This window comes from Hippocampus zosterae, chromosome 20 (assembly GCF_025434085.1).
Source record: "Hippocampus zosterae strain Florida chromosome 20, ASM2543408v3, whole genome shotgun sequence".
Taxonomy (NCBI): domain Eukaryota; kingdom Metazoa; phylum Chordata; class Actinopteri; order Syngnathiformes; family Syngnathidae; genus Hippocampus; species Hippocampus zosterae.
The window spans coordinates 3,709,016-3,821,092 of NC_067470.1; the positions used below are offsets into that span (position 1 = coordinate 3,709,016).

Genomic DNA, 112,077 nt, shown 5'->3' on the forward strand with positions numbered 1-112,077 from the left:
TCCCAAATCATCTGCCCCATTTGAAATGAATGCAAATCCCATTAATCCATTCCAACTCCCCTCATCCCCAAAACAAACACGATTTCTGTTTGTGAGCCCAAATGGGATCCTAAAGTATGGTGGCCCAAAAGGCCCAAAAAAATATATAGTTCCACCGTTCTTCTTTTAAAAGGGAGAGAACAGCAAATCCAAAGTTATCCGGCAATATGAGGCTGTTGAGACACATTAATCAGGAGTTTCGGGATTCATAAAGAGAGGATCAACGAGGTTCAGAGAAAAGCCGGTGCGGATTTGATTTATATTTGTTTTCTTGACCATCGGAGTTTTAAGATGGATCCAAACACGGCAGCGTTTGGTGTGTTTTTAATCCTCACATCATTGGCTTTAACAAATTCTACTTACACAAATCATTGGAATGACCACCGTTGACGTCAAAAGCCGCAAGAAAACCCCCAAAACAATATGCAAGAACGCTTCAACAAAATATAACTTTATTGGTTTTACTTAGAAAATAAACTTTGAACGGTTTTATCGTGCAAGTATATAACCTGAATGTAATTCCCCAAAGTCCTTCAAACCAGCCAATTGTCGCCGGTCCTGCCATCATACTGGACTGTGCAGGAATCACTTGTTGCTAGGCTGAGCAGCAAAGTAGAGCGCGACGAGGCAGTAAAGCGCCCCTCCAATGGTCAGCCCCATGGTGGTTCTGTAGAGCAGCTTGTCAATCAGACCCCCCTTCAGATGGACTGGGACTCCGTCAGATGTCTGAAAATATCATCGAAGAAAGTGAGGGTCTCTCATACGTCTGGCAGAGGTCACAAGATCCACTGAGGGGTGTTGGAGGAGGAGGCAGTAAACTCCTGGTTAAGCCAGGGCATGATTATGAGTTCCCCCCCTTGACTGAAAAACGGGTGCGTAAAACAAAACGAATTACTTAAACGTATATTTCACATGAAAATGTTCAATCAAGCTGTATCGTTTTTGTCTCACCAAAGTCTGCTAGCTTTGCGATAACGCATAGTGCAAAATATATATGCCGGGTGAATGGAAAATAGCATGACTGTGATGGTACGGTGAATCTAAACTTTTCAGCAAGTGCGACTTCATTGCATAAAAACACAGCAATACATACAAATGGAGCATAAAACAATACTTACAGGGAAATTTTCACTTGCTCTTTGGGAAAACAACTCTTACTCGGGCTTGGTCGGGGACCTTCTCTGCCTATAAATGTGGTTAATTACGTTGCACCTCTTCTCGGAGAGCTCAGTGCTGACCAGCACAAAACTCAAAGTAAAACACATTTTGAGTACTCTGTATCGGCGAGTCCTCAAATGCAAGTACCGTAATTGTTCTCTGTCTGAAAAAAATGTTGTCTTTACTTCCCTCGATGAAACTATAGCAACATGCTCAATTCAGTCGCTCAAGGACAATGTTGAGAAACACATTGCAAGTGGCAGCACTTCATTTCACCCATTTCCAGGCAAGGAAATAACACCAGTTGACTTCCAAATTGTAGTTAAAAACAAAATTACCGCATCGGAAATAGTGTCAAGTGAATGTCAGAAAACCTTTGTTAGCCACGCAAACACATAAGCCACATTTTTAGTAATGTTTCAGCGTAAAAAAAAAAACAAAGTTGGCCACAGTATAAGGTCTGTAAAACTAGAGATGTTAAACCGAAGTAGGCCTGCAAAGAGCGGGACTACAGCTTACCTGGAAGAGTCTCTGCAAGTCGGGGACTTTGTTGACTCCCAAATATTGCACCTGGCTTCCTGCTTCAGTTGCCAACTTGGTAGGAGAAGCAAAGATGACAGGGGGACTGACTGGAGGGACAGCTGGACGGAGACCCTGAAAAAAACATTGTGGGTGGATACGTATTATTAGAATTGCAAGATACAGAGGTGACACAAACAGTCACACATACAGAAGTACATATTGATTCAACTCCCGTATTTAGTGTATGTGGGGGTGTCAAGGACACTTCTCTTTTTACAATTCTCCTTCCACCAACACGTGTACTCTTATTTACAGAGCGTGACTGGAGAGTGCTTTCGCCACCTCTGACAATTAGGTCCACCCTGCATAGCCCAACCCGGACATATTCTGTCCACCAGGCCGAAACAAACAAACAAAAAGACGCATTTTATACTTATTTTCGCATGAGTCTTACCTGCGGGGTGTATGCGTTGGCGGTTGCTCCAGTGAGCCGCTGTGTTATGCTATTAAACTTATAGTACATCGTTCACACTGGTCAGCTGAAACTCGCTTCCACCCGATGGCTACCGAAGGACACCAATGACCCGTAGCTAACTGCTAACCATAGACATCGAATTTTAAACAGATCCCGCTTTGTCGCAGATTCGTACGTAAACGCAATCGCCATATTGAATGCGTCAAAGTTGAATACTTTTTTGTTTACTCAGCTGTCTGCTGAATGTTTTTCGTGTGTGTGTGTGTGTTGTGTGTCCACGCGCATGAATACGAGAATAAACTACAATAATATGTGCGCTCTTTTTAAATGTATATGCTTGCGTTATTTTACCGGGCAGGATCAATACACGATAACTCGGTCGCGCTCAGGAGCAAAGCGGGACGGACGATGGACACGGATATATGAGTAGCGATTCGTCTCCTAGTCAGACCACGTCGATTCTTCAGACGATCTAGTATTGTAAACTTTGTATTTAACAAATGAGAAAGCCCCGCTATCGCAGGGCATCAAAAAAATGGATAGAACTCTTGTTGTTCCTCCCCACGGAAATCTTTAGTAAAAGGCGAAAGATTTATACGATCTGAAGAGAAACAAGAGTGTACTGAGTTGTCCGACTGAGGAACGACGAAGTCATTAGAAACGCTACTACTTACACTAACGGTGTTTCCACATCAAGTCTCAACTTTCATGAAAAATTCCACAGTCGAAAGAATAGTTTTTGTAAAAGATGACTATGCCGAGGGTATAGTAAAGCATTGCGAACAAACACATCTAAATCTTAATAAAAATATGCTTCTGGCGCAAAGCATGCTGGGTGTGTAGGGTATTTCCGGGTTGGGCGTGTCATGCTTGCTGTTAGCTCCTCCTCCATGCCCCTTCAAATCATTGAAAAATAGCAAATGCAAGTATAGAATACTTGAAGACCCGTGAACGCCCAAATTTACCAATTTGGAGACAAAAGCACTTCGTGCATGCCACACATTTCTACTATTTCATGTTATACGTTGGAACTTCAAAATAACATATCCTGTATATGTCATGATATACATTCAAACCCTGGGATCTGTGGGAAGAAACGCTGCTGACGTGAATGCAACAATTATGATTAATATTGATCAGCACCCTTCTGGTACATTTTACTGACGTGTTATACTGTACTGTATTTCTTCCTCATTTTCTTGTTTCAACACGTTGGCAATCTCCAGTTTAACAGATACAGGAGGAGGAGGGGAAGTGACATGATGAAGCTGTGAAGAATGTGAGTGGGTTTTCAAGGTCTTCCACATGCACAGATAAATGCAGAGAACCAAGGGGCAAATATAACTTTAAAAAAATTCAGGACGAACAAGCTTTCCCACTCCCTAGATAACTTGTACTCGTGTCTGTCAGAGATGACAAATCATTTGTGACTCAGAGGTGAAAAGAAACGTTGTCGATCTGATCCTTCGCACCTTTGCTGTCCTGGTCATGCCCAAAGAATGTTTTGTAACGTGTGACAGTGTTGTCATGATAACTTCACACCCTCTAATGATTTACGAATTTTATCATATTCTCTGCTGCTTTCATTCATCCTCTGTCAGACCATCTTTGTCAGAAAACCTTTATTAACTATAAGGGCAGTTAAAAGCAGTATTTCGGCTGGACACTTTTAATATTAAAATGGGGGAAAAAGCACATTACCACACAAAGGCAGATACTGCAACAACATATTTAGTTTTTAATTTCACACTGGGTGGGGCAGACCCATTTTTCTTCAAATAATTGACGTCTTTTGAAGAACCATCTACTCCAAAATGCTGATCAAATAGTCTAGATTTAGAATTTCTTCATAAGGATTTTTTAAAATCCTCCCAAGAGGACAATCTTCATTTACTGTACTTGCGGTTTTCATGAATAATATTTTACTGGTAAATACAAACAGTATAAAATCTTAGTGCTCTGCGGGTTTTGACACACTTACCTTCAGGCATCACAGTATTCACACCGTTCATTTTTCATGATTGTCAACATGGACCATGTACTACATAACCCCCCCGTCCCCCCAGCAATCTGCTCAGTTTTAATAGTCCTGCTATGAATGTGACAGACAGAATACTTTCTGTGATCACCATCCAAGTTTCATTTGAAATCACCCTTTCAAAAAACAGCCTCAATCAGATATTTCCCCAGATGGGCATCAGGGAAGCAGACCATCTGGCGAGCCGGATTATGATTTTTGCTCTTCACGGACAAAGCTCAGTTTCCAAAAAAGAGGCACTGCATGTGTTTTTGGACTTGAGTGATGACGTCATTCAATCTAAAAACCGTAATAACAATGTAGATAATTTGCTGAAGTTACACGAGACAGCAGGAAATGATTCCGGAGCCCCTGGGCAGATTACATCGACATGGCAACACATAAATCTGATTGGACAAAAAATAACAAACATACACACAACTGGAAGGTGGGCAGCCAAGAGAATCAATGAGTACAATTTCATTGAAGAGTGAGCTCAAGGTTAGGTTTAATGTTAAAAAAAAAACCTCAGCTGCGAAGCTAGAATTTGATTTAAGCCCAGCAGCACTTTATTTATTTTTTGACGAGCAGTATGAGTGAGATAATCGACATTCACACTCCAACAGCTCGAGGAGCCTGACATTTCCGCCACTTCATTTTCCCCTCTCCGAGTCTGCCGTCTCCATGGAAACTGTCGATACTGTCCAAACTGTCCAACATATTCAGTTGCAGACCGTCTGCTCCAGAGAGTTCCCGGTTGAATCACCGCAGACTCGGTGCAAACTACAGAGAAACAGCCTGAAGTGAAGTCTTTCCGATAAGAGTGCTTTATTCTGCCACCAAATATTGTAATAACACATATATTATATGTACGTATAAGACGCAGTGAGTGAAGATGTGGACTAGGTTGCTTTGTTGCGTTAGCCGCTCGTTAGCGAGCATCCAGCTGGCCGGCTTTGTCACTTGTGATTAAAAAAAAAAAATGAAGAGTGTTTGTGTGTTCTGTGCAACGTGACACATGATGGCGTTTTCTCCGTGTTGGCTTGAGAGTGTAAAAAAGTGCAAAGAGCAGACAGAAAATGTAGGACCAGGTGTAATAACTTATTTGGCACTCTCCTTAAAGGTTTATGGCACCGCAGATTTCACCGAGAGATGATGAAACGAGCGGCAATCGCATCCAGAGAGGAGCAGAGGGAGGTTCGCATCGTTTGGTACCTGAGAGAGCAGCAGCCTGATGTTCCTTCGCTCTGCTGTAGCCGAGTGCCAGTTTTTTTTTTCTTCTTTGAATTTGTGCAGAGTGAAGCGAGGCAGTTGAACGGCTGCACCATGGCAGATTTGCAATTTGTTATTCAACAGCGGTGTGCTGCAGTGTGAATGTGAATTGGGAAGGTGTTCCAACTTCTTTCATATCCTTGATACTGAATAAATGCCGAAGCTTCCCACAGAGCTCTTTGAGCAGTGATGTAAATCGCCTTCATATCCATCTGAAGGCGTTTGCACTAATACGCTCGCTGACCTCCCCAGTAGGTCAACTTCAGCAAACTAGCGGTACGGCTAAACGTTACTACTGAGGCAAAACGGTTTAGTAGTTAATTACTAGCCAACTATTAGTGACATGATAAATTTTGATTAACCCAATACTTCCGACTGGTGTGCAGAAATGCCACACGGGAGAAAAAAAAAATATCTGGTAAAATGCATTTGTTCTCCTAGCGCCTCACTAGGAAGTTGAATTTTTACTTTCAAAGTGACTCCAAATTCACTTGAAAAGCAAAACAAGAAAGAACTGCTTGCTCCTGCGATATCATACTTCCTGTTCATTGGCGTGCATAGCTTTACAATCTGATAGAAGATTCCGGAAAGGAGTCTCAACGAGGTGCAATACCCGTCGACGGCATCTACAATCAGCTGTTGCTCGCAGTCCTTTGGAGAGTGTTTCTTTCCCTGGGCGGCGTGTTGCTATGGAGTGTCTTTCAGTCAATGAAATCACTCGACGAGCTACGGATGCAGCGTGCCGAACGCACCTTCAGCTCGTGGTAGCACTGCACAAAACTGTGGTAGATGAAGGTGATGGGCAGCGCTAGGAGCACGATTCCACTCACCACGCAGATCCCGCCCAGTAGGCGACCCGCCACGGTCACCGGGTACATGTCACCGTAGCCCACCGTCGTCATGGAGATGATGACCCACCAGCTGGCAGCAGGGATGCTAGTATAGTCTTGGTTTCCTCCTTCTAAAAGCTGCGCCAGCGCGCTGAAGATGGCCATGGCGACAAAGATGAACACCAGCAGCATGACCATTTCGCGGTAACATCGTCTCAGCGTCAGGCCGAGGGTTTGCAGGCCCAAGAAGTGACGAGCCAGCTTGATCACCCAGAAGATTCTCATGATGCGCAGCACCCGCAGCGTCACGCCGGCGCGCTGAAGCTGAGAGTTCTCTCCCGTCAGCATGGTGGCCGTCACGGAGATGTAATACGGAGTGATGGCCAGCAGGTCGATGATGTTCAGAGGACGGCGCACAAACTCGCATTTGTCCCGAGACACGATGAAACGGACGATGCACTCGGCGGTGAACCAACCGATGCACACCGCCTCGATGATCCTGGAAAGAACCGGTTCGAGAGAAGAGTGAGAGAACAATTTCACAACATGAAGAACTCAGAGTAAGAGACTACCTGTGTTCATCCAGTGTCTCAGCATCCTTCCACTCTGGCAAGGTGCTGGCACACAGCATCACCATCGAAATGAGAACAAACAGCACAGACACAGAGGCCAAGATTTGCGCCGCCACCGAGGACGTGGGCTCCTCGAAGGTCCTCCTCATCCTCTCCAGCCAATGATCGGGCGCTTCCTCCGGCCCTTGCGGCTCCTCTTCAGGGAAAAAGTGGACAAAGCAGTCGGACAGACGCTCATCCAGGCGCCGCTGGCAGCACAGTTGCAGATCGGCGCTCTCGAGGCCCCAGTAGAGCATCTCGTTATAGAAGGAGAGTTCGCACATGTGGGGGACAAAGCGCAGCTTGCCGTGCTGCAAGTACAGCATGATGAAGCTGAAGGCCTCGGAGTGGCGGTCGAAAAAAAACTCGTTCCTGTCACGGTCGTAATCATCGCACAGCTCTAACAGCTCGCTCTCTGACACGCAGCGATACAGCCGGCTGAGTCTGCTCAGTGGGAGGTGCTTCATCAACTCCACCGAGAAGGGAAATCTGCGACCGCCAACGTTCAGGGTGCAGAAACTGCTTCCAAACTTCATCTTCTGTCAGAGGGTTGAGTCCCACGTTCTCCAAAGCTCTTATAAAACGAGTAAAACATCAACTGTCAGACCTTTGCTCATCTCAAACAGGAACGCTTCCGGTGCGAGTGTCGCGTTGGGACTGAGATCCATCATTGTTTGATCGGCATTCTTCTAATTTGCTGAAAATGAAGTGAAGAACAAACAAAGGAAGCGTCCGAGAAATTAAATTCATATTTAACTCATCATTGCATTCTGGGGGGGGGGGGTTACTTTCTGGGGTCAAATTAAGCGCAAGGATAAAAGATGCCGAGTCCTTTATATGGTAACAGGAGGGACAGAGGATTTTATAATGAGGTGTGAAAACTGTTTTCCAATTTTGTGTAAAGAAGAAGAAAAAAAAATCGCAATAGCAGATGTCCCAAAATACTGATTTCATGCAAAATTAGTTATGACCCAATCAACAGTGGTTACAGCCAAGTATTGCTCTCCTTTGTTCTAGGAAACGATCAACAATCACACACACAATTTGTTATTGTAAAGTGTCCTTTACCACCTCCAGCTGGTGTCTTGAAAAGCGCTTATAAATAAAATGTATTATTATTATTATTACAAACCGCTTGTTCGTCAATTATTACGCTCAGTCCATTCGGATCCCAATAATGTGGGACGTGCTAATAATACTGAACCAAATGACTATTTGGACTATTTGGAAAACTGGAAGAGGTGTCAAAGGTGGCTCCATTGAGATCTCAAGTTCTGTTCTAAACACGTACACCAAAAAAATAATAATACAGAGCAAATTTAATCTATTTGAAGGACACCCTTAATTAGAGCATATTGTAACTACAACAGTTTTTTTCACACTTACCTCAAAACATCTTCACAAAAGTGCACGGGGTATTTATTAATTTTTTTTGTGTGTGTCTAACTCCTCCAGCAGCCGGCCAGATGGACTTCTGTTGAAGCTAAAGGAATGAATCCCATCAAACTTCTCCAATCGCCTCCTCCCACTGGTCGTAAAAGTCGCCAATGATTTGAAAAAAATATATATATAGAAATTAATTAAAAATGTCGGTCTGAGCTCAGATGAATTGCTATAAATCCTTCCGAGTGACTGATGGTGAGTGAGACACTTGCCCTCCTCCACGTCCGTGTCCTTCTTCTGTTCATCTTGCCTGCTCAGTCCTCCCTCTCTTGATGCTCCCCACACACCCTTCGCCATCTCCTCTCTCAGACCCCACCATCCATTGAATTAATGATTGATTGAGTCTGTTTGATTATTTCATGCTATTACATCAATTCATGGCAAAGATGAATCATCGGCTTAATTCATTGATTAATAAGGAGGGGATTCTAGCGAAATAGCGCCCCTCTTTGGACATTTTTATAAGGCAGATGGAACTGCAAAGTGTTGAAAGTACTTCAAGTAAAAATAAAAAAAAGGCATGTACTTAAGCAAATAGGGAACCCTTTTTTATATATATAATATCTATTCTGTAACACAAGTAATTTGACAACATGGATCTTTGTGGAATGTGAGGTGAAGTGCCTCGAAAAAAAGCAGCACTAGGGTTGATCTGGAGGAGATTCTGCTGGCACCAGTCCACAAAAGTCCTTCGTCATTCCCCTGTACTCCCAATCGTCCCCCTCTGTAATGAGGCCAACAATCGCAGAGTCATCGGAGAACTTCTGAAGGTGGCAGTTTGGAGTGGCGTGTCTGAAGTCCGAGGTGTAGAGGATAAACAGGAATGGAGCCAGAACAGTCCCCTGCGGCGCACCAGTGCTGCAGAGAAGCCTGTCCGACTCACAGCTCTGCAACCTCACGTACTGCGGCCGATTTGTGAGGTAGTCTATGATCCATGCTGTGAGATGGTGGTCCAGTCCGGCGTTCTGCAGTTTGCCTCCCAGCAAGTTGGGCTGGATGGTGTTGAAGGCACTGGAGAAATCAAAGAACATGATTCTCACGGTGCTCCCTGCCTGAAAAAAGAAAATTCTTTCCTCCTGACCGCAAATTCAAAGCAGAGACCCATGAGATGCAAAATATACTAAAACCTCTGGAAGATGAGTTTGCAGGCTGAGCAGGAGGCAGAGACGAGCCCCGCCATTGAGGGGCCCCTTGAACAAGTGAAAACGCTGGAGGAATCATTTAAGATACTCTCAGTGCACGAAGAGGAGCTTGAGGTACGCCATTTCAGCTGACCAAGTTCTGATATTATGCACACGGCTGTGCGAAGGTCAACAAGCTGAGTCACAACTGTTTTGTGCTATGTCGAGTATGCAAATAAAAATGCAAACCAGCCACAATCCAGCGGATCGTGTGTTTATTCATTGACATCATGACTGATGTCAGGCTTTGGGAAACCTCTCACTGTCGGGAGGCTGATTAGTACCAAGGCTAACATTACCAGCAGAATTAAAATATTGGAGACATTGTTTCCCACAATAGAATAAAACTGCTTTTCATCAGGGCAAATGTTCAGCTCCTCTCTGTTACATGTTTAGGCATTGACAAATTACATATGCGGTATATTTAAAAAAACAAAACAATACTTCCGAAAAAAAACGGGCGGATTGGTTTGATTACAATTCAACTGGTAAGTTTAAGTTGCACGTTTATATCACCACTCCTATCAGTTTCAAAACAGTAACATCAATTTGCCCCAGAGCTATCATTTAGATTCCCATGTTACAGACACATTGATGTCAAATCAGTTAAAGGAAATGCCGTCACAACCAACGTGGCATTATTCTAAATGCATAGCTTTGCCAGAAGCTTTTGTGCTAGCAATGACCCAAGTTTTTGTTTGCCATGCAAGGAAAGTACAAGTTTGGAATTTGTTTGTCATGGTGCGATTCTTTGCTCTTTTTTTGTGCCTTCTGGGCATGTATGTTACAGAATTAGGGTCAAGTGAAAAACTAAAAAGTTGTGAGTAAATTCATGAAAAACAGAAATTCAAGAGCAGCCACCAAACACAACTCTAGTCAACTAAGATTTTGACATCAGTCACATTTTACAAGGTCATTTTATCTTCGACCAATCCGTTCCCCGTATTTTCATTTTTTTTTGTTTATTTTGTTTATATATACAGTATATATATATATTATTTAGTTTATTCTTGACGACCTGTCTCCGCCTCCTTCCTACGAATTGTTTCCGCTTCCGGGTTCTTCGTCTTCGCCACAGAGCTGTGGGAGGAAAGATGGCTGAGGCAGAGCCCGATAGGAGAGCCCTACTCTCCGATTTATGTTCGGAATTCTTGAATTTCTCCGCCAGAGACACCGCATCGGTAAGCGCTTCAATCAGCTGCCGGCCCCCGAGATGGCCACGTCTTCCGCCGCTCGGGGCCGTTTGATCGCATAATGTGCTGTTTGCAGGATTAATGTGCCGATCTCCAGGTTACCGAAAGCTAATGCTAACCTCTGGTAGTGATGTATACAACATCTGGATGTCAGCTGAAACCTGTCAGCAGCTGCACGTCAGCGTGTCAACCTTGAAGTTTCACGTGAACACAAACCGCCGATGCAGCGCTCACGTCGAAACCGTTTAAAACCGCTCAATCAAACGCAGGTCGACTACTTTAACCCTTTACCAGCACAATGACTTGTGTTTTTTAAAGCGTCTTTTGTTTCACACCGTTTACTCTTCATGTGGCTCTTGATCGTAACAGGTCTCATTTTAGCATTTCAGTCGTACTATCAAAGTGTCATAAATCATACGGAGACCGGTAACGTCATCGCCATAGCAAGTGTGTGCTGGGGCTTGTGACCAATGTACTGACCGTTAAAAAAAAAAGTTTTCAGGTATTTGACAGAGCATGTGTTTGACGAGTTGGTGTAACTTGAGTGCCTGCATGTCAACAATACCGTAGAAAGAAGTAGGGGTAGAATTCCGAGCACCTGCATTGCTGCTTTCCACATGTGATTTAAAAAAAATACTGGTTAGATAACAAGTTATAAACGGGTAAACGGTTTTTTTTGCAACACTTATCTTCTATGGTTCCATGAGCGCCAGTCTGTCAGGGTGTAGATGACCCATATTTTGGCGAAGGCGACTGCCTCCAAATTTACCATGCAGGAATGCTCACCCACAACCCCAATGAGGATAAGTCGAAAAGAAGACAGATGGAAGGATAATGAATCGTTTTGGAAAAACAGTGAAGCTAATTCTTTGAACCAGCCCAAGTCACAACAATAATGCTGAAGTGGAGAAAACATTTTTTTGATCTTCTGCCACCAAACATAGAATTTTGTTGGACTGATCGCCGTTTGTGGGCCATATTGTTTGGTACTGAGCTCGTCGGTATGTCTCGGAGCCTCAACGGGTGACGCAAACGAAGAGTGACAGAGCTGATTAATCTCTACTCTGTAGACTTAGTCTGCCTTTGGATCGGAAATACCGTACATGTACTAAAGCTGCAATATGGCACAGTATAGGGTCATTTATCCTCATGACTAAAAGATGGAGATGACTAACTGCTTGAAACACATGGTATCATTACATTTCAGATGATGAAGTATCACTGTACTTGAATTAGTATTTTTTTTCCTGCTGTGCGACCCTAAAAATGCCATTTTCATTTCCAGCGGTGGCTGGCAGAGGCAAATCTTCAGGTGGAAATCTATCGTCACTTGGCAGAAAACGTACCAAGGATCCTTTGCTTGGGGCCGAGCGGCTGCAGTAGTAAGGAGGAGCAGAGAGAAGAGCAGAGGGAAGAACTGGCATGTCAGCTGCTCCTCTTGGCTCCTTTGGAATGGCTGCTGCTGGGCGAGGATCCGGCCGCAGGCCTCCCTCAGCTACAGGAGAACAATCAGCCATCACCGCTGTGCGGACACGTGTTCAAGGTCGGAGAGCCCACCTATTCCTGCAGGTAATTCAATGTGTCTTTTTAGAAGTTCTTCTGTACCGAATCGAAATGATGATTTTCCGGTAACATTTGTTGCATGTGCGTGTTTACTTTTAGGGACTGTGCAGCTGACCCCACCTGCGTTCTGTGCATGCAGTGTTTCTTGGGCAGTGTTCATAAAGATCATCGATACAGAGTGAGTGCACAAGACTCGGGAAATGACAAGGGGAGAATAAGTACAGTGTGCAAATCGGTTTGAGCGTTTATTTGATATCCTCAACTCAAATAGCTTTCCATAAAGATGTCGTGTTCATTTTAAAACGTACCGACAGAAAGCTGCTTGAAGGCTTTTGGAAATTGGACAGGTGGGTCGGGCTCAGCAGCTGCTAGATGTGACACATGACGCCGAGCATCCCGCTTGACACTCTGTCACGCCTGCTGTTCATCTGTTGTGATGATGTCATAGGCTGTAGGTGCGACGGGTATTTGTTTCAGGAGGTGATATTGCAGTTTTCCATTTTCTCGGTCAACCATGCTGACTCTCTGAATCTCCCTCTCTGTCAAGCACCATCCCGATAATTAGGTTCTTGGTCAGGGCTCATCAGGTCCAAGTTAAGGAGTAAGTTTCAGGAAAATCGTCAAACTTGACTCGCAGAATATAATAAATATAAATCCGAAATGTTATTTTGCCACCATTGACCGTCAAATAAAATGCAGAAGATACCATTTATAGAATTCAAACACTGCAGTATATATGCTTTTACACCAAATTGGAATAACTACATTTCAGTACTACATATAGTTTGTTAACTCATTTTGTTATCTTAATTTACTACTACAATATCATGCGCTTCAAATGAGCAGCTTGTGAACAGAGTCACTGGCGAATGCGCCTGATTTAGTCTTTCATAACAGCTTTTGAGATGTCAAAATTCAACCCGTCACTTGCACAAAGCACAATCTCGCTCGTGTCAGCCGACCCTGGAGTCGACAGCTGCTTGTCTTCCGCAGGTGACGCACCTGACTGCATGTGTACGTGTGTTTGTGTGCAAATAGATGACCACGTCCGGTGGCGGGGGGTTCTGCGACTGCGGAGACGCTGAAGCTTGGAAGAAGGGCCCTTACTGCCAGAAACATACACCGACCACCAACAAAGACTCAGAGGAGGTCTGTAAGCTACTATCTTCTCCACTCGTCAATGCAGCATATTGTTTGAAGTGACATGAAACCAAGAAAAAAAAAAATTCTACCTTACGTCTCCTTGGGTTGTCTCTTCTATTGCAGCCGGGTGCTCTTCAATCAATGTTTACCTTTTAACCTTTATGAAATAAAAAAAATGAAACCTCAAATTGAATCGCATTCTAAAACATCTATACATGTATATGTGCTATCAAAAATTCTATTTAATATCATACTAGGTCCTTATGTGCTGTAGTTTTTTAATTTTTTTTATTTTTCATGAAGAGGTTGAAAGTGACACCGTTAGGGTTGTTAGACACAGCGGCATACTGTATCACCATAATACCGCTCAACCTTAGCTTTTCATGCCCCCCAGGACCCTGCAGCCCTGCTACCGGCTGACATGGTTGTCCGCAGTTACAACATTTTTTCCATCATCCTGAAGTATGCCGTGGACATGCTTACTTGGACACAGGAGGATCAGCTGCCCACAGGCCTTGAACCACCGTATGTATCTTGCATCGCGCTTTGCCTCAACCGGAATCGTAATTCATTTTGCTTATTTTTTTTTTACCCTCTACCCTTTTGTGCGTGCAGTGAAAAAGGAGACAACTACTACTGCATGCTATTCAATGACGAAGTCCACACCTATGAACAGGTGATCTACACCCTGCAGAAGGCTGTCAACTGCAGCCAGAAAGAAGCCGTCAGCTTCGCCACCACCGTGGACAGAGATGTCAGTATTGCATTCGTTTACCCGACAGCTTCTTGCTCGTTTGTAACGCGCCCTCACAACTGAAATCAGCCCAACTTGTAATGCCAGTGTAGCGTACCTTCAAATAACAAGAGCGTCACAACATAGCAATTGTGCAATAATGAGTCGATTGGGAGGGGAAAATAAAAATAAGTTGAGCATAGCGGTTGTTACTTATGTAATTAAAAAGGGCAGTGTCATTGTCGAAATGGCTAAGTGGTGAAATCACTGCTAAAATGTATTTTGCGTACGTTTACAGGGCAGGAAGTCTGTTCGATATGGAGACTTTCAGTTTTGTGAACAAGCCAAGACTGTTATAGTGGTGAGTTTCCAGATTTTTCATTTGGCTTCTTATTTCTCATTTTTTTTAACCCGACGATAGTTGCCGCCGATGCTTTGAATATTTGCCAACTTTGTCCACAGAGGAACACCAGCCGCCAGTCGAAGCCTCTCAGAGTTGAGGTGATGCACTCATCGGTTGTTGCGCATCAGTGTTTTGCTCTGAAAGCTCTGAGTTGGTTGGGACAAATCATTCAATACTCCGGTACCTCTTGATTCGAACGCATATCCCCAAGTGGTTACGCCAGGTGGAAGTCAGCAGTTTTGTGTGTGTGTCCTTGTTTCAGATGGCTTGAGGAGAATACTGTGTCAGGTGGGACTTGAGGAAGGCCCAGAAGGCGTAAACTCATCACTTGTTGACCGTTTAATGCTCAACGACTCAAAGATGTGGAAAGGTGTTATTTTATTTGATATTCCCCAGTAATATTCAACATTTTCTCACGGGTCATTTGGAAATGAATCGGCTGGGGGCCACCTACTGGTGTCCCAGCGACTCGCTCCAGTTTTTGATTCTCTCCCGTGTACGGTTTTGATAACGGTTGGTCTGCACCCCCCCCGTGAAGGAGCAAGGAACATCTACCACCAGCTGCTGATGAACAGTCTCCTCATGGATTTCAAGTACAAGAAGGTCTTTGCTATCCAGTTTGCCAAGGTAAATATTTATATCGTGTCTGAAATTTGCGTCGAATTGGACTTGACGGATTCGCGTCGAATTGGAAATACATGCTGTCTTGGTAGCTGTATTAAAAACAACAACACCACTGTGTCCTCATTTTAGAACTACAGACGTCTTCAGACAGATTTCATGGAAGATGACCATGAGAGGGTGGTGTCAGTGACCTCACTGTCAGTACAGCTGTTCACCGTGCCAACCATGGTGAGTTCTCTTTTGCGCCTCCGCACCCAAATGCTTCCTTCGACTTGCTGAATGCCGACATCTTTGTGTGAAGAAAAATGTGTGTGTCCCCTTTGGTTGTCTCCTAATCAAGACAAGACACGTTTCTAATGGTTTTAAATTATTTAATCGTTTAAACAAGTGCCTATATGCGGTGTATTTCAGGCCCGGATGCTGATGGTGAAAGAGAACCTGATGACTACCATCATCAGGACGTTTGTCGATCATCTCCGTCACCGAGATCTGCAGGGGCGCTTTCAGTTTGATCGCTACACCGCCCAGCAGGCCTTCAAATTTGGACGAGTCCAGAGCCTGATTGGCGACCTCAAGTAACCGCTATATAACATACAGTACATGCCATTTACTCTCTGTCCTAATAACGGATGGCTGGATTGATTCGCTCACTGCCCTTTGTACAGTAGCATACATCAATGTCCGCTCAGATAAAAAAAAAAAAAAAAAATCCAGTACACCAGACTAACACCAAGTGAAACCATTTTGCGTGTGTCCAGGTATGTCTTAATCAGCCGACCCTCCGAATGGAGTGTTGAGCTCAGAGAGAAGTTTCTAGAAGGACTGGATGCTTTCCTGGAGCTCCTTAAGTGCATGCAGGTAATAGACATACAACCATGCAGACGTATGAGCAGAATGCAGAAACGGAGAAATTGCGTCTGTCTTTCCAGGGCATGGACCCGGTGGTTCGGCAAGTGGGGCAACACATCGAGATGGAACCCGAGTGGGAGGCGGCGTTCACCCTCCAGATGAAATTAACGCATATCATATCCATGATCCAGGAGTGGTGTTCCACTGATGTGAGATACTCTATAAGGCACACCGCATTATGTATTGTCGCTGTTGGGTTGACTCTCAAACAATTGCACTCGGTTCAAATGTCTAAAAGTGAATTTTCCGGGTTGCTCGAATATGCATCTCGTCATTCCCACAATGATTTTCTGTTTTAAAAGCATCAATGTTTCTTCTTTTCTCGTCACGCGTCAGGAGCGTGTGCTGATCGAGGCCTACAGGAAGTGTTTGAGTGCAGTCAGTCAGTGTCACAGCGGCCTTCCGGATGGTGAACAGCCAATCAGCTTGAGTCTAGCCGGCCACTGCGTGGATACGTTTATGTACCAGGTCTCTCAGGACAAAGTGTCCATCCACCTGCCTGTCTGCAGACTACTTGCCGGTAAACGCTCATGTGACTTTCTAGATCCATCTCGCATAAATCCAGGATGCATTTTCCTATGTGGGGCACACGGTAGTACTACCTTGGTCCCTGAAACTTGCACCGAGTCATTGTGATGCGCCATCCTTCCCCAGGTCTCCATGTTCTCCTCAGCAGGACGGACGTCGCCGCTCGGCTCCCCGAACAACTCCCGTTGGTCGGTAGCCATTTTTGCATCTTACATTTTGATATGTGAACATTTTCTATTGAATTAGCGGCCCAAAAGTCCTTTTGTTCATTTGATCACTCGCCGCCTCAGCTCTAAATGTTTGTTTGTTTGTCTTTTTGCTCGCAGGGTGAGCTCAGCCCCCCGCTTTTGATTGAACTCCCCCTGCGATGCTTGGTGCTCTGTGCTCAAGTGCTGGCTGGGATGTGGAGAAGGAACGGCTTCTCCCTAATAAACCAGGTGAGCTGAGATTCTGTCCTCAGTACTGGTCCGACCGTCCGTGCTTGTGTGTGAGCCAGGTAGTGAGGTACCGCAAACATATAAATATAGAATATGTCACGTCTGTTGTTTTTCAATAATGTTAAGTCATATTTGTTTTCGCTTTCAGATTTATTATTACCACAATGTGAAATGCCGAGTGGAGATGTTCGACAAAGACGTAATTATGCTGCAGGTACAAAGTAATTCCCACTGATCAAAACGGAATGCCGTTTTATTTTGGCATTTCTTAGTTGCGGTCTCTTTTCGCAGGCCGGCGCCTCTATGATGGATCCAAACCACTTCCTGATGATCGTTCTGAATCGTTTTGAGCTTTTCCACATTTTTAGGTTCGCAGACTGCCGAAAGAGATACAGACCGACCAATAAGGTTAGTTTGGGGATTCAGACCTTGTGTTTTTGCTTGTTTTTGTCCGCTCACCGCCCCCCCCCCCACCTCTTCTGCAGGATTTGATACAGCAGAACAATACCTTGATTGAAGAGATGCTGCACTTAATCATCACTGTGATCGGTGTGTCACTTTCATTTTTGCACTTTTATTTTTATTTTTTTTAAATTCATGTTCGTAATTCGGTACAGTGATTGAGAATTTGTTCTCATGTGATTTGTATGTGTGTCGGTCAGGTGAACGTTACGTGGCAGGTGTTGGCCAGGTGGAGCCCTTCGACGAGGTCCGAAGGGAGATCATCCACCAGTTGTCAATCAGACCTATGGCTCATAGTGAGCTCGTGAAGGCTCTGCCAGAGAATGTACGTTTCAAACACACTGTACTGCATCTTCATGAAGGTTTGCAGATTGTTGAAACCTTTTTTTTCCTTTTCTTTAGGGAAACAAGGAGACTGGCTTAGAGCGCGTGATAGACAGTGTTGCTTCGTTCAAGTTAGTGTGTTGATTTTGATTTCATTTGGACGACACCCCGGCAGAGATGAAATTCGCGTCAGCTTTTTAAAACGGTCTCAATTTACAGGAAGCCAGGTGTGACAGGCCGTGGTCTTTACGAACTGCGTCCCGAATGGAGCAAGCACTTCAACCTTTACTTCTATCACTACAGCAGAGCCGACCAGTCGAAGGTTCACAAATACCGACCGCCGTCTTTTAAGTTATTGAGCGCGTACACGGCGTTGTTTTGACGACACCGTGGGATGTGTGCACAGGCAGAAGAGACTCAGAGGAAGCTGAGAAGACAAAGTGGAGAGGACCCAGGTGAAAACTAGCAAGCGATACACTTGCGTTGGTGTGTCACAGAGAATTCGCAACTAAATCTAGACCGTCAGTGAAATGAGCGGTCATATTATGAGGAAAATCGGAACACTTTGACGGTCAATGGAATCCAAGTAGATCGAAAGCTTTCCACTTTGTCCTCACATTTTGCATTGCCCTACATACGACTGGAAAGTATGAACACATCCGTTTGTGTGCCGCGCAGCCCTTGCCCCGCCAGTCCCCCCCTCCCTATGCCCCCTGTTTGCTAGCCTGGTGAACCTCCTGCAGTGCGACGTGCTGCTGGCTGTGGAGGGTGCTGTGCTGCAGTGGGCGATGGAGCCGCGGGGAGGAGGCTGGACCGAGTCCATGCTGCAGAGGGTGAGACCCGCCGAGTGTGGCAGAGGGATCGTCGGGGGGGGTTGCGCAATATGCATTGAACCAAGAAAACAGGACATTTGTGATGCAAACGGTTTTGCATCTTAATCATCAATCATCATCATGTTGAGAAATTTCAATCAACTCGTGATGTCTCTCGTGTGGCCGTCGTCTAGGTGCTCCATTTGGTGGGCATGGCTCTGCTGGAGGAGCAGCAACAGCTGGAAAACGGCAATGGCGAGGATGACATCACCTTCCTCTATACCGCCAAAATCACACGTCAGTGCGGAGTCGCATACACACGCGGAACATCTTGACCAGTTGTTTGCGTGCCATACAACCGGTGTGTTTATTTGTAGGTCCGGGCGATGCTCCGAGTACTTCAGGAAGTGTACTTGCTTTGCTAGAGAGTCTCCAGAATGCTCCTCACCTTGAGATCCACAAAGACATGATCACCTGGATCCTAAAGGTACAAATTTTTTTGGCCCACACCTTCCCTGTAATGCAAATCCCATCTATTTGGTCTACAGATGGTGGCAAACATCAAAACCATTCGAGAACGTTCCTCCTCTGCCTCCGCTGTTACCATCAGCCCAGGACATGGACCCGAAGAGGTCAGGCTCAAGCCGCTTTCGCCGTTCAAACACCCTTGATATTTATTTGATGGGTGTGATTGTTGCCTTTCCGCAGACGATACGGGACAAAGACAAGGCAGAGAGGAAGAGGAAGGCTGAGATGGCTCGGCTACGGAGGGAGAAGATCATGGCCCAGATGTCCGAGATGCAGAAACATTTCATCAATGAGAACAAAGAACTTTTCCAGCAAAGTCTAGAAGAGCTCGAAGCGTCTACGTCTGCTGACGCAGAGCATAGGTGCGCAACGATAGCCCGGACATCACCGCAACTCACGTTGCGCACGAGCTAACAATCATGGATTGCGGCGTTGACGAAATGCGTCCCGTGACATTCTCTCGGACCTTTTGCAGTCCCTCCAGTTCGGAGCCATCCTCTGTCTCTTGGGTCTGCGTTGGCCCCACAAGGGTCGCGAGAGGAGCCGAGCGGCGTCAGCTTGTCACTTGCATCCTGTGTCAGGAGGAGCAGGAGGTCAAATGTCACGGCAGCGCAATGGTATTGGCCGCTTTTGTCCAGAGATCAACCGTTTTGTCCAAAAAACGCTGCCGTGCTTTGCCCAATGCAGGTGCGCTTGACTGCCACTTCTTGATCGAGACGGAAGCATATTCGGTCACTGTTCATGATTGATTGATTTTAAAACAATTTTTTTTTTTTTTAGAACGACATGACCCTTTGTTCATTCATCCTGACCTTTCAATGGGCATTCACACAACAAGCTGTGGACACATCATGCACGCCACCTGCTGGCAGAGGTGGGAGCCTGCAGGAGTGAGACTGAATTCAAGTTTAATTTAGGTTCAGGGATTTGTGGGGAAAACACTTCTAATATCTGTTACTGGTTAAGAAAAGTTAGAATTCTGGTACAGGATTTGTCCCTGGATGAAAAGAAGACGCATATCGCAAGGAACGTGAAGTAGTCTCCCACATAACGTGATGCAGAGAGGCGGATCTGACCCCCCCCGGCGATTTTGATACCTGTACCACCACTGCAGTGTTCATTACTAATAATTATTTCTGTTTCTTTTATTGAAATTTTGTGACCCCCCGCACCCCGCCTCCTGTCTTTTGCACACGGCGCTATAGGCTCCTTCACCCTCAGTCGTCTTTGCGTTCAGGTACTTTGAGGCGGTGCAGTTGAAGGAGCAGAGGCGGCAGCAGCGCTTGCGAGGCCACACCAGCTACGACGTGGAGAACGGAGAGTTTCTTTGTCCTCTGTGCGAGTGTCTCAGCAACACTGTCATCCCTCTGCTGCCGCATGCACTCGCGCCTGATCGAAGGTACGCCCACGCATGTTACGCGCTGGCTTTGCCTAGTCTGCTTAATGGCGGGGAAGAGAATTTGTGAGGTCGGGCGCAATTGTTTGACTCTTTTGAAAATTGAGGTTTTGCGGAGTTGTGGATCACACATAGCAATATGAATCATATTTTTCCATTTGTCTTTCAGTGTTGATCACCCCAGTCTGGCCGTTTGGCTGAAGACAACCAATGAGGAGATTGCAGCGCTGCACTATGCGAACAGAAAGTCATCAAGCGGTCAGTCCTGTCATGTCAAGTGTCGTCCATCTTAGGTTGCGTTGCGGCGGCCATCGCCGGGATGCCAGTTGCCGTGTGCAATCGCAGTGATGTCCGCGTGCATTTCCTTCCCAGATGCAACAGAAGAAGTGGAACCTCCAATTCCCGAAGGATTCCGACTCGATTTCACTCCGCTGTGAGCGTAGCATATATTTTGTCTGTCGGACCGATCGATAGTCTTATCAGCTCACCGTGAACAATCCGCTCGCATTATGAGATCAGCGGCCGTTGGTGTGATTCCTCGTTGCGCTCTCTCCGTTAGGAACCCCTTTTCGAACAGCATCAATGAGATGATAACCACGTTCAGTATGTCAACCTACAAGGTGGGACTCAAAGCCAATCCGAATGAGCAGGACCACAGAGTCCCTGTGCTGAGTTGGTCCACTTGCGCCTACACAATCCAAGCAATAGGTACACACACACACACACACACACACACACATGCGCGCACACACTCAATAAATCAGATGCAATGCACACATTCCCATTCCGCATTCCAACCATGCATCTGTTTACAGAGCGGCTTCTGATGGATGAGGAGAAGCCTTTATTTGGAAGTTTACCCTGCAGACAGGTAATAGTACCTCTTAAAATACCTTTTTTTTTTTTTTTTAGCCATATGTTTAATACTGAACACGACTGAGGTGTCCTGACATGAATTATCATCAGGGTGGCAAGAGTGTGAACCAATTTATTGTCAGTCTGTCTTGGCCTAGTTGACCACATGCATACATTCAGCCAAGCGCAGGTAAAATTCAGCAATATTTAGACAGAGCACTATAATCCAGAACTCCAAATTCATTCATGAAGTCGAACAAAACTAACAGCAACCACCTGAATAAATACTGATTCAAAATATTTTCTCTTTTGGTGACTACAAAGTATAGAATTCAGGACTTTTTTCTGTCATCAGGTTCTCCAATTGCCAAAGTTGTGTGTAATAATGGAATATTCTTTTCAGTTCAGAACAAGTACTTGGTCTCGATACTCCTCCATCTGTTGTCGGTATTCTTCGAATTGCTGTCGTTTTTATCCGATCAATGAGAGTCAATTGTAACAATTGTTTCAGGACGACTGTTTGAGCTCCATCGCCAGGTTCAGTTCGGCTTGCTGGACATCGGCTTCGTTGCATGCGGTGCACGCGCACTTCATCAGATTGTTTGCAGGTACGCGCACATTTATCGGAGTGCATACGTTGCAAACAGAAAACGACAACAACGAACGACGGGTCATCTTTTTGGATGTGTGCGTTGGTCTCTTTTGCAGTTCTGGTTGCAGACCCTCAGGTCGACAACACTCCAAGCATCCTGGATATTGACATGTTCCACCTTTTGGTGAGTTATTTCCACTAGACGGGTCTACTTGAAGTCCACTTATTATCCCAGAGCTTCACACTTGAAATTGTTTTTAGACTATAAGTCACTCGATATTTCACTCGATAGGAAGGCCCAAGTGATTGTCGGCTTCCAATCGGCATTGGTGCTCAAACTCGAACCGATATCCGTTGCAGGTTTACAGCGTATTGGCCTACACGTCCGTTCACAGTCTGGACCAGTCAGGACGGCATGCGGTCGACTCGGCTCACGTTCACCTCCTTCACCTCATCACTGTGGCTCATCTGGTTCAGGTCCTGCTTACGTCAAACATGGGTACGGCGCACCGCCGCAAAACGAAAATCCACATTTTGTTTCTGCGTAGCCTTATTTGCCCGCGGCTCTCTTTTGTAGAGGAGTTGTGTATGGAGCAGGACAGCAAGGGGTCACAGGAGGAGGAGCTCACGTGTCAGCTGTATAACACGCTGAGGAAACACCTGGGCAGGTGAGGTCAAATGCGAGTATCCGTGTATGCTAAAAACAAAATCACAAAGTATCTCACGTGTTTCTCGCTCTATTACCGTGTATGTGGGTTTAGCGTTTTACCTGAAGTGGCACCCTGGCAGCTGTGGCGTTGCGTGAAAGCTGGCGTCTCGCCGTTCCTGCGATGTGCCGCTCTCTTCTTTCACTACCTAAACTCGACAGCGCCACCAACCGACCTGCTGGGTAATTGCACAATCACGTCTCCTAACTTGTGTATGAAAGCAGGTTGCTGGTCGTGTGCGGTCTTGTCTCCAACCAATCGCAGGGCACTTATCAGTACCAGCCAATTCTGGACCAAGTCTGAAAAGACGTTTAAAAACGTCTTTGGGAGTGAATGAGTTAAACTCACATTTAAGACTAAGTGCATACATGTGCTCATAAGCGCCATGATTAGGTTGTGTGTGTGTGTGTGTGTGTGTTGTGTAGGTACAGGACCTGGGCAATGGGAGGCGCTGTGTAGCTACCTCAGCCTGCCCTCGAACCCGCTGCTACTCTACCAGAACCAACAAACACTGCTCGAGCCACTCATACACAGGTAGTCTTTAATATCTATTGTCAGATAAAAAAAAAAAAATACTGATATTATACATCAAAATATAAAGCTAAATCTAAATCTAAATCATCCAGCTAAACCGAAAGTGTGAGACAACCAAAGTGACTTTCTTTCTCGGAGGGCGGCTGCAATTTTGTTACAGATAAAACATTTGTAGTTGGATTGTTCCAAGTCACACGATACATTATTGGTTTTCAATTTTTTGAAAGAATGAATATGGCGAATAAAAAGGTGCGAGGGGTTAACCGGTGTGTTTGGGTGTGCGCGCTCGCGCGCTTGCCTGCAGTTGGTGTTGTCACTCATCCGTCAGACCGACATTGCAAAAAGGCGGAGTCAACAGGTTCCCGCGAGAGTCAAACCGTCTGATCGACCTGCCTGAAGATTACAGCGTCCTTATTAACCAGGCATCCAGCTTCACGTCAGTACACAGAACGTGTATATTCATAGGTGCCAACGGCGACGTGTGAGTAACGTCTTCTTTTACTTGTACAGGTGCCCTCGGTCAGGAGGAGACAAGTCGCGCGCGCCCACTCTGTGTCTGGTGTGCGGCGCCATGCTGTGCTCGCAGAGTTACTGCTGTCAAACCGAAGTGGACGGCGAGGATGTCGGCGCCTGCACCGCCCACACCTTCACCTGTGGCGCAGGTCTCGGCCTCTTCCTCAGGTAACACGCGTCTCCTCACCGCCGACATTTTGGCCCGCCTTTTGCAAATGTCTGCTGTGTTTCTTTGTCAGGGTTCGGGAGAGTCAGGTGTTGTTCGTGGCGGGTAAAACAAAGGGCTGCTTCTATCCTCCCCCGTACCTGGATGACTACGGCGAGACAGATCAGGGCCTCAAGTAAGCATTCACAGAGCACGTTTATTTGACATTCTTGAGATCCGGTTTAAGGTCCGGATGAGAGGACCCTCTTCGTGCTCACCAGTTAGAATGACAAGGGCATACGCGTAGGATGACTTTATTACGAGTAAAGGTTTTTCCACGATTAGCGCCACTAAGACGCAATTAAACTTTATTCTAAAACTACTCTGCTGGACTCATACGATTGCCGCGTGCTGAGGGGAAGATTCATTAAGTCGGTCGAATTTCTTTTTTTAAAATGTTGCGAATCCGTCTGTTGCAGGCGTGGGAACCCGCTCCATCTCTGCCTGGAGCGTTACAGGAAGATCCAACGTCTGTGGCGTCAACATGGTATCGCCGAGGTCATAGGTCACGCTCAAGAGGCCAATCAGACACTGGTGGCTATCGATTGGCAACACCTGTGATGTCGAGTCGAGGCCGCGTGATTGGAAAGCAGAACTGGCTGCTTCACTTTTTTTTTTGGATCCTCCTGCTTCAGGTCCCTTCAGCTTGCTGCCAATCAGTGATCATCTCAGATCAGCTTTCAGGGATTTGTTTTTGTCTGCAGCAAAAAAAAAAAAAAGCATTTTCAAATACATCGGCCTATGATGGTTATTGGTCTGCATCTGTTTTGATCCGAAATTGATCAATAGGGGATAACGTCTGCATTTTGAAAGCATTCAACTCTCAAACTGAGAATGTGAACAAACAAGTAGCAGAACATTTTTTGCTTTTATCAGACTGGGGCTTTGTATCACTTTTGCATCATATCAAGTGACATATCAGGGCTTTTTTTCTCATCAGCTGATACATTTTTTATGATCTGACTTTTTGTTTTGTTTTTTGCATCTGGCGTTTGCTTTCTGAGAGAACCGTATGGCGTGAATGCTTCCTTTTCCTTGGGACTTTTGAGATTTTTTTTTTAAAGTGAAAAACAGTGTTTGATTTATTATATTCTGTCATTTATCTTCTCAAAATGCAGATTTTCTGATGGATTTTCTTTTGCTAGTTTCCTCGCATCTGGACAGCATGTTGCCAAGTCGCTGTGGCTTCATTGATCAAATCTGAATTGTGAATATGTCAATTCTTGTATAAATTAGTATATTATGTACAAAATTGTATAAGAATAGCAATTAAAAAAAAAAGAACATGACAGCAGCCATGTTGTGTGGGTTTTGTATCATCAAGCCAATTTTAGTATAACACAAAGAAACCGCAAGTGTTTAAAACAAAAGCCATGTCTAAATTGAATTACAGGGTAAGTGAAATGTTATGACAGCTGAATTTTACCCATGAAATGCAAAAACCAATACATGTGTTCCAAGAGTTTAATTTGAGACAACAGTGGCAAACACCGCCTTCACGTCATCCAACATAGTCAATGTCAGCAAATGAACATAGATTCCTAGACAGTGGAATAGTGGTGCTGTATTGGAGGGATCTGCCTGAGCATTTATTTCAATAAATAATAAAACACATTTTCAACATTTTATACATATGTGAATTAGCAACACAAAAAAAAATAACAAATAAATTACACTCAAAATGCATGCACTCAAAAATGACCAGATGCCACCATTTGTAACTTGGACAGATCTGATCCTTTCCTGGAAGGTTCTTTTAATAAATATTCCTGCAACAGCTGATATTGACACAAATGACATAACCATGGTCATTACTGGGGGATTATGTACCCCCGCCCCACCCGTTGAATAATATTCAAGTGTGTGGAAAAATAACACGCTTGTTAAAAGCACAGGAAACTTGCTTGTTACATGCTGCACGGTAATAAATGACACAGTCTCACACATTTGTGACATAAAAAAAATGACAGTTTAGCCCCCCTCCCCCAAAAAAATCAACATGACTGAACAAAAACATAAGTGAGCTACATTATTAATAAAAAAGGCCATAAATATCAAAATGCAAAGGCTTCAAAATGAAGGCAGGCTCTCGTGGCCAATGAACAAACTCAACATTCAGGGGGGGGGGGGGGCTTCAAGCGAACCCCTTGAATTAGAATCCAATAGCATAGAAATAACGGTACAAAAACATTGGTAGCAAGAAAAAGTGGTACAGTAATTGCAACGTAATTGTCTTTGCCCTCTTGGGTGTGTCGAGTTTTGTTATTTTGGCCTCCGGGTTAATCATCTAACCACGATAATCATTTGATTGAAATGAAATTGGACATCTACCAGGCTTTTGTTGAACACGACATGGAGCTACCCTAACTTTGATCGGACTCGGAATTGGTATACACGTTTTTCTGCTCTAAAATTCACAAAAATGGCCACTGGAAAAAAACTACAATATGTTCCTCTTGCACATAAACGTTGAGATCAAAAAGCCCGCATCACTCCCAAGGACGCGACCTCCTGAATGTCTTGAGCACCAGCCCACTCAATCGCAATCAAGATGTCTGCCGAAGATTTTTCAAGATGCTCAACGCGTCAAGATAAGAACTCTGCGTCACAGTCAACTTGAGCCGGCGGGAATTTGTAAAACGTCAATGCTAAAACGCTTTCCAGGTATCTCGGCGGCAGTCTTGGTGTTCGTGGGCCGTTGTTGTCGTCATTGAAAGAATGACAAAGTAGAAGATAGGAGAAACTTTTGTTGTTTTTGTAATCTAAATGATTACTGGACTCACCAAAGCCATCGGAATCCTTTTTGGAATTTTAAATTTATTGACATTGCATAAAAAAGGGGGGCGGGGAATGGCTTTCTTAAATGCTTTGTATATATTTGTGGCTTATCTTTCCATTGATTCAGACCCACTGCGATTGACTTTTTAAAAAAAAAAACATACATGACCTTGTTCTTGGTCAATTAAAGCGCTCTCCTCTAACTGTAATGCTAAATTATTTGAATATATCATCTTTCCTGCTTATTTTACTGTTACATGAATATATTCCTATTTGATTGTGAACTTGCAATGGTCACTCTAAGTCTTGGCTTTCAAATAATTCCAGCAGGCAATCTTTCCCTTCACTAAATACCAGATGCGATCGTTTCTTTGGCGTCCATGATATCGATCGCGATCCACGCTCTTCATTAGTGCATAACCACCGCCGCCGTTCTGTGCAAGTATGGTTGGGAGTTACGTCCAGTCAACTACCTGAGCATGTAAACCATGCGCTTGTTACGCTGAAGTCAGGAATTCAATTACCGGCGTTTAAGTATGATTGTTGCGTCTTCAAAACAGCATTGAAAAGATCACTTGGAGGAACAGAAGGAAGGAAGGAAAACAACAGAAACTGTGTCATTTTAAATGAGATGTTAACTGTTAAGTTGGCGTTGACATTTTTTTTTATATATAAGCTATATTTGTTGCTATTAGCATCTGGCTACGTGCATGTTGGCTGCGTGTTTATGATTAAGACCATTGTACATCCCCCCCCCTAACACTAACATAGCTCTGCCGTGACGCCCCCGAACGGCCGCTTCCCGTCACAAAGATTCTCAAATGTGCAACGAATACACAGTACCATAACATTCATTTGAAATACGTACATCCACATCACCGACAGCTTTGCTCATCTCTGCACAATCACAGAATCCAGGATGCGTCCGCCCGTCACGTTGACGCCTTTGGGGTCAATGTTCCATAAAGACGTTTTGCCCTCGTCGGTGGACTCGCGCGTCTCACTCCAGACCAAACGTGCTGGTTTCCTCCACGGCCGTCAGCAGTTTCTCGTACAACATTGTGTACGAAGGATATGGAGGCAGGTCTAGACGGTTAAAACACGTATGGGCCCTGACAATGGGAAAATATGGTCATTGATGGATGGTATGGTCGGAAATTACAATGTTTCCACTTGGTGACGTGATGAAAAGCATGTGTATATTTTCACATAAATTCCACACCCTCCTAATAACTGCAAGGACCAATAATCCTTGACTCTATGGGTGTCATGTTTTTATATAGGTTACATTTGGTTTTTTTCCCTCGTGCCTTTTATTGTCTCCACCTGTTCTCGTCATGCGGGTCCCTTGCGTTAACCAATCAGCTCCCTCACGCCTTTGTGTCTCGTCCAGGTGTTTCTCGTTGTCTCGTCACTTTGCTTGTATTTAGTTCCCTGGGTTCTGTCGGTCGTCGACGTCACATCTTTGTGCTCCTGTCACATGTGTGCTCCTGTCATTGTTTTGTTTTCTGTCATCGTCTTTTTTTTTTTTTTTGCAATGTTGGTTTCTTGTGATTTTTCAGGACTTTGTGATTTTGATTTGTTTTTCTAGTGCAAGTGTTTTTTGTTAATACACTTTGTTAAAGTACTTCAGTTTTTTTTTCCCAGTGTACTCCTGTTTGTATTTTTTGTGAAATAAATTTTGTTCAGCCCACCCTGCTTCTCCCCGACTCCCTGCTTTTTAGGGTCCTCCGACTACCATCGCAAAACAAAACCTGACAACAGTATGCAATACGGCCAGCAACGGAGACTTTCATTCATTCATCTTCCTAACCGCTTGATCCTCACTAGGGTCGCGGGGGGTGCTGGAGCCTATCCCAGCTGTCTCCGGGCAGTAGGCGGGGGACACCCTGAATCGGTTGCCAGCCAATCGCAGGGCACACAGAGACGAACAACCATTCACACTCACACTCACACCTAGGGACAATTTAGAGTGTTTAATCAGCCTGCCATGCACATTTTTGGAATGTGGGAGGAAACCGGAGCACCCGGAGAAAACCCACGCAGGCCTGGGGAGAACATGCAAACTCCACACAGGGAGGCCGGAGCTGGAATCGAACCCGGTACCTCTGCACTGTGAAGCCGACGTGCTAACCACTGGACTACCGGGCAGCGGAGACTTCTGTGCTCATAATAAGTGCCGCGAACAGCTTGTGGCCAATGGTAATGTGGGGAAACTCATACATGACTATATGAACTAACCCCCCGCCCACACCTCCCCAAAAAAAATATACATGTTATTCTTCATTACCGTGGTAGAGAGGTAACTTTGCCCCACTTCTCAATGCAGAAGCGTCGCAGGCCATTAGATCCGCGCAAGGAAGCGAAGCCTTCGTATGGCACACTGGACGTCCCCGTGACAAACTGGAGTAGGCGGAGGCGCTGCTCGTTGTTAAAACGCTCCACAGCGGCCCAGAACCAGCGCATCACTATGTGGCCATCATGGTAACCTAGTGAGCGGCACCATGAAGGGAGCGTTTTATGGAAAAATAACATTAAAAAAATAGAAATAGTTGGGTTAAGACTAAATTATCCGGGAAAAAAACGCACACATACCCCCTCTATACTCTGTATTGCTCCTCCAATCGCCCAGGTCAATCTCCACAGTACCGGCGATAACCAGCTCCAGCTCTCGAGCATCAAACACTGACACCAGCCTGGAGTCGACCACCTATGATCGAAACCCGCCCCCCACCCCAAAAAAAAAAAATCAATTCTTTTGATGGTGTCGTTTATTACACAGTCAAAAAGCTGAACCAGTGTTTACCTCATAGAAGCCTCTGACCAATGCCTCTGTCTGTTGCACCACTCCTCTTTCCACCCGCCATTTCGTCATTCGCTCGATGTAATCCTTTTTGTTCTTCTCAGTCACTTGCAGGTTGGAGCCTCCGGACTTCAACTCTCGTTCCGTTACCTAGCAACAGCATTGGAAGTAACAAAAAAAAAACCCCACAATGAACATCAACGGATTTTTGCCGTACTGCAGTGCAGGCAGGCATTATTACTAATAATTTATAGTTTGGTGACGTAATGGTGTTTTAGAAAAGTGCTAGTGCATGTAATTGTTTGCCCGTGCGTGATGTTAAGTTTGCTATCGAGTTACTTAGACAAGTATGATAACTTACTATTGGTGAGCCCCATACGAAGGTAGTTTGTTTGTATTGATTTATTGAACTCCTGAATACAGCCACCTATGTAACATGGGTTTATGATTGTGTACATGCTAGAATTGCAGGATGTTGATGTTGTGTCTGCGACGCTTTGCCACAAATTTTGCGATTTGATTATATTCATAATAATAAACAATTACTTAAAACCTTTTTGTGTGTACACTCACCTGGCCAAAGACCTCCTCATTCACAGTGAATGTGAGGTCTAGGATGTCCGTGATGTCATTGTCTTTCATCCACTGCAGAGACTGGTGGAACTCCTCATCCAGATATTCCAAATCAGAAAGGTCTGTTGGGCTGTAAGATCCAAAGTTCACCGGCATTATCCACAATAACTTCCACTGCAAAAGTACTTATGATTAAATATACTCACAGCCTGAGGAGGGCCTTGTAGAAAGGTCTGGTGAAGAAAGCATCAAGGAGGTACTGATGAATCAGAGCCAGACCCAGTATGCGACCGCTGAAACGGAACCTGGGCAGTGGACAGAAACCTTTACAAGTGCAAAATGAAATGTGTGTTGAGTCGATCTTGCCTACATGAACCAACTTACCATTCCAGGTGGTTCTCAACAAATGCCGACATGGGGCTGATTTGAACAGTGTAAGTGTCATTGGCCGAGTATTCAAAAAGGCCATAGTATGGATTAAACAACTCCTGAGACAAAAGGAAGAAAAACTCTCTGGAGGGTCCACTGTAATCTAACCTGAAAAGACGAGAATGCAGGGAGGAAACCTATTAGTGCTCCAATTTGTCCGTTTATACTGTAAGAAATGTCTTGCATTTCCTACTATGACAGCCATTTCGTTACTTTTCAATGAAATAATAATAATAAATTCTTGCTCTACAAAGTTAAACACAACGGAACTGAACTAAAGCTGTCATTCCTTCCCGTACCACTCGAGGGAGCTGCTGCACGACTTGCGGCAAATCAACTGAGGTTTGAGAATGACCACCTAAAGAGTATGTGCGTCTGTGTGTCGATGCGTGTCTCACCCCTCCTCCCCAAGGAAGGTGACGTAGAGTTTGTTTCTCTGTAGCTCTTTGCGGGAATACGTCATCACCTGGTTGAAGGTCCCCTCTAGCAAGTGTTCTCGTCTTATCAGTAGTCTGCAATCATGAGAGGGTCATGACATTCACCACACTGAGGAACAGAAGCGACCGTAGAGCGTAAATGTGTGTTTGCAGGTCTCATAAGAGTCTTACTTAATCTTGCCCGGTCCCTGGCCGTAGCCCTTGGCTTCCAACTTTCTGTAGAAATTTCTGAGCTTAGCCTCAAAGTCTCTCCGGTAAGGAGCCGGAGCCCTGGCTCTCTGCAAACCTGCACAGAGACAGGAAAACACAGCAAAAGATGACATCATCAACTGGAGTACCGTAATTTTCAGATGACCTTTCAAAACCCTTTCATTAGCCTCGAACAGTGGCACATATTCAGTGTCACTATTCGATATTATTATGAACAAAGACATCCCTGCGTTGACCTACTTTCCTTTTATAGAACCTCGCGTTACTAACAGACTAGACCCCCAGCACAGAAGCAATCACAGCAGCCCCCACCCGAGGTCTACTCGAGCTCATTTTAGATCACATTCGTGCTCCCTAACATTGCGCAGCGAATTCTATCAAATAGTAATGATCACCACTCTGGGCTCTGTGTATGCGTGTGTCACAATATCCCCCGAGTACTCAAGTATGTGTACATTTCACTTGTAGGTGATTGCATGTGCCTGACGCAGCCAGATAAGTCCCAATAGAATTTCGGAATAATTCAAACCATCGTGCTTACGATTGCTGCGACAGTTGTCGCTAGAGCTTGGATACACGTCCATCTGTTCATATGTTTCAGTTCTTTTTCCTTCACTTGCTGTTCTCTAACAAGAAGCCAAACTCACAACAGGCGTTTGATCCATGAATCGACCTACCGGGAGAGTTTTGCGGCGAGTTGCCGGGGGAACAGCGTGGCGAGAAGCTAAAGCCAGGATGGATCGGGTGAGGCGGAATATACGACATAATCTCCTCTTCAAACAAACTGAGAGGAAAAAAATGAAAAGATACAAAATGCATGGAATACCTTTCATTCTGTTTTCACGCTATCGCGGTACAAATAACCACATGTGGAGGTGTATACCTTAACAGGATGACCAGATCTGCATCACACGAAAGCTTCTCGACACCCTGAGTACCTTCAGACCGCAGGTAATGGATCTTTTCCCTGCAATGTAAATCAAGACAATAGCCGCCATTTGAAAATGCACAACCTAACATTTGGGACACACAAAAATGGTGACGGACAAATACTGAAAATCTGCAATTCGATGATGCCCCCTAAAAGGGTTGATGGTTGCCACAAGATGGCTGAAAAGCAGCGTTTTGTTCTAAAAGAAACTCCTCACCTCCTTTCAACATAGTTACTTGGCACCAATATGCCACAATATGGTTGCAAAGCAATACTTAAAAAAACAAATAAATCAGAAAGTATGTGGATTTGCAAATATATGGCAGGTGAGTGGACTACATAAACCTACCTGAGTGCATAGTTTCTGTTCAGGTTGGGTTGCCGCTCCTGCAACATGTCAAATATGTTTGGTTGTCGAAGGAAAGCCACAATCTTGTCATTATACGCTAGAAAGAACGGGAGAACAGAAAATACGGTGAACGGCTTTCCATATACACTCTCTTAGCTCCAAAAATAGAGAACGTTAGGGCGGTGCTTACATGCAGCGTTGGACTGATGTGGGTCAGCATGATGCTGGCTTCGTATGGCAGCAACCAGGCTGTTCGCAGGCCTGGCCATCAGAGAAGCGCCGCGGCTCCTTGACACGTCGGAAGCCTACAAAAATATAAGCGGAAAAATAAAATGCTTCATCATGAGATCAAACACGAGCATTTTTTTGCTGGAATCCCACAGGGTGTTGTTTTGGTGCTCTTTTTATTGTGTCTGTGACCTCCACAATTCAGATTTTTTTGTTATTATTTATAGTCGTGGCGGTCGGTGATCGACTGAGTGCTAAAACTGTCCTGTTCATACACGAGTGTATAATAATTATTTGATAGTGTACCTCTCCTGCACTGTAGCTACGTAGCCTCTGCAAATGCTGCCTGTGGGCAAGGTGACCTGGTAGCCGGCCATTCTGAAGAGGGATTCGAGGGTCGATAAAGGTTGTGGCTCGACTGTTGTGATCTACAAAGAAAGACTGGAAGACAGACGGGAATAAGCTTTCGGACAGTGTCGTCATCATAAATGTTTTCTACTACATAGTCGTTTCAAGCCAAGTCGCCGAGATTAAAGCATCCTACCTTGCCTTGCGGGTCCGTCTTGATCTCCCAACCCCTTGGCAACTCCAGCTGAGTGTCGGCAAATTTGTTGAGGAAGACCACGAGGTCCCGGTTATGTTGGTAGCGCTCAAAGTTTTTGGCATCACGGCGCACCTTCAGGATCATGTGTTTCACGCAGCTGCTGCCGGTGAACATCCGATATGCTGACTGGGAAGGAGGGAAGAAAAGGATTGGGGGTAAAAATGGTAGAATACATTTCCTTTAGGTCTTTCGACTTGAGGAATCATGACAAATACCAAGTTTTGGAAGTCTCAGACACTCACATAGTTACTATGCAACATAGTGAAAAATTCCGGATGCGTAATGAACTTGACAGCCGGAGACTGGAGTAACTGGCTGATCTTCTGGTGACTGACGGGCGATGCTGGCCCTTGTGGACAAAAAGAACAATCATTTTCAAATGAATGCAACATTGTAGACTTGTCCCAGAAGTGACCAGAGACGTCAACAATACAGGAATTAAAAACGGAATGTTCAAATGTGAGTGAGGACGAGGAGCTGACCCGTCGCAGTTGGAGGAGCATCCGAGTCTGTCTCGGTACTGGGAGTTCGCTCTAAGCGCTGACTGCCTCCTTCCTCGTCAGTGGCCATGGTTCTCTGGATGCTCTGGTACCTGCCAAAACCAGTTTCCGTCATTTTGGGGCATGCCCCTATTAGCTTAGAGGACACATAGTTGGCTTTCAACACCAACATGCGGGATGGAGCTTTCTTATGCTAGCCTATGCGCATGCAGTGGTAAAGCCTGCGCGGACGAGGGGCGAAACGTCTTCTGAGAAAACCAGAACAGTCCAGTTGCGACTGATTCAAGACCCCGAGAGCCAAACGTCCTGGATGAATGGTCATGGTCACATGCCCGTTCTCAATCACAGTGAAGCTATTATGACCCTCGTCGTCTGACCTCCTGTTGAGCTGCTCCATCTGTTGACTGGATCCTGATCGGGGAATCCCATGGCTACACTTGCCACCGTGACTCGGTCGCTGCCAGGTCGTGGTGCGGTTGACATGGTCGACGTAGAACACTCTGCCATGGCTGTCTATACGAGCTTCCCAGTCTGAGCCACGGGAGACAAAATCATGAGCTTGAGACAACATTGGCGACAAATTCTCTGCTTGCTCCGTTTGTATATGTTGCTGCTCTGCCAGTGTATTATAGAAGCTCCACGAAAATTACAATCTATGGTTTGGTTGAACATTTTGAAATTTGGCAGGAGGGGATAAGGGTCGAGCCCCATCAATGGACGGGGAGGAGGGAGTCATGGCGGCAAACACAAAAGGAATGACATGGTTGAGCACAAAAGGACACACATGCACACATACACGGGTGCAAACCAAGCTGCCGGCATATGACTCCAGAGTAAGTAGTGTCGGGGCTTACTTGGAGGTAAGGCTTGGTCAGTGGCAACAGGAAAATGGTTTAAATCAAGGCTGGGAAGAAGGACTGGAGGATGGCCAACGGGAGGTGAGAAGCCTGAGCCTACAGGAGACAGTTGGGAACATGTTACACCATGAGGGCATTGAGGAATGGAGAGGGGGGGGCACAAGCTACATTCGTTTGAGTCCAATCGAGTCAAGAGTGTCTGAAATAAAATGCCCCGTTCCATTGTAACATGGAAATTACTTTCCAGCACTTTGCCAATCAACAAATGGTCTGTCAAGCATTTGTTGATTTGTTGTCAAGCACAAATGAAGTGAAATGGGCCACTTAGACCGGTTCCGTCCACCTTCCGACCAGAGGCTGCGGAAATGTGTGTTGGATCATTTGGGGGAAATTCTGTTGACCCAGTTCTATTCTTTTTTTCATCAGATGCTAATTCATGCTCATTTAGAATGAACTATGCTAATTCAGTTGAACCACCACTGACGCTCCAGATTCGTCAAATTGGAGTTAAATCATAATAAATACGAAGTGGTTCAGTCGTTCTTATAATTGAGTTTAAATATTTCAATAACATTGATGATGATCGGTTCGTTTTTCATCTCTTACCAGTGCTGTTGGTATCCAGCGACTCAGCCCCCCCGGCTGATTCTCCACATTCCTCACCCCTGGCCTCCTTCAATCTTCCACTCCTCTCCCCGACAGCCCCACCCACTTCCTGGCCCTCGGGACAGTTGTTTGCATCTGGTCCCGACTCAAAAGTGCTCTCATCCTCCTCTTCGTCCTGCGAGGAGAACACTGTGCTGCCGGAGAGTCGGTTGCTCTCCACAGAGGATAGTCGGGTATGGCTGCAGAAGCGGCCCCTGCCCTCATGGCCCGAATTGCTGTAGCATGATGTGCTGTAACAGGAAGTGCTGTAGCAAGACGTGCTGTAGCAGGAAGTGTCACAAAATTCGCACTCATTTTCACCGCGGGCCCGATGGCTGCTCCCTGTATTTCTTTTCCCAACTCCGCTACTGGAATCCCCCTCGTCGCTTTCCAGGTAAGAGAGGGAGATCCGTCTGACTGCTGCGTGCACTCCACCTCCTCCGTCACCTTCCAGGAGCTGGTTTAGTTCAGACAGACGTTCAATGGAGAGGCTGCGCGGGAGCGAGCGACAGCAGCATGGACCCGGACACTCTGGGACCTGAAAGGACATTTCTGTTCTGTATTACCCCACAAAAATAAAACAATTGCAAATGCATTTCAAGGGTCATGAGATTTTCACTAACGGCAGGCCGGTCCAGACCCTATGCCCCATGAATAGTGTGTTTTTGTGTAATATCACCATTCACCACTAGATGGCAGACATGCTCTGGATGTATGTGCACCGGGTTTTATACTGCCCTGTACTAAAATGTTAGTCGGCCTTATGCTTTTTTAAATCCTTCAAATCCATTGTTTTTGAAAGGCTGTGCCTTTTTTTGCATCCATTCAGAAAGGTATTATGAAAAATGAAGTATATTAAGACCACTTTAAGATTAAGATTAAGATATCCTTTATTTGGATATATGCATGTATTTTGTCCATATTTAAAATGACCTTTGGTTCGGAAATGCGTTGTCCTATGTGACCCCCCCCCCCCAATATTGCACTGATAAACTGCCTTAGAATCCTTCTTTGGACTAGAACAAGTCCTACCTGAGAGGGTGACTGCGTTATCGGATCCTCATCTTCCGGGCCCTCCTCCTCTTTGTCTTTGGAGTTTTTCAGCGTTGGTGATGTGGAGGTGTTGTCCTGAGTTGTGCTTGTGTTCTCTCCCTCTTCCATATCTTCCTCCTCCTGGCTCAGCGCTCGATGCTGTGCCGAGGGAAGGCTGTGGAGGAGATGGTGAATGCGGATGTAGTGCGATCGGGGCGTCTCCGGCTCGCCGCAGGCTGAGGCGATCACGTTCTCCAGCTCCGACACCGGCAGGGAACAAGGTCGAGTTTTACGCCGGAGGGGACCTTGAGAATCGTAGTTTGCAAAGACGCAGGCGCAGGGACCGTTGCTGCTTCCTCCTCCCGGTGATGCTTCAGTTGTTTCTGTGACTAAATCCTGGGATGTGTCGTTGGCCTCTGCGGTCACCGCATCGTTTGGACTTACTACAGTCGTTTCAGTTTGTGCATCTGATTCGTCTTTCTTGTCATTTCCTTCTCTTGTTATACCCTCCTCCGCTTGTAGTGTATTCTCTTCCGTCTGTGCTTCGTCTTGCTCCCGCTGCCCCTCTTCCGATTCTCCCCCAACTAGCGTACTTACAGTCTTGTCAGCCGATTGGCCGTCTTGGCACGCTACCTGAGGCTCAGTCGCAGCTGGTTCTTCCCTCCCTGCGCTGTCGTCCTCCATAGTGCCTTCTTCTACGTCTGGAGATGCCTGCAGCTCCGCAGTCTCACTGGGTTGGGTCACCTCAGCTGTGGAGGCCGGGCGAATCGGGGTTTCGGGGTCAGGCGGGCCATCCAAAGGGAGGTCGGGCATATCGTGTCCTACACTTAATGTATCATCATCGGGTGCATGAGCGGCGTTGTTGGCGTCTACGTTGACGTCTCCTTCGGGGCAGGCTGTTTCAATGACCAACGAAACTTCCTCATCATCTGGCAAGAGAGCAGCGGTACTGTAAATTTACGACCGTGTCAAAATATCTCAACAAAGAAGCGTTTATGGCTCCAAAAGTGAGTGCACCCCGAGGTGAAACTGGCCATTCCTATTCATTTATTTTGGATCAATCATCCTTCCATTTTTTGAACCATTTATCCACACTGGGGAATTTTCTGCTCATTTTCTGGTGTTGTTTGACTAGAAATATTTGTTTTCAGCTACAAAAAAAAACGCTTTCAGAATAATGCATTTCATTTGATGTTTCTGTCCGTTTACTCACGCAGAAAATGTCTCTGCGTTGCCCCGAAACGAGCAAACAAAGGACAACAGATAGACGCTGGCAACGACGACAGATGAGAAAACACTTGATAAGTGTTGTTGTTGTTGTTGTTACACTCTTGAAGTTTCATGCTGTGGTCTTGCGTACTATCAGTCCACTCCACGGTACGCATTTTCTCATCTCTCAAGAGCCCAAACGGTCCAAAACAAACTCGTAGACCACAGGGGACTGACCCCATGCAGGGTGAGCCATAATGCTGTGATATTTGAACCAAAAGCCGTCCGCTCGGTGCTGAAAAGATGCAACTCTAATTGTGCAAGAAAATACCAGGTCGAGCTCACGTGACGGATTCTATTGCCTTTCATCGGGTTTGCTGCCAACGATGCAATACAAAATAAATAAAACATAGGTCTGAAATCCTAGGAATAGATCTGACAACAGAACATTTGGCTGGTATAAGCGTCTGGCAGTGATGAGTAAGCTGTTTGCCGTAAAGGGGCTGAGCAGAAATGCAAACATGTATTTAGCACACCGACTGGTTGTTTGCATTTCATTCAGATCCCTGCGTCGACAAACCACAATTTGACGAAGAACACGCTTTGTTTTTTTTTTTGCATTCTCATTTGGCACGGATTGACTGTTAAAGTTAGCCCGACGGCCAGCAGTCCGATTTTTGACAGCAAGGCACCATCTGTAATACTATTATTGGATAGGCGCTATGCTCACGCCGTAAATGCAGACCACATTCTTGTCAAGGGGGATGGCGGAAGGGTGTGGGGGGGCTAATAGAACAACACAGAGTGACATAAAGTACCTGGATGAATCGAGGAGGAGAGCTCAAAGCGGAATTGTAAGTGTCCACACACATGATCTGTTGGCAGCCTGCGACCCAGAGAGTAACTAACAACTCGGTCCCTGTTGATGACAAAAACCAAAGTCACAGTTTCGTACTTTCAAATCATTCGCCAGTATCGTGGTAGGGATTGTCCTAAACGTTGAAAATTCTGACATTTCCATTAACTCATTCACTCCCAAAGACGTTTTTAAACGTCTTTTCAGACTTAGTCTAGAATTGGATTTTTACCCAATGGCATGTTTCTCCAGCAGCCTCTGGACAGGGACGGACAGCTTCCCGAGGAAGCGCTTGATGATGGGCCGACTTTTGGCAAACTTGTCTTTCACCTCGATCTCCAGAACATCGGTGGGTAACGACAGAAAGTTAAATCTCTGAAGCAACGGGAAAAACAAAGAAAAGTGCCTGGTCACCATGAGATCATTCGGCGTCGTTGGATTTTGAGGGCCACTTGAGAATACAATACAATATACAATATACAATACTTGACAATAAAAGTGAATTGAGTGCGGGGCCACAAAAGGGGGAACTTGATGACAGAAGACAAGAGACTGAAGTTAAAATATGCGTTTTAAAAGACATTGGCGGAAAAAAATGAAGCCATCCTGCATAGACGGGTTGCGTTGGGAGAACAAACCGGGGTGATATAGGAGGAAGATGAAAACAAGTGAATAATTTAAAAGTATGAACCGGCGAGGGAGCAGACGGCTGCTTGTGTGTTTGTGTGAGATGGGTGAGGGACGAACTCGATAAACGAGGACGGGGAGAGGCTTGAAGGAAGAGGGTGCGCGCTGAAAGTGCTCATCTGTGTGGAGGAAGAGTGGTTCTCATCGACATGGACATTTTTTTTTTCTTCTTTCGCTCATTTACACAACCAGAGCACCCGTATCTCACCGAGCGGCGAATGCTTGCAAAAATAGCCGATTTTGGGTTTCGTCAGCGTTGATCAAAGGTTGCAAAGGTGTTCACAGTTTTAACTTGCTGCCAACATTTTTTCTTGTCGGGAGGACATGTTGAAAATGGCCAGACGGGTACAATTCAGCGGCATTGTGTCAATGTGCTGCCTCCAAGAGTGAAAATAGACAAAAAAAACGAGAGAGAAATGAAATGAGTCAAAGAACATATCTTTTCCCTGAAAACGCTTTGGGCACGAATGCCACTTTGCGAATCTGCGAAACACAGCCTGAATGCTTCCTCGAGCAGCACTCAGCATGTTCTCCACTTACTCCGCGCACACAGCACTTTCACTTCTGGCATCTGCGCGTACCTCTAAATTCCATTGAGGGTTGACCGTGTTGCAGACAACGGCGGAGCGTTTCTCCTGACCGTGGTGTGGCAAGGACGGGAAGATGCTGTGCTTCCCGGGCTGAATGGACAGCTTGAGGTACGGGTCCGGATTAAAGAACATTCCCTTCTTCAAACCAACTGCTTGGAGGTCTGCGGCGGGTTTGGGAGGAAGAATACAAAAGGAGATTATGATTCATCCAAAGCAACTTGAAACCAAAAGCGTTTTCGCTCCCACTCCATGTTGAGACACGGCAAGGGCCGAATCACATCAACTGGAACCGATGCGCCGGAGTGACGAGAACAAGTGCATTGACGCGACAAATGGGCGATGTCGATATAAGGGCAGGGGGGGGGGTTGCTTGGAGAAAGAAAACGTCCGTGAGTCACACTGATTCGAGGGCACTGAAGGTGAGTGTGAAGAGGCGCAGGTTTGATTTCCTACCTGACAGTGAAAAGTTAATGAGTCTCCTGTTGCCTCGCCCTTGGTTGACCTCGGGACTAACCACTGGCTTTAACACCTGCAGAAGCAGCAAAACACACACACACACAGATACACACTCGTAAAAATCAGTTTGAATTTTAACGACACCTCCAGAAACAATTTTATCGTAATGAAGCTCCTCAACTCACTTCAAGATGCCACAAAAAGGAGCCGAAAAAGCTTAAAAAAATACAACATCAGGATGAGTCCCCCCCAGACAATTGTAAACAGGGGAGTCTGTGAATGCCAAATCTGGAATATGTACTGTATGTATGTATTTGTGTTTCTAATCATGTAATAACCAAGGGTGCTTGTCGAAAAAAAAAAATAATCCATAGAATCTTAAAAGCATTTTTTTTCCTGGGAGAAGCTGATCAACAGAAGCCAATGAGCAACTTGTGCAAGTACTGTGTAAGATACTGCAATTGATTCGGTTTTATTTGATGGAGTTTCTCTTCTTGTAACAAATTTGAAATTATCGAGAAGCGGAGCAAGCCTCGTTCCCAGCCTGGCTGACGGAGTTCCGTGATCAATACACTGCCTTTATTATTCTGACACAGTGCAGTGAGGAGGAAAAGAAACAGGGGAGCAGGAGGGGTGGGGGGCGGGAGCTTCTGTGTAATCGATGGAGAGAGCAGGAGGCGGAGACTTTCAAACATAGACTTTCAAAGTACGGAGTGAATTTCAGGAATTTACCGGAATCCGATGTGACAGAATGAGTCAGACTTCTGAAAAGTTTAATTCCCAAAGTCCAAATGCTTCATGTGTTTTGAAGGCTTATGCAAGTGCCCGGAAGCAAAAGAAAAAAACCAAAACAAAACAAGACAGCAGTGTAAACAAACGGATTAGTCGAAGACAGATGTTTGCAGCAATTTCCTCTAATGAGATGCTAATCTGAATTGGCTACTACAGACCGAAAGAAAAGCGCCAGCTCATACGTCCCTTATTCTGATTTTTATCGGACAAATAGATGATGTTCATTCTATCCGCACCACTTGGTATCCGTAGACGATCAACTGTCGGGTGGGAGTTGAATAAATATAAAGGGGGTGGGGGGCAGAATGTCGTCAATGATGACTACAGACAAACATGATGAGTCTGAAGGGGGCGGGGCCTGTTTAAAAACGCGGCGGCTCAGACGTCAATGTCCCGGTTTTGTTATTGTTCCATTTCTTGAATGCATCGTGATGCTTTCAAGGACAGCAAGGTTGCGGATGAAGTAAGACAAAGAAGGGCAGGGGAGGTGATGATGGCTGACTGGCTGTGATTTCATGTGAGGCTCTCTCTGCAAGCCATGTCATGTCTCATGGTGTTTCTAATATGGTGCCGGGCGAAGAATCGCGATGTTCATCTGACATTCATGAGCAAAAGCCATTAGGAGAAAATCAATCAAGCAGAAAAGTAATCAAAATCATAAGACTGGACATGATTGCAAAAGTGTTACATCGTGGATCAGTGTGGTCTCAAAATGATTTCGGGAAGCTCTTATTTTCATTCATTCATTCATCTTCCTAACCGCTTGATCCTCACTAGGGTCGCGGGGGGTGCTGGAGCCTATCCCAGCTGTCTTCGGGCAGTAGGCGGGGGACACCCTGAATCGGCTGCCAGCCAATCGCAGGGCACACAGAAACGAACAACCATTCGCACTCACACTCACACCGTGGGACAATTTAGAGTGTTCAATCAGCCTGCCACGCATGTTTTTGGAATGTGGGAGGAAACCGGAGCACCCGGAGAAAACCCACGCAGGCCCGGGGAGAACATGCAAACTCCACACAGGGAGGCCGGAGCTGGAATCGAACCCGGTACCTCTGCACTGTGAAGCCGACGTGCTAACCACTGGACTACCGGGCCGCCAGCTCTTATTTTGTTTCACGGAAATGGTTTAAAATGACTTTGGTTTTATTGCAACCGCTCTTTTAACAAATACATTGATTTATTTTTTTGACGCTTTTTCTTCGCCTGAAAATAGCAGCTCTGAAAACGTTTTTATTTTTTTCCTTGCTCCAAGGCTCCCCACAAAGTTAAGAAACGTCATTTAACTTGGAAGCCTTTCAGCTTATTACAAATCGACAAGGGCAAGGACCGATTTCCAAGCTTGCAAACACGCGATGCACGCATGAACACTAACAAACGCGTCGAAAACGAATCCGCTCCTTTCATCATCCAGAAACCATCGAGTACATACTGTATACAATTCCGACTCATGACTTTACGAGGCGGTTCCGGTCCATAGAAAAACCTGAGCTTTACCCAAGCTATCCAGCAGAGCCTCATCCGCTTTCTGCTGCTCCTTCCATGACGACTGGGAGGTAGCAGTCCCATTTGAAGACACATACAGTCCATCACTGGCATAGATCTCGATGCGCGTCTCTTCCTGCAGCACTTTGACCAGTTGGGAGTAAAGCAGCCCTACACACTCTACAGCCTACCTAGACCGGATTGTCCTCCGTTATCTTGACTCCACCCTGCCGTGCTCCTATCGGTGGTTATTTTTATTCCTTTGTGCTGAAGAAGTGAGTAAAGATCAAGTTCTCATGCCATCAGCATTTGCAAAGTGCCCGCAGCAGCGGATTGAGAAGGCACATGCGGAAATCTAATCCCTTCTCGCACCCCCGGGCCCTCACTCAGAAACATTTTGGCCTTTGTTATATCGGTGCAACATATTAAAATGTTGATACTATTCCCATTTTTTGGTCCAGCTTGTAACAACTCCAAGATAATGTCAGAAGCGGCGTTTGCATCTCAGGCCATCACGATACACTTTGTCATGGAGATATGTTGCACATACAGCAAGTTGGACTTGACTTGACTTGATTTGATCCCAACATGAGATTTGCACTGACGGCAAGACCTCAAAATTGAAGTGAGTAGGTCTGATCGTCGCCAGCTAAGAAACGGGAGTCTGCCTGATGCGGGCGGATGGACTGAGGCTCCAAGTAAGATTCGACCCGAGGATAAAAAAGGGATCTGAAGTCAGTGTCTAAAATCGATGCCACGTTTGGAGATGAACTTTGTCGATCACGGCAGAGGCGAGCAAAAAAAAAAAAAAAAAAAAGAGATAGCGTCCTCTCATATAATTTCTCAAGTCTAACTCTGAAGAAGATAAAATGTTGCAGTGAGGAAAAAAAAATGTCTGTATTAACACAATATCACCACAATTTAAAAATAAATAAATAGAAGGTGGATTTTGGCATTCTCAATGGATGCACCATTGCTGTCAGCCTTGGGGGGGAAAAAATTGCTCCGAAGCTCACAAAGGTTAAACACACTCCCTCGGGCCTCTGCCGCACACACAGAGCAACCGATATGATTAGCGGTCGAAGCGACAAGGACGTGATCTTTCACCGGCAAATACTCGCAGCCGTGCCGCATAGAAGGTACCGCGGCAAAAGCTGGCAGGGCAACTTAAGCACGGCAGTGGTGGATGAGTGATTCTTCCGCCTGCTTCTCTCATTATCAATGTGTGCAGTATGTAAGCACCGATGATAAACAAGGTAACAGCAGCATAAATCTGGAAACGTACTGCAGCAACTCTGAAGAGAGCAGCGTAATAATCAAGCTATGACTTCAAAGTCAAACTCACAGTCACTGGTCCCTTTTTGATGGTTACACTGGGTGTGGTTGCCCTCAGCGCTCCAGTGACGCCATGATAGTACTTGAAGCAGACCAGAGTCTCAGCTGTGGGCAGAACATGGCAAAGTTTAATTCAATGAAACAGAACCAAAACAAAAATACCAAAAAAAAAAAACAAAACAAAAAAAAACGAGAAACAATCTTTTCTTTAGTTTCTGTTTTAAGAAGTTGATGGGAACTTACAGTCGCTGAAGTGAGAGCTGCAGTCAATTTTCCAAACGATTTGTCCTTTGTGAGATCCATTGACGCCTCGGTTCTTATAATCCAGAAAGTTCTCCGATAGAGGCTCATCTGGAAAAACAGAAAGCCGCCCCCCCCCCTAAGATTTGAATCGGAATTTGATTTGAGCTGTCGAGACATTCACAGCAATGCTGCACTTTTTTTTCCCACATTGTATCAAGACTATTGTCGTGACTGAAATCGAAAATACAATTTTGTGAATGAAATGAAATATAAACAAAAATGTGTGAAAAATATTTTTTGAGATGACTTTACTTTATGACACAATCTCAGACAATTTTATCTTGCACGCTACAAACACTGAAAAAAAAACAAACCTAACACTAAAACTAATAAAAGTCAACCTAAAACAAAGCTTTTTTGAAAAAGAAAAACTAAAAACAAGCTCTAAAACCTACGGAATATAATTTAAAAAAAAACATTTTCACCTGGGGGTGTACTCGCTTTTGTTGCCTGCAGTATAGACCTGTACGCTCAGCTATTTTAACTCATTCACTCCCAAAGACGTTTTTAAACGTCTTTTCAGACTTGGTCTAGAATTGGCTGGTACTGAATGAGTTAAGGGGGCACCGCATTTACTTTATTGTACAAGCTGTTACACTGACTGCTTTACATGTTACTAAAGGCCATTTCTTCAGTGTTGTCCCATGATAAAATAAAATAAAAAAAAAAACTGTAAGGGGCATACATTGTATAATGAGCACTCTTGACATTGTTTTTCTCGTGACGCCTTTAGCTGTTCTTACATAACTTGTTATGAAACATGTCTTAGTACCTTCAAGGCGATATACTTGGGGTGGTGGTGGTGGTGGTGGTGGGTGGGGAGGGGGGAATGACCACCAACAACCAATCACACACACTCACCGACGAGATACATTCCAATCCAGTCCCCAGCGTCCACTTCCTCCTTGATGTCCCACGCGATCACGAGGTCTTCGGACTGGCCTATCGTGTAGTGAGAAGAGCTTGCGGCGAGGGTGGAGCGAGTGTCCGGGGAGACCAGATCAGTGTCACTGGTGGATCGTGACAACCCTAACATGAAGGCTTCTTGGTTCAGACCGCCGACAGCGTAGGTGTCCGGCCCATAGCTGTGACGATCTTTACAGCGCTGGCGGCTCTGGTTGCTGCGGGTCGGTGAGGCCATAGCCGCCAGGCCCAAAAGGCGATTCTGGTACAAGTTCTGGAATGCGACGCAGAGTTACACAGAGAAAAAAATGTTCAATCCATTGAAAAGCATGCGAGGAGCTGCTGTATATTTTCCCCTCTCAAAAGCGAATACAGTTGGTAATGTCATTGGCAGTAACATTTTGTATTTTTTTTTGTCTCACCAACCAGTTAATTACACAAAGGGATAGCAAATTAACAATATTTTTGAGGCGCCGTTACTCTCTGTACGCGTACTCGAATCGTAACTAAAGTTAATTTAAAGACATCCAATCTATCAATCCATTTGGTGGGACGAGTCATGTAAGAGTTCAACGCGGACGCCGCGACCGCATTTATAGTTGGAATGAAGGATGACAAAATTTCCATCCTCGGATCTCGGGATCATGGAATGCTCCAGTTAGAAAGGACCTTCAGGGCATGGCTGAGCCAGTCAGTCCAAATGCTGAAGTACTTTCGGCGTGCAAGTGGGTGAGGGATGGGGAGGATACCGGCACGCAACGCGAAACTCGTGCTTTTGATTTTGTCACAATGCAACGGAGATTTAAAAAAAAAAAAAAAAGGCGGCATGAATTGCTTTTGCAAAAGTACTGCATTGAATACTGGCTAGATGGTGGTAAGGCGGTAAATGAAAAAAGAAGTGGATGGTGATGTGTGATAGGTGGTGGTGGTGGTGGTGGGAAGGGGGTCAAGGGGGCACACTGACCTTGATACTACAGAGCTGCATCAGCATAATGACCAGTCAACCCAAAGCAGACCAAAACCTGAGGGAAGTGTGAGGAGGAGACGGGTGCTCGGTTACAAACCACAGGACGCAAAAGCAGAGGTAGCGAATGAAGCAGGTCAAACTTTTTTTTTTTTTGGAGCCGTGATGAGAGAGGGGAGACCATGGCACGGGGGTCGGGGGGAGGGGGGGGGGTGAGTCATCCTTTCCAGATAAAAATACAAATGTTGAACAACAAAAGTGAAATGCAGCAGAACAGAAATAAAGAAAACAATCCCACTCGCACCCTTCCAAAAGTAAACAGCGAGGGTGGTTTCTTTATTTTTTATTTTTGCTATACATTTGAACACATTTGGGCTTGATACCAAAATATGAAGATGGCTGACATTTTGAACCGAAAAACATAATTTGAAGGGGTGTCATCCATCATCAATTATCTAGTTTTTGATGACAGATTAATAAGTGTATGCGAACCATTCAAGTAAGCCAGAAGGGGGGTGGGGGGGGGATACACGGGTAGCCAATATGAAAAATAATACAGCACGCCGATAATATTTGACGTGTCTGTCACTGAGTGATTAAAAGCAAGCATCTCAACTTTTTGAGGACTCGACGAAACGCCGCTTCACACCGTTTGGCATTTATCTTTCTCTCAAGTCACGAGTGTCCATCAAAGCAAAGCCGCAGACGCCGCCGCCCACTTTGTTTGGAAGACGATGGACTTTAACGTCGAGAGGCACTTGCCCTTACTCTGATTTATGACGCCAGCTGCCTCCGGCGTTTGCTACTGACTGTAATGTTGTGAGCCGAAGATAACGGCGCGGGTCTAATCTCGTCGACTGTACCACGTCGGGCTGATCGCACGAGTCAAAATTCGGTGGCCGCGTAAGCCGATTAATGACACCGATTTCACGAACGTGCGATACTTTGTTTACATTGTGGCAGTTGAGTAACTTTGTACAAGCAGCAATGATGGAAAGTCTCCCTTGTGTGATATTGCTGAATTTGAATATGCTTGAGAGACTGCTTCACGGTGAGATTTTTTCTGCAGGCTGTATGTACTTTGTATTTATGTCATACAAGTGAACTTCAACGAGATCTTCCATGATACATTCCATATTTATCTGCCCGAACTATTCTGCAATCAATTAGCAATTTGCAGCGCTGTATGCAAATGACGGCACGTAGGCGTCAGGACAAATAAGGGACTTCCTGATCTAATCGGGTTCAAATCCCCCCCAGTCCTCATTAGTCTTTTAGTGTCTCATCACGAGGGTGACACAGCTAGTTAGAGGAACACACGCGTAGCCCATCTCCAAGGAATTTTCACATGTCCTTTCTTGTTTGAGAAATTCCCAAGATAAACTGGGATGATTGCCTTCAAGATGACATCATTATTCATTGAGCACACAAGCGGGGGGCGGGCAGTATGGAAGACAGGAAAGCGTGCAGGAAATGAAATTACCGCCTACTGTCGCTCAATAATTATTTCCAAATCTAGCCTCTCTTCGACTCGGCGTTCACAATATGGGTGAGTGATTGAGGTTGTCAGCCAAACGCTGCCATCCAAATGGACTGTGGAGACTGTGGATGCTCCATTTCATGTGAACCAATATCGACTCGAGGCCCATTTTGAGAACGGAAGCACGTAAACTGGGTATTTGATTTCTAAACAACTCATGCCACTTTGGCATCCCAGTTTTGCCAACGACACGTCTAGTGGATATTTCGGCGCTACTTGTAAGGTCTGGTCAATTTGAATTGTCTCACAAATGAGGAGAAAGAGCATCAATGGTATGTTTTTGTTTGGATTACATTTGGTTTTGTTCCCTTGTGCCTTTTTTTTGGTGTCTCCGCCTGTTCTCGTCATGCGGGTCCCTTGCGTTAACCAATCCGCTCCCTCAAGCCTTTGTGTCTCATCCAGGTGTTTATCGTTGTCTCGTCACTTTGCTTGTATTTAGTTCACTGGGTTCTGTCAGTCGACGACGTCAGATCATTGTGCTCCTGTCACGTGTGTGCTCCTGTCATAGTTTTGTTTGTTTGTTTGTTACTTTGGTTTCTTGTGGTTTTGATTTAGAATCAAATCAAATATGAAAGATTGGGGGAGGTTAGCCATCCTTCAGTGGTACTGTGTCCCCCATTTGTGGTGCTTCTTGACGCACAGCGGGAAAAACGTCTCTTTCTTGGTTGGAAGTTGCCTTTTGTCACAAAATAAAAGCTCTTGCCTGCAGCCGGAAATAAAACCTCGAGACACGACTGGTTGTAGTCTTCGAGTGCTCTTTCTTTTCACTTTTTCCAAGAAGGCCGGGAGGAGAAGCGCAATACAACAAGCAGATTCAACATATTAAAGTTTGACGATCCGGAATTAACGTAGTTGATGTCAACAATGCCAAAGTTTAAGTAGAAGCGGTTTGCTTCTCTTTTATCTCATGTTACAGTCAACTTGAACTGGCGAGAGACAAAAATGTTGATACAAAAAGGAGGCGCAACGATTAATTGATAAATCGGATTTGTCAATGATTAGTTTTGATCACCGATTAATTGTTTAAATGGAACAATCATGATTTTGGGTAGCAGTCAATATGGCGGAGAGGTGAAAGTGTTATTTCAGTGAGATAAACATTGTAATTTTTCAGACAACAGAATAATGATTGTTTCGAGGTCATGTGTTGCTCCACTATTTAAGAGGATTTTGGAGACGGGGAATCGCCCAACAAAGGAGCAGGAAATCCTGATGTTATGATCAAACATTACAGTCTCTATTTAGTCATTTACAACAATGTTTATTTTTGTGCATTGCCCCGCCCCCTTTCAATAAACCAACAAAACCTTCATGTGATAAAAGTAAAAATAGGACAGAGTCAAGCTATCCTGCAACCATCGTTCAATGTATTAATTTTTAAATGATGAATTGTTGTCTGCCTATCCATCCATCCATCCATCCATCCATCCATCCATCCATTTATCCCTATTTAAGCCATGATGAAGTGTGTCACCAGTGCAGCACTGTGACTCATATGACCATGAAAGGACAAATAATAGGAATGTTTTCTTTTGTTATTAAACAGCTCAATTTGTTCCTGACCACTTAGTATAGCATCTAACACAGTTAGTGTATCCTCATGAGCAAAAACTTGAATGTTAGCATTGATTTCGAACCTTGTTACTGAAAGAAGAATCAAATAAATTAATTTATCGCCACCTTCTTAACATAATGTCCTCATTCTTTTATTCATATTTATTTCTGAAAACATGACGCATTGAATCAAATACACATTACATTATGATATATATTTATTTTCGAATGATCTGTTTAAGACAAAAAAAATCATGAGCCATTATTTTAACAAGGTGACATTATTCCAATAAAATTCTACTTTCTTTACTAATTTGTAACAAGGAGTTATTCAATATTTTTGTGTTGCTCTACATGCGCGTGTGCGCGCGCGCACGCGTGTGTGTGCGTGTATGGCTGCTGGGGAAGTGTGATGAAGCACAACCGTAATTGACCCTCAAAATAACAAGCATTCATGAAATTCGTCTTGTAATCGATACATGACAGTTTTTGGAATGTTATTAGGCACGTCGTTGCTTTTTATTTTATTTTTATACGAATAAGAGAAGATGTGAGATGCAAGCTAACAGGCGCTGTTGTGGGCCGCTGCTGCTCCAGGCTGCACCGTCAAAGCGTTACAACCGCAGCAATGGTGACGATCAACCTACCTGGGATAAAATAACCTGAGAGTGGATCATTCTCCAGATGTGAAAATCGGAACTGGTGCACGTCGACTACTTTCCATCAAGGTCCATGTCGGACGAGGAGAACAAGGGGGAAACAGTGAAACGGCTGAAAGATGAAGGGCTGATGACAAACACGAGAGATCGGAGTCACATCCTTTCCTCTTTCGCTGGACCAAAGTGAAGCTTGGCTAAACAAGGAATCCATTTCCGGTAATAGCAATACTCCTTCACGGCACATTTAGGGAAATCCATTCATTTATTTATAATTTTTTTGGTTAGGAAATAAAAGTTAGGAGACTCTACCTTGTGTATTCAAATATCATCCAAAATTATTCGACAAAGTGAATAAAATACTCGCCAGGGACTGGATCTGCGGTCACAAATGTCGCTATTATTTTGAAAGTTCCCTTTTTGGCAAGACTGTAGGTAAATATGCGACACTTGATACATTTGGGGAAAAGTGCCTCTCAGCCAATCAGAAAACGCGTCCCTCCTCCCATCTTGGCACTCTCTCAGCAGCATCCCCCAAGATATACAAAGGAAACGGGTAAACTACAACTGCTACTACCAAGTATAATAATAACATTGATAAAAACGAGGATTGTATTCCCCCGAAATGTATTTATTGTACTTACAAATGCGCACTTCAAGAATATGTTTTAAAGCTCATTCGATCGACATTACTGCACGCTTTATAAGACGAGTATACTTTGTACATTTGTGTACGGTACAGTACGTCCTAAATCAACCTAAAACCAAGCTTGATACTCAATTGACGTGTACATCAAATACATTCTCGCTATTGAAATGCAGTGAAACGCAACGAGTCCATCCCAACCCACCCCAGAAACTCACCACCATTTTTGTGGTATGTTTTTAATAAATCAAGTTGTATTGATATAATTCAGTAAATTACAGTCGGGAGATGAGGTGAAAATGACATTTATTGCAGCACACTAGTCAACATATTTCCAAATGACCCTTTACTGTATATTAGCTGGCATATTATCTGATTGATAATATGCCAGCATTTTGACTTGTTTTTCTTTTCACAACCCTCTCAACGTTGACACGTTTCATTGATGCAAAGGATGTGTGTACCACCTCTCTGATCCTCAGATTAGACACAGCAGGGAGACTGTGGCAGTAAACTGAGTTACAGCTGCTGGAGACCGTATTTCCTTTCGTATAAAAGGGAGGAAGGAATAAAGATCCGACACTACTTGATCAGCATATTCTTTTCAGGCTGCGCACTTCATTTGTTCCTGTGTGGGTCTTTTGAGAGTCTCCTTTTCCGAGTAGGACAAAAGCAGCTCAAGCCTAGTTGTGTGTGTGTGTATAATATACTGTATATATAGTTTTCATTAATCCTCCTCCGCCTCAATAACATTTTCAACCCCTCCATCTTAATGGGTTGCTGTAATTAATTTCTTTTCTTTCTTTTTTTTTGGTCTGAGGATGTTATCCACAGTTCTCAATTACAGCATAGAACTGAGAGAGTCTCTGGTGGCACCTTTTGGACAGATGTTTGCTGGTGCCGCTTTTGTTCCGCCATTAATTTCATTATCAGCAGACAAGCAAACTACTGTACATTGTTTTCAGCCTGACAGTTGAGCATTATCTCATTTCAGTCACGGTTTTGCACTGTCAAGGGAATTACAGTGCAATAACTTTGTAGCGGTTTGCACTTTTTGTGTGGGTGGGACTTTGATTGAAGGGGAAAAGAGAAAATGCCTCAGTGAATGTAAATGAGTAGCTGACATTTACATCTTCTAAGGTTTGCCGCACTTATGTTCCCCTGAAACCCACCTATCTCGATGTCATTCCACCCCCTCAATTGATCTCCCATTCCGTTTCATTTCTCTCATTTCCGCTCACTCCCTCTTGCCGAACATCATCTCCTCGTTTTTTATACTTCTTGGACTAATTTACGCTGGCTCTCTTAAACTATAATCACTGAGGCACAAGAAGCAACAGGTTACTTTTCATCTACTGACTTGGCCTTTGAAAGAAAGAAGGAAGGAAGGAAGGAAGGAAGGAAGCCCTGGTTGGTGCAGAAATGATGCACTGATGATTTACACCTAGATCTCGAGATTCTCAACCAAAGTAATGTACAAAAAGTTTCCTTTCAAATCCTGATACCAGTGTGTCTGCTGAGTTTGTGAACTCCAGTAGACTGCTTTCCCAAAGCAGCAACCTCGTTCAAGACTCACATGCATTTTGAATTTGCAGACCCACTTAAGGGAGTCTCACTGTATTCAACTAAGCATTCGGTGTTTTTTCCAGCCACGTGTTTTCTCAGAATCATCTGAATATTTTAAAGTCATGAATTGTAGATGGCTAAATCCCTTGAGATTCTTGCAACTGTGCAAAAAAAAAAAAAGTCTGACTGATTCTAGTTCTTGGCATATACATTTTTAAAAAAATAGCATCTGTTGAAATACGATCAAAATACATTCCATGTACAGGATTGTACAATCGGAAACTCTAATATACAATATATTGTATATATAAGTATATATATACTTTCCTCCATTCTATGCGAAGCGCCTAAACGAAGCTCTTTTATAGTCTCCAACAAAAGTATGTCTGTAGAACTCAGACCTCCACCATTATACAGTATATGCCCTGCAGATGGCAGCAAGGTCCAGCATATTCATCCGACCACGTTCTAAAAAGATAGTTTTATAAATTATGATCTATCTGTGATCAATAACAATTGTTTGGAATCCCTGCTCAGGTCCTTCTTGTGTGGAGTTTGAATGTTCTCACTGTGCTTGCATGCGCTTTGTCCATCCCCATTCAAATTAGTTTATTTGAAGACTCAAAACATAGATGTGAATGTGACTGTGGAGGTGTTGATTGTCTATATGTGACCTACACATTGCGAGCGACCAGTGCAGGGTGCAACCGACCTCTTGCCCAAAGTTATCTGGCTCCAGCTCACTCTTGACCCTAAAAAGTTTAAGCCTTATACAAAATGGATGGATTTACGAAGTCACTGCATGTTAGGTCTGAATGAATCTTCTCAATACTCTGTAAAGTATGACTCAGGTATAGCATCCTTAAAACAGGACAATGTCTCGACTGTATGTCACATGTCGAGCTGGTAAAAGTATCACACTTGATACTTATTTTTATAGCACAATGAATAGTTGTGGTCGGATACATTATTATTACCTGGCTGAGGGGAAACATTGAACAAAAGGGGTCCCGGAATGGACCCCTGAGAGACCCCACAAGCCCCTGCAGTCTCACAAACCACTATCTGTCCTCAAGATAGGACTTGAACTATTTTAAGGCAGGACACGAGTTAACGACCCAGTCCCCGAACCTCTGTAAACGTGATCAAATGATCGACCGTGTCAAATACAGCACTCAGATCCAGTGAGTCGATTTTCTCACTGCTCCGTTGAGTCAGATCCAACTTCTTTGAACGCCTGCCATGCGTGTACTGTATTACATACTGTATATGGCAAAATGGAGTTATCTTTTGAATGACACAGTGTGCACTTTTTAATGTTGCAGTGGGAAGGACAAGCTGGGCTTCTGTAGTCTCAGTGTTATAACCCATACCGCCTGTAGGTGGCAGTGTGGCCATTCTGTCCTTTCTCCTGCCTAAGTGATGAAGCATTGAGAAGCATTGCTGTGTGCTCTCTGTAGCATCATGTAGTTCTATCTTTCTGCCTCTGTCATACCAGTGCGGGATTCTATATTTACATAAGCGGGATGTTTGCGCGTGCTTTAGCTTTGACTTGTCTTTGCCGGCCAACAGCAGCAGGGCACATAATCTGCTGCATCGTACAACGCATATTGTAACTCTAGCCCCGCTTGCTCTCCGCATCCATCTCCTGCTCATTCCTCCATATTCATCTTGGACTTTTTATATTTTAGGCGATATGATCAAACGAGGCTTTCCACATCTTAAATGTTTTGGTGTTATGTGTTTTTGCCGCGCGGGCTCTTTGCTGGCCATTTATTCCACTTTGGATTCTTGTCTTTGAAGACTAAAACTTCCCAAAGATATCTTTGTTGTTGTTGTTGTTGTTTGTTCTATTGTGTAATTCGCAACTTCAGCTCATTAAAACACATCAATGATATATTCTTTATACCAATTCCTGGCCACCTTTTTTTGTTTGAGAGCCAAAAAAGATTATTTCTAATTGCTCGTTATGTGCTGGGTTGACTCACACAATTCCGGCAAAATGCGTTCCGCTCTGGACTCAACACTTGAATATTTTTGTTTTGTTTGATGAGTTTTCTCCCAGATTACATCATTTATCAATATTAGGACAAGGGAGCAATTTCATGTAATATTCATGGATCCAGAAAGAGGCGCTAAATGGCCTACTGCTCTCCAAAGGAGAAAATGGATGATGCAATTTTGATTTTCAGAAGTGAAGCTACCATCTGTTGACCAAGGAGAAGAGTTACATTTTAATTTAAGATGTGCAAGCTCCCTCTGGTGGTTTCAGAAAGACTGTAATCTACCGTACGAAAGAAAAAAGGGTCTGGAAAAATTTCCACAAGTGTGATTTGTTGTTTTGCAACCTGTACATTCTGCAAGCAAACTGGATTTTGTTGTGGCCACCGACAAGCTAACCGTTGCGGCAATAACTGTTGATCCAATCCCCCGTCCCTGACAGCCCCTGCCAGATAATACGAGAACAAATGAAGCCAAGTAAAAGTTGAGTCAGGAAGGCCATCTCCTTGTGAATGCCCTCTAAGTCAAAGCACACTTTTCTCACTTTGTCTGCTACGGTCCATTAGTTTAGTCACATGTATTCCAATCACACCCCTAACACGTTGCCCTTTCAAGTCAATTACTTTCACGCTGCCACATTTATGTGTTATCTCTCACTTTGCTTGCTGTTAAACCATCACGACAGCGTTATGAAAACAGTGACCCTCCTCTGCCCACGTGCCGCCTCACAAGACCTACGGCTTGCATGTGCCCTCATGTAAACAACGACGCACTAATTTACAGTGAATGTAGTACCGTTTCATCCATTTTAATTCCACTTCGTTCCCTTGCTGCGGTCAACGTTGCTTCAGATGTAAGCAGTCGTCGAAACCTGGATGAGAACGAAATCGGAGACTCGAGTTATCGGTGAGATTGTTGAGAGTTCTCTTGATTAACTGGATGGTGTAATCGTGTCTCCCGGCAATTGAGGCGCTACTTTGGGGTTAGCTACGGAGTGGTTGTAATATATGCGTCTGCGTGTATTGTTATATGATTTACTGTTTATTACCATAACATTTATGCCAATTTCTTTGAGCCCATCTGTGACGTTTCACTTTATGGGTTTTGAATGATGCTCGCAGACTTTGGTTAGGTGATAGGATATGATTTGGTTGGACGTTAGGGTGTTATACTATGCTTGATTCGAAGCTCACGTGTCAGTTTTACAGTAAACTTGAAGAGCTACTTTTCCTTTTCTTGATGGAAAGGAGAAAATATTTCAGTTGGACAAAAAAAGTCATTTTTTTTTTATATGGTCTCTTCGCAATGTGGATTTTTACCTGCGGGTAAGTCTGGAATGCATCCCCTGTGATAAACCGGGTTCACTGTACATATATCAGCTATGGGAAGTTGAGCTCCATCCACAATATGGCATAATGGAATTACTCTGCTCAGTACAACTCTGGCAGCTGTGGAGAACACATCCCTTTGGGAAAAAACATTTTTTTTGGGCCTAGAGCAAGCAGGCTAATCTTTATTTGTCCCTTTGCCAAGCAAGGAAATTTGGTCAAATTTCCATTGCTACTTCATACTGCTTATCCACCCCTTCATCCATCTCTCCATCCATCCATGTCATATTTAAGGGAAATCAACGTACTCCAATTGATGGATTATGTTTGGCACCAAACATTTTAAACCGCTAAATTTACCTGACAGCATTTTCCAATGATGAAACGGTTCTTTATCTTTGTTTTCGTATCCATCAGCCACGTCACACCATTTTCCACTCAAAAGATTCTCAGCTCAGTTTATCAAAGCAGACAACACAGGTAAATACAGCCACGATGTTTCGGAGATCACATCTTAAATCAAAAGTGAGCACTCTTGTAGGGAATCAAGGCACTACTACACATTTTCGGATGCAACTACACACCGACAACAACACATGAAATGGGAAAATAAGATAGTTGCCCTTTCCATGCTCGGGCTAGAAGATCTCAAGAAAGGTGGAAAGGATGTTGAAAATGACATGACGCTTGGGGCCATGAAACTGGCAGGTCAATGAGTTATTCTAGACAGGTGAGAATTTTTCCAAGGTACGGTAGAATACCTCGAAAAATAAGCCTTCTGAAAGTGAGGAGCTGGAAAACAATATGACACTCAAATGCATCGGCCAGACGGCTACTCATATACTGGATGACAATGGTTCTCATCAAAGTCTCCATGGAGGATAATAGATCATTCATTGCTGTTCTTTTTATTGATTATAATTAGTCTATACAGTCAAGAAAGATAGATTACAAGACGGGTTCAGGGCACGGACAGACTGATGTGAGTTATTTGGCGTGTTCATTAAAATGGCTTATGATGCCATGACTTCCTTTTGTGAAAATCATTTTCACCACACAAAATCAAGTTACCAATTTATCATTTTCAGTTTCTCCAGTTTGAAAGTATATTTTGACAAGAGGACCGTAGCAGGACAGAGGATAACATCAGTATTCGGGTAGACGCCGGTACCAAAAAAAAAAAAAAAGTGATTTTAAAAGTTTGAATGTAGCTTTGGATGAGTTTTGCAAATAAAATTTATTCTTCAAAAAAAAATTGACATTTCAAATTGATCTCCAATGTAAAAGTGCATTTTTGGTGACGACTATCCAAGGATATCGGGCGATTTGGCATTGATTTTAATTGCCCTCCTTCACAGCAGACTCTCGCCATGATTCCAATGCAAAATACTTCTTCTGAAGTACATGTTACATGAGACACTTGTATTAAGACGTGCTTGAACACAATTCTGAGCAGATCCTCGAGCACTGCTGCCGTTGTATTTTAACAAGCCCGCACACTGGTAAGAGGACATAATCCTCTTTGAGGAGGGCACGGAGCTCTCCTTCTTGGCCATCTCTTCCGCTACTTTTGATCTCCAGGAAGTGAATTTTATTTATTTTTAAAGCTCATATAGTGTTGCACATCTCCTTTTTCATTCTACATCGCGATTACTCAACGAAATATTCTGATGACTTCACTGAGATCATATTTCAGTGCGCCACACACTCGGCTTTTTGACAACGAGATTAAAAAAAAAATGGCGACGTGATGTCTTTCAACGGGACGACCCGGTTCGGACTGTCTGTTGCGGCGCAGTTACATCATTGTACCGATGAAAACCGACGCTTAAAGCCCGAGTGGCCGACCGTGGGCCCGGGATGGACAGAGGAGTTGAATTGAGTTCAATTCCTTTTCTAAAGAGCAGCGAGAAACTTGCCAAAGCCAGCTCTTATTTTTGCTCTGCACAGCCAGATTCGCGAAATGCGCATTTCAGATTCTCCTTCATCCGCACATCAAATGAGCTTTCGGAAAGCCAGCCGCTCATACTCGCTGGATCTCGACGTGATGTATAATTGAATAGTGGAAAGGTATGAGGGCTTGAGAACATCGATTATTTCACCGGTGACATGGTCCATAAATAAAAACAGATGAGGTGTGTTTTCAAATATGTGCACTTCTCTTCATACAGAATGTCTGACGAACTCTCGGCGAATGTGAAATCTGATTAGGATTTCTTTTGAATTGAAAACAAAGCCAGTGTAGCAGCCGGAATATAAAACACTTGAAGGCCAAGTCGGTCGAGGTTATGTCTGCTAGCAACCCTTATGCTGCATTTTACAGCAGGCAAGCATGGATGTGCTTCTCTCCAACAGTTTCCATAGACACAATTTTCTCATTAAATGGATTCTATACCGAAAATAAAAACCAAACCAAAGCAAAACAATACTCTCCTTCAGAATGGACGTGTAGCCAAAGCAGTCCAGACATGTCAACTACACATCTGCTACATGGAGTATTCTCAAAATTTTGAGTATTCTTTTTGTTTTCCCCCTTAAATGATATCCGCAAGTTTCCGAAAAAATAATAATGCATCCCAGGATATTCTATTTTGACTGCCACCGCAAAATAGGAGAAATTTATCGGTGTACCCCATATTGTGGCCAGACAATGTCAATTCCTATTGCTAAGGTAATTTGGGTGTGCCTTGTGATTAACGTTAGTTCAATCTTCTGCATGCTCATTGCGAGTGTTTTCATTTTGTACTTGTTGTAAGTCCACTTTGTTATCCAGAGAAAGATAGCCCCCCCCCCCCAACGAAAAAACTCCCATTTTTAATCTGGTTTACAAACATGGTCAATCTGGAGTGACCATATGAAAGATAGGCATGCTAATTCTGTGTGGTGAACCCAATGTTGCACCAGTCTAAATTCGTTAGGTTGCTTGAGGCTAATATCACATATGAATACTAATTCCAGACACTCATCCGGTACCCTTGACATTATCCCCACAAGACTGCTCGCAGAGATAATAGGGGCCGCGCACTCCGACGGACTCCTTATTATTAATAGTGCTCATTTCTGGATGTCCACCAGACCATTAGTACATGTTGTGTTCAACTGCTGCTGGAGCAACCTCGCCAAAAAAATTCACCGACGCAAATGAAGAACGATTTCCGGAAGGCGCTCTCGCACGGCGTCTGCTAAATTCCGAGCACAGTGGGGATTTTTGAGTGAGCTACTTTTTGCAAATGATGTGAATATATGAGCTTCAAAAACCATTGAAAGGGGTTGAATGCGCACTTTTTTGAAAAAAAAAAATCCAAAAAGTATTCATTTGATAAAACCACTCGACAACACAGGAGTCAGACACTTAGCGGACTTGTTATCGAGCGTTACGCGTGTTATCACACAACTTGGGAGCGCTTCTTCATTCACCGCGCACTCAACCCCTTGCAGTGTAGTTGCACTCATTGGAAATTAATTTGCCTCGGCTTTGTTCATCATAAACCGTCAACGCCACAATTACAGGGCTTCCGACGACAATTTATAGCACTTGCAAAGGACACGCCAGATTCACTCTCACGGCCTGTCAGAATTATACCGACGGGTCAACCGCTATCATGTCACGACAAATGGCGAGGAACTTATTTAGCTCATGTTGAACACGCAGAATATATTCATCTGCAACAATCACCAGGGCGTACATGATAATGACCACAAATAAACACACACACACACACTAAAGTGTTTTTATTGTGCCTCTTGTATTGTGCAAGAAGGAAAGAATACAATTTTATCTGGATTTTCGCTAATCACCGTTGGGTCTCAAATGTTTCCCCCTGTTTATTATTAACGGGACTTCGATGAGATGAAAGTGTACCAAGCCAAAAGAAAATTGAAAAAAAACCCCCCTAAACATTCCGTTAATATTTTCAGGTCAATTGAGGTGCTTTAAAAAAATAATATATTGAAGACATAGAAAGGCAGAACAGACGGTGTTTTTAATGCAGGAAGGGGGTTGAGTCGCTAACAAGTTGCGAAAACGCAACAATTCCCCGAGTTCGCTTAAATGAACACAACTTTACAAAAAGTTTGGCGTCTGGAGTTCAAATTCCGAGCGAACCCAATATAGCGCCGCGTTTGAATTCCCCCACTCGGCTTCACATCATTGTCGTCCATCACAATGATTTGTCATCATCAGCTGATGCAAACAGATTTGGTGATGAATGGCCTCGGATGGGAGCAGCGAGCGGACATGCTTCGTTAAAAAGAAAGCGCCAGCAAACGAGATGGAAACGACACCGGCGGCCCCAACAACGATCGCTCATTTAATCAGCAAAGCAGAACGAAAGCTTCGGAGGGCGAGCGGTTGATTGCGTTTCCAGTTGAACTTCATCAAAGAGAATGCATTTTAAACGATACTGTACACCGTAACAAGTTAGATCAACCCCCTGATTTTTAAGTTCATCGTCGTATTAGAATAACGGCTACACATTTTTTTTTTTCCAAAAATGGATTCATTCAAAGAAACAAATTTTAGCATTCACCGCCCGTCACAATACGGTTACATAAGCCACACTTATGTAACGGAGAGCACTTAATACAGTTAGCGCTAATTAGCACTTACGAATCATAGTCGGCTCCCAGCTCCTAACAGCGAGAAAGCGCGGTGCTATGGGATACTTCGGAAATTGTGTTTTTAATTTGTTTTAATGGGTTGTGATCATTTGAAATAATATGGGTGCGAGGGGGGGGGGCGAACCAGAAGAAATATTCCACCGCAGCTCGCGGCGTGGCGTGCCAATCTGGCTTGTGAAAGAGCGATATCAATAAATATGTATTTTATTGTTCAGCAAAACATTTCTTCTCATAAAAAAAAAAAATACACTTTTGTGATTCCAATACGACGAAGAAGACTGGAAAAGCGGCTGTGCAGCTGCGGGATGATCCTGAAGGAGGTCAGCCAGCCGCTCACTTCTTTTTCTTAATTGTGCTTCGGTACTTCATGTACAGTCGCAGCCAATGCGACTCATGCGATCATTGAGAAAAAAAAAAAAAGAAATAAAAATATGCCAGTCACCGGTTGTTCTTATTCCAAGTCAGCTCAAATATCAAATTATTGATTCTAATTCTGAAACTTTGACTCAGTGTTGACATCTATTGACCGGAGCAGATCCATTTGACAAAACAAAAAATGATGCCCTCGTTTCTTTTGCCCTTGAAGACTTCTCGCTCATGAAAATTCACTTGAGTTTTTAGAGAAATGGAAGGGCACTTAAGATGGTGGTGGGGATCCCCCAAGGAGGAAGGCCCCGGGCAAGGGATGGAGGGCATGTTAAACCACAATCAGTCAAGAGTTCCATTTGTAGTTTTATTTTTTAAATTTTCTTGGTAACTGCTTTTTTTAGTCTCTCCCTTGTGCCCGACGAAGTAACTTGAATCAGCAGGGGGAAGAGTGGGAGGAGGAGGCAAACGTATTTTGCCGTGTCAAAATATTAAATGCTTTAAAAAAATAAATAAAGTCAACTAGTACGAAGAAATACAGACCTAATCCACTAGCATGTATTGCCTGTATGGAAATTGCTGTGCTTATCTTTTGTCTTCCTTGGTTTTTTGGTTATGCTTACAATTGTGTCTCTAAAAGGTGCCCTTCCATCATCATCAATAATTATTATAATTTTTTTTAAAATTTATAACCTGTCAAAAATGATTCTGCAACCCGTTGTCAGTATGACACTGCCACAGCGCTGAACGTTCTTTGGGGAGAGTCTGTTTTTGGATAGCTCCGTGAACATTAAGAATTTTAGAGATACATTTGTTCGAAGCTCGCCAATTGGTGGCATTCTGAGCGCCTGTTCAAGTCATAGCACTGAATACAGTGCCAACGCACACACACACGCGCAAATCCATCTCCATGACTACAACTGCTGGTAAAGAGCACAAAAGCTTCTCTTCAATACAAATACGACATTTCAGTGTTTGCTTTCATTTATTGAGCAACTATCATTTGGGCTCTCTCTAGAAAATGTCTTGCGAAAATTCTGGTTAGGTGATAGGAGGAGGGTGTGCTGAGAGGTACGTTTAAAAAAAAAGTACAGAGAGGGAGTTTAAGTGAGGAAACTTGCCAAGTGTAGTTTATTGGCAAAAGAATGGAGAAGGCCAAATATGAAATATAGTCATTGCCTTGCGCATAGAGATGGAGACACAGAGGCTCCAACACCTCATCTTATACCCCCGAGCAGTGCAACTTAAAGTGCGGCCCAAAACGCGTTTTTACTCCGCAGCAACATACAGCAAGCATCATTCTTCTTGATGCTTATGTGATGTCAAAACCCTCAAAATGCTGTTCAAACATGCGGGGCTTAGCACTTTGCTCCCCATAAGGCTGTCACAAAGCTGTGGGATGTCTTTTCCCTCTCATCATTCCTTCAGTAGATTTCTCTGCACTCCTTTTCCCTGGGTGTAAATCTTTTATATTGAGTCGGCTCACTAAGTTTTGGCCCTCTCTGACGCGTTAAAGAGGCTGAGGTCTGTCTATAGTTGTTGATGGCGCTTATCTCCAAAAAGCTATCGTTCTACTTTGCGCCTCAAGAAAGAGCATCTCTGATGTTTGGCTATGTGTTCTTAGGTGTTAAAAAAAATAAATAAATTAGGCTGGGATTTGTGAGAGGCGAGCAAAACCAGTTCAATGCTACGTCACAGCCTCAGGCTTTGTCTATGGTACTATTAGGAAGAGTGTGCTTTGTTAACCTGCCCAATCTCGATAACATCCTCGCTATATAACATCCCATTTTTTTAATTAATTAAAAAAAATCGTAATGCCTCGGTTATTATCCATCAGACTATTCTGTGTATTTCTTATGCTCACTAGTGCCGTGGGTGTGCTGGAGCCAATAATGACGTCTGATTGAGTCTAGCTAACACATGTATTGTATTGTATTGTATTGTATTGTATAACCAAGGTCATGACAACTAAAAAAAAAAAAAAACACGACAGGATGCAGCCTAGTTTTGCTGATGTTGGTGATTCAGCCGCCCATTAAATTCTATTTTTGCAAAGGTTGTTGTTGAAATGGCAGCGACGTCCGTTAGCCGCTACGCTACCTGGTTCTCTCCCCCACATCTGCTTGGAAAACAACACAGGCAACGGTGGACCTATTCAATGTTTAGGGTCACAAACTTTGTCCTGTATGCTCCACACTTGTCGAGCGTGTGTACCGACGATAAACCAACATTTGACTTTCATTTGCTACGCTCCGGCTTCGTTCGCATTGCTCAGTCACACATGCGCCGCAGTCATGATCCACGAATGTAAAAAAAAAATACAATTAAAAAAAATGCACTATAGTATAAGTGGTAGACCGTCATGATGCAAAAAAAATTAAATAAAAATCATCAAATGTGCACCACCAAAATGTGACCTTGGAACGTTGGCAGCTTCATTGTCCTGTTTAACTGCTGAACCCCCTTCTCAATTTCACTTGCGACCAGACGAGGTTGTGCTGCTCTCATTTAAAATGTTGAATCCAATCTTGTGTTGTCCCTTTTTTCCCCCCTTTAATTTATAATGCATCCTCTTCTGTGCTTGTGTGTGTGTGTGTGTGCAAGTAGAGTTTATTTGGCCACCTTGAAGATACCACTCAATAAAATTACAATGATTTAGGAGTTTTGTCGAGTAATTTGTCCTTTGCCAGTTTGGTTTAATTGCGAAGCAGGATCAAAGAAACTTGGAAGAACTTCGTTTGCTTCTTCTGCCCTCCTTTTCTCCCAAAATCGATATGCTCCCCCCTCTGGAAGTGATTATAACCCGACATGCATGCAAAATGCGACTCGCCGTAACATCCGCAACATACTCAAACACATGCTAATGAAATCATGTTGGGAGTTGATGCACAGCAAAAATAAAATAAACACATAAAATCATCTCACATATGGCATTTCGCATCTGAAGTGTACTCAGTCAGTAGGTGGCGCTAGGCGGTTGTGGGAGAATATTAAAGACGATTTTCATAGAGTGCGCAGTGGCCGATTTGAACCTTTCACGTATACCAACGATATTGGGACAAGCGCCCCCTTTTGCATCTGAAACTTTTACTCTTCACCTGTCAAGTGTTTGTGTACAGGCCTGTGGCAGAGTCGAGTGGCGTTAACAATCAATCGGCTTTTCAAGCATGTACAACCTTAGGACTTGGAACACTGAGCCTTAACAGACTCGGTTTTGTGTTCACCGTCCGGACGTGGAGAGCCAGGAAGGGACGTTGGAAGAGTCACTCCAACGTTTGATTGCCGTTGCCACCCGAGCGAGCTTTATCTGAGAGCATCAATTGCGTTCTATACGACTAAAATGATTGGGTATGGACCAGAAAAAGAAGGAAAAAAAAGACTCTTCCTGTCAAATGTGTTTTTTATGCCCCATTCAGTTTCTCTTTGAACAACCGATGCATTACAGACCACCGCCGTGCTTAAAACCAGACGGCCAATATCCATTTAAATCTTGTTAATGGTCTATTTTGAAATCGCATCGACTTTTGTACCATTAAATTAACTCTAGAAAGATAATGCAGGCACAAGCGTACAAAAGGAAGAGTCATTTCATATTCTCATATTTTCATCCTCATGCCTGGAATAATATAGCACCAGGTGGGGTAATTGTGATGTGATTACTCAAAAACATTCCGGTTACACAGTCGATTCATTTGGCTGTCCGCAGTTTGTTTAGTACAGTACTGCCGATATTGCGAGAAAGAAATCCTTGATGATTTGCGGTTGTCCTGTATTGTGCATGTGTTCAAGTGCCGCCTTGACATCACCTTGTTGCGTAACTCGTCACCGGTTGTTTTTTATTATTACTTCTGGGCACATCTGGCGTCACTCTCACAAACAAAGCAATGTTGTCGCACCGATGGGTCTGACAGTCAGTGCAAGTGTGCGCCATGACCCCCACACGGAATAACAATCGAGCTTTATGTTATCGGGCCTTGAGAAATGTGCTTGAAATGATGCTCGCTGGATGTGATCATCACGATAATTCATCCAAAGTTGATTGAGGTCGTTGGTTGCGCGACACCAGTGAAAATATCATCCGGCTTTTCGGTGCTCTTCCACGGTGCCCGCTGGGAGCAATTCCCCCCCCCGGCTGATTGGAGCTTGTGCCGCAAAAACCAGTCAAATTGCTCATTGAGTCAACGGTAATTCCCATTTGAAATGAAGCACCTGGCTCGGAGTGACTTCATTCATTCCTACGCCCAACTTTCGGCTGGCGGCTTATCGTCGATAGCTGCACGAGTCAGAACTTGAGGGAGGGGAAATTATCATTCAAGTTGACATTCTGAGAAAAAAAATAAAATAAGAATGTTTTTCGTTTCGTGGGTAATGCCAATATGGATATGCACACACAAATATTGCATTGGGGGCGTTTATGGAAGGCTAGAATTGTAATTCGGATGATTTGGACAATCACCGGGCAAGTCGGGTGGGAAGGGGGGGCTATTCCGTTCCGTGCATTTTTTTTTTTAGAAAAACGGTTACTCTCGTGACATGACAGCTCATCCATCAATGTTGGCGGTGAGGTTTTTATGGCTCAGGCGGGATAATGGGGGTTAAATGGTCTCGGGTGGCTGGTGATGGATGGACTTTGATAATCTAATAAGAAATCTTGACAGGCGTCAATTAAATTGGCAATGCACCTTGAGGCAGCCCATTGGAAAATGTGATGATTTCATTTTTTTATGCATATTAAGGGGAGTGTTAAAATCGCACTGGCTAAATGGGCGGAGTTCTTCGTCGAACTTTATTGATGGAGCACTTTTCATAAACCGACTGCCCTTGACGTGGATTCGAGTTAACCCCGCCCTCCAGTTGCAGAAACACGCCCACTGCGTGACAGGTCAAACGCGCCACATTATTTGCTTTCAGCAGCGATTGTTTGCCTGTTTGCTTGGTTGCTAGGTTTCGCGAGCTTTTGTACGAATGGATTTTAAAAAGGCGGATTACAGCGCAGCCAATATTCCGTTTTGGACGATTCGAACGGGATTGTTTTGCTGCCAACAATGTTGGCTGTGAAATATTCACAGAGCTCGAATTAGGATCGAGCAGCGACGGGTGCTTAATGAATTGAGTTAAAGCGAGATTGTTGGGCCATGGCGGAGGTACTCAAAGTGTTGTTGAATATTTGCTCCCTTGGAAATTCGGAAGGGAGGGGCACGAGAGAAGAGAGTTAGAAGGGCTGAGAATTGGGGAACGGAGCTTTCTTCGGGTTATATTTGAGGTCTCGGTGACAGCTGGATTCCCTTTGCTCACGATTCTTTCACGCCTTATGGCTAAGAAAGTGTAAGAGGAGAAAGTGGAACCCACGAAGCGAATAACCTCAGATAGCCTCTGTTTAGTCTTTCGGGCACACCAAATTTTGTTTTACACGCCAACTTTCCGTCGCGCTGCGAAAGACAAACTTCAAAGAAGCTAATGCCGGCCAGTTTCAACGAAGAGGGAGTGATATCGATTTTTTTTTTTAGATGGAATCACTTCTTTGCACAGATTTCCAGCGCTGTATAAACAGTGTGATTCCAGGGGTCCTCGTGACATTTTCATTTTCGGTTCAATAGACGGAATCCAATGAGGTTGATGTCAGCCAAGTTCAGTTCAACATCATCAACGGAGACATGGATGTCCATTCTCCTATTTGGAAGTGGGGACTTGGATAATATTTGTTCAAGCACAGATATCAATTTCAATTATTATTATTTTTTTTTTTCCAGGACGTGCGGGAGAAGACAGCGTCCACTCTTTTGGATGTCAACTTGAAGGAATCAATGTTGAGGAAACAACATTTCTGGCCCCCCCCCAAAAAAAAAAATATATATATATATATATATATATATATATATGCGGCCCGGTAGTCCAGTGGTTAGCACGTCGGCTTCACAGTGCAGAGGTACCAGGTTCGATTCCAGCTCCGGCCTCCCTGTGTGGAGTTTGCATGTTCTCCCCGGGCCTGCGTGGGTTTTCTCCGGGTGCTCCGGTTTCCTCCCACATTCCAAAAACATGCATGGCAGGCTGATTGAACACTCTAAATTGTCCCTAGGTGTGAGTGTGAGTGCGAATGGTTGTTCGTTTCTGTGTGCCCTGCGATTGGCTGGCAACCGATTCAGGGTGTCCCCCGCCTACTGCCCGGAGACAGCTGGGATAGGCTCCAGCACCCCCCGCGACCCTAGTGAGGATCAAGCGGCTCGGAAGATGAATGAATGAATATATATATATTGCTCAAAATTGGTGTCGGTGGATGTAGCACACAAACCGTGACGACGAAACAACATTGTGCTTGGTGAATAAAATATCAACCCTACTTGCATTTTACAAGATCAGTGTACCATCTCCAAAGAGATAATAAGCATGTGCGGAAAGGCTCCCAAAGAGCTCATTTTGGGGCCACGTTTTAAATGACATTGTCACAGAATACAAGCCAGGGCAGAGCACTTTAAACACACATACAGACTGAGCGCATTAAAAGCAGCCACCAATTGCCCCCCCCCCCCCCCCCCCCCCAACTCGATGAGATGACAGACGTCAGAGATTTGGCCGATATGCTCGGTTATGTTCAACATAAAAACTGGAAAACGCTCTAATCTGCCAACTACTTCAGACTAGAACTCGAGCTGTTTACATTGCCGCCTCTTGGAGGCCTTTGGCAAACAGAATCTAACATTCATAGATCGCTTCTTTCAACCCGGCAGAGGGTTGGGGGGGGGGGGGGGGAGGTGGGTGGATGACAAAGAACTAAGTCAAGTGTACAAGCTTCGCAGTTGCTTCATTAATTTGTTGGGTGAAATTAAAAGATCCAATCAAGTGTAGAAAAATCCAAAGACTAGTCACTTGGAAGGACGGCAAGACACCATGTGACGATCGATCATTATTCGTGACAGGGGAGGGGGGGTACCTATTGTGAGATAAAGTTATTTTGTGTGTTTGGCAGGTGATGCATCAGGGTGGGTAAGCAACGCTGCGAGGCACATATAAATCAATGATAATGGTTTGGGCTGCCATCGTGGCCTTTTCAGATATTCGACGCCGCTCGACAAGAGTGGCGTGGAGCAAAGAGAGCAGACTTATTTCTATGTATGCGCATCCAGCCCCCCCCCGTTCATCCCTTCCGCTGTCTGCCACATATACAGCACTGGGATTTAGCCTCGTTTCACCGAGTTGATTCACTCACTTCGACGCCAGCAGAACTTGTTGAATTATGGAAATGAAAAAAAATAAATAAATAAAAGGCCGCGACTAACGGCTCTGTGAATTTCAAGTTGTTTGCAGAGAAATGATCGTATTTATGTCCGTGGGTTGTTTGCCGGCATTGTTGCTGCAACAACCCCGAAAAATAAAGAAATAAGACAAACAGAGGACAGAGCACACTGATGCGTTTTTCTGTGGTGACAAAATCCACATTGTCGAGTGTTTTTCACTTTACGACCGCGTATGGCGAGAACAAACATTTCCACTTTTCTTGGAAAATCGGGTCCTCAAACTTGGCCTCGATCCTCCTCGATTTCATTCAATATTTTATGCTTCCTGGAAGCTCCGACGACAAAGAAGCCATTGTACCAGGATGAACATAACTGAACCATGTCGACCTTCCACCCGCACAGAAATGCCCCACGTGGTCCAAATCCGATCGGTTCACCTGCCCCGCTTGTCTCTCGAAGGACACGATGGGCCGTTAAAATATCGCTCAGACAGCTGACAGCGCACAGCCCTCTTAAATCTGTCACTCGGATGGATGCGATCAAACCCAGACAGGAGACTTTCTGTCGAGCGACTCGCTATCGCATCACTGTGATTTAAAAATCAATGGATGCTCATCACACAGCAATCCGGATTAACCCGGATACGGAATCCTAATGAGTCATCGCACGTGTATCACGATGCAACAAATGTGTTGTCCTTACTACGCGAAACTTGTTACTTTCATTCCTGATCATTTTTGACCTGAAACTCGCAATGCCACGAGCATCGGGGGTGGGATGGAGGGGTTGGGGCGGGGGGCATCACGACGGAGCTGCGGGGGATCCTGGAAGAATCCTTGTGCCTGCCAGGCAAGGCTAGGAAAGTGTGTTTGACTCCAGGGGGGGCGGGGGTCACATTTGTTGTCCGTATGGATTTGAAATATATCTTTTAACCCCCCCCCCCCCCCACCCCCATCCCCCAAGTCCAGTAACTTTTCTGAAACACCCGGTATAAATAAATAGGCTGGATCTTTAGGAACCCTCTATTGACTTTTGGGTCAATCCTCCTTGAAATTGTTATCTGGTTCTCTCCAGGAAATCAGCAAAGGCTGTCTTTTTACATTTCTTTCGCAGGCGTCAAGTGTGAGTTAAAGTTGACATTTTCAGACGCAGCAAGATGATTTCAGGAGTTGCTATGAATTTAAAGCGTCTCTTTGGAATGGAGACTTGCATGACCTCCGGGCTCCCATCGATCATGAAATGATTCTCATGGTGTACGGGATTAAAGGTTGTGATATGGTTTGGCAGAATATTTACTCTTATTTGGAGGGAGAAACACGGGAAGGCCTGAAGTGTAGACTGCAACGACAAAGCGCTTAAAAGCCTTTTATTTTTATTTTTTTTCGTGAGACGCAGACTTTTATGTAGGGATTTGTGTTTCCAATTTGTATCAATGCACCAATGAAACGTTACCTTGTCTGGGTGAAATAAATCAATTTGCGTTTCATGGGGTCCTCTTTAAATAAATGAGCGCTAATAGGATAACGCATGACTCTCAACACTTTTAACATCTGCCACCGTGCCGACAGGAGCGGTCTGCTGAAGTGAAATGATGAATCTACTGTCAGCCGAAGCAGATAGCGTGGCTTTTAGTATTCCGCCGGGTTTATTTCGGATGATAAATCAACTTAAACTTTTAAATGAGCGATATTATGCATCGTATTTCATTCCGTGCATTTGAATATTTGCATCCCTCTAAGTGTTGTGTGAGCTTAAATTGGACCCAAATTTTAAATTGGGTTTAATTTGACCCCGGTATGGACATCCACCAAATTCTATCTCCTTCGGTTTTGTCTCCACTGTGATCCTGATTGACAGCCATTTTGTATTTGTATGCTTTTCATCTGTATGCATACGACACATTTACATTTATAGTGTAGAACGCCTGTGGAGTACAAGCCACAATAGATCATTGAAATCAGCTTTACATGTACATAACAAGTCGCGGCCAAGCTCTTTGTGACGGAGCGGGGGTTGGGGGGGGGGGGGGAATCAAGCAGACTCACCTGCACCTCACAGCCATACAAATAATGTGAGACCTTCTTAAACAAAGAGTTGCTTTGCGTTATATGTGTGTTTGTGTGTGTGTGTACAGTATTCCCATCACACATAAGATAGGAAGGCAAATTGTATGAGCTCAAATGCTAAACAGTCTAAAATAATCCGAAATAGCGTCTGTGCAGCAGTTGGCGCCGTTTTCTTCCTGTTGGCACGCTATATCCCGATCTGGTTTGTTTCATCGTGGATGTCTGGCTGATACATATCAGCATTGCATTTTCTATCTTGAATTTAGTCAGGTGTCAGTTGAAATGTTATATGTTATTCTCTTTTCCTTTGGCCATTGTGGTGATACTTGGAGAGACATATATATTTTTTTTTGGGAGGTCCTCGGGATAAAAACAAAGTTCCAAATTGTAGCGGTGCCTCGACAGACAAGTTTAAATTCAGTCTGTTTTTATATGGCATCAGAGGAAAATTACAATCGGAGTTGGAATCTCGAAATCCTCGCTTCAAGGCCTTCACATAAAAAAAGAAACACATGAATGGAGAGCAGGAGGACGTTGACAAGGGAAGGGAGAGGTTTGGTGGTGATAAAGAAAGGCCGGGATTACTCCCCTTCGTGGTGGCCTTTTGCTTGTTTGCCAAACCTCTGGCTGAGCAAAAAAAAAAAAAAAAAGAAAAAGCGTCTCAAGCTTTGTAAATTGTCTGAATTAAATACGGTGTTAAATACTGACGCATTACACTACCGCTGTTCCCCAGATTAAAAAAGAAAAGTGCTTGGCTGATGCTTACGAATAAAGAACTTTTTTCCCAGAGCTTTCATTGAAGTAGAATATTTATTTCTATATTAGTTTTGGAAAATTTTCCACCCTCCCCCTTGTTCCAGCAAACCGTTGTTACTCAGCCAAGTATCTCTGTAAAGTAGATGACGTCGGATTTTGATATTGACAGAGTCTTTGACAAATTATAATGGCCGTGTCCCAACGCAAGCTGCATGTAGGTCACTCGCCTCTGGGAACAGATTTGGCAGCACGTGTGAACATACGTGTGCAGCCCAGATGGAATAAAAAAAAATATAAAAAAGCCACTCCATGAGCAATATCCTTGCAATTCACACGCATTAAATATCATCTAGATCTGTGTCATGTGTGAGGGGACTGTGAGCTGGGGATACGGTCGTCCGCTGAGAGAATGTCGCTTCAACTCACAGCTACGTCTCAGGCGGGGGAAGGGGGAAGGCAAACGTATTTTATGTCGTCAGTCAGATTTAAAAATAATGAAGGTGATGAACGAGACAGTTATGATGGCATTAAATAAATACAGGAGGATGTAAAGCCATTTTTTTTACTGGTAGAAAATAGGTTGAACGCTTCTTTTTTTTTTTTTTTTTTTTGCACGTATGCATCCATATTCCCATACATATGCTAATTGCAACACTAATGAGGAGGTGGAGAAAGATGGAGAATTTCTGGTGCCGCCGGCGCTCTGAAATCACTCCGACAGCGCCTCTGACATCACCGCAAAGCAGCTCCGGAACAGAATATTTTTCAATAATAATAATAATAATAATACATTTTATTTATAATTGTAAATAAATTATTGCGCATTCCGTCCACTTTTTGGATCATACTGTAACATCTGAGCAGGACGTTACGTTCGCAGAGTCGCCATGAAGCCGATTTGTGGCCATGGATGTAAACCACCGATGACAATTGTATATTTCATTGTTTTATGTCAATGTTATAGTAGCTGCTTATGCACCTATTTATTTTTATTTTGTTTTATGGCACAATGACCAAATCAAAATATGAAAACAGGTGGTTCATTTTCATTCGTTTTATTGAAATTATTATTATTATTTTTTTTTCTGGGGGACTTGCAACCCTTGGATACAATTTCCCACTGGAATGTTTTTGAAACAAGCATTACTTGCTCTTTTTTTTTTTTTTTTTGATCGCAATATGTGACAACTTTCAATGAAATATGGACGAAGGTGTAAGATTGACTCGGTGGGGGTTAGTCACGGGTTGTATAATTAATTCGCTTCCACTGTCCTTGTGTTTTACTCTCCCAGAGCCGTGCTCTGATCATTAAGGATTTGTGACACCCTTATCTTGTGTTTCTTCCACTCTCGTCATCATCGCTTTTGCTGGAGCAATGAGATGATGATTTTATCCGGAGATACGACAAAGATGTTAGAAGAAAGTCACGGGCTTAAAGCCAGCTGGCTCTCTTGTAGCACTGTGGCACGATCCCGCCGATATGAAAATCTCCGTGCGGCTTTGAGTCGGTCATTGATTGAAGCCGCGCCAAGGATGCTTCTAATTTCCAACAAGACACTCGTCGTCAGTGATAGCGACTTCAAATGACATCCGAAATCATGTCATCCTTTTTATTCGTTTGGAATCCAAACTTTGCCGGACTCCTATTCCTAATTTGTCATTTTTGAAAATACGTTTTGAACTTTACAGGGAATTCAGAGATATGTTTGGAAATATATGTCAGTCAAGGATGGATTTTTTTTTTTTTTTTTGCAGCCCCAGCTGCAGTGAAGGGTGTTGCCTTCCAGCAGGCGCACCTGCTCCGCGTTTCCCGATCAAGTCCGCCATCTATTTAAGGGCTGCCAAACCGCATCGTCACTCTCAAGCTATTGTCATGTCTGTGTTGTCTTCGCGACATCTTCTTCATTGTCATTTTGCTCATTTAGTTCCTTGTTTTGGAAGCATTGGTGTTATTTAAGGCTTTTTGATTTTTGTTCTTGGTTTTTTTTTTGTGTGTAAATTCAACTCTTGTCATTTCGTTAGTAGTCTCTGTGTTACTTTATCTTGCCTTTTGGAAGCAATTTTTGTTCATGCCTTGTTTTTTTTCCCCCCCGTTACGTGTGACCACCGATTGCTGTTTAGACTTTGTTGGTTTTGCATTTTTGTCGTTGGCTTTTTGTCTGTGTCTGCGTTTTGAGGATCCAAAAACATTATTTGGTTCGTTATGGGACCTTTTGGGGGGATGGGGGCGGGGACTTTGCCTCAAGTAAGCTGAAAATTCCAAAGACAAAATATGTCACGAGGTTAGAGAATAACAAATTCAATTTTCAGAAAAATACCCTCCAGCAACATCCCTCAGTTTGTTGGAGTCACGTGTTGCTCCCTGTAAGAAGGCTTCAATATTTATGTTAGCCCGTCAACATCTTTTTTTCTGGAAATAAAGTAGCTGTCATATCACCGCCGAGCGGATTATCGACTTGGCATTTGTAACTTAATTATTTGAACCTGCCTTATCTCCTCCATACCCCCCCCCCCCCCCCCCTTCCTCGCTGCATTGCCCACTTGGGTCTTTCACCTCCTCCATAGATCAACCTTGTCAAACCCCCCTGGCCTCTTACACATATCACTTTTGACTGCCGAATCAATAAGCGAATTACTTTTATGAAAGCGCGCAAGAAATGATGAGGGGCTCCACGGCTGCCTCAAGCCCAACCACTTAACATTTTAATCTCCAAGGAGTCTGCTATGGATCAGCAAGTTGCGTAGAAGTCGAAGAAAATCAGACACCCTCATGTTTTTTTTTTTTAATTAGAGGCCATGTTAGTTTTCGTATTTCATATTTTACAGTTTGGATCATTGTCATATTCAGCAAAGCCCTCGCTGACCCCTTAGTCAGTTTTCTGAAAATGCTTCCGAAAAGCCGTTCAGTCGTCGGTGGCTTTTCCCACCAAGCGTTTTCTTGTCACGTTCACGTTCCGAAGGTCTCGACATCAGCACGCTGATTTTCATTTTACGAGTCTGAATCGTAGCCCCAAATGATGAATGAGAATGCGGCGCAGTCCATTTGGCGAACGCGCAGAAGTCATTTGAACGCAGTTGATTAGAAAATTACAAAAGCGTAACTAGTAACAAACCATTCTGACAGCTTTTTTTTTCTTCTTTTTTTAATATGGCCAAACTGGAATGAGCACAAATAATGACGAATCATTTTCATTTTTCCATCAGGACTTCTTTCAACAATTAGCGCTCGTGCATTGGATTTGAGTGTGTCCATTTTAAGAGCTTATTCATTCATTTGGAATCACGGTAATTGCTCTGCCTCTCTTGATCACAAGCCGAACGTGTAATATTAAAGAGCACTCCAATGACTTGGAAGCTGCCAGGAAACCATTTGACTCTGAGAAAAGAGAGGCATCACACTCATAACCGGGCGAGGGCAAAAGGATTTGTTCGGATTTATTGCCATGAGAGCACATCCGTGCTGCGATTGCCCGCGTTGCTTCCAAGACTTTGGCTGATGAACGACACCATCTCCTCCCGAGAGTGCCGAGGCCTACCGCAATCATGGCATGGTCTTGGACAAAACACCTGTACATTTTTATGGCCGGGTCCCACATAGGATCGCCGGGTATCGTAAAATGAAGCCATTAAATACACATGAGAGAAAAGAAATGTTGTAAATTGGGGTTGGGAGGGAGAGGACGGGAAGAGAAATCAAATAAGCAGCAGATTGTTGATTATGAATGTCTTGTAATGGGCGGTACTTTGTTTTGGGAATGGCTCCTAAAAGAAGATGGAGAGGAGCCGCCGCCGTGAAAAAAGTGAACACTTTAAATTGGAAAAATTACAATTTAAAATAGCTCATGTTTTTTTTGGGGGGCGGGGGTGGGTCTTAAATAAAAGCACAAGTGATTTCATCAGAACATTGTGACCAAATGCAATGCCAACTGTGCTCAGGAACAGCGCTTCTCATCTGCCGTCACCCTGGCAACAACATTTTCATTGTAGCGTCGTCGCCACCTCGTTTTACAGAAACAAAACAAATTAGCCATATTTTTCAACGTAAACGGTTCTCTCGCAGAGCAGCCGTATTGAGAAACTCGGGAGGAATGAGAACTTCATGTACAAAACAGAGCACAGCTGTGCACCTTTTCCCTCTGACGTGAATCGTTGCCCAGCTGCACCATTGTGGCCTTTTTTTTTTTTTATTGTATGTTGCCGTTAAGACATTTGACCATCCACAAACTCCGAACACAAAACGAATGTCAAACAAGTCGCGTGCTGAGACACCAATTTAAGAAGGCGAAATGGTGATCATTGAAGGTGGTGAAGTTGAGGAAGGACCTATGAAGAACGACATTGTCTCCACTTCCAAATATCCGTTTTTAAATGGCAACGGAAGATGCAACCACCCCCACTTTTCTCTTTCATTATCGACCAGGTAACGTTTTCTAAGGGACACATGACAATAAATTGAAATAATTGTCGACAATCTTCTGGATTCATAGTTGTCCCTCATTCATCCCGACATAGTTCGTTCTATGTTGATCGGGAAATGAAGGCGTGAAACACCAAAATGCCCAATACCAAGGTGAGATTAATGAACAATTATAAAAGTTGCATGTTCTCCCCGGGCCTGCGTGGGTTTTCTCCGGGTGCTCCGGTTTCCTCCCACATTCCAAAAACATGCATGGCAGGCTGATTGAACACTCTAAATTGTCCCTAGGTGTGAGTGTGAGTGCGAATGGTTGTTCGTTTCTGTGTGCCCTGTGATTGGCTGGCAACCAATTCAGGGTGTCCCCCGCCTGCTGCCCGAAGACAACTGGGATAGGCTCCAGCACCCCCCGCGACCCTAGTGAGGATCAAGCGGCTCGGAAGATGAATTAATGGATGAATGAATATAAAAGTTGCAAGATCTGATCATGTCACATATCGTTGGTGCATCATATCCCCCAACTCTTTCGTTCTCCATTCAATCCATAGCGCTCATCTCGCTAAAACGTCATTCACCTTCACTTGGAGCGATTTAAGTGTTCTCTTAAAACACGGCAGCTTTCAAACATTTATCTTTCCGTTTCCGGATATGCTTGCCATGCTCGCTTTTGCATCTGCCTTATTGAGTGTGCATTGACATATTTTATCTGACTGCAAGGGAGCATTCCTCTTGTCTATATACCAGTCCATAGCCTATATTTGATTGTGCCATAAAATGCTCCAATGCTCTGGGGGAGGTGGGGGGGGGGGGGGGGGGGGCGTATAAAACGCCTTAATAAAAGGTACTTATGGCCGACCGGTATGGTCGCAATCTTTGACTCGCTGTGTGTGATGGTGGCATTACAGTCGATGCATTTCTATAGCTCTTCCTCAGCAGCTATATGTATGAAAGGCCACAGTTCAATGTGAACGTAAAAAGACACATCCATTCATACACACATGCATATTGCCGTCATCCTATCCTTGAGGCCAAATCCTGTAGATGAAAGTCTTGAACCAACCCCCCCCCCCAAAAAAAAAACAACAACAACAAGATCTTTCATTTGCAGGTGGAGCTGAGTGTGCATGGTTGTTTATTTGTCCCCTGTGATTGACAGGTGACCATTTCAGGTCTTCAGGGGGAAAAAAAATAGGGAGGGGGGGTTCGTGATTGAATGAAGGAATTCACACATCTCTCAGTTTGAGGATCGTAGGCAAGTTGTGGAGTCAATCTGGATGTAAATGACCAAAAATAAAAACTGAAATGTGGATCCTTTGTCTTATGTTCATCTTTTGCAGCAAACCCAAAATGTTTACGGCAAAATAGTGTCATTAGGAGGTACACACCGCGATTCTTAAACGTGATTACTATTTCATTTGACGATCTGATCACGCAGAACCAAAACTGACGCGGCAAACCGAAGCTATCAGCTTCGCAGCACCTCTTTCTTCAGTTTCCGACCCCTTTGAAAGGATTTTGGTGTTTTTTGAAAATGCTTGGCAACACTTGTCCAACCCGATTTAAATGGTGTGCGGAGAGGAGCAATGGGAGGGTGGGGAGGGGGGTACATCTAAATGTAGCGCGGATGACAACATGTGTGCCCCCGCATGGATCGACAATGTGACTTCTCTCACTTGCTTTCACACCGCGGACCCTCTCCTCTCTTCACGCTCGCTCTTGTCTCTTCTTTGCATTCACATTTTTCCTTCGTTTTCATCCCCCTCAGCCTCTCTCTCTCATGCTCCCTCGACTGCCCTTTTTTTTTTCCTCTGGTTGTTAAATTAGCATAATGCAGCCTTTGCCTGCCAGTGTAAGGGAGCGTATCCAGCCCACACTACCCTCACCGAACCAGCCGCAACGCTTGCAAACTGTCAAGGCGCCACAGTGACAGCGGCAACCTTCCTCACACACATAAGGGAAAGATGTTGACAGGATTATAATTAATGGATTCCGGAACCCACACTGAACTCACAACAAGTTAACTTCTGTTAGAGCCTGCATCCGTAGACAAATCCCACACAGACCAGTAATGTCGGCGTCAAGACCCAGTATGGCGAAGCCGATTGTTATTTTTTTTTTTTGCATCTGCTCTCGTCTTAGCTCATGTCATGAATGCAAGGCAAAGAAGACACAATGAACCTGTCAACTTGGAATGTTTATCCGCGGGTATGAAGCGCAGAGGAGCAACACACCTGAACACAACAACCCGTGTATCATAAAAGTACTGTCCAGTAGGCCCATAGCGTGTACACGTGAACGAAATAATAGAAGCGTTTCTCGGAGTCAATGATGCGGAATTCACATATTGAGCCGTATATAACCACATTTCCACGGTATGTCATTTCGATCACGGTGTTTATCTCCGACTGTTTGTCCGCGGCTTCCAAAACTTAGGGTTGGCTTTGTATTGACTCGTTGATTGTCAGAGTGAAAATGCCGAAGGCTATTTTATTGATCATGGCGCACTCGCGTCAGAGACACGAGCTGGGTTCTTTTAATTTTTTTTTTAGCTTGAGGATTTCACTGTGGAACGGATCATAGTGTTAGAACAATTGATTCTGCAAAAATGTGCACAAACTACGGGTACATTCAAGTGAATGGGAGCGAGCTGGGCCTCTCAATTCTATCTCCTCTATTCTCGCCCACATCCTCGCTCGGTGACAAGCCAATTCTTCCTTGAGTGCGAAACATATATATTTTTTCCCGTATAATAAAAGTGATACAGTGCAGTGTACTGTCCGTGCAGCCTCAAAAGGTTATCCAGGCTCGCTGTTGTCAATGTGCACTTGTGAGTTGTCCGAGATCTGAGCTATTAAATAGTTCTGTGGGATTTTTAGTAAATCAGACTCTATATAAAAAATTACTAATTAAAGGGGAACATCATTTATTTTTTGGTCCTTTCCCCTCAGCATATGCTGTGAAAATGTCGCTAATTAAAAAAAAGTTGGGCTTTGATCCTCTTCAACCGAAAAGTGACTCTCAGTTGAAAAACAGTTGCTGAAGTCGAGTGGGCGCTGCGAGCAGCCGTGGACGTTGAACAGTGCGGTTAGCGGTGCCTTGAAAGGATTTGGAAGCGGTGGCGACCGCTGGGCAGTTCTCCGGGGGACTTGGTTTAGACTTGAACTCGAAAAGACAGTGTGTTGCCGCAGTCAAATGAACAGCAAACGAGTCAAAAATGTATTTATTTGTTCATATATAATATACTGTGTGTATATATATACGCTCATATGAACGTCATACCCCTTTGCCTTTTTTGATGTTACCTTGGACTTCTTCAGAGAAGGTCATCAGAATGAGTCATTGCACTCCGTTGCACTATTCCGTACTATACTCTTGAAAAGGATGACAAATAAAGTGTACCCAGCTTACCTTGACAATAAATAACTCAAGCAACACATGGAAGTTTGGCAAGAACCGAGTTGTTTTGCGGAGAGAATTTTATTTGTAGATTTATAAAAAGGCACTCAACATAATTGAAGGCAATGAAATGTCATATTTATCCATCGGTGGAGGTAAAAGAGGAACTGGAATGAAGGGCGACAAGGGTATTCCAAAGAAGCATGCGCGATAAGCAAAAAGAAGAAAACGGCACAAATAAAACAATAATGCTAGGGCTCAAAGTAGCAAAGAAACACGTTTTTTTTTTTTTTGCATCTTAATTCAAGTCAAATTTAAGTCGTAAATGTTCCATCTGAAAGTTATTGAGCCCAAGTAGCCTGTCTATTGAAAATGCAACGCTTGTCACAACATTGGCCGATGTTGCTAATCTCATCTTGCATGACGGCGGCGTTCGATTTCAATCATGACAGAAGTACCGAAGTGCGACTTCGGTGCGCATCTGCCCGCGAGTCACCAGCTGTGGCACGATTGCAGAGAAGGTGAGATGAGTTGAGAGAAGCCGGCAGGCTCGGATTACCAAAACGATTGGCTTTTCTCAGTTCCTCCCATACTGCAGCCCTCACGATGATTCTGCTACATTGGTCTTCATCTTTTGGTGAAGGTCTGTGTCAACTATTAACCGAGCCTGTCTCCACTGAGGACCTGTTACCATCTTAATGAAGAGAATTTGGCCCGCAGCAGAATCCAATTGTGCCTGCTGCACGAAAGCATGCAAATAAACAAATGCCAAATGAATGGAACACATCCTTATTGAGCAAAGCGAAGCGATTCCTGATGCCCAGCGGCCATGACTTGTTCTCTTTTCATGGAGAAGTCTCTGACCCACCGAGACAATTGAACCTTTACGGTCTTTTCTCTCAGGTCTTACTTTGGTGCAGAGGTGACAAGTCCAACTTCATGAGCATTTAAATCCCCCTTAAACTCATTACGAAAAGAGTCGAGGGAGTCCAAATGATTTGACAGGAGCGAAATGAGATACGACTGAGACGAGCAGTGGAGTTTGACCCCTTTTGACTCCATTACAAAAACAAAAGACTATCTTACTTAATCTGAATCGATTTACTTTAAACGTGTATTTTTGTTATTAAAGTTCAATCCAGCCGACCACTCTTAAGACACACCAATACTGTTTAAACAGTGTGAGGACGTGTGTGTGTGTGTGTGTGTGTGTGTGTGTGTGTGTGTGTGTGTGTATATATATATATATATATATATATATATATATATATATATATTCATTATTTCATATTTACATGAAGCTGAAAAGCGAAGCGTGGAGAGTCTGTCGCTTCAAAGCGTTTGTGTGCTCATGGGTGCAGATTGCTATTGGACAAAAGAAGAAGGCAAACATCCTCGCAGCGTTAATAATTTCACCGTCAAAATGATGGATGGATAACAATGGTGTCAATAAAAAATCTTAGTAAAGGCACTTTTTGGCTGACAACTGGTGCGGTTGCCCAAAGACAGCCGGGAGCGGGGGGAGGGGGGATTTGCTCCAGCTCATGCGTGACCCTGAACATGATAACTCACCAACTGTAACTTCAAATTTGAGCCGGAGACAATAAATGTTGTGCTATCACTTGCTATTTTCAACACAACAGTTCACGCTAATTTTGCATCTGTAAGAGTAATGTCGTTGATGCTATTTGTCACAGCATTTGCAATGTCTGGTATCATCCTCCCCAATCCGTTTCGGCTCACTAGCAAAATGATTCACTCATTTTTGGTTATTGAAGGTTTCTAAAACATTAGGCAGCTGATCAGCCCTCTTTTTGAATGGCGCCTCCTGAGAATATAAAGGAAAAATTTTAGCCTGTTGCTATGACGATTCAATTTCTTATATTTGGACCATGTAGTTTTTTTTAAATCTGGTTTTCTCCTGAAAGAACAGCTAATCCGTAAAATATGATTTGAGAATTCCTAGGATGTCACTGATTCTGCATTTGGTTTATTTGACGGATGCTGTGGCTCGTGTATCTCGGATTGTCACATGATCATGGCAATCGCGATTTTAACAATGCATGGGTAAGAAATGCATGAAGGCCAATTTCATTGTTGTCCAATTTATTGATTTGCTTTGCCAGCTTGTGTGCAGTTACATTATTGCAACATCTTCACATGGATAATGTGTTTTGAAAAAAAGGTATTTTGTCAAAGGTTAATGGATGAAACGGGAGTTTTCACATTCACATACTGTGAAGGGGTTTACAGTGGGGGGCATTGTTTCCCCGCACGCACGGTTTAGAACGGAGGTCAGAGTTCAATCTTGGTTTCATCCGACCTGAGAATCTTGTTTTTTCTCATTCTGGAAACGTTTTTTTTTTTCAAACTATTTTCCAACTTCAGCAGTTAATCGACTGTAGACCCCCCCCCCCCCCCCCACACACACACACAAAAACTCATAACTAATGAAAACAACAAAGAAGCCAAGCATGTCTGACGGAGGGCGAAATAAAACCTTTTTGCAACTGTGATGATGCCAAAAATATATTTTTGCTCAGTCCCCCTTTTGTGGACGTGATTGGTGTGTCGGGTCTTCTGTATCAATCAACGTCGTCCAATTACATTTCTTCAATATGAAACTCCTTATTCTAGGAAACTGTTTCAGTCTGTTGGTTAGTAATTGCTCTAAATTTGCTTCTCAGAAGTCAGCGAGTTAGATGACTAAGTACTTTGTCGGTCGAATACAATCATTCCCGAAAATTATCCACACTCCAAAGCTAATTCATGCCTTAATTACTTTGGAATGATATTTAAATTCCGGACCGTCTTTGATTCTGTGAAGGTGATATTTCACCTTGCCTTCAAAAACAAAAAAACGGAATCATATTTATGTATAATTATTTTTTTTGACCTGTCAATTTGTGTTGACAAAATACTTTGATTTCTTTATTTGTTGACTCTCTCCCCCCACAATGGCATTTATAAGCAACCTCAGTCTCTCGTCCTCCTTGACTTCTTGAATTCTTGACCACTCATGGCTGTCTTAGATAAACAACGTATATTCCATGGGGTGCTTGTGCAGCGCTTTCCGGTTTTCACTCTGGTTCAGCTCGACTCAGTTGCAACACTCTCTTATTCATTACGTTGCGTCTCATTTTGTTGTATTATTCTTCCGGCATATTGCTTCTTGTGCAATATTGAGACGTTTGAACTTAATTTCTACACTGCACTTCTGCATCACACTCTTTCCAAGAAGCACCATCATCCACTTTTTTTTTTTGGAACAATATAACAATAGCTTTTCATTTAATTCGTCTGCAAAAAGGGCCATCCCTTTGAGAAGATTCGGCAATGTGCTTGATTAAATAACCCCGACTACTCAGGATTTTCACCTTAATACAAACAATAATAAATGAAACACCTCTCTGACAGTTACAAAATAACAAAAAAGCTTCTACACTATTTTAGGTACTTTTTGTGTATTTTCTCTAACCGCCATGGCTCGTGCGGTGATGAGTGACCTTTTGACCTTAAAGGCACCGAGGTATCGTATTCGCTCTTGAAAATATGATGGTTCCCTGAAATTGGTTTTCATCTAGAATGACGCTGGGAAGAGGAGGAGGAGGAGGTGTGAGGATGGAGTTTACCTTTGGACATGCAGGAAAATACGGCTTCAAAAGCGAATAGTTTAAGAGGACAGCGTTTCACTGATGGACGAGGTGGCTAAATGAAATCGCGGTCCCCTAAATAAGGGCAGAGATGGAGCGCCGAGCTAACTGACAGGCGGCTCGGGGATGTCTCGAACCCAAAGCACATTACAGAGCCATCAGGCTGAGTGACACCTCACCCCCGGCCCTGCTTTATAGCAGCCGTGATGAATGGCAACTCCTCGTTCCCCCTTCTTGAAATGACAACCGCGGAATATCAAATGCCAATTAAATGGGGGAGACGGGCACGGCTGGAGGAGTGGCGTCTAATTCTGCTAAATATGATGGGAAGAAAGGTGGAGGAGACGGCGGAGAAAAGGGTCACTTTGTGCCAATGACACGTCCGCTCTGACCGCACGATTACAAGGGGAAGCTTGTAAGCATGTTGGTCATAATAATCATGAAAAAAAATCAATCTGTGATGAAATAAGTGAATTTAATTTTTTTTTGGAATCACAATTATGACAAATGTTCATATTTTAAACTCTAGATATACATGAAGGTCGGTCATTACCACAGAGCACTGTTCTTAAAGATAGTGAGACATGGACAAAGTGATCTTTGCACTGAGGGACTCATAGATTGAATTGTGCCGTGTTGTCTTCTGCCGTTGGAGTGAATTTAAGCCTTGATCCGATTATATGTGCCCTTGTGACCTTTCTGGCCACTAGCATACATGTGACCCTTACAGCAGGATACAGATCCAATCCCATAGAATAAAAATGACACTTTCAATTTCGGATTCTCATAAGCCTACATTCTTCCAGTCACTAACCACCGTCTTTTTATTTTTTTCGGCTTTTCCTTGGCGGGGCGGTAGAAAGCCGAAACCTCACCCGAGAGACGGTGTACGTACAGAACAACATTCACACCGAAAGGCAATTTACAGTCTCTGGAGAGAAGTCAAGTCGGGGACAAGATGAGAACTGAATAGGAAAAAGGTCAGCATGAAACAACACAAGATAACGTCATACGGAAAATAGGTAATAAAGAATTTGGTGGTGGTTGTTTTTTGGTGGGCGGAGGAAGAACGTTACAGTCCAGTTGAATTGTGGATAAATAAGCATTATTGGCTCATCTCCTGAAATGGATTTTTAAGAACAAAGTCACTTCCTTTTCTTTTTCTATGAAAAGTGAATGACTTGCACTTGTGTTGGAGTCGAGTACAATTACATCATAATTGTATTAAAGAAGTAGAAGTACTCCTGCCGTTTGCAAACAGGCCTAAGTACTTCCGTCTCCTGACGTTGTCAAAATATTTCAACCAGTACTTTTTACACAAGTAGCTGCACTCATTCTCAAGTGCACCCGAAGTCCTTTTTGCCACTTCTGATCATTTGTAACGTGTTTACGGGGGGGGGGTCTGGATCGAGCCCAGTTGGACGACCCATCAGAAGACAAAACATGCATTGTGCGCTCGCCAGATGGCATCCCCGTTGTCTGTCCACAGTTGTTAAAACCCAATTTGGGAAGGTGATTAAAAACAATATTGGAAAAAGATTTGTTTTTAATGTCAGATATTTTAGCTGAGCACAAGTCACTTGACTAACTTAGGCCTTACACTCAGGTTTTGCCAACAAATAGCGCAACAAATTACCGGCATTTGTCCTTGAATCACGATTTGTAAAGGCGGCTGTTGCCCGGGCCCACTTATAAGCACCTAATCTACGGAAGCAAACTGTGGGTTGCTTATCACGAGCCGCGCCGCTCCCTGATCTGCAGACAGAACGCTGCCTATGACCTCTGAGAAAAGTCCCATCGTGAACATTTGCTATCTGCTGGAGCGTTTTTAAGACTGATGTGGTCATCCATTTAAGAAGATAGATTCAGGGGGAGGGAAGTTTATTTCCGTCGGGTTGGACGATAAGTCATACGGAAGCCGTGTGTGTGCGCGTCAACAGAATATTTAACGGGGTCTTGAAGAAGAATGAGGAGTTCTTCAATATGCCAGCCTTCTTCTTGGCTCCCTATTTAACTCGCTTGTACATGTTTAGCTTTGTGGCCATGATCGGCGTTTTCGAGATAGACACAGACAGAGCGGACAAAGTGATGCACGACCCCCAATTCCTCAAGGCTTTATAATAAAAGCCTGCAGTGTGGTGCTCTCTATCTCTGTCACATTAAAAGTAAATAAGACTAATAGCATGTTGCTAAAAACTTATCTCCAGACTGCCCAAAAAGGCAACAGAGTCTGCTCACGAGTTATCGTGTCTTGTTCTTTCAACACCATCCACACCAAACGGCTCCAGCGTGCTGATGTCTCCGACGGCTTTTGAATTATTTCCACATCATCTCCAGCCTACGCTCAAGCGCAGCTGTCTGGGATATTTAGTCAGTTTCTTTTCACTGCAAGCAGCTGCCTCAGCTTAGTTTGATGACGGATGAAAGCTTTGCAAATTACGTTGAGCCTAATTGATCACAAACTATCAGCACTTTTAATCACGCGTGAACCCAAGCATGAGAAAATCATGACAAAGTTATTTAATTTATTATTTTTTTTAAAGATGTGTAGCTAAAGCCTTTTGCCATTCCATTAACTGTTTAAATAAACATAGGGAATCGTGCCTCAGTAAGCACAGCATGAAGACAAGTGCCTTTCCTCTGCAGAAAGCCCTGACGTGCAACATGGTAAAAAAAACTGTAAACCGGCACTGGAACGTGTGTGTGCGTTTCTTTGCCCCGGGCACAAAATTGCAAATGAGTCAAGTGCAAGTTGCTGCAATTTTCAAGGGAGGTCTCCAAAAAGAAAAAATGAGAGACTTGTCCTTGCCTAGAAAGATGTCAATATGATTTGTGTGGGTTTGTGTTAGCTCTCTGCCACCAACAAAAGCAATGTGGCTGGACCACCTGTCAGTTTCTCTGAGCTCGTTGTCTTACATGTCCATTTACTGTGTGTCAAATGCTGAGTTTTAGGAATATTTTAATTGCCTTGATGAAAATAAACAAATGTCTAGTCCTTCTGCTAGTTGAGTTCCACTGTGCACAAATTCCGGCTATGCATATGTTGTGGGGTTTTTTTTTGTTCTTTCAGTACAGTTCAGTTGTATTTAACTTTTAGTTATAAACATAGCTAAATGTAATTTATCATCAATTATTTTTGATGGGGTGGCCCGGTGGACCCGTGGTTAGCGTGTTGACCTCACAATGCAGAGGTAGTGGGTTTGATCCTGGGCTCTGGCCTCCCTGTGTGGAGTTTGCATGTTCTCCCCAGGCCTGCGTGGGTTTTCTCCGGGTACTCCGGTTTCCTCCCACATTCCAAAAGAATGATTGAACACTCCAAATTGTCCTTAGGTGTGAGTGTGAGCTTGGATGGTTGTTCGTCTCTGTGTGCCCTGCGATTGGCTGGCAACCGGTTCAGGGTGTCCTCCGCCGACTGCCTGAAGATGGCTGGGATGGGCTCCAGGACCCCCCGCGACCCTTGTGAGGATAAACGGATTGGAAAATGGAAGGATGGATGGATATTTTTGTTGAGCACTTCAGCCTACTACAATACTGCACAGAATCTTAATTTTTAATCATCATGGCAGTTCTTGGACAGCCAGGTGTGTTTTGAGGTCGTACTTTAATTGAGAAAGACTCGACTAAGTTATTTAAAAAGTAATTACTTGAATCCTACCACAACGGATGAAGTACATTGACTCTCAAGTGACATCAGGTGTCAGCGGCAACCCCGGAGCTCGCGTACTCTTTCTCTCGTTCTCTCTCGCATTAAAAAATAATAAATGTACTCTGTCAGGTTTGTAGAGCCCGGGTAATACATTTTACACGGAAAATGTGATATTGTTCAGTGAAATATCACATTTTTTACATTGTATAAAATAGCCCTACAGACGGGTGAATTCACTCTCTTTTATGGGAGCTCAGGTACCATTTGTGGGATCTTGGCTCTCATGAACTCGAACCCTGAATGGCGCATACACAAAGATGTCAGGTTGGGGGGCGGGGGCTTGCACAAAGAGTAATGTTGAGTCAATATAAAACAAGATGCCTTATTTTCTGTTCTAACCCAACTAGAGATTACTCAGTGCAGGTTTTTTTTTTTAAATAAGTAAGTTATATAAGTAATAATAAGTACGGTAGTCAGAGAACTCCTGTGAAGTGTCTGCTAAACAACACAAAGCATCAAAAATTTATTATGCTAGGGGGAAAAAAATTCAGGGATGGAAAAAAAATACAGCAAATATATATATATATATATTTTTTTTTTTCACACTGGGATGAGGCAAGATATATTTTGTCAGTGCTGCTCTCCAACATGTTATATGTTTGCCCAATGTTTGTGTGCGTATGCGGGAGAGAGAATCTCTCCATCGCAACTGCTCTCATCAGCAGCGCCGCATGCTTTATTTAACAAACAGATGACAGCGCCATGGACAACAGCCGCCTCAAACAAGCATGAAGCAGAGCAGCCAGAGCAGAGAGACGGATATCAAGTTGAAAACTCATTTGTTGTCTGCAATCGAGCTTCAGGGTTCGCACAAAGTGGAGCTGTGTCCTGCTCGGACAAAAATAGACTCCTTCAACCTGAAATATATTTTTGTGGCTCCTTCCTCATTTAACTTTGAAATGACTCGCCTTTGGATGCTTTTTTTTTTTCTCCTCCCTACTAATGGGTAATGCAACGGCATAAGTGTTGGCTTTCTTGTCTTTGTGAGAAGAGAGATTCTTTTCGAGTCTCTGATATGGAATGATCAAAGAAGGACGCCATCAAGGTGATCCTTTGAAAAAAAAAACATAACTCACATCCTCAATTGTCTATCTGGACTACTGGAGACACTCTCAGACGCTGCGCAGATCTACTAATTATGGCTTCTTAAATAGTCGAGGCGACATGGCTCAGGTAGTAGTCCTCTCCTACCCTGAAGGTTACGGCTCAATCTTGAGTCCTTATGGCAGTGTGTCCTTCAGCAAGATACCAAACCACATTTGCTCCTGACAGCAATGTAAGTCATTTAACAATTTCAAGATATCCAAGAAACATAAATAAAATGATACCAACAGAGGGAGAGACATAACGGGATGGCTCACGGCTCACAGGACGAAAACGCTGATTCGGTGAAAGAGAAAACAAAAAGAAGGTGGAAATGGTACAATAGATGGCAACTATCAAGGAGGGGCCCAGTGTGCGATGTGGGAAAAAAAATCACCCCAAAGCCACCTGATAAAAGACATATCGAATTCAGGACAGTTATGAAAATTCCAGGTACATAAAAATGGGAGAAAAAAAAACGGCAAACTGACCAATTTAGCGTTAGCATAAGCAGCGCTAATCAAATTCCCTTAAGATTTGAAAAGACACAATTTGGTAAATTACCGTTGATGTATACGCTTTCACTCACTTAATCACTTCAACATCATGGAGGTGTTATCCAAAATGTTATCTATGCTCAAAGCTAACTGCAAATAAGAAGCTAGGGTCGGTGGAGGGGACATCGCTGTTCCCCCAGGACCTCTGCCAGCTTCTGTACCATATGAAAGACAAACAGTGTGCACGCCGCCGAAATTGAAAGAGAATCGTGAGGTGGAAGATTAGATAGTCTGAGGGAACAAACATAAAGCATCTGGCGAATACAATTCTCAAGTGACACGCCCGTACAACCCGTATAATCTTGGCTTGTTTGAATTACGTGCGGCTTTGGGACTGAAGTTATATACTGACAAGCCAAAGATGAGTAGCAGCACTTTGGAGATAAAGCAATTTTTATTTCAAAGTTGAGGATGAGTACTCATTATCTCCTTGTGGAAACTTTGACCATGATGTCGTAGATTTGTGTGGGTTTTCTCCGGGTAAGCTGGCTGCCTCTAAAGTTGCACAAACTATAGAGGCACTATGTTCAGTGAAGGCTCAAAATCAGGGGTGACAAACTTCTTATTCAGGGGGCCTTTTATGGTTCGTGTTGACCTCAAGTGAACCTGACCGGTAATCATTGAATCAATGTCACATCGACTTCCTGCAATGAATCTGAAAAGAGGCCCTTCAATACGTACGGGACGGCCATGGTGATTTTTTTCTTGTGTTCTTTGACATCTGGCACGCCTGGAAATTGTTGGCTTTGAAATCCAAACAATGTTTTCTGGTCTTACTGCCATGTTTTGGTTCCGTACCTGTGAGCTTCGACAAGACACAGCGTAATGACAACTTTTTGTGTATCCGACACCTAGCATCCGCCTTTGAGGAGATTTATCATCTGATTTTCATCCAAAAAGGCAGCATCCATCAACAGCAACACGTTCCTCTGGGAGAAAAGGAAAGCAAACGAAAACGTTTCATCTGCCATTGAAGCCAAGGCTCGAAAGCTGAATTGCGCTCAGTCGCCTCCGATGTCATTGATGCAAACGGTCGGCTCCGGGTCACACAGTTAGTGTGCTCTCCTGCCTGTCGCCGAGATTCTCAGCTGTCCGCGTTGCCGCTCTTGTCAGCATTGATTGAAAATAATCTCGTTGGGGAGCTCGGTGAGGCAATGCGACGGGGATGACGGAGAAAAGTGGAGGCGTTAGAGGCTGGCCAGTCCTGAAGGAACCCGATGCAGCTTGGGGACCTCCCCTCAAATTATATCTGCTAAGTGCGACGTGACAGGCGGGAAGCGATCCTGAAGCGATCCCCAGGTTGCCTTTGAGGATGAGGCACATCAGCTGGTCGACAGTATCAAACGTAGCAGATAGGTGTCGGGCGAACGAGACAACGGGGGCGCGTCGGCTCTATCGGGCTGTAGGCCGTATCTGTCTCCGAGTTGGGAGCTGCAAAACGAGTGTGCAGTCGCTCGTCGTCTGATACGATACTGTAATGTACGACCACGGGTGGAAGGGACGCTTCGGTGCGCCCGCACCGATCTGAAATGCGTCATCGGAGAAAGAAAGTGAACTTGCAAAAGCGCCATTGGTGCAAATTGAAGTATGGCGAAAAAACATCACACTCCTTTGTTCTCGCCGGCCTTGAACAAAAGCTCAATTAAGATCCAAAAAAGTTGCCTCCGATTTTTCATGACATTGTTTTCCTTTCGTCGCGACTTATTGAAAGGAGGGCTTAGTCAGCAGATCGTGTGCAACACTCACCTCTCTGAGTTAAGTTCGGGCAAACATGATTTTCAATTGATCACTCGGGACAGGAACCTTTTCTAAGAGCTCAGAGATGTGTTTCGTCTCAGGGGAAAAAAAAAAAAAACATGAACGAGACTGCTATTGATTCCTGAGAATTACACTGCTCGCAAAAAGTGAGGGAGATTTTTGGCTTTCGGTTGAAATTTCAACAAAATTCGTAACAGGGCGTTTGATCCTTGAATTGACCAATAAATGTCTCGGTTATATCATGCTGTTCACATTATGAGACCAAGACGACACCGAACAATGAATCAACAGTATCTCGCCATCGTGATGCTTCACACGAGACGTTCCCCCAGACCGAAGCGGCCACTGAGCTTGGAGTGTCACAGAGTGGCATCGGCAGGCTGCAACAGAGATACGGAGAGGACTGGAAGAGTCACAGAAAGATGGAGAAGTAGACGTCCTGATGCAGACGATCTTGGCGGTGATGAGAGATTAATAAAAAAAAAAAATCAGTGCAATTTGGTCTTTCGAAGCATGTTATTAATTTCTTGAAAGCCAGTTTTGCTCTGAGTCATGTAACGTTGAGTGAAATGCAGGTGGGAAATGTTAATGGAATATCAGATTTTATTTTTATTTTTTAGGATTTTGTTAGATTTTTAGATTAGATTAGATTTTTCACATTGCCTCTAAAAAGACCAAATGATTTATTATAATCAATATTTATAGCGAGAATCCCCATGATTAAAATCAAGGCCACGTATTGACAATGCAGCAACCGTACAACAAAGTAGTTTAAAGCCAACGGGGGGGAATACGACGTCGAGCCGAGATCGCCCACTTTTTTCCAATCGTTTACAGTTTGTCATCTTGTTTCATGCTCCGGTGATGTCGGAATGGCGAGCTGTATGTAACCAGCCTCTCCGGTTCCGTCGCAGAAGTTGAGCGTCGGTCCTCTGAGTGCTTTTCTAAATATGTGCTGTTAGCAACTTTCCTCGGCACGGCAGCCTCGGAGGCTGCGTTCCAATCGTTGCAGAGCTAATTCCGGAGTGAGGAAGGCCCGTTTGCAGAAGACATTAAGAAGAGCCTCAGCATGAGTATCCGGGGGACCATATCTTTTCTCAGTCCCATGCAAATATATTATATAAGAAGCAATATGCTTCTTGAGAAGAAAAAAAAAAAACAAAAAACATCTCATAAGAACTCTTTGGAAAAGCGTACAAATGATGTGCGCTTTTCAGTTGGGGATTCTGCTCGTGAAAACAAAAGAGGCCCGGTAATAGGGGGAAAAAAAAAATCTCTTTTACGATCTTGGGGAAAGACCATAAAAGGTACAAAGAAAAATATGGCAAGAGAAATGCAAAGGCAACTCGGCATTTTTCTTTCTACTAATATCATTTTCGATTGATGAGGGGGAAAAAATACAATGATACGATATGTGTTTACTGACGCAGACTATAAAAATGGCCGTGTCCTATTTTATGCTCATAATACAGATTTTTGGGGGGAGGGTTGCTGGTGTGCCGTGACATTTTATGTTCTGCAAAAATGTGAGTTGTTATTTTCGCACTCTAAGTGACTTAACTCTCTCCATTACATGATATGCATTCATTTGTATGATGGGCACAAACATTTTTTTTTCAATCAGTGTTGCTTTCAACCTCCTTTGCATATTCTTTAAGCGGCTGAAAGAACATCTGCCTCCCTCTGGGAAGTCCTGATGAGCAGCATGGCACATCGCCGCCGCTTCACACATGAATATAACTGAAAGCCGGGTGTCAACATGGCGAGGCTTTTGTGCGGGTGAGTGCCGGAGCTTGTGGGTGGTTTGCTCTCAAGCCAAAAGACTCATCCTGCATGTTCCTGTGGCAATGCTAACATATACGTGGTTTCATCTCTGGAAGTCAAAAACTTTCCTCGGGCTTAAATGTCACGTAATGCCACTTTTTTTTTAAAATCATTCACAGATTAACGATTAACGTAACATCAACACGCAGTGTGTATATTTCCCGCAATATGTTTGGACACCTCACTGCGCTAGGCTACAATAAAGGAGTCGAAATATGCGCCCAAAGAAAAATATTCCAATTTTCCAACTGACAAAAAACACAAACCAAAGCGAAATTTCAGTTACATAGTATGGCTGTCATGACATGCGTTGGCTCTCGAGTAAAATGTTTTCTTGAGTGTGTTTTTATATATATACACACACGCGCGCACATGCAAACATTGACTCGTTTTTTTCTTACCTGCTTGGAATAATTAGCTCAAGGTGCAGTCAGAGATATCCCACCCACATCAACACCTCCGGAGGTGCTTATTCCCACACAACCATTTAAAAAAAGGTTGTTTATTTCATGTATCTTTTTCTAAATGTGACTTTTGTATAAATAGCGACATGCAATGGCTGCGGAAAATCTTTCTACGGATGACATAACCACTTTTACCGGGTTATTTTTTATTATATTTTTTAAATGTAGCCTATGACATCGAAACCGCTATTGACCTGACATGCGATCAAGTGACAACAAGCGCCCAGTTCATCCGCGTTCCGCACGCACGATGTCGTTCTACCCTCACCTGACTTCTCTGTCACCTAGAAACAGTCGACATGGGCAGAATGCGTTCTTGGATCCGTTGCCTCGTACGGTGTGTTTGTGTTAAGATATTTTTGGGCCATTACTGTCACTCGGCAATCAATACAAATCCTTTCGCAGCATCCGCAGAAATGTTTTGCTCAAGTTGAATGGAGAATAATAGCCCCCGGGGGAAATGAGGTAATTGTGTGACTCCAACAGAAACCCTGAAAGGAACCGAACTTGAACTGACCTTTGCAACATTTAATTACCGTACCGAGATGCGTAGAACTGCATCAGCCCCGTGGAGACACATCACCGAAATGTTCCAATTCAGGGAGTGTGTCTGGAAGGCACACAACCCCCCCACCCCCTACAGCTAAATCTCTTCAGTTCTGTGTATACGACTCCAAAAAAACATCTATATTGTTTTCTCTCATGGTATGTGTGTTCGTCCACCGCTGAGATACGATTTGACATGTTTGCTTCACTGACTGGAAGAAAATTACTTTGACACGCCAATGGATCAATCTAAAATAAAAAACAAATAAAAATCTGCTGAATTATTGTCATGTTCTCCTCTTCCATGTAAAGTAATTTGCAACAATTCAGTCAACCCAGCAGAGTGCCAATTCACGTGGGAGAAGTGAAATGGAAAGACCTGAACGTTGTCGGGTCCACAACGATTTCAACCCTTCAAAGATTTTTTTGACTGCATTTTCCCTTCCCGCCTTATCCTGTGAATTTGACAGCCTCTGAGATATCATCAGAAGCATCGCGAAAAGGCGCGATGGCGGCTACGGAAAGCCCCGGGACGGAGGTGTGAAGTTTAACACCCACGACTTCCTGGATATCTCCCGCCCCGTTGCGTTGAAAGCAATTGTCGCCATCTGACAAGTATTGGACGCATGAAAGCAGACGCCGGCGTTGATAACGTCACACATGGAATAATCTGCTCGTGGGAAGCCGGCTCTGTTGTTGTTGGGTCTCCGATGTGCCAATTTTGTAGAAACACTGGAAAGAAAACTAGCCCAATAACTGCTCACCTGACCACTCGTATACCAACGGTGTCATTGAGCCACACCATCATCGCGTCGCATCCACAAGTGCCATTTTGGTGATTTCAACCAACGGGTCCTTTAAATTGTGAAAAGCCATCCTATGTCTCCTTTCGCACTCAAATTGGGCGATGTTGCAACACACAACAACAACAACGATTGTACATCAAGCAAACCTGCAACTCAAGTGACAGCAGTGACTTCATTGTGATTCATCACAAGGGCATTTTTTGCTGCAACACATCCAGTTTCAGTCACCGCTCATTATTATTTCATATTTTGGCAGTGTTGGTACAATATGTTCTTAGCAGACAGTTTGTGTCAAAACATGAATTTAATATCAGGGATTGGTGTCTGCCTCCGAATCAAAGGATGCCAGCGTCCTCACCCCCCCTCCCGCCCTAACCCCCTCCCTCTCCAGCTGTCACTTTGCGCTCGCGTTTCAGCCTGCGCACTGGAAAACATCCATCACCGGGAAGGCAGACATTGCAATTTCTACTGTGACAGTAGCCTCAACAGACCCGTCTATACTGTAGCTTGCAGACACGTTGGGCTTTCGCTTCCAATTTTTTTTTGGCAGGAGACTCGCCTCTTAAAACTGCAATGTACCATTTTTCTCCCACGACATCACATTGCTGCGTACCCGAAACCCCGCGTAGCGAGCAGCGTAATGCCATGTCTGCCATTTATACATCAAAATCGTTGGGAAATCAACACGAAATGCGTGATCGGTTTCCCAATGGTGCCCTATCTGTATATCTGTGATTGACTCTAAGGGACAACCAGCACTAGGCCAGCAACATTTCTTTCACAGATGCACAATTTCCTTCATCAATTGTCTGTCCAACAGCAAGTTCTGTTGGCTTCAATCACCCAAAACTTACACCGATGCCTCAACAAATCAAAAACAGTCTCCACCAATCAATCAGCACCCCGGAACACACGACAAGACCGCACAAAGCTCAGAGCCAAGCCAAAAAGTGAGCACCACCGTTATCCAATAACTCTCTCTCCACACAGCCAAACAACCGCTCACGTCTCACACATGGCGACTCCCATAACCCCCCCCGAAAACCTTTTAGCCGCTCTCAAGAAACTTTTCAAAACCGTTTTGATCACACCTCCGCATCGCTCACCGTCGACAAGCGCAACTCATTCTTCCAAAGAAAAATCAACACATCCATAGCAACTTTGGTGTCATTTTCGACCAAAAACTGTCACTCAATCCAAACCTTTACCAATAAAGTGCACTTACCCCCCCCCTGCCCCCCTCAAAAGTGCAGCCTCTATTCCTTTGATTAAAATCTTCATTCACGCTCACATAAAGCCAAGTATGCAAACTGAAGAGCACTTTCCAACATATTCGCAACTGCACAGACCTTGACACCTTTACACCGCTGCCTCAAACCCACCGTGCAGGTTTTGTGTTTAATATTTGAGAGAAGACACTTCTTTTTTTTTTTTTTTTTCATTTCAGCTTTCCTTCGGTTGGACAAATGACCATGAGGATCCATTTATATTGTGTGCCGCTTGTCCTTGGGACAACTCATGAAGACATGCTTGAATTTGGCAGAAAATGTGACGGGTAGATTAAATACGGGAGAAACGTCAACTAAATGACATGCTTTCTCAAAAAAAAAAACAACAAAAAACAAAAACACTCAATAAGCAAATATAATCTCTCAAGTTCACCAAACCTACTAATGGTGGCATCTCCCAGTTTCCATTTTCACAGTTGTATGAAAAATGAGGGCAAGCCAAAGATAGTAATTATATTAAAAGCTTGCAGGCATGAGACTTTTTTTTTTTTTTCATTCGTCATGTTTGCATTGTGAAATTGTCTACACTGATAAATGCATTTTCGGACCTACAGCGCTGCGGATCACTTTCGAGATATATTTCCACTGCGGGGCAAGCGTCAACATTTCAGAGCGCCGGACCAAATGAGAGGATACGGACATTCGGGCATGCCTTAATTTCGGAAATGTTTTCTCAAAATGGCTGCTGGCAAGCATTATTTGGAGATCTGAAAAAACGATGACACTCTATTAAACTACAACTGCCAAAGCAAAGACAACCAAAACATTTTTGGGGCGGAGTGTTGGGGTGGGGGTGGGCTCCATTTTATTTACAAAATTGCTGACTTTGAGTTGCACTTGCTGCAGCGTAGTTTTATGCGTCCTTGCGGGATCGGCCTAGTAAACAGGAGATGAGACAGTAAATTCCTGCACTGTGAAAGCGTCGAGTACGTGACTCGGTTAGGGCTGACGGGATGCTCCTGGTTACACAAAACCAGAGCGACGTCTCGGTGGCTCGAGAGCAGGATGGTTGGACGCCTCTATTTATTTATTTATTGATGGTTATCGCTGACTCTTGACTGTCCTGAAAACAAAACAAATGGAAAAAGTGCATTTTAAGAAGATTGTGCATGTGTTGTTTATTTTTTTACCCATTAAGTCATTGAATTACTTGCTGTTGTTATTCAAAAGGTAGTGATTGTTGAAGTCGAGAAGCGATATTTTTCACACTTGTCGTGCCAAAATGTCTTTACGATGTCACCACGTGCGTTTTCACTTCATGCCACCGGGGGCGGCCCCGGTTATGTTACTGCGATGCACCTGAGGGACCTGCCGTCCGAACCGCCGGCACGTGGCGGCCATATTGCATCCACGCAACAGCAGACCGGTGCCGTCAGAGCAATTGTGCGTCTTCACCGTGATTACGAAATGGATGAAGACAAGAGCGTAGCCTTTACCATTATTAATTGAGGGATTTGAAATTAAGAAGACCCGTATAAAGGAATTAAGAGATCGCTTAATCACTTGATGGGCATGGCGCATGTCGACACACAGACCCCTTTAGGCGCCGCTTGACTGTTTCTCTGTTGCATGCGATTTATCCCTCTCGGGGGAATCGGCGCAATCTATATGCACCCCTCCACACTGTTATCATTAGTCATCATTATGAAAGCATTTTGTGACCCGCAGACACGTTCCCTTGCCTTGCTCTCTCTGGGGATAAACTGGGTGAGATAACATCAGAGTAAAAGTGACAGGGGATGTTGTGTGTGTTTTATCAATGGCAAGGTCGCATCTGTAGTCAGTGTATAGATCCATCATTGCAAGCGGTAAAATAAATATATGCTCTGCATGCAGGATGTAGTGACGCATGTTACATGCTCGTCACCATTTATGAAATTTCCTGCAAGATAATGGTCACCTTGTAAACAAGAACAACGTCGCAGCTTTACACGTCGAGATAGCTCATCGTTAGTATGAATTGATCATCACGATCATCAAAGGGCACATACAGTAGCGAACGTCTCACACCCTGAAATAAATGTGCAGGCTTATTAATATTAAGATATTCTGCCTTCACAGAGCTCGGATGTCATTAAAAAAAAAAAGTTTTGTATTGGTTCTATTGTAACCGGAATGACGCCACTCTTTATATAGAAGTGCTTTGTCCGCTTTGTTAATGTACAGTGTGTGTTATCAAGGCCTTTATTCTGATTGGGGGCGTACATATATTACATACGTTGCGTCGCCTCATATATCCATCATCTATGCTATCATTATGATTGTGTCGCAACTGTGACGCATAGCCTCGGTACTGCCGGCTTCAAAGCGTTGCAACAACGATAAATGGCACAAGGACAATGACGTCTTCTGTCAACCCCCAAAAAAATTCCCCAAAAAGCAGATACGTCGCTTATGTTCAGCCGTACGTGAAGGCGCATACACATAAAGTACATACGAGGATGAAGATAATGATGATGATGATGGCCTGGCATTTAAACTGTGTCCTCCATCATGTTAAACTCACATTGCATGTCTTGAAGAAGAACCGAGTAACATCGATCCGGGGGAAGATCGTAGAGCAACAACTGCGTAGGCGTAAGTGTGTGTGTGTGTGTGTGAGTGTGTGTATGCTCCATGTGACTCCATCAATCAGCGTAATTACACATCAATCCCGTTAATTCTTCATTATCATTAACCTTGAGAACACCCCCCCGCCCCCTCCCCACGCCCCGAACACCGACATCTGCTTGTTCTTTCAAAACTTGACATTTGTGTAAAACACATACAAGCAAGCGCTTCATTCACAGATTTTGCCAGCTGGAGACGACTTTCTCTCCTGGTGGGCCAATACCAGGTTGTGGAGATTTATTGTGCTAATCGGGTTATAAATCCCCCGGTTGTTGCATTAACTTTTTTAACTTGACTTTGGGTGTAGTAGTTGATCACAAAACACCGTGAACAAAGACATTTATTACAGCAACCGCTGACTCAAGAGTGCCAAAAGAGCTACGGTGTAAAAGTTGGCGACCAAAGCTAACAAATTAAGCTAAGTGGTGATCACGGTTTAAAAAATTGAGCCTTTCTAGCACAAATCACGATGTAAGTGCAAACAAATTTGGATATACGGGACATGCTATTTGTATGCACTCAACACCAAATGTGAACACTATGATCATTGCATCATTTGCGTTCGACCACCTGTGACTCCGGTGAGCATGAATTTACATTTTAATGTGGATATTTGAAAATGAAGGAACTTAAAAAAAAAAAAAAAATGGACGTCAGGCAGCACCTTACAATACAGTTCAGGTATACCCATGTATGTCTCCAGATTCCTCTGCAGAACGTGTATAAGCAACCCCCCACTCCCTGCCCCCCTCCCTCCCGTGATCAACAGCTTCTGCCGCAGAGACACGTAGCAGTTGAGGGGAAAACGCGTGACAAGAATACACACCGGCACTGGCACGAATCGTCAACATGAAACAGCACATAAAAGCCAAGAGTGAAAGTATACAGCCCTCCAGAAATCAATAAGACACTCGGAAGCTATTATTTTCCATTGATCACCAGCAGTTGGGGGGGGGGAAAAAAAGCACCATCAAATAGATACAGTTGGATAAGATAAAGTCGTCCGCACTCAATATATTAAATGGTGACAAGCAAACATGTTGCAGCTCATTACTCACTAATCTCATTACCGGGTTGACGGGAGGCTTTTATTTAAATTAGTGCACCTTTCCAGTGCTGTTTTTGTTTTTTTTCACCTGCGCTAGCCATCTGTACAAAAAAAAAATCCCTCTGTGTCCAACTTTATTGGAAATGATGGTAATTGTTCCCATTTCGAAGACCTAATATCAGAAATTAGAGAATGAAATGGAATTGACACAGTTTAGGAGCAATCGGCCGTGAAATTACCACAGAAACGGCGCAAGCATGGCTATTTCATCGACTGGTGGAATCCTCTCGAGGGACAATGGTTGGAGCACTCAGGGGACCCAATGTTTTTTTTTTAAAACAAGATAAGAATGAACTGTCTTTTTGACATGTGGTTTTGGTTACTCGTTCTCATTAAGGGTCACGAGTAAGCTGAAATCGCCCCTCGGTTGACTTTGGGCACAAGGTGTGCACCCTGGACTGGTTGCCCGTCCATCACAGTTTTCAATGCAGATGCATATACAAACCAAAAATACTCGTATGTCTGAAACCGATCCACGTAGCAAAAAAAAATAAAATAAAAAATGTTGCATTATAGTATGATTGATTGAAGCTGTTTAGGTTTCTACAATGCCATCATTTGTGTTCAAACATCTATCAAGAAGCTCGTCTGCCATCAAGAGGCTCCTTGAGCACACGCGTTACACGGAAAGTCACTGCAGGTGTCACACGTGCCCGGTTTTCATCCATCTGAAGACGGGGCGTTGTCACTGATAACTTTCCTGCAATTTGTCAAGGTTATCTCTCTGCATGTTGAGAAGTTGTGAATGGCCAATAAATGCTTGGGCATGGCGGCGCTATTTTCGGCAGCATACCGAGTGCATATGAATAAATCATGATGTGTTTATTCACACTGACCGAATGGAAGTTAAAATAAATAAATAACGAAATAAATACAAGAGTTTCGCTCTGAATACATATGAAGAGGATGTGAGCTCATTACAACGTATCGGACGTGAGATCAGTCATGTCGACTTGAAAATTGGAAATGGCCACTCACTACTTTGGAGACTCATTCCATTCCGGCCGCGTGCTTCACTTTGTAGTTTCGATGTCATTCGGTGTGCTTGAATAAACCAGTTCATCAAGCACAGTGGACTAAGCGCATTCAACAACAACAACCCCCCCACCCCCCCCCCCCCCCTGGAAAGTTCAAGCAGAAGCCACATGTCACAAGGAGACTTTTAATAAGCTCCTATCTCATAACTCTCTTTTTAAATGCTAACTCAGCCCTAAGTTTGAACGATGCAAATGAATGCACATTTTTCAGTTGCTGGGTGACGATTAAAAATCGCTTAATCTGTCGATGCTGAAGCGACACACCCCGAGCCTGCATAGGGAGCGTTCGAAACACACCTGCTTTCTCACAGGAAGGAAGGAACTCGTCACTTGACACGTTGTCGCATGAAGTGTCCGTACGGGCGGGAAGCCTGTCTCTTCGACAAAGTAGTCGGTCACTAAGAGAGCTTGAAATGTGCCAAGCCGGAGCGATTCAAATCAAAAGTGCTTATTTGTACTGCACATACAACCACGCCCACGCTGCACTCATACCGAATTTATTTGAGCTCGGTTATTGTATGAATTCACGTACCATCATTCGGATTCTCACACTTACACCGAGGGACAATTTGGAGTGTTCAATCAGCCTGCCGTGCATGTTTTTGGAATGTGGGAGAAAACCAGAGTACCCGGAGAAAAGCCACACAGGCCCGGCTCTTTCATCTGTGTAATCGCATCTCACGTGGCCCATCTGAAAGACTGATTCTCCAGGAGCTGGAATGGAACCCGTTACATTCAAACTAAATCTAATATTTAAAAAAACAAAAAACAACCATCCAAAGAGATCGGTGACACTTTCCGGCTTCCTGGCAAACAACCAATTAGGAAGCGGCGACTCTCCTCATTTGCAGCGATATTGCACACAAGCATATGTCCTCTCTCAAACTGCTTAAATTTGCAGAAGACACGCCAGCCATCTGTCTCATCCAAGCTGGCAACATTTCTGCATAATACCTGCACTAAGCCTTGCAATACATCAAGAATAATTTTTATACCGATGCAAGATTTTTTTTATTCGGGGTTGGTGGGGAGTAGGAGGGGGACAAATATCGCTGGTTCCGATTTGCAAAGGGAAACAACGCGCTCTTGTCCAAATTCTGCCCTTTCTTTACCACGGTTAGCATTTGTCTTTTGAAATAAGGAAAAACTGAAAATAGCCACCAACTGGGAGTGGAGCAAGTTCCGATTGTAACCCAGTGGTCAGAACCTGAAATAACGGTGAGTAATCGCAGCGAGCACCACCTCTTAATGAAATGCGAGTCCCCCCCATAAGGGGCTCCAATTTGCAGTCTGTAAAGAAGTCTCTGTGATTCATGCACTGCTCTTCAGCGGAAACGAACAGATATCAAAGTCGACAGCTTCCTCAGAACGCAGCACATACATGTGGGTCAGCTTACATCAAACATTGTCAGATGTCATTTGGCTTTTCATGTTTCACCCCAACCCAGAGCTTGCGATGGAGCCACGGGATACTTTTCTTCCCTTACGGGGCGGAAATGTCGTGGGAGTGAAAATTCATTAATTGTGAGACATTCCCAGACAGCGATAACGTTCTTTCATGACGATCGCATTCGGTTTTTCACAATGGGATGTGAATTTCAATTGTTTCCATGACGGTCAAAACGTCATAAGGCCCTGATATGACTGACGTCGATATACCCTGCCGGGATTTTCCAACCCATCTGATGCAAAATCACAAGCGGGAGACAATAAGTATGCGGGGGCATTCGCAGCTTGTCGGCGATGAATGGGTTGGGCGCGCGGGTCAGCGGGGGGGCATAATGGACAATGGGATGGACGCATCTCGCTTACCGCGCGTCATCCGGAACGAGGAGAGAGCCGCGCGTTCACGTCGCATCTATCACGCAAGACTGGCAACAAGAATCAATCTGACATGCCATCTGCTTGCGCTTCATAACCATCTGTATTTGCAACCGCAGCCATGATCATTTGTTCACTTTTGCTTCTTTATACCCTCCCCGATTCCCGTCTCCGCTCCCTTGCACCCGAAATCATCTCCCCTTCTCAAAGGATTTCTCCCCCGCCCGCAATCTCTCAATATTGTGTTCCTAATATCCACCGTGGCGCTAATTGATGGAATTGTACACAGAGAATGCAAAGTAGATGACACAAACAAATATAATTGCATCTGGCACACGCTGCAATAATCCCGTCATCACAAGACAGACTGATAAACATCGCCATTACTGATACGATTAATACGGAGCACCTGGAAAAACATCCAGAAAGCACTTCACTCTTTTTTTTTTTTGTCCGCGACGGTATCCGCACCCTGCCTTGTTTGTCGAGGGTGTTTTCTTAAGAAATAAGAGGGCCAGCTGCGTTTAACATCTGGTGCCGATTTGCAATATTGATAAATCACTTCTTTTTTGTGTGTCCCGCCCAATGCAAAAAAGTGGATCGTCATCCAATGAAGTCGGCTGAGCCAAAAGTTTGCACTCGACGGGCCGTCAGTTGCTTCAGTCGGAAAAAAAAAAGAAAAAAGAAGCTCGGGGATTTCGTCTCACTCCAAAAGAAATGAACGGTAATCAAGTTGACGGCACAAACAGGCCCTCAGACGGAGCGGTGCGTAAAAGCATCCGGCTCTTTCATCTGTGTAATCGCATCTCACGTGGCCCATCTGAAAGACTGATTCACCAAAAACTTCGAGATGTGGTCTTCGGGGTCCTCGGAATTCATATCGAACACAAACTCACTTGGCACAAACTTAAGAAGCAAGAAGCGGATGATGATGAGTCAGCGGGCAGTCCTGTTGGGGTTTGCGCGCAGATGGTCGACGCGTACGGTGACCGAGTGCACATCACACACAATCAATTAGTGCAAACGTTCCCCTCATTACAGCAGTCAACAGCAAATTTGAATCAGAGATGGCTTGATGTATCCCTAAAAATCTGATTAGACTACAGTGGTTAGCCAGTGGTTAGCACGTCGGCTTCACAGTGCAGAGGTACCGGTTTCGATTCCAGCTCCGGCCTCCCTGTGTGGAGTTTGCATGTTCTCCCCGGGCCTGCGTGGGTTTTCTCCGGGTGCTCCGGTTTCCTCCCACATTCCAAACACATGCACGGCAGGCTGATTGGACGCTCTAAATTGTCCCTAGGTGTGAATGTGAGCGTGGATGGTTGTTCGTCTCTGTGTGCCCTGCAATTGGCTGGCAACTGATCCAGGGTGTCCCCCGCCTACTGCCCGAAGACGGCTGGGATAGGCTCCAGCACCCCCCGCGACCCTAGTGAGGATTAAGCGGTTCAGAAAATGATTGATTGATTGGATATATATATATAATATATATAGATATATATATGTGTATATGTGTATATGTGTGTGTGTGTATTCTCTAAATACAATACAGAATATATTTAGTACGCTGAATGAGAATGCATTGAACAACCATTTTTACATATTCTGTTCATCCACCTCGGGATTCAGTTTTGTGTGTGTATGTGTGTGTGTGTGTGTGTGTGTGTGTGTGTGTGTGTGTGTGTGTGCAGCGCTCTCATTTCCTTTCCATGCTTTCTTTCATAGCCATCAGTCATTATTAGACACCAGCAGGAGCTCTTGACCCAAATACAAGTGTCTGTGGTCCGTGTGAGACTGCACTTATCTGCGCAAGATTGCGCTCATTTGGATAATGACCAATCACCACTTTGGAATACAGGCCGGTGTCTGTGCGGGGCGTTTGTGGCACATGAAACTGACTAAAAAAATCAAACTCTCGACGCTACTCGCACCTTCGTAAGATTCCGTACTCATTAGTGCAGGATGACTTGATGAGCAAGCTTTGCATAATTCATGTTGTGTATCCGGCAGCGTGGATGGGCGTTGAACATAAAAGGACGTGTAACGAGCATCATTCGGTTATTGCCATGAACACTTGTTATGGTCCTTTCGCAACCTGGACGTGTGTTGGATATTGAAATCGAGTCCCCCTTGATGGCGACAAATTTTGCCTTTTAAACTTCATTGAGCTTGAGCAATCGATAGCTGGCAATAGCGTTGGGTATGAGAATGGAATGGCTTTGCAAATTGGTGTCTAAGTGCAACGCAGGGGTCAATTCCTCTTGACTTCTTGGGAGATTTGTAAAACTGACGGGGAGCCTTAGGCTTGGACCGCACTCTTGAAAAATGAAAGTGCTGATAGCCGTTTTCGTTTTCAGAGTGACGCCTATGCATGGGCGGAGTTGGCAAACAAGTCATTGTTCCGATGGTCAATTGAGTCAAACCGAAAAAGATCAGTTGAGTTCGAACGGTGACAAAATAGCGCCGTTTAAAAAAAAAATGATGTATAAAAAAAAGTGTAATTTTTCATCAGTGAAAAATGTCGTTTTGGTGCATTAAACAATGTTGTAAATCCTTTTATTTATTTTGTTTTCAATGATAAAAAGTTGAAAAAAATGACATTCATTCATGCCAACAAGCATTTCGGGTCAGTTGACTTCCTGTCCAATGAAAATGATCTCACAGTTGCTCAGGTAACGCTGCTCGCTGAAGCTGAGCCCTGACGTCTGTGCACTTAGTACGAGTTGCACTCTATATTCTTGAAATGACAACACATCAGTCTCTTGCCGCTTGAATTTGACTCGACATCCATTATCTCCCCCCCCCCAAAAAAAAAAAAAACAGACAGAGGGAAGTTAATCATGGGGCGCCTGCTGTCTCGGGACCGTCAACTTAAATTATTCTGCTTCCAGCTGTTGTGCTACTGGATGCTAATGCTGGCGGGTCCATTTGACATTTTGGCTTCAACGCATTCTGTCGACTTTCAAGAAGCCTGCAATACAACCAGCCTGCACATGCATTATACATGTTTGCACTTCATCACCTCAAGGCGCCATGTGAGTGATGTTAAAATCACGCTATGACAACGGGTGGCTTGTTTGTATGACTTTCCAATAAGCGGGGGATTAAAAAAAACGAAAAGAAATACCTGAATCGTTTAAATAAACATATATCTAAGGTGGGGTACACATATAAGGCATTGAACGACTTTGGTGTCCTTATTTTTGTATGGTCTGCTCTGACGATCTCCGCACAGAGAGACGCCCGCATTAAGATTCTGTCCCACCATCAAATCAGAACATGAAGTCCTCTGAGGCGGGAGTGTTGAAAAGTGGCAAAGCAGTCAAGAAAAGACTTGCTTTGCACAAAGGCCCGATGACATAACACCACAAATTCAAATCAAGGAGGCTGTTCATGCACCCGCCCACTGAAGGACAACCCTAAACTTGAACAACGGCGCTTCGCGCACAGGTTTCATGGCATAACAGCACTCGACTTCAAATCAGGGAGACCGTGGCTACTAATCACGCCCCTTCCAGACTACAATTTACTAACATGGCCATTGAAGTTTTCGAGAAGAACGATTCGGCCCCCAGGGTGACGATGCTCTCCGCTCTTCTTGTTGAAGTACGAGAACTCACAAGTACCCTGGACTTGTGTTTTGGTCACGCAGCGCAAACCACAATCAGAGTCCCACGGGGCAAGGATCTGTTGTGAAGCCTCAGAAGATGCTTGCTCATGATTCTGAAGTTCACTCCCCCCAAAAAAATTTTAAAAAGCTTTCTGACTGACACAATTGAAATGATTTGTAATTCTTGATGAGGCACCGCAGGAAAAGGATTTTAGCTTCTCAACCCCCCCCCCCTTCAGTTTTTGATGGAAAAAGGTATTGTGTTTTTTGTTATTGTAAAGTGTCCTTGGGTGTATTGAAAAGGCACTTATAAATAAAATGTACTATTATTATTATTATTACATATTATACATGTATTATTACTATTATTATTATTTTTTTATTTTGGAACCGCAAGAATCATTTCTTGAACAAGACCATTGAACCCTTTCACAGTCAAGGTACAGCCTATAAAATGAGACAATGTCATATATTTGACATCACAAGTCCAGAAAACAAGAGCAAGGCCAACTAAGGGGGAAGAAAAAATAACACTTGGGTTGGTGTCACTTTGACATCTGTGATCTTGGTGGCCCGGGCGTGAACATGGCATGTATTTTCACAGCTATTATTGAGACGGAGCCTAAGGGCTGCTGCCCCCGGTGCTCCACATCCATCATCTCATAAGAGGTGACCTGCGCTATCCGGGTAGCGGTCTCCAACAACCCTGCCTGCTTCGATGACGCTAGGCTATATCGTGTTATTATTATTATTTTTTTTCTACTTGTCCTTTTTTCAGGATGGAACGATCACATATTGTCTGTAATGTTTAAACGAAAACGGTCACATCTTGCCCAGTGACCCCCCCCCCCCCCCTCCCACACACACACACACACACACTGGAGTTCCAGTAAAATGTCAGGTCTCCCTCAGCCCAAACTTCGATCCGGAGCCATCTCTGCTTCACTGACATCTTTACAGAACTTTTGGAGCTACTGTAGCTTGTTTACTGACAAGAGAAACAAATGACGGGAAAAGGGAGGAAAAGACTCAATAACAGGTGAGGCATACAAAAAGGAAAAATGCCGCCTCTGACAATCCCATCAGGCTCGACCCATTGAAGCCGCTCTTGTCAGAGCCGCAAATGACAAAATGATGGCTACTGATGGGCGTCAAGGCTCTATTTCTGGTGTGCTGTCGGATTTAAAGTGCAGTCTTTGATGCGGTAGATCACAGTGAACTGGTTTGGAAAGAGGTTACACCATTTTTTTTCCTTTTTCTTTCGCTCACCACTACCACTTACGTCGTTACAAATTTCGACCGTGGTTCACTACCATAGAACGTGACGAACCAAATGTGAAGGCCCGGTGTTTATTATTGCCGCCGTTACCCGCTTGCTAATGTTTATGAAACAGGTCAGCCGAAAACGTTAAGAGCCGTCGGCGAATACAAATGCGCCGGGACGGCACGTAGCGTTCGGCTGCTGGTGATTACCACCACCTCCGCATTCAAGACAGTCGAAATGAGATGTGACAAGAAGAATCAGAGGCAGCCCAGATGCCGAGCTTTCACACTGATGGCGCACTGGAGGCATCTCTGTTCCCTTCACCTTCAAATAAACCAAACAAAAGGCGTACCTTGATGTTATCGGGGGCATTTGTAACGCTTCATTAGGTTCTTCTTCAATAATCGTATTTATTTGATTCAAAACGCTGCTTTATTGGAGGAATGCGATGAATCTTTCATCGCGGCATCGGCTGAAGGCCTTTGGCCATTGAAGGTGCGTAGTTTGATGCTTTGAATGAAAAAAAAAAAATACGGGTTAGTTTCCACAACAGCGGCCGACAAGTATCAACGAGTCTGGATTTGAAACATATCATGTCCAGAAATCGATATCATTGTTCCATAATTGCTGCTGCAGTTGTTCTTTAATAGCTTTTGGAATCATGCAACGATTTTTACATTTGGATTAAGCCCTTATGGATGGTTTATTGATTGGAGTAAAGGGTACCGAAGGTGGACCTCAGCAAGAGGTTCACGCTTGACTGAGTGCCACCGCAGTGAGAATTATTGAACGTCTCATTGGACAAAGTGCAAAACAAAGTGGCCATTTTGAGTACCGGTACTCTCCGTGTTTCTTTCTGTGTGCAGTTTGTCGGTTTTCTCCAAACCGATGCAGATTATCTTGATCCTCCGTTAAATTCCGCGGCTTGGATTATCATGCCTTCCCCGAGTCCGCGACTTTTCATCAGTTGAGGGCAGTTGCAATTGAACGAAAGATGCAACCCCACAGAGCAAGCCAGGTCATGATCAAAAAGACAACACATAGATTTGGATTATTTTTATTTTTCAATCTTCAACTATTTACCGTGTTTTTCCTTTGACTGAGAAAAGTGAGGTGAGTCATCTCACAAATCACATAACAGTTTCAGGGTTGTCAATGGCTTGCATAATTATAATTATTTTTAGCTTTTCATATTGGTTTGCTTTTTTTTATTCCTGAAATGACAGCAGAAAATGTGAGCATCTGCCTGACAAAAAAAAAAAAAAATCTTTACAGTTAATACGGATAACAAAGACATTGCTTGACCTCGCGGCAGATTCTTTCATTTTTTACTATTTTCTATGGGGCAATTGTTAAAAAAAATCAGAACAGGAGGAAATTACCTTCGGCCTCATTGTATCAATAATAGTCCTTTGTCTCCAAAAAAGAAAAAAAAAATCTTCCATCCTGAGCCATCAGTCATACGAATCTGAACAAATGATGTCTGACCTCACTTTGCCCCCGCCGAAAAAACCCAACTACTTAAATGAAGTGCAAAGAGCCTTTTCTTTTCAAGATCTTCAATCCTAAAAGGTGACGCATTCGTCATTTAAGGAACGTCATAAAATATGGAGCAAGCGGCTGGGTGGTGATAAGGCGGAAACGTTGGCTGGTTGCGGCAGCAACTCCGTAGCCTTTGCGATAATGCCGCTAAATCCATCCATTTTAACCTCCTGGCCTCCGCTTTCATTCCCCTCATCAAACATCCTGCCACCCCGCTGTTAGCCGCGTTTTCTGCCTGTCCGACCGTGCCGCTCCCGCCATAATTCTTGAGTCAGCCAAGTTGTGAGAGGATGAACTATTAATTTAGGTGACGTGCCACTATGTCCGTACCCGCTGTTCGGCTCTGCCAAGCAAGCCGAGCGGTGCCCTGAATAAAAAATGGACACACTGCCCGTCATCTTTCACCTGTCTGGCGTATGAACACCTCTGGGCCTCCATCGCAGGCAGTCAACTTCCAAAAGCATCCGCTGCGACCGCTCAAAATTCCAATTTTACCACATGGCTATCAGCAGGACGTTTAATTTTTTTTTTGTGTGGCGAAGAGTAACTCTGGAGTCAGTCGTGAAGAAGGAGGCGAAAAACAGAGATGGAGGAAGAGGAGATGGAGTCAAAACCACCAAACTGTGCAATCACGAGGGGACAGATCAGCCAGTTAAGCCTTGAAAAAAAAATCGCTTGGTGTTAACCAATGAAACATTTTCGTGAACTGCTTTCTAGATTGGCCTTTGTGTATTTTTCACGAGAACAAAACATTTAGGTTTTCGTTGGGCCTGTTTAAACCGCAGATTTTTACGCAGGCTTGGTTTCAGAGGGAGGATGTTGCCCATTATTAAAAAAAAAACAAAACACTTAACTCATTCACTCCCAAAGACGTTTTCAAACGTCTTTTCAGACTTGGTCCAGAATTGGCCGGTACTGAATGAGTTAAAAAGAAAAATAATCAAGTGTGTGTGACTCGGAGAGCACATGCATGCATTCGTTCAGATAAAGAGTATAAAATATGTTCTGTCAGGCAAATGCATGCACACTTTAAAAGAGCCGCTCTTAAAAAAAAAAAAAAACTACTGATCAGCAGCAAGCAGGTATATTCAGCTGCTCGATTCCCAAGAACCTCTGGATGCAGGATCAAGACGAAGCTTGCAAGCGTGCAGAAAGCTGAATTTCAGTCACCCGTGACTAATCGCAAAGAGATACGTTTGCCACCGGCTCAGACGTGCAATGTAGTTTCATTGACCGATGAACGCTTTGCTCCGTAAGACGGTCGGGACGGATTGCGTTCGGCGGCATGGTCGGTGGACGGCCACTAGGCTGCGGCCGAAACATCCAGCGCAACATCCCGCTCCTTGACCGGCCGGCCTTTGCCCGACACAGCTGGATCATGCGCGACTTTGCTCGTCGCCGGAAGCTTCCAGACGTGTACCGGCTTTGTTTCAATTTCAAAGACGGCTAAGCCAGGATGACAAGCCAGTGTGCAGGATGGTGGCGCTGCCTAATGATCTGGCATCATGAAAGCACTGAAAGGAATTACGGGCTGTTTTATGCTCCGGTCGGAGATTTAGGGAGATGGTTTTTATTTATTTATTACATTTTTTTTAACTGTAGCTGAGGTTGATGTTGCACAAAGTGAACTTGCTGAATTGCTGCGCCAGAGAGTGACCAGGCTGTCAGTCTTAATTTGACAGATTCGGCATTCTGAATGACCGGCACATTGAATGGGTCAGCTTTAAACCACAAATAAGAAGAAAAAAGGCAGCATATATGGTCGAATTCATTCATTTCGCTCGCTATTTCTAAGCACATGCTTCCACTTTTCTGAAATATTCCTCCGTCCGCTCCTTACTGTGACTGAAGGTCGTTTGCGAACATGGCGGCCCATCAAAACGCCCATTTCTACTCATCTCAACGATGAGAGCCTCAAATGCTCAACATCGCCAGAGGAAGTCAAGATTTTTTTTTTACCCTTTATTTCTTGAATAATAAGGCCACAGCAGTTCATATTCAGTTAAAAATGGCGACGTTGTGGGAGATTTCAGTGCGTCATGATCACGCCTTCCTTTTCGAACAGCACACGAAACTACCGCGGTGTCAAAGTCAATCCGCATCTCTTTTCAAAATGCCCCAAATTTGTTGTGCTCAAAACTTTTTATGGAAAGTGGCTTCACCCAGTCAAGTCTCGCCGACAATTCGGATTCTGTCGGATTTTCGGCATCGGTTGGCGCCAATCCACTCGATCCACTAAACTTCAAAGGGAATCGGACACATGCACACCGTCTTCTGACTATAAAGGTCTCGTTTACGAATGAGAGCGGACAGTTCTTAGTTCTCTGAACCCAAACTAAAAACACTGGAGTTTGAGACACGCCCGTTGCGGTGAGACCTTCATCAATGGAGGCCCCTGCGATTTCCCAGCTTCCTCTGTGAAACGCACCCCAGGTCGCTGCTCCTGACAGCTGCTCTCTTGTTTGAACATCAATTTCATTTTCGGCGCCCTTTTACGTCCGCCTCACTAAATCTTTCAGTAATTATGACACATAGAAAGCGCTCTAAGGGGAAATGCCGCTAATGAAATTTGGTCTGTAGGGTCTCTTTTGTACCGTTATGTGTCAATGCAATGGAATTGCTCCAGGCTAATAGCGAGGGTTGCTTCTCTAATTGTGTGTTGGGTGTGATAAACATCCAAAGCCATTCATCTCTAAAAGGGAGTGAGAGTTCTATTTTACTCTTTGAGGAAACGCAGACAAGACTGGTCCCCGCACAGGGGACACTTCATTTTACCCGTCGGAATTTAATCACTCCTTAATTATTTGGTGTCAAGGTACATTGTAAATCAGAGACCCTCAACCGTGCTCCGGTTCATTTGGTACCAGGCAGCAGATAATGAAGAACCCCCTCACCCCCCCCCCCCCGCACCCCCCCAAAAAAATAAAATCATAATTTAATATCCAGTGCATGCTGCACTTCTGCCGGCAATGAAGAAAATACCAACAGCAGACGTTTCTCACGTTCCGTTTCAATCGCCGTCCGGCTTCAATTGCCACTCTCGTCTCGTATTTGTAATTTGCCTCGTTATATTTTAACCGTCCATGAAGGTGAACGGGGGCATTTAGAAAATTATACCGTGCAGATAAGGCAAGTGACAAATATTTAGAAATAATGAACTCGGTTTCTGTTCATATTGACTCAATGCGACGCCCGTCTCTTATCTTATGGAGCCTAATAGGATCTGAAAATCAGGGATGGGAATAGTGGCACCGAAATGGGTGTCAGACAACGTTGGCTCAGACACAAAGAAACCTCTAATTTTAATTGGTGGAAGGGTGGAGGAAAGCTTGCCTCGACATGCACAGACGACATTCGTGTTTGGTATCTGACGAGCAGAACACAATCTGCATAGCGTCAGAATAGTCAAGACTGAACCATTCATTTCATTCCCTGTCCCAAATTTGAGTTGAAGTGTCTTGAATATATCCACTTAAATAATCATCTCCGTTTCCCCCTTAATGAACGTTTCGTGTCCTTACATAAAACACATCTAAACACAGCAAGTAATGACTTATGGCTTGTGCTGACTGCTCCTGTCACTTGTATTGCTTCGTTTTACCAGATGGTTTGACAGGCACCCGAGGCAGCCTGACTTCTTATTTTCCTTGTTAGGCTGATAGGTTGCTATTTATACAACTGATTCATCGGTCAGGTAGCACCCATCCTCACCACCACCGCTTTGAGCAACCTCATTTACATGGAGAAAATAGGACGCATCCTTCAAACACAGAAAGAGGTCCGGTGAGAAAAATACACCCGGTGTTCTCAGCCATTCGCTCTCAAACTCACACCGGCGCCGAATGGGGGCAGAAGCCACGCCGCCCGCACCAAAGTCAAGTGAACGCACCGCTACACCGTCCCTGACGAATGAATCGCAATGAATCACACAGCGAGTGAACTTGTAATTAGCACACCGGATCATAAATTTTGTACAAGAAAAATGCGTCTATTGTGAATAATTTAACTTTGCATTAAATTGGACATGGTAAATGTAGTGGTTAGATTTCGTACAGACCGTGTCTGATAAAAAAAAAAAAAAGCAGGCTTTGTGATATCTCATAACTAATCACATTTTAATCGAAATGAAGATATTAGCCTTGGCAGCACACAAGCGGCTGACGCTAACATTCGCGCGTTGTGCCCGTGCTAGCTTGTGCAGACTTGATGTACGCCAGTTATGAGCTGAGTGGTTGTTGAATATGATGATGCTATCCCCTGTTATTCCATTTTACAGCGATTGAAATTAGGATGCTCCTAATCTGTATTCCAATTTGCACTGGAGTCCCAAGTGAAAGGCTCAAAATAATAACCTTTAATAGTAAGAATAAGTTAACCACGACTCGAGGCTACAACTTCTTCATGAGGTCAGCCACAATTATTGGCTCTCTCACTCGGCCCTGAAGGAGACATATTCAAAAGCGTTCTCAAGTGTCTTCAAAACATGCCTGCGACATTTTTTTTTCAAAATACCGCAGCGTTAAGGAATTATAGACATTTTTGTGCCGCATTTCTTCCCGTGCAGTGTGCCAGTCCTCGTTGCACCCCGCAGACTGAATCCTTGAAGCGGCAACTGACTTGACAACCGCAGAGGACACGCCGGGCCAAGCTATGAGGCCCACAAAGTCCAGATCTCGATTATTTCTTCTCTTCCACGCTTGGCATTTGTAAAGTGCACTCGATGTGTGTTTGCATAATGTATAATGCAGATGTGCACGGTGTGCTGTTATCACAAAAAGAGTTAAAAGGGAAAAGACGGTCCCCGAGTCGGGTCTTATTCACACTTGTCAATGCCACTTTGGTCAGTGCGAAGACGATCATCCGCGACAAACCGACGGAACCAAAAGTGTGACGTTCTGACGGCTTTGTTGTTTTGAAAGTTCAAGTTTTGTCCCGCAACAAATGAAGTTGTAACGTCATGTTGTTTTGTTTTATCCGCATCCTCAAACGCGGTCCCCCGACAGCTCCTACTGTCAAATAAACTCTTCTCCAAGTGCAAAGTTAAACGTAAATACAGAATGTAAATCCATTGTCTCAAATCGACATTTGAAGTGACAATTGCACCATACAGTTGACGAGTGGCTCGCTATAGCGGCTAAATTCAGCAATCCGGATTATTGTCTGTACATTACTTATCTCTGACTGGCATGACATCGAAAAATTCTGGTAATGGACATTCTATTAAGCTGGATTTGTTCTTCCTCATCGGCCTCTGCAGTTCCTTTACAGCGCTGCGTTTTAGTGCGCTCATGCTGGAGTT

The 112,077-nt window shown here is 44.1% G+C and overlaps 4 protein-coding genes and 1 non-coding gene across 9 annotated transcripts; 1 reads left to right on the forward strand and 4 right to left on the reverse strand.

The window, feature by feature from the left end:
- Positions 1-474: 474 nt before the first annotated feature.
- On the reverse strand, positions 475-2,379 carry LOC127593399 (cytochrome c oxidase subunit 7A-related protein, mitochondrial-like). 3 transcript variants are annotated; one of them, XM_052054823.1, is made up of 3 exons: positions 2,174-2,340; positions 1,717-1,851; positions 475-765 (listed from the first exon to the last, which is right to left on the reverse strand). In XM_052054823.1, exons 1-3 carry the CDS (start codon positions 2,240-2,242, stop codon positions 625-627), a joined length of 345 nt encoding a protein of 114 aa, XP_051910783.1. In that variant the 5' UTR covers positions 2,243-2,340; the 3' UTR covers positions 475-624. The 3 variants fall into 3 exon arrangements, with proteins under 3 accessions (XP_051910783.1, XP_051910785.1, XP_051910784.1); XM_052054825.1 differs by having other exon boundaries at positions 735-860; positions 2,174-2,375; XM_052054824.1 differs by lacking the exon at positions 475-765 and adding an exon at positions 979-1,224 and having other exon boundaries at positions 2,174-2,379.
- Positions 2,380-2,701: 322 nt separating this feature from the next.
- On the reverse strand, positions 2,702-2,815 carry LOC127593495 (U5 spliceosomal RNA). The gene has a single exon (XR_007960426.1). It is a non-coding gene; the product is annotated as a U5 spliceosomal RNA (small nuclear RNA).
- Positions 2,816-4,757: 1,942 nt separating this feature from the next.
- On the reverse strand, positions 4,758-9,026 carry LOC127593398 (potassium voltage-gated channel subfamily G member 3-like). The gene is made up of 3 exons (XM_052054821.1): positions 8,311-9,026; positions 6,886-7,621; positions 4,758-6,812 (listed from the first exon to the last, which is right to left on the reverse strand). Exons 2-3 carry the CDS (start codon positions 7,458-7,460, stop codon positions 6,185-6,187), a joined length of 1,203 nt encoding a protein of 400 aa, XP_051910781.1. The 5' UTR covers positions 7,461-7,621; positions 8,311-9,026; the 3' UTR covers positions 4,758-6,184.
- A 1,559-nt stretch (positions 9,027-10,585) lies between these two features.
- On the forward strand, positions 10,586-25,379 carry ubr2 (ubiquitin protein ligase E3 component n-recognin 2). Its single transcript, XM_052054816.1, has 46 exons — positions 10,586-10,729; positions 12,027-12,310; positions 12,404-12,482; positions 13,343-13,453; positions 13,842-13,972; positions 14,063-14,201; positions 14,479-14,541; positions 14,643-14,763; positions 14,846-14,953; positions 15,122-15,210; positions 15,337-15,435; positions 15,619-15,782; positions 15,966-16,065; positions 16,137-16,265; positions 16,453-16,636; positions 16,771-16,832; positions 16,971-17,081; positions 17,230-17,295; positions 17,373-17,489; positions 17,567-17,630; positions 17,744-17,868; positions 17,946-17,998; positions 18,087-18,189; positions 18,274-18,322; positions 18,546-18,700; positions 18,874-18,976; positions 19,057-19,166; positions 19,228-19,311; positions 19,388-19,569; positions 19,683-19,894; positions 19,988-20,081; positions 20,445-20,606; positions 20,773-20,861; positions 20,976-21,036; positions 21,163-21,311; positions 21,419-21,474; positions 21,970-22,066; positions 22,167-22,234; positions 22,411-22,549; positions 22,628-22,718; positions 22,812-22,939; positions 23,183-23,291; positions 23,596-23,727; positions 23,802-23,972; positions 24,044-24,145; positions 24,429-25,379. The coding sequence occupies exons 1-46, from the start codon at positions 10,643-10,645 to the stop codon at positions 24,568-24,570; spliced, it is 5,274 nt and encodes a 1,757-aa protein (XP_051910776.1). The 5' UTR covers positions 10,586-10,642; the 3' UTR covers positions 24,571-25,379.
- Positions 25,380-26,940: 1,561 nt separating this feature from the next.
- Positions 26,941-49,899, reverse strand: LOC127593395 (E3 ubiquitin-protein ligase HECW1). 3 transcript variants are annotated; one of them, XM_052054818.1, is made up of 30 exons: positions 49,707-49,899; positions 45,966-46,023; positions 44,960-45,275; positions 44,039-44,146; positions 43,806-43,900; positions 40,181-40,256; positions 39,719-39,888; positions 38,683-38,825; positions 38,413-38,513; positions 36,386-37,314; positions 35,315-35,891; positions 34,706-34,804; positions 34,229-34,382; positions 33,834-33,943; positions 33,594-33,700; positions 33,292-33,477; positions 33,054-33,188; positions 32,710-32,824; positions 32,520-32,616; positions 32,123-32,206; positions 31,917-32,023; positions 31,201-31,315; positions 30,991-31,104; positions 30,548-30,700; positions 30,370-30,468; positions 30,164-30,293; positions 29,594-29,740; positions 29,383-29,497; positions 29,078-29,276; positions 26,941-27,899 (listed from the first exon to the last, which is right to left on the reverse strand). In XM_052054818.1, the coding sequence occupies exons 2-30, from the start codon at positions 45,990-45,992 to the stop codon at positions 27,788-27,790; spliced, it is 4,920 nt and encodes a 1,639-aa protein (XP_051910778.1). In that variant the 5' UTR covers positions 45,993-46,023; positions 49,707-49,899; the 3' UTR covers positions 26,941-27,787. The 3 variants fall into 3 exon arrangements, with proteins under 3 accessions (XP_051910778.1, XP_051910777.1, XP_051910779.1); XM_052054817.1 differs by lacking the exon at positions 45,966-46,023; XM_052054819.1 differs by lacking the exons at positions 34,706-34,804; positions 45,966-46,023.
- Positions 49,900-112,077: the final 62,178 nt, after the last annotated feature.

Excerpts from the sequence above, each read along its gene's own strand:
- ubr2 (XM_052054816.1), top strand. The coding sequence starts at position 10,643 with ATGGCTGAGGCAGAGCCCGATAGGAGAGCCCTACTCTCCGATTTATGT. Across the intron at positions 21,475-21,969 it reads GAAGTTTACCCTGCAGACAG|GACGACTGTTTGAGCTCCAT; the intron begins GTAATAGTACCT and ends CAATTGTTTCAG. Across the intron at positions 23,292-23,595 it reads CTCGAGCCACTCATACACAG|TTGGTGTTGTCACTCATCCG; the intron begins GTAGTCTTTAAT and ends GCTTGCCTGCAG.
- LOC127593395 (XM_052054817.1), bottom strand. The coding sequence starts at position 49,736 with ATGATCCACTCTCAGGTTATTTTATCCCAG. Across the intron at positions 34,805-35,314 it reads GCTGGATACCAACAGCACTG|GCTCAGGCTTCTCACCTCCC; the intron begins GTAAGAGATGAA and ends TGTCTCCTGTAG. Across the intron at positions 29,277-29,382 it reads CAATACAGAGTATAGAGGGG|GTTACCATGATGGCCACATA; the intron begins GTATGTGTGCGT and ends GCCGCTCACTAG.
- LOC127593398 (XM_052054821.1), bottom strand. The coding sequence starts at position 7,460 with ATGAAGTTTGGAAGCAGTTTCTGCACCCTGAACGTTGGCGGTCGCAGA. Across the intron at positions 6,813-6,885 it reads GAGACACTGGATGAACACAG|GATCATCGAGGCGGTGTGCA; the intron begins GTAGTCTCTTAC and ends GGTTCTTTCCAG.
- LOC127593399 (XM_052054823.1), bottom strand. The coding sequence starts at position 2,242 with ATGTACTATAAGTTTAATAGCATAACACAGCGGCTCACTGGAGCAACC. Across the intron at positions 1,852-2,173 it reads CCAACGCATACACCCCGCAG|GGTCTCCGTCCAGCTGTCCC; the intron begins GTAAGACTCATG and ends TGTTTTTTTCAG. Across the intron at positions 766-1,716 it reads ACTTGCAGAGACTCTTCCAG|ACATCTGACGGAGTCCCAGT; the intron begins GTAAGCTGTAGT and ends TGATATTTTCAG.